The following is a 144,179-nucleotide window of genomic DNA, read 5'->3' on the forward strand; positions in this document are numbered from 1 at the left end:
TGGAAGAGGCCCCCGGCACAGATACCTAGAGAGGCTGGGTCCTTTTAGTCCTGGGAGCTTACTAGAAGATGAGGCAGGAGGGAACACATTTGAGTCTTTAGCAGAGTTTGGGGTGGGGGTGGGTCAAAGTGGCCATCTGCCCACTATAGAGAGGATGCCAGTGGCTAGCTTCTCTTCAAGTGAAGTGGCATTCTCGGGGGGTGCCCTTTGTTTTTTTAAAATAAAATCTCCTTCATTTGCTGCCTTTAGACCAGTGCTTCTCAAATTGTAATATGCACACTGATCAGCCAGTGATCTTGATAAAATGCAGATTCTCCTAAGTCTGAGGTAGAGACCCAAGATTCTGCATTCTAATGAGCTCCCAGGCTATGCTGCTGCTGCTGGCCCACAGCTCACACTCTGCATCGTGAGACTTTAAAGAACACACATACAGAAGCCTGTTCTTTCTACGATAGAAAGGCCTTCATCAGACGTGCAGCTTGATTTCACACCTGCGGTGGAAGCAGGATGGGAAGATGCTCTCACATGCAAAGGTGAGAGGATAGACTCATTTCCAACAAACACATCCCCTCTTTTAAGTTCACCAGGTTTCCCCAAAGATACTCTTTATATTCTTCACATCTAAGAAGTTCATTCTGGGCATGTAAGGGGTTAAAGGGGCCAGAGACAGTGAGAGAAAGCTCTCTTTTCATGGCATTTCTAACAAGCTGAACTTGATCCAAACTTTGTTCAATGAGCACTTATTTTATACAAATAAGATCACAGGGGCGTACTCATCTCTAATTAAACCAGAAAGGAAGCATTTGTCCTAATTGGACTGCCTAGCTCAAGAATTAATTGTGAGATTGTTTAGAATTGCAATCTTGTGACCTGTTCACTAAAAGGGGGGAAACCCCATTTTAGGAGTCTCCCGCTATGTAATTTCTTCTGGACTTTTTTTTCCCCTTTTTAATTCCTGGAAACCTTAGTGCAAGTTGAACTGATGATTTACAAACAAAAGCGAAAACTTCTAAGGGCAGCTTACTGTGCAGTTTTACAAAAGCTTTGGCAAAGGTGAAGATAACTCAATTTAGCACAATATTCTAATGTGCCCCTGAGAAAGTACTCTCATAATTAAGGATTTGCACCATTTCTATGGGGAGAATCATGTGTCACATTATTTATCAATATCAAAAGAGTCACTTTTGTATTCAGCAGTCTGGAGTGCCTAGAAACAAGATATTCTCACCAAACTCTAGTCTCAAGCCACGTTCAGCCAAAGGTGCGAGAGGTTTTCACTGGCACATCTGGTGTGCTTGGGTGGCATTGATTACCATCGCGTTTGCAAAGTATTGTTTGACAGGGCTTGGCACCATTAGCTTGTGAGCTGCCCTCCTCTGCTTGGGCTCTTGTTTTTGCATCTTGTTGGTACAGCTTGCTGACAAACGCTGGTTGTTTGCCTGCCACCATTCTCTGCAGAGAGAACAAGCTGGCTCTTTGCCCTACAAAAGCTTAAAAATAAAAGGATATAACTATGTCACCCTTAACTGCATACCCCAAACCCCTCGGGACCAGGGGCAGATGTCTTTGAAGGACTGAGCAGGCTGGGACTGAGATGCTCTTTTGCACCTGGGGAGGCCCCAGTCCACTGGTGCAGCTCTGCTCAGCTAGCTCTGCTTGGGTTACTAATACTCTGCCAGGGGCAAAAGGAAACTTCGTTCACTGCCAAGAACTAGCTTGATCTTGTGAGGCTGACACTTGGAAAAGTCTTGCTTTGACTTGTATATTGAAAGAGTACATTTCAAACTGAACGTCAGTGATGGAGAGAGGGGGGGGTCCTTGAAATGGTCTTCCCATGAAATGCTGCATTCCATGTTAGTGACACTTTAAGAGAACATATTCATGAGCAGAGCCTACTTCTGCTGGGAGGTTTTCCACCTCACAGATTTTACTTCACCAGATGTAACAGTCTTCACAGTTGCTTGCTATCAAATGCAAAACCTGGCTATCCTTGAGTAAGTTTTAGGGAAATAAAGACAACTTTGCCAGAATTACATCACAAAAAGCAACCCAAAGCAGACTGTAGTAATCAAGGACAGGTAAATGGATCCAAACTAAAACCAGGAGAATCGTTTTACTTTGAGAAAGGATTTCAGTGAAGATCAATAGAGACACACTGACTGATGAGCGTGCCCAGCAGACTCATATGTCAACTATCTATAAAACAGCCTCTACACTGCCAGCATGGTGGCAGGGCAAATGGAAGATAAATGGGGAATGAGAGGTATCATTCTCCTCCACAAGGAGGGAACAAACCTAACAACTATGAAATGTTGAGTAGACTGTGAGGGAACTTCTCACCAGACTGTGAGGTCTTTAAGAGCTGGCTTAGCTCTCTGAGCTCCCATCACCTGATATGGGAGCCATCCTAGGCTCATCAAATCTTTATGAAATGAGAGGATGAGCAACATGACAGAGAACATAACTAAGGTGAAGCATAGATAACCACTGCCATACCAGTTCAGAAGGGGACAGACCAATGTGGGATTGAATAAGTGAGGAAGAATCCCAGAAGATGAATTAAACCTCAATGCAAAGGATGATCCAGAAAATCCCATAGCTTCTAAGTTTCCTGATTCTTATTCCTGGTCTTTTCTCATTCTGCTGAACTTTCTGAGACCAAAGGCTATACCCGGTTTCATTCACTGCAGAGAAAATTTAATTTACAGACTCCTAATCCCACTGCATATATTGGGTAACAATCTTAGCATCACGTGCTTAATAAATGCAAAAACAAAAAGGCAACAAAAACAAAAAGATGTGCTAATTTGTGGTTCATTTTGTTTGTTTCACGCAAAGAACTGCATAAGTCAAAACTTTTTAATCATATATTTTTCACATATACAATAATATGCATATATAGAGTATTTTAAATATCTCAAGATTTTATTGTGAATAAAATTTACTTAGAATACCTATTGTATCAGTCAGGATAGGTTAAGCTATGTAGTGGTGACAAATGCGCTCTGAAATCTTAATGGCTTTGAACACCAAAAGTTTTTTCCTATTCTGCTACATATTCAGATATATGGTGGGGAGGGGGTTTTTATTCTGCAGGCTCTACCACTGAAAACATCTCCAGACCTCACAGGAAGAGAAGACACAGCTGAGAAGGATCCTGTTTTGACTCTAGTACACTTTAGCCCACAAATGGCAGAAACCACTTTCACCTACAGTCCATTGGTCAGAATCAGTCTCATGACTTGCTTACCCACAAGGGAACTGGAACATATGGGAGAGCGAATAGAATGAGTGTTGAGCACCATCATCCTTTCTAGAATCACACTCTCAGTAAGGAAATGTCAGGACCACCTCATTGGTGAACTCATTGCTCTGTGAAGGGTAGACACCATAAGGAAGACATATTTCTTTCCCTGAAGTCTTGAGAGAATACCTAAGACAAAGCTGCCACTGGCATCCTGGCTCCCATAGCAAATATAAATTTCAAAAACAAAATAAAGAGGAAATGGCCACCACCACTGGTTAAATACCAGAGAAGTGATCAACCTCTAACAATAAAGCCCAAACTACTAGCTACAAGTCCTCTTTGATCTTCTAGGCCACCAAGGTATCTCTCAGTTTGATGATAACAAAGGGCTGTAAAGAGTCTAGACCAGGAGCCACAGCCAATAGGAGAAGGGCTGCTTGAAGTCTGACAGGGAGATGCTGAGGGTAGTAACTGTTTGGTCCCATCTTCACATGCAAGACATTCCCAATTTTCTCTTGGTTGTCATTTCTTACTAGGGATACCATACAATTCTGGAAATATACCAAATAGATTAAACATGTAAAATAAGTTTTTTTAAAGACCTATTTGGTGTTTCTTCCTTTTTTTTAAATACTGAGAACTTCAAAAATTGTTCATTCCAAACCTCAAAAATACTTGAACCTCTGAGAGGCCTTACCAAGGATAAATAATCTCATGAGTTAATTGACAATATCAGTTGCAAATGCATGTGGATGTTAGCCCTGTGGAGACAAGATGCTCTAACCTGATACCACCACAGTGTCATGAGCAAATAACCCTGCAGGGTGACCAACCATATGGGCAAAGGCGAGTAGAGCCACCAGTCATGGGGACCTTCGAATGCAAGTTTTCTGCCCAGCATATGTAGTTTGTACCTGGCCTCCAGCATCTCTGAGGAAGGTCGCTCTAGCTGCCAAAATCTCAAACTGTAAGTGAAAGAAGTTGGTCAGATTCTTCGGGTTGAGAGGATACAGAATTAAGCCAGTGTGGATGGAGACTCTATTGCCTTTCAACTGTGGAAGGGTGTTCCCTGGGAATGAGGGGTCTGGCCTGAGGCTTGCTCAAGCCCATCACCTGAACAAAAATCTTCCTGTCACACTGTCGTTACTGGAGAGAACAGCTGAGGTTCAGCAAAGCATCGGCTAATAAATGGTCTTCACAGAGTCAGCTCTCCCGCTGGGGGCCCATCTTGCACACTGACTTTATTTTCCTTAAGTGAACAAAAGGAAACTCGGGATGGCATTTATGCAGGCTAACTCGCTAAGTCAGCACAGTTGGCTCCACCAACTTAAAGACACCTTGTTGATCACCAGCTCCAAATACTCTCAAAACTGGGCTCCGTAAATCCTCCTCCTCTAGGAGACAGATGCAAACCAGGGCCAAGTCCCATGGCTCCCTGTGGTGGGAGTGTGTGGGCCATCCTCCAGAGGCTCCCAATGAGGTGTCAAAACAAAGGAAGAGGAAGGGCTGGCCTGGGGACAGGGTGGGGATGCTTGCTGGGAAACAGTGTTATTCTTGGTGCTCCAGCCCAGGGCTGCCTGGGAACTCAGGGAGGTGCAGGAGCCCAGGCCGCAGGTGTGCGGCATCAGTGTTGAAGCTGAACCTGGGCCAACGTCAGCAAAGGCGGGGGTGAAGTTAGGTTGTGCGGGCAACTGCTTGCTTTCTTCTGCCAGTGGCAACTCTTGTTTGAAACTACAGTTTGCATTAAAACATGGACAATGGGGTTGAGTTTCTTGTACAAGACAGCAGACAGGGCCAGATTTAGGTCATCTATTTTCCAAGCTAAGAAAACACTGATTTGGGCTTTCAAAAAGTTTTTTCCTACTTTTTTAGGTGTGTCAATCAAAAGCATTTAATAAATGTCTGATAGTACACGGCTATAAGTGCACTTCTTCATGACACAGCAGCCTCACAGACACAGACTTGTGGGACTGTATTATTTGGCACAGACGAAATCGATATGTTGTGTATCCTGCAAATTTGAAAAGTTCAAGCAAGTCTTAGATGGTGAATCTAAGATGGACGATCCCTCTCACCTTGGAAGACTTTATTCACAGTGAGGTATCTGGTCATCTTTACAGACACTGTGCTCTCCAATTCTTTCCTTCCTTTCTGCTTTACAAATACTCACACACCTAGGAAATTCCTCAAGGAATGCTCTGCCTGTGCCCTTATATTCAGGAGTGCACTAGAGGATTCTGCTTTTAGAAACTCAGGGATTTGTTTGTTTGTTGAAAATAACGTTCATTTGAACAGCTCATGAATTTAGGCCTGTCTGGCTCACGTCGCCTATGTGACTGAACCAGAGAGGCCGAGGGTAAAAGTGAGATGGAGCGCAGTTAGAGGTAGGGAGGGGCTAAATCATGAACACTTTCTGGCCACAGTCAGGATTTTGAATTTTATTCCATGTGGACTGGAAAGGGGTCATAACCAGTAATCATGATATGATCTAGTTCACATAATAAGATTAGTCTGGATGCTGTGTGGTGAATGGGTTGGAGGGAGGTAAAGAAAAAGGAAAAATGATAATTCAGGAACTGTTGGAATAGTTTACAGGAACTGTTGGCGTAATCTACATAGTGATAATAGTGTCCTGGGTGAGGGGAGTGACATGAGGATAGAGATGAGAGATCAGTTGGATGACTAAAAGTTTTGTTTTAGACATGTTAGATATATGTGCAAGACATCCTAGGAGAGTTAATGAGTAGGCCGTTAGATACACACAAGTCTGGAGATTGTGAATATAAATTTGGAAATCACAGGCATAAAGTAGTGTCGATGCATCTGGGAATGGATGAGTGCTCCTGGTGTGAGAGCTCAGAATGAGAAGAGGGGCCAGGACTGGGCATTAGGAACTGCCAAGATGTCCATAGTAAGTAGTCAATATGCAGCCAGCCAACAGAAGATATAGCTTTAACTATTTTAGCCCTAGCTCTGCCACTAAGAAGTCTGTGTCCTTGAGCAAAGAAACCCAAAGTTCCCTTAATGTTTACCACTGTGTAATTTCACCAAAAGGCATTTTCCCAACCCTGCAATCAGAGGAATGTTGGGCAAATTCAGGACTGACTTTAAAGAGGTCAGCTAGAATGATACCCACATCCTCTTCCCATGTTTCTGCAAACAAAATGCTAAGGAAATGATGGGCTTGATATTCCTGTGGATAGAACCCTCAGACCATAGTGAAGAAAACTTTAAATGATAAGAAGGATCAATGATGGATATTTGTCAACCTAAAGGTAAACTTTAAGTGTGCCTTTTGGGTGAAGAAATAACTAGGAAAAGATTAAGAGAACCAGGAATTCCCTGCCCAACCAAAGAGACCTGAGCACATCATCAACTTTCCAATGAATGAAAATGAATGTTTTTTTATTCTGTCTTTTGCTAAAATACAAGCATGATGGAATACCTGATCCTCTGGATCACCTAAAGCAAACACTTCTCAAGTCAATGGGAGAGAACCTACCTCAGTGGCATTCTTTTATGGAAAACGTTCAAAAAATGAAAGTCATAGAAAGTTTATTGCAGAGGACATTGAATTATATGTGGCTTCTTCCAGGTTCTGAGTTACTAACTCTCTTCTGCAGGTTATATACTTTGGGAAGCTATAGTCAGGAAACAAACCAGGGGCTGTTCTCATTAATACAATTGGTAACGGAGTTGTATGTATAGTTAGTATATCGGTTTGTATTCGCAGTATAACTAGCCATCTCAAAATTTAGCGGCATAAAATATCAAATATTTATAATTCCTAACAAGTCTATAGGTCAGCTGAGCAGTTCTGGTTCAGGCTGGCTTGAATGAGTTCTGCCATCAGCTAGATGAGTTTCACATCATCCAGCAGGCTAGCTCATGGAGTGCTGAAGGTGTTCATATATAATATGACAGAAATAAAAAGTGATTAACCATTCTCACAGTGGGGAGGATACAGAAAATAGGCACTTTCCATCATTGTTTCTGAGAATATATGCTGTGTAATTTTTGGAGAAGGCAATTTGACATTGTGGCTCAAAATATAAAATTTCAGGTTCAGCAAGTCCACTTCTTTTATTGCTTTTTAAAAAAAAATATGTATTTAAATTTTCAGTTACAGCTGACATACAATACTTCAGCAAGTCCATTTATTGTACTTCCACTTAAGGGCACAGTCAGAAAATTGTGTGAATGGATATATGTACCTGGAGGACCTCTGCACCAATGTGTTTCATAGTACAACAAGGGAAAAACTTGTCTATGCATATAAACATATGATATATAATATAAATAATACAATACTAATATAATATTATGTTGTATATAATTATATAATATTAATACCATTATATATTAATATAATTTATATTATATATTTATAATGAAACATAAATATATTCAAAACATGTTTTCGGGTTTTTAAATTATTGTTCAAAGTGTCATGAAATGGCACTGGATACCTTAAGCAAGATGAAGCTATGATCTGATTTGTATTTTAAAATAATATCCTATGTCACTATGTAAGGGAGAAAGAAGGGAAATAGTGGCTGGAAGCAGGCATGCCAAGCAAGAGGCTCAGTCCAGGTGAGAGGGGGTCCTGTCTGGAACTAGGTCAGTAGCTGTGAAGATGGAATGACATGGAAAAAGTCAGGACATGTATTCTGGATCTAGACTTGAAAGGACTTGGCAATGGATTGGATGGTGGAATGTAGGGTAAAGAGAGAAACCACAGCTGAGTCTCTACCTGCTCAGTCAGGTGGAGAGTAATATCATTAACGGAGACGTGGCAAAAGGAGAGAGGTGGGCAAATCCATGACTCCCTATGATTTTAATGACTATCGAAGCAGAGCTATCAGAGAAGCATCTAGATAAATGAGTTCTCCGGAGTGGAGAAGGAAATATGAGAATCATCAACATACAAATAGCATTTAGAGCATGGGACAGGGAGAATCACTCAGGGCCTCAGAGAGACGGGGTTCTAGGATGTAGCTCTTGGGGGTGCCCTAAAGTTAAGACATGGAAAAGGAAAGGAGAGGAGGCAAGAAATTGAGAATCCCCCAGTGAAATAGAAAGAAAACCAAGAGAGTCTGAAGACACAGAAGCCCAGAGAGCCTTGAGACAGGCAAGTTTTCATCTGCCAAGTGTCTCTGTCCTCCTCAAAGGAATGATCTTCTCTGCTCTCAGAGGAAATGTTGGCAACACCTTACTGCTTCTGTGAAAAGACTTTGAAGATGGTTGCATGTCAGGGAGAAGAGAAGGTCTGAATAGCAGACCTGAGCCAAAGCACCATTTTGTTGCTTCCTGAGAAACAGAAGCTGGCCCATAGATAGGCCACTGAGAACATGCAGATTGTAGAAAGTTCTGACAATCGGGTGTGTCAGCATAGGATAAGTCGTAGCTATGATGTGGTAACAAATAGGCCATAGAATCTCAATAGCATAATACAATAAAGTCTTCTTTTTAAATCACATAGAAGTCTGAGGGTTTGGGGTGGCCATTCTCCATCTTATAGCCCTCTGAAACACAAGGTCTCCAAGATCTCCAAGGTAAGGGAAGGAAGGGATGAGGGAAATAAATGGCCTCTTGGTCAGGGAGTGATAACATAATAACCCCACTTCAATTGACTAGAACAAGCCACATGACCCAGTCTAATTGCAAGGGAGGCTGGAAAATGCAGAAGTGTGTATGAACTGTTCAGTGAACAGTCACCATCTCTGCCACAGGGGCCACGTGTGAAATTAAAGGGAGGAAATCCATCTTTGGATCCTTCCTACTTGGCAGCCTGTGCCCCTTTCATTTCCACCTGCTTTCTGCTAACTCAAGCTCCTACCCTGTCTCCTTTCTTCAGGACTTGGCTCTCTATCACTCAAGAATTAATAGTGCCCGAAGGAGATGCTACTTCTTTGGGAATCTGCTTTTACCCATCAAAATGCAAAGCAAGTCTATTTAATAATAGCATTTCTGGCCCAGTAGCAGGGACAAAGAGGTGCCAACATGCCAACATTTATCTAATTTGTGAAATGATAATGGCTTCCTTTCATTGGGTACCTACTACATATTGCCACTATTATTTTTATTATTATTACTATTATTTTGAAAAGCAGCATAGTCAAGTCAAATCCCAAGTCTGGGACTTAGTGACCTTGAACAAGATACTTAACCTCTCAATTTAAGAATGAGATAGGGCACCATTTAGAATGAGGATAGGGCTCAACCATTTAGAATGAGGATAGGGCACTCTGAAGATGAGACATGACAGATGCAAAGCTCAAGTTGTTATAAAGAGTTGTTTAGAGAGAAGAAAGGCTAAGAATTGTAGTTCTAAGAACCAGGGTGGCAACTCCAACTGGTCCACTGGACATCCTTTCAGGAAAGGAAGAGAGAAGCTGGTGGAGGAGAAAAAGGAAGTGAAATAATTCTAACAGAGGCCTTTGAAGCAAGGCTTGAGGCTCTTATTCTTCGTCTGGGGTACAGCTGTGTCTGGAGCTTGAGACTGTCCATCATGCAATGTCAGAAACAGAAGCAACCAGAAGCCCCACACCATACAATCCTGGCCATGGAGTAATTCTAGGCCACTTCCCATGCTGGTTTCCCTCCCAGGAGCCCCAGTTACCCTTCGAATCCATGCGTGGAGCCTGGCATGTTTCCATCCAAGGGAAGAGGCTGGCAGCATGCTAAGAATATTGACACAGCAGTGGTTTAATTAAATCTCTAGAGGAAAAACACAGCTGAGAGGTGGGGCCTTCCCCAACACCCTCCTCTGTGCAGCCAACTCACTGGGTGTCGGAGCTCCTGCCACCTTCTGGTACCAACACTTGAGCTGCGAACATCACTCTTGCCATGACGCCACTCTCAAAGGTGCTGAAATGTTGTTTGAAAACACAGCCCAGATCTTGAAACCAGACACCCTCCATGGAGAAACCCCTCGGGTAGAAATACTGGGTGTGATACAAGGCAAAGCAGAGGCCTGGATGAATTAATGCACGGCATGGTGAGAGGAGAGAACAGTAGGGGCTGGGACAATGATGACACGGGAGCCCCGGGGAACTCACCTTCCTCTCCCCTCAGGTCACCCACAGGCTGACTCCAGGTCTTCCCTTCTCTATAGTCACTTAGAATTGGAAAATCTGGGCTCCTAGATGAGACGTCCATGCGTGGCATGCCGAGGCGCAAGGAGGAAAACCATCAGATATGATCATCATGCTTTATTTGATACATGCCTCCAAAATTTCCATTTCCTCTTCCCTCAAAACCAGGGCCAAGCATATTTCCCAATTCCTGTTGTTTTTAATAATTTTTAACATTTATTAAGCATTTAAAATATACTGGACCTGCACTATCCAATATGGTAGCTATCGGCCACACGGAGCTATTCAGCACTTAAAATGTCACTGGTTGAATTGAGATATACTATAGTATAAAACACATCGCAGATCCTGAAGACTTTGTTTAAAAAATTTTTTAATTCCTCATTAATCAATTTTTATATTGATTATATGTTGGAATGACAATATTATGGATATATAAATTTAATTTGTTATTAAAATTAATTTCATCCTTTTAAAACATTTTTAATGTGGCTACTAGAAAACTTTAAATCACATCTGTGGCTTGCATATCTCCACTGGACAGAAATATATTAGACAGTATGCTTAGCACTTTTCATATTATCATCTCATTTAATCTCCAAACAACATCCCTGAGGTCACTTGCATTTTACAAGTCACATAATGCCCATCTCCTCTCCGTCTGTTTCCTATCTCCTGCCCCTTTTGTCACTCATTCCACACCAGCCACTCAGCTTTCTCAGTGTTCGCAGAATGTGCCAGGCATACTCTGCCTCGAGGCCATTTTCTAGCTGTCTTCTCTTCCTGGAATGCTCTTCTTTCAGATAGCTTCTTGGCAAATCCTTGGCATTACCCAAATGAGATTACATTTCAGCAGACTTTTAATTACTGATCCATGGTGTCTTCGAATTTTGCTCAGTGCCATCTTCATGAAATGTATCTTGCCCATCAGCTTTATATCCCCATTCCCTTGCTGCTCCACTTCACCATTTTTGCTAGCACTAACCACTTTCTAATTGCTACGCAGTTTACTCACTTGATATGAGTTTATTGCAAGTCTCCTCGTGATAAAATGGAAGCTCCCCAAGAACAGGGACCTTGCTCGGCTCTGTTCCCTGGTATAACCCAATCCTTTAGGAGAGTACTTGGAACAGAATAGGGCCAACATCTGTTTGTGAAATGAATGACCGTGGTCCTTGCCTTCAGGAATACATAGCTTAGTGAGGGAAACATCACATATAAGGGCAGCACCTAGTGAGGGATTCCATTATAGGGCAGGAGGGTCAGACACAGAGGCAAGTGGAAAGATCAGCAATGCCTATGGGAAGACAACATTGCCATTTTTTAACTAAAAGTTTTCAAGCCCTTACTCTGGGCCAGGACTGTGCAGCTATCGTGAACATGACAATAAAGCCATTACCCATAAATAATTATATTTCAGCAGAATTTTAATTAATGACCCCAGCTTCTAACATCTACATTCTATCTCATGACCTGTGTAGTCCAGAATCCTTTAAGTTTGACCTTGAAAATTAGGTAGGAGGAGACATTTGGCAAGGAAATGCCCAAAAGAAGGATTAGGACACTCAAAGGTACCCATGTGAAAAAGTACACAGTACATGTTCACAAGGCAGCTAGAACTTCTTTTTGGCTAGCACTTCTGATGAATAAAGGAGAATGGTGAAAAACAAGCCTAAAAAAGTAGCCCAAATCAAACTGTGAAGAGTCTTGTGTGTCATGCTAAAGAGTTGAGACTTTTCTGCTAGCAAAAAGAAGGCATTTAAATTTTAAAAGAGGAGACACAATCCAATTTCTGTTGAAAGGTAAGAGCAGCGGCCACTTGGAAGACGAAGAGGAACGGAGGCCACTTAGGAGTCTACATAAGTAATTCATGTGTAATATGAAGAGAGCTCCAATTGAGGGTGTGAGAGTGGAATTATTGAGGGGATCAATGTGACAAAAGAATGTAAGAGTAGAAGGGACAGGAGCTAGAGAATCCTGCATGGGAGCTATGGAAAGGGTCGTGGATGATGCTGATGTTTCCAGCCTGAATGAGTGGTGGATGGAAGGTCATTGCCAAAGGTGGAGGGTACAGAACAGCACAGAGAAGAAGTCTAATTGGGGATCTTTTATGTTTGAGGTTTCTCTGGACTCCCCAGCAAAAGTAAGAAGAAATAACGCTGACAGATCTGGCCATGAATGTATCATTGAAGCCACATTTGTAGATGAGAACTCTGGAAACAGGCATTAGAGAAATGGCGAGGCAGAAACCTAGGGAATATCAATGTCAAGATGTACGTGAAAGAAACTGAGCCAGTGAGAGACCAGAAGGAAGAGTCAGGGGAAGGAACCCAAACGAGAGTGATGACCTGGAAGTGAAGGGAGGAAGAGCTTCAAAAGAAAGGTGTAAGAAGAATGAATTTTCCCATAGGACAATGTTAGTTTCTAGGAGCAGCTCACACAACCCTATTATGTGAGTGAGGAAGGAACACATGGCACACTCAAATTGGGTAATTTAGGAGAGTTTAACAAAGGGATTATTTACAAAGATGTGGGCAGAGCATAGGAAAATCAGAAGACAGTACAGTAGCTTGGAGGACAATAATGGGAGGCTTGAATAAAAGTGGTTGACTTAGTTGATTAGGAGGCGATCCATCAAATTTTATGGGAACAGTTTCAGTGTGGCATAAGTGAAGGTATCAGAATGCAGAGATTTGAGGAGAAAACACGAAAATCGAGAAAACGTGCAGAATACAGCCAGCTCCAGCAAGAAGATGGGCAGTGCTAGGAAAAATAAAGCAGAGTAGCCTGAGTCAAGGGTTTGTCTTAGGATAACAAAGACTTGCTTGTTTATAGCATGAGTATAAGAAGCTTCTGATGAGGAAAAGATTAATGATTAAAGAGAGATAAAGAAAAATTAACAGAATGGGATCTGAGAAGAAGGGACCAAGAGCATACCATCATTAGATGTAAAAGTGCACAGTAGTGGTGTGTAAGTTTTTCCATAAGTTGCAGCAGGAGATAATTTGGGTAGGGCAAAGTCATCATCTCCACTTGACCAAAAAAGAAGCAGGCTCACGAAGTTAAGAACCCTTTACAGAAGCCCTAAGGGCACTCCCTTTCATGTCTCATTTGCTAGGACTGGCCTCAGGCCCTCTTTGTAAGCCAATAGAAGAGTATTGGAATTATGATTTTTTAGAATAATCTCGATTTACACCTGAGCTGGACAATGAGTCACCTCCTCTGATGGGCATTTGCCTGAAAAAGTTGGAGTTCATCAGGCAATCACCAGTGTCAGCTACAGGGAATAACTCTTTTAGTGTGGAATTCAGCATTATTTAATAAAGCCTGAACTCTTCATGAAATCATCTTTGAATATCACAGTGGGATGCAGCCCACACTTCGGGGAATTAACAGATAATCCATGAAAGAGAGCTTTGGTTGTCTTTAAAAGAAAAAGGACTTCTGATCGCAAATCAGATGGAGACAGAAGCACGGCTGAAGCTTCATCGGGGGTGGGATGGGACAGGAGGTAGTTTAGAGTCAGGACACCCTGACGAGATCATTTCCTAGCCAACCCAACATCTCAAGACCTTTCAGCCACAGCCACCTGCCCTCATCAAGAGGGTCTTTCTATGTGTCCCTTTGTCACAGGAAGCTATCTTCAAGAATGCCAGAACTTGAAAACCTTGTTGCCAGTAAGGTATCAACAGCAGAAGCAGCCTAACATAAAATCTTTCTTATAGTCACTACATTTAAGTGGGAGGAAATACCTCAACATAAAGAAATTGTTGTGTTAAAAGGGAAATTTGACACATGGGGCAGGACAGGGCAGGTGTAGTGATTATTTAAGAGAAAAGACCTCCCCCTTTTTAACTGATATCTTCGCAAATTGTACCTCACAGGTACATCTATTACCTAAGAGGAATGTTTCCTATACATGCATAACATATATGCATGTATACAAGTGATTATAAAGTAACAAGATTAAGATTCACTTGATACTTACTGAATCCATCTTGTTGCATTTCAGTCAGCATGTTATATGCCCCAGTGTGTCCAGAATAGTGCCAGCTTACCTATTCACCAGTGAAATTATTAGTAGCACCCCCTTCACTCTCAAAACTTAATTAAATGGTCATCCTTATTATTTTAATCCATATGTCAGTGCTTTTAGATATATGTGTATATGTACACACAAAACATATGTATGAGAGAGAGACACTCTATACATTACAAATAGGTAGTATTCTAAAAGCTAAGTACATTGTTTGGAACTTAGAATACATTTTTCCTTAGAAACAATGGTGGTTGGGTTCTAGAGACCTTTAGAAAAAAGGTGTTATGGTTGGGGATCCCCGTTCTGCTCTCTTCCACCCTTCTCTGCCCTCAAAGGCTGATCTGAATGGTCTGCACTGACTGGCCCCCTTGTTCTTTGACATCTGGTTAAGTTCTCCCCACCGGGAGAGAAAGATTGAGGTGGGGATGCAACTCCCTTGGCTCCGGGCCCAGTCGGCACAAGCTGGCCATATCTCTCTATCGAAGCAGCCTGGGTGGTGGCCTTCCCCACAAAGCTCTCTGTCTCCAAGTTCTGATAATTACTCCTCTCATTGATTCTTCAGGCCTAGAGGTGGCACCTGAGGCTGGCCATTGCTCTTCTCCAGGCTATTGAACTATCCATCATAATTTCTCCACACCTTGCTTACCTCTTTATAAACAATCCCTTTATGAAACTCTCCTAAATTATCCAATTTGAGTGTCATGTGTTTTTTCCTTGACTCATACAAAATTCTTTTGTGGACTGCTCCAAAAAACCAAGTGCCATGTAATTCATTGTCCCATGGGCAAACTTGGTCCAAGGAGCAAATCAGATTGCCAGAAAGTTGTCAACTCCCAATATTGCTGCAGCTGGAAGATGGCCTCTCACCCTTCTGTGTTGAGTAGATGGGAATGAATTGCCCCAAATGCAGGTCCTGAGGTTGCAGTAGTTCCATGGAACCAGATGGAAGGACTGCAAGGTGTCCAGCATGGCACGCAGCAATCATGAATCCTCAAGGGAAGGAGCTGGGATCTTAGTTTTCATGTTCATGTACAAAGATTGAGCTCAAATGAGGGCTTATAATGTGGAGGTGGCTTAAGTATACATGTGCCTAATAGTAACTCATTCAGTATGTTTATTGAGTGACACCTATGTACCAGGCATTGTGCTTGGAGGACCTTAAATCCATATCTCTTTAATCCTCAATAAATCAAGAAGTATATCTATTATACACACATACACATACGCTTCTTGGTTATGATTGTTATATATATTTTTTGATATATGTGATACATATATATCGATTATCAATTAAAATTTGAGCTTAAAAGTACAATTGAAACGAAGCTCAACTCCCTCCAGAAACTGAGATTCAGAGAAGTGAAGTGGCTTACTTGTGAAGGCATGTTAGAAAGCCATGGTGGAAACCAGTGGCTCTCAGGACATCTATCTGACGGTTGGCTATCCCTCTTCAATGCATAAGCTGTTTGATATTTTCTAGTCGACAATAGCACAACTGCAGGAGTGCTAATTGTATATGTATGCCCATGAAAAAACAGTCCTCCAGTTCAAGCAATGAACTCATCCCATTGATGATTAACACGAAAATATTACCAAAAAACCTGGGCCCAGGGGTTTCTGCCATGTCTGAATAATCACATTGACAAAAGTACATTGAGAGTCCCTGCAATAAAGAATGCCATCTTGGGCAGGCTGGAGAGAGCAGAACTAGATGGCCTGTAACACATGTATAAAGGAGAAACATGAGCAAAGAAAATATATTGTCACGTTTGGTTCAATTTCAACTCAGTCTGTAGGGAATCTTTGTAGTTTCATCTGTGGCAGATGGCCCAGAAAGTCCCAGCAAGAGCCATGGAATGTGCACTGATGATGGACCCACTTCAGGGTCTTGTTCCTGTCTCTTTCCTCCTTGGCTCTCTTGTTTATTCCATATCTCCCGTCAACTCTCAGGAGACCTGAAAGGATTTCTATTTCCCCCAGCCCTGATGCTTCACCTCTATCATGAATCGATGATAGCGGGCCCATGTAGACATCTGTGGTAGATGCGGGAAGGGAGACACCACCCTGTATTGTTTTGTTTTCTCACCCCATCTCCTTCAGCAGCAAACACTGATCAACACAGTGTTTTCCCAAACTCTGATATTCTGAACACACTAGAAAGAATTAAGCCATGAAATACTATCCCTCTTGGGCTCTCTTGCCCTCGTCTCATGGTTTGTGCAACGGGCAGAACGCACAGCTCTGAGATGGCCGCCAGAATACTTGCAAATCCTGTTAGTGCTCTCTGGAGGCTCCACATGTCTGAGCCAAAAAATGACTCATGGATGATCAGTTTCATGGTGCTAAACCTCAGTCCCATGACAGCATCATACCTCATTGGCTTTGACATTCTCCTTTGTAACTAAATCTTTAACAGAATTAGGTTTCTCTTACAACCACTCTCATGAAGCAATATTGACTGCTCTGGATAATTCTCCAATAAAGGTCATTAATTTATTATACTGACACCAAGAGACAAAATAGCATTATGGATCATTACATGCTGTAGTTAAAAATCCTAAGAAGGTTGGATGGATTATTTGTTTTTACCAAATTAGATTTCGTTCTACAAGCAAGAAACTGTCTGAAAGCTTCCTACCAGGACTTCATAGATGTTATTCATGTTTGTATTCATGTTAAAGATCTAAGAAAAAAACTAAGTCAGTATTTGAGGAGAAAACTAATAGTGAATTCTGCGGCTCATTCTACAACTCTTTAGTTTTAAGATAATGCTAGCCCAACAATGTTGAATTTAAAAAAGACCAATGATGATAATAAAATTATAATTGCTTAGATTTAAAAGTCCCTGTTCCAAGTGCTACACATCCACTGTATTATTTAATCCTTATAATAATCTTAAAAAATAGGACTGCTATTATCCCCCATTTTATTAATGAGGAAACTGAAACTATAAGAGGTGGAGGTAAACATTCGAGGTCACAGGTCTAGGTAGCGAAGTCAGAATTCAGGTCAGATCTAACATCAGAACCCTGTTCTTAATCTCTAACCGAAAGTGGAGGAGAGAAAAATGAGATCTGATTATTCTTATCCCATATTTTTCTGACTTATGTTTGTTTTCCCATTTTTCATCTTTCTGCACTGTTTAGAAGGCAAAAGAGTACAACTGAAGTCTCAAAGCAATTTGACATTTGCTTGAGTCAGATGCAATTGACCTCAAAAGAACTGGGCAGGTTTCATTTGAAGCTTTATTTGTTAAACCATAGTTTATCTCTGAAGAAAAAGATTATGATGCCAAAAAGAAAAAAAAAAAAAAAAGATAACACCTAATATTCCAGCCTTAACATAAGCAATGATGATGAAATCTCTGGATACATAACAGCTTCCCATGGGTGATTTATTTACACTTGGGGAGTGGTAGCCGTGGTGGTCATGGGGTGTGTGTGTGTGTGTGTGTGTGTGTGTGTGTGTGTGTGTGTGTGTTTGTGTGTAAGACAGAGACAAGGAGAGAGACTGAGAGACACAGAGGTTTACTGTTTATATTTTTGAGTAAAGTCTATAGATGTAGACTTCCTGTTCCAGGCAAGTTCACAGTGAGATAAACTAGAGCTAGTATTTAAATAATGCATGTATGTGTGGGTATGTTTTGGGGATGGAATGAAAATGAAGTGAAATGTCATTCCATTATGAGGCAGTTTGTCTGAATCTGTCAGATTTCCTCCAGTTTAATATTTTTAAAAGGGTTGTAAGTCCTTCCCTGCCAAGTGAAAAATAAACCTGCTCATGCATTTGTTCATCAATGCGTGAGTTCAATCATTTCTTTTTTCCATCAAATACTCATTTATATTATTCACCTTTAAGAGAATCTGAAAATACATATCATTTAAGCTATAATATAATATACATTTTAATTTCACAAGAAAAATAATATAATGAAATATAATATTTTAATATGTTACATATCATATTGTGTTATATATTATGCCTCTGCCATGTATGTAGCATCTATTTTAATCTTGCACATAAATATTAATAGTGGAATGATGTGATTTTAATTTTGTCTTTGTAATTCTTGTTTCTTCCAAATTTCCTACAACAAAAATGCATTACTTATGTGCTTAGAAAACAGAATAACTTTTTTTAAGGACATAGCCAATAAGTAAATCACCCTACTTCCTCATTTCCCAAATGGAAAAGCCAGTTTCCTAATCTGATAGTTTCAACTATGCTAAAGAGACAATCGACCTATGTGAAGTTGTTAAAAACCTCTCTTTATTTTCAATAATCTGTACCTCCACTTGTCAAGTACTTTCAGAGTAGGTGGAGAAATGGACTCTGAGCTTCCCTGCACACACACATACACACACACACACGCACACGCACATGCACACACACGCACATACACACTGAAGAATGTAGAGAATGTGAGCATCACCTTGATGGCTCAATTCGTCAACTGTGACTTCCCAGCATTCACTGTGGAAATGTGGCCTCTGAGAGCCAGAGGCACCCTAATCTAAGCACCCATCACCCTTTATATAAATGAGAACAGCACCAGAGCCAGCCTTGCTTAAACAGAGGATATGTCTAACTCTAAATGAAATATAGCACGTACTTACCCTTACACTGAAAAGGAAGTTCTCAAAATGCTAAGCCACCAGACAATTGGTGCTGGTTTCTAGAGGATTAGAGTCATTAGATGGAGCTGGAATGAAAGAAAGAGTGAGAAAGATATTACTAAAGGGGCTGTCTATTTTCCAAAGGTGAACCCTGGATAAAAGCTCTCCACGTGATCATGAATGTCTCAGAGGGCAGGGCGGCCAGGTATCTGTAAGACAAGTCAGCTGTCTTCTCCCCAGAATGAGGGCCACAATTCCTGCCATCCTAAATTCAAAGTAGGGTTAAGACCCCTGTGTCAGCGGCTGAGACTAGGAGGGTGTCCCTCGCCATCAGGCTGGTTCTTCTTGTTAAAATAGTTGAGAAACTTAAGAGTCTTTTAACAATCTTTTAACATCGTCAATAAACTATCAATATATTGCAAGCATCAAAAGCAACACATGTCCACTGAGGCAACTATTATGAGCCTAGAGCCAAGTATAAGAAATGATTCTGGTCTCTCCGAAAATTTAAGAGGTCAAGTAAGACTGAAGAACATGAAATAATCAGAAAATACCATAAGAATTGTGTGTGTGTGTGTGTGTGTGTGTGTGTGTGTGTGTGTGTGTGTGTGTGTGTGTGTGTGTAGTAATGAATAAATTTGCCTCACAACGCTTGAGTATAAGAGATGTGCCAGGTTCCTATCCACGAGACTAGCAGGACGTCAGACGCCAGTATTTGTGTGGTTTCTTCTCTCCTCCATCATGTTAGAGGAGATCCCCTGGTTATTCCGGCCCTTAGTATACGAGAGGCTGTGTTCTTTCACCCCTTCTCTTTCTAAGCCTGCCTTTGAGCAAGCCCCTCCTTCTACATGAGTCAGTCACAAGCACACATGTGGGAATGGCCAAAAAATACAACACTTCTCAAGGTGCGGAGCTCAATACCAAGCTGGGTGATGGGAGGTTCTCCTACTCCTTTTGAGGCCTCATATTGGTTATCAGTCTTCAGGCAGCCACTACACATTCCCTCCAAGGCTCTGCTCCCTCCTGGTCCATGTGGGGTGGGCATGTGTCTTTGACTTGCCTAAAGTGAAAAAGTACATAAAATTATATGTGAGAACAAGGCAAAAATTAATATTTCAACAGACTATCCTCACATTCTTATGTATATGTAGTATAGATGACAATACCTTGCAAAACACAGGATCTTACATAAAAAGACAAATGATTTCCCTACATAATACCAGACTGAACTGAGTGAAACTAACCAATAGCTTTTTCCATGATCACCCTAAACTACCTTAGTCTTAGTCATATCACATGCTTGGCTGGAAAGCCCGGGCTAGCAGGCTAGCCTGAACAATACACCAGGAAGTTCTCTGAACTTCTCCTTGGCTAATGGGAAATGCCTCTTGGTCACAGAGACTTTGTTAGAGGCCAGAGAACACATCTTTGGTCTGCAGCCACTCCTCCATCTCTCTCTCTTTTTCTATCCTATTTACTTCAATAATCTTTTTTGTTGTTGTTGGATCTTTCTTCTAAAAATAGGGATGGAGTAATACTGTGCTTCTAGGCCATCTCAAAAAATCTCTCCAACAATTTATACACTAGCATTCTTTTCTTTCAACTTCTTGGTTTCTTGTATTCTTTTATCCAAGGCATGATCTATCTGGCAGGTCTTTTGTGTACCTCCTCCTGGGAGACAGGGTCGTGGTGCTGAGTCTAGCTTCAGACAGACCTGGAACTGAGCATAAATTTCAGTTCCAATTCTTAATAGCTATGAGACATTAAACCCTTTTTTAATCTCTAAGAAACCATTTCCTCAGCTATGCAATGAGCATGGTTGTGTGTTGGGTGAATTCAACGTACATTTACCCTTCCCTGACAGTGAAGAGGGATGTTATATGAAATGCTCACACATGTTTGAATGTAGGGGCATGGCCAAGGAGTTCACTGCATCTCACTCATTCTTCTTACAAACTGTTGGGGGCAGAGAAAACACTATATTTGGGGAACCTGTTTTCTATGAATGATAGAATCTTCTCTCTCCCACCTCTGAACTCCTCTCAGTCAAGCTCAGCATTTTAAAAATATACTTTTATGATGGTACTCTTCTAGTTACTTCATATTCTTAGGCTTACAGATTCAATCTTTAGGAAGCTACCACCACCTGCAAGAAGTGGTTTGGCAATGTGGGCAGTATCCCACCACTGCTTAGAGGTGATTAGTTTTCCTGAAATGCATGGTGGTCAGCCAAGGAAGTGTTGTTCCCCACAAATGAGGCAGGTCAAATTCTTTTCTCTCTGGGCAAAGAGAAAAGTCTTCAAGGATATCATACCACTGGTACTTGTTCCTCTGTCTCTTTGAGAGTGAAATAAGAAGAGGACTTCTGCAAAGTGCTGGGTAGTAATCTTGGTTATTGGGGTCTGAAGCATGGTGATGCCGCACAGTCACCTGTGGTAGATTTCACAGGGCCATGAAGCCCATGAAGAGGTGGAGTCTATTTCCCCATCTTTTCATTTGGGGCTGGACTCAATACTTGCTTTGACCAATAGGATGTTGAGGAATTGATGTGAATTCTGGAGCCCTGGCCTTGTAGCTTCTGCTCTTGTCATCTTGAAATGCTACCTTGAGGCTGCCATATAAGAAAGCTGATCTATCTTCCTGGAGGATGAGAAGTCATGTGGAGGAGAATCCAGGTATCCAGGCCAAGAGCCAGTGCCACCTGCCTTTCATATGAATGAGATCATCTTAGATTCGCTGACCCGGCTTACCCCCAAGATGAAGATAGCTTATGTGAGTGACCCCAGGTGAAACCAGCAGAGGAACTTTTTCACCAATCACAGGATCTTGAAAAATATTTCATTGTCATCTTAAATTACTTAGTTTGGGGATGGTTTGTTAAACAGAAAATGCTAACACAAACAATGTCTAAAAGGAGTATTTTCCATAAGAATCAAGTTCCTCAACCTTGATCTCCGTGTATTAAGAATTAAGGTCAAAGCAAGTCTCATACAGAAGTAGATTAGGCCTCTCCCCACAGGATGGGATTTGGAGTCAGAAAAGAAGTTTGCCCTTAATTAATAAGATTAACCTAGGCTTCAAACCTTAAACATCCACTCTCAACTTTAAGTTCAACACTGTGTTTCTCCAGAAGCTCCAACTGAAATGCAAATACGTCAACAGGATGAGAGAGTAATATATTAATTTATTAAAAGTAATTTGTACCTCAGTTAAAATAGCTTGTTATTTAAGTAACTAATTTTTGAGCACTGAGTTAGCAAAGAATACGAAAATTTTAAAAAATAACAATCTAATCAACAACAATAATAATAACATTTTAATGACAATGACAGTGTGCAGCCTATTAGGGAAGAGATATGTAGTCTATTTGTATATTTGTAGGGGCACTGGAAGAGCTATGGGAGTTTACAGAAAAAAGAAACAACTTCTGATTGGGGAAATCAGAATGATTCAGAGGGAAAAAATGATATTTGATTTGGGATATTTAAGGAAGGGTAAGATTTAGGAAGACAGATATAACCCATGTAGGGTATATATCCAAAGGAAATGAAATCAGGATCTCAGAGAGATATCTGAAATCCCATGTTCATTGCATCATTATTTACAATAGCCAAGACATGGAAACAACCTAAGTGCCATGGGTGAATGGATGAAGAAGATGTGGTATATATACAATGGAATGTTATTCAGCCATGAGAAAGAAGGAAATCCTGCCATTCGTAACAACATAGGTGGAACTTGAGGGTATTATGTTAAGTGAAATAAGTCAGGCAGAGAAATACAAGTACTATATGATATCCCTTATATGTGGACTCTAAGAAAGCCAATCTCATAGGAACAGAGAGTAGAATGGTGGTTACCAGAGGCTGGAGGATGGGGGAAATGGAGAGATTTTGGTCAAGGGTACAAACTTTCAGTTATATGGTAGATAAATTCTGGGGATCTAACGCACAACTAGGTGCTTATAATTAGTGATACTGTATATACTTGAAAGCTGCTAAGAGAGTAGATCTTAAATGTTTTCACAACAAAAAAGAAACAGTAATTATGTGAGGTGATGAAGTGCTTTAGAACACTGTCATCAATGAGACTGAGCCCTAACAAATATTGTCTCTGCTATTCCTCATTATGATTTCATACTCAAGAAAGAGAACTGCTCCAGAGCTGGGTCTCTACTTCTTGGCCAAGGGTGATGAGATATGGTTTCCACAGGTCTACCCCAGTGAGTCAGAGGCAGGTCCCAAGAAGGGGTTGGTGCTGTGAACTGGGCAGCCTCCCCAGGAGATGCCCACTGAAGAGCGACACAAGGGCAAGAGGGAGCACGGGGTGCTGGTGGGTGGAGCTGAGCTAAGTCTGACATGGGGCAGGGCGCTCTCAGATTCTTCCCTGTTCACGTGTCTGGTTCCACCATCACCCTGGGCAGCCATCTCCTGGTTACGTAACCCCTTTCATCAGGAACACCAAAGAAGAGATGGGGAATTGGCCAGTGCCTCTTTGGCGTGAGAACAAGAAAGAAACTCTAAACATCCAAAGTACTGTCTATGCTGGGAGAAGTAGCTTATATACATGTAAACACAGGAACACAGAACATCATAGAAATGTCAGGAGGACTGACAGGGGATGAATCCGTTCACTCACCGCTCTCACTCCCAGGTCTCTCCAGGAGCTCTGTACATCATCTCATTTGTCTTCTAAGCAGTCAGTTAGAGAAAGGTAAATGCTAGGCCTGTTTTCCCTTTTGGAAAAAATATATGGTAAAACATAGTGCCTTACTCTTGTTGAGAACGTTTTTGCGGGGGGATATTGGCTGTGATTTCCGTGGAGGTCATGTTAACTAATGGACTGGGTGGGAGAGAGCCAGTAAATTTTGTTCTGGGTGGTACAGGAGATCAGAGCTCTGCCTGGGAAGTAGCCTAGACTTTTTCAACTTTCCTAATAGAGAGAAGAAACACCATTACTTATAACGTCTGGAAAATGTAAGGTGTCACCACCTGAGACATCACCTCGGGTCTGCGAAGAGATGTTCGTTAATACTTGACCATCAAGGTCCTGACTGGAATGGCCATATGGGAGCAAGAACCTGCCTTCCACTCCTTCCTCTCACTTCCACTGGCCTCACTAAAGAACCCTGGTCTCCTCAGATTGCTTTTTAACAGCTGGAATCCCAGCTGAGAAGACTCCCTGAAGCAGCTGCTCCAGCCCCCAGCTTCTCCTGTCTTTCTCTGATGCTGACTTCCCAAAACACTCACTCCCCACAACCTAGCCAGGGAAACAAATGAATTTTTTTGTCAGTGAATCCACAAGATTTCAGTTTGGGGTTAAAAACATAGAAAATCATAGTATCAGTTATCAGTGTTGTAGCTCTAATGTTACCCTAGTCAAATCACTGCTGATTAAAACCAGCCCTGTTAATAAACCACAAGCTTTATTTCCCCTCAAATGTCTATAACCACTTCTGCAACCCCTATTAAAAGGCAAAACCCAAAGAAAAACACAGCTTTGGAGCCCAAGTGCTGTTCAATCCCCAGAGAAGAAGCGAACGAGAAAGAAGTGGTTCTTTTTTTCTCACCTTTCCCCCACTAAATGGAGTCCAACATTTTTCATGACTAAAGGGAGAAATCAATAAAAAGCAGGCGGGCATTATCAGTGGTCTGCAACGTTAGATCAGCTGTACACAGTCCCTCTGCCTCCTAAAACGAACGCATTTGCCAGCAATTCCCTGCGTCTGACTCACATCCTTATTACCTCCTTCTCCTCTTGCTTTCCCCTTAAGGGACTGAATTTTCCTCCCATCTAAGCCAAAAAGAATTTCTCTGGATTAAGGAGACTGATGAAAGCATTTTTAATATTTGAGTTCAGGTTTGCAAGCTCCATAAAACCGACGTTTCCCGTTGCCTGTTTTGTCTTCCCCACCCCACCCCACACACCCCTCCTTGTCAATAGTTTTTCTCCTTCATTTGCTCTTTAGAAACCAGCCAAGGACCCTCTCCAGATGGGGTCTCTGGCCCCCTGGCAGCTTCCCCTGCAGGACCGCCAGCTCTCTTCACTCTGCAGGCCCCATATGCAGAATGTAACGTCTTTCAAAAATCTTTCAAAAAGTGGGGGCAGGGTAGGGGGGACTTATATGACATCTTTCATGTTGATGCCATATGTCTTTCAAGTAAAGACTGGTTTGACAACGTGCTGAGCAGCTCAGAGGAGAACATGTTTCAAGCCTGGAGGGGAAAGTTTTGACAATTCATTCCAGGGAAAACTGGAACCTTCCCACCCACCCCACCTTTGACTAAGAAGAGGTGGAAAGGAGGGATGCAGTGCCTTCCCAGGGCAGGAAGATAATGGTCTTTGTTCTTTGTTCTTCCCACATTTGCATCACTGCTACAACGCTACTTTCTCTTGCTTCTCAAACTGATGGTGGCTTTGCCAACTTTACCTTAAATTCTGGGAACCTTGAAATTACCACACGTAAACAGGACTTTGCTGGAGTAACCTCGCCAGGAAAGGCTCAAATCCAGTTCAATTAAATGTTCTTGGGAGGCAAGGGACCTAGTTTAAAATAAAAGTGCTGACTGGGCCACCCTGGTAGAGCTCTGAGCTTGGAGTCTGAGATTAGATTGCTCCATTCGGCAGCTACACCATCCCAGGTAACCGTTTGGACTTATTGTTGTACCAAAAGTCCCCCTGGCTTCCGGGCAAAGCATCTTTTTGAAACGGTAAAAAACATCTGCCACTAAATGCCTCTCTCTGACATTTTCCATCCCTTTTCACATCCAATTGCATCATCATCCACATGATAATTGTTTTCAGATGATGACAGTGCACTAAAGGACATACTAAATGGCGGATTGGGGTGTGTGTGTGTGTGTGTGTGTGCGCGCGCACGCGCATGTGCATGTGTGTGTGTGTGCATGTTTTATGATCAGCTTCATACTGTTCTTTGTAAGAGGGCATGATAAATGTCATCTCAAGGTACAACACCTCGAAGAGATTCCTAATACAGAACAACCAATCTATGCTGTGCATCATGCAAGAGACTATCCCAGAGTTAATGAAGGACAGATGAACCCTTTTGTCCAGAGGAATAGATTTTAAAATGTGAGTCCACTATTTTCCTCAGTGGGTATGCCCTAACAATTTTTGTGTTTATGCTATTAATGATAGCTAGTGTTTCCATTTTAAATACGATGTTTTTTAGCAACCAGAACAACTAAAATATCATCTCATCAGTGTTTCTCCAGAAGACTAGGAAAACCCAATATACTTCATTCCAGTATCTGCCTTCTCAAAAGTTACAGTATTTAATCTTGACAATTGTCTCATGAGGTAGGTATTATAAGCCAAATGAGCCTCAGAGAGATTGTGTCATTTGCCCAAGATCATTCATCCCCATCATCACGATTGTCGTTATTGTTACTATATCTACTTTTTATTTGGCACTAATTTAAGGCTAGGGGCTATTTGAAATATTTTATAAGCATAACTTCTAATCCGATAAATAACACTGCAGAGTACGTATGTTGAATATCACTTCATAAGTGAGTAAACTGAAGCTCAGATTCATCAACTTGCCCCCAGCAGCAGAGTTAATAAGTGGCAGACTTGAGATTCACATCTATGTCAATGACTTCTGAGGCTCATGGTGTGTTGGTTTTAAAATATGTCCACAAATTATTTGATACTCCTCTCATCAAAAGGTGGACACTAATATTTATCCCCCTAAAAATAGGTTGTACACAGTGACTCACTTCTCATAAAGAAAATATGGTGGAAGGAAGGTGTGTGACTTCTAAAATTAGGTCAAGGCATTGTGGCTTCTCACTTGTTTTCCCTCTCTTGTCAGCTCACTCTGGGGGGAAGCTAGCGGCCATGTCCTGAGGACACTCAAGCAGCCCCATGGAGAGGCCCATGGGGCAAAGAACTAAGGCCTCCTGCAACAGTCATGCAATGGAGCCATCTTGGAAGGAGATCTTCCAGCCCCAGGCAAGTCTTCAGATGACTGGAACCCCAGCTGACATCTTGACTGCAACCTCATGAGAGACCCTGGGCCAGAGCCACCTAGCTCAACCACCCTTGAATTCTGATCTACAGAAACTGTGAGATAATAACTATTTGTTGTTTTAATCTGCTAAATTCTACGGTAAGTTGTTAAGCAGCAATAGGTAACTAATGCTCATGTTTCTCTCCTAAATTATATTACTTCAAAAGCAGTTCCACTTGTGTGCAATGGCATACAAAATTAAGCGGGACAAGGAAATAAAAACTTTTCTCCATAATTTTCTAGACTTGGCATATTTAAAAACATTTACCAAGTGCCCTAAAACTCAGGTCTGATAACCATGCTTGTATAGAAAATCACAAAGAGCTGAAGTTGACTATCTGTGGCTTAACCAAGTTTCCCACAGCCCAAACCAAAGGCACAACGCAGTGTTGACTTCTTGAATTCGAGTTTCAATCTTCTAAAGTTCCAAACAATGAGTAGAAGGTCTCATTCCACTAGTCTTGTGATGTTATGATGAGACTCTTTGTACTAGGCTGATATCATTTGACTGAGAGGCTTGGAATCTGACCACTAAAATATCTCAAAGTCATTTTTGATTGGTAAAAGACTTCCCCTAAGATGAAATAGATGACCCTAGCATGTCTCTCAAACTCCTACTAAAGCCTGGAGAAATTTGGGGATATTCAGATATCCCACACTCAAGACCGAGTGTCTCAGAGTTACCTTTACTCCACTGGAACCTGGCCGAACCCTTGATGAAAACACTGAAACAGCCCGAGAAGTGTACATTCTGCAAGTCAACTTGCTACCACAGACACAGAATTCAATATGGCATAGCCAAAAAGTTCAAAGACCCTGGAGAAGTTCTCAAACTTTATCAGGATTTCTGAGACATCCAAACTCATTCTTCCAGTCACTGCTTTTCCAGTGCTTAGAAGTTCTTGCACGGAAGATTAAAAATGTGGAGGTTTTGCCTCTTCATAGAACTACAAATAAAATATTCCCAAAAGAAGGTCTCCTTGATGAATAAACACATGACTTTCATTTGCCTGGCTCTGCAAAAGTGCTTTTAAAGTAATCCAGGCAAAAATCTTCATGGACCACAACTTGCAGGCTGCCTGCTCTCCCGTCCTAGCATGAGGATAACACACACCATGGTCTTTTCCTTCCTCTTTTTAATCAAGTGCATTACAGCATGCTATTACTCCTGGGCCTGCATTTCTCCAGATGGTTTTCCAGCACCAATGTGGACTCCATTCAGAAGAAAATGGAACAGTGTTTCCCAGTTTAGTACCTTCAAGTAATTTGTTTCCCCCAGGTCTCTGTGCATGCTGACCTCGCTTTTCACTAAACTCCGAGAGGAATGAGTCTGTATCATACCAGACTGGATCATGTGTGTCTGGAATTATACACTGATGACAAAATGAAGTAGCTTTCTCTACTCCTTTGGGGCAAAATGAAGTAGCTTTCTCTACTCCTTGGATAACCTAAGACCAAAACAATACCTTGAACTTCTTTGTATTAGATTCATAGCAGCCATTCAATAGGTTAACTCAAATCCATAAAATATTTCCATGAAAGATGTTTTTAATGATCCTGTCTAGTTTGTAAACATCTTGGTTTGAAAGTCTTATGGTGGCACAGCTAAATAGCTGACTGCTAATTCTCTACACACCCCCACATCCTCCACACTAGCAGCTCCAGGCTAGTGCCCAGTCAACGCTCATGTCCATCTTCTCTCCAGGATGACCACTGGTCCCTTAGTGAAAAACTCCCTTCAGCGGCTGATGGACATGAACCCACTTATCTAAATCTGTTACTTTAGGCTCAAAGCATAGAAGAAACCCCTCCTTCTAGTGACACATCTAGGCTCAGCTATTTCCAGAAGATAATTCTTATCTGTACCAATATTATGTTAATAAATAATATTAATAAATAATGTCATTTGTTAGTTAATGTATGTCAGGCACTCTGCTATATGCTTCATCTCATTTACCCCTTATAATAATTGTAAAGTGGATTTTATTAGCCCCCTTAAACTAAAAATGAAGTTGACAAAGGTTATATAACATGTCCAAGGCCATTAGTTAATAAGAAGTAAAATGTAAGGCTCTGGGAATCTACACCTGAACAAGACACGGGCAAGAAACAAAAGGACGGACAGTGAAAATTCCAATGCCATGTGATAAATACCAAAATAAATTCATTAAGAAATTGTAGTGTCCCAGAAAAGAGAGTGATTAACTATACATGGGTGGGAAGACTGAGATGAGAACTTAGTAATGAGGAGGCCTGAGCTGAATCTTGCATGATGTGTAGATGTTGACAAGGCTGATGTAGAGAAGGGAGCAGAAAGAGCCTGGAGGAGTTTTCAAGGAGATGGCGCATCATGTCACAGAGGCCTGAAGCGCGTGGTATAGTTTGGAGCCAGACATGCTTTGGTGTGATGGGAGCAGAGAATATCTGAGAAGGGAAAGAAAATGGAGGACAAGAATAGTCAGGTAGCCTTGGACCAGAATACAAGGGTTTTTTATGCCCTCCTCAGGACTCTTCATTGAGGGCGACAACATGCCTTCAAGGGCAGTTATTATAAATTTGTATTTAGAAAAGATATTTCTGGGACAGCAAGAGCTGTAGGCAGGATGACCAGTTGTCTGGCCTGAGTACAACAGAGATTTAGGAGAGGGAGGAATGCATAATATATCTAGGAGAAGACACAGTAAGACATATGAGCATGGAGGGGAAGCAAGTAGTGGTGGCAAGAAAGTTGGATTCTAGTGTAGCAGTGATGTTTTGGGGGTGAATAGTAGTGACCACAATGAAAACAAAGAATTCATTGTTTACTAGGGGGAATATAGAGTTAAGAGGATATTACATTGTGTTTTCCATGAAACACTGAGGTCTTCCATCTGGGCATGTTGGAGGCCCCTCAGAGAGAATCTAGAAGATGTTGGCTGAGATGGAGACATCAGTTTGATTCTTCAGGAGTAAAGTTGACATCTAAATATTTCATATACATTGACAGCTTGGTAGAAAGGACTCACACAAAACCTGCATCATCCTGTAGAAGACAGGGAGTGCTTGGAGCAGAAAACTTCTCCCTCATTCAAGCAGCCATCAAACAGCACCTGTTTAGAGCCTGATCCCCATGGTGAGAGATGGTCAATGAAGTCCTCACTGAAGAATAACTCCAGGTAGGATCCAACAGCCCCCCTGCCCAGCTGAAGCTTATACTTGGAAGTAAAGAAGCAGCAGGAGATCTGCAGTTCAATCGAACTAATATTTATTTGGTATCTGCTATGTACCCATCACTGTGTAGAGCACTGGTACTTGGAGCTAGGCCCATGATCCCTGATGTAAAGGAGATCACAGTCTATGCAGAACTAAGGAGAGAGGGATGGGAGTGACTGAGAAAGGCGGAGATGGAGAAAACAGGTCCAGAGGGTCAACAGGGAATGGAGCCCTGCTTGTCCAAGCTCAACGTGACCATATTCTGCTCATGGTCAATAAAGATAAACCCAGGTCTGGAACTCAGGACACAATTTGGAAAGCTTCCATTGTTATACTACAGTGACCAAAATCTGTACTGCTGGGTGTTTCTCCTTCATAAGATTCATAATATTTATTGCAAGTAAAATCAGTGAATTATTTGCAATAAAAATTGCAAGTAATCAGTCGCATCATGTTTTCTCCTCAGCGAGCTGTGCATATCTTGCTCAACATTATATCCCCTTTGCTTAGCATAGATACAGGTACATAATTTGGTGCTTAAGAAAATATTCGCTAAAGGGAAAGCTTCTGGGAAAATTTCAGGAGGAAAGAGACCATGTCTTATGCATTATAAGAATATTGTGCCCGGAGAAGGCACCTAGACCCTCCCCCAGGATGCAGAGGCCAAGGATGTAGCATTTCACAAATCAGACTTATTCCACAAGCCCTTTTTTCAAGCTTGATATTTCTCACGAAGATAACCACTATAAGCAGTAAAACAGGAATTTGCCTTGAAGCAAACATACTATAGTAAATATTATTCGTCTCCCCGGGATGCATTCCTCATTTATTTCTCCTCTTGGATTTTTATTCCTGAGACTTTACCGTCAGAATACTTTTTATCCATAAATAATCTGTGTTCTTTTCAAAGGCTCCAGCTACCTATGGCCAAGTAAGAATTATAATAAAACCCAGCTCTTGACTCTGGCACCTCTGACTTCTGCATGCTCTCCTTGTGATGCAGCTGAGAGCAATGTGGAATCTGTCTGAATTAGGTTATGAGCTTGGACTGCATGGGAATAAGCTAATGTGCAACTGGTCTTTTAGGAAGTGGAAGGATCTGAAATAAAGCATATGTCAGATTTTGAAAGTGCAGAATAAGCTGATACATGAAAGTTCTTTTTGGTTGCAGATGTGCTCCTTGAAGGCAAGTCATAGAAATTACCCTCTTTATTCAGACAATGCCTCACCCAGCACTTGGCATAGAGTAAGCCCTCAGTAAATGTTTGATGAACTGAGCTGAGCATGCACTACTTCTACTAAAATTCTAGAGACATTTGAATACAGGACCAATAGGGCAAATACTTAAGATCAAATGAAAAATTTCACCCCAAAGTGCTAATACGATGCTAGAAGGCCACACAACAACTGGTAGAGCTGGAAAAATTAACAAGCTTGACAAATGTCTTTTGGTTCCAAAGAGTGTCGAGTGCCTTATCACACACATACACACACACACACACACACACACTTATATACACACTCACATATGTACAAGCACACATACTTAGGAAGCATGGAAATTCCAGATAAATTAAGTATATTCAAGCTAAGGTAAGAAAAGGTAAGAAGAGTGAGTCCTGCCGATTAGAGAAACTAAGAGAGCAGAGGGCACCTGACTCAATGGCTCCTTTCCTAAACTCTCTCTTCTTTGCATGTCCATCCCATGCCTTGCTTCTTCTCTTGACCATTCTCATCCTTAGCTGTTATTCCTTTCTTGGAACCACAGCAAATGTTTAGTCTGGTTAAGGGTCAAACAACTGAGTTCTGGAATAGTAGTGACAGTTGGTAAACTGATGAAACAGGAGCTAAATTTTATACACCTTTTCACCTTCAGAGCTGACCAGTTGTGCTTATTTCGCTCTGAATAAATTCCGAATCATAGGCCATGCACAGCCTTGCTTCCTCCCAACTGACCTCACCCGCTTCTAACTCTTTCCTCTTTGCTTAGTGAGTTCCAGATACACTGGCTTTCAATTGAATCTTTTGAACAAACCAAACTTGTCCCACCCAAAAGCCTTTGCCAGTGCTGTGCCCTTTGCCCAATGTCCTGGGCCCCCTTTATGTAGCTGACTGCTCATCATTTAGGTGACAGATCACCCATCCCCTCCCCAGAGAGGTGCCTCTTGACCTCTCTATCATCCCCACACTCCTGTTCTTCCCTAGCACATCGCTCTGATAGTAGAGCTTATCATTATCAAGAACAATGTTATTTGTCTTTTTATTTACTTATTCTCTGGGTATTTTCCCCCACTAAATTGTAAATTCTATAAAAGCAGCACCCTTGGCTATTCTGCTAATCTCTAACTCCAACCCTTAGAAAAGTGTCTGGCAGATAATAGAAGTTCAGTGAAGAGCTGATGAATGAATGAATACTTTAAGAAAAGATATTTATCTGCCAAGATATTTATCTGTCAATATCTGAAAAGATATTGACAAATTTGTTCTCCAAAGAGTTAATATACGTAAAGTACTAAAAAGAGTGCCTAGCATATAGAAACCATGCAACATGTTACATTTTATTATTATTACAACTATTATTACAACTGCTGATTTTTATTACCCCAGCCTCCCCTTTCTACACTTTTTTGGGGTTTTTTTTTTCCCGATTCTTCTTAGTTCTATTTTCCTCCCAGGCACCACTTATGGCTTTTTTCTAGCCTCTCTGCCATCAGACCTATTTCACTATCCTTCCCTTTACATAATAAGTGCATGTATATGTGAACAAAGGATCATTCTTTAAAAGTAATAATCTTCCCAGGGGTATTTATCTTTTAGCATTCATCTATGCCAAAGAGAACACCCTGATGGAAGAATTTATTACATTAACTGATGGGTTTATGAGTATATCTGGAACCTCTACTTTTTTCAGTGTCCCTAATATCACCCTGTGATATTATCACTCCTTATAGATCAGATCTTTCCCTCAAAGTCAGTGAAGATCCAGCTTTTGCCAAAAGTCTGATAATTATCTAAATCTTCTGAACCAGCTAAAATTAAGTTTTACGCAAAAAAAGCAAAATAAATAGCATTTGTCTTTCTTCAAAATAGTTCAAGCCTTGCTCTGTGTTGCAGCCAACCACTCTCCTAGGTCACCTGTGCTCTCTTTGCATGACCTTTCCAGCTATCCCACTGAAATCCACTCTGTGACAGAACTATCATATGGGCCAGCAATCCCACTTCTGAATATTTAACTTAAGAAATCCAAAACACTAATTTGAAAAGAAATATGTTCACTGCAGAATTATTTACAACAGCCAAGATATGGAAGCAACCTAAGTATAGATTGATAGACAATTGGTTAAAAAAGATGTGGTACTCAGCTATAAAAAAGAACAAATTACTCAGCCATAAAAAAAGAATAAAATCTTACCATTCGCAACAACATGGATGGACCTAGAGGGTATTATGCTAAGTGAAATAAGTTAGATGGAGAAAGATAAATACCATGTTATTTTCTCCCTGCTTATATTCAGAGATAATAATATTTAACAAGCCTGTTTTCGGGCAGTTTTTCCCTTTTTATCAGCTGTGGGCCCATCTGTTCTGCATACAAATTTGGCTTCAAATGTTCACATCAATAAATTATAAAACAATGCTATTATCTGATTTCACTTCAGCATGTGAGAGGTTTCATTGTGAAATTCTCTATTAGGCTGAGTTGCCAGTTTCAGCTCTTTAGCACATTCTCTGACTATAGGCTGAACATGGTATCTAGGATTTAGACAAAGTTTCCTAAAAATTTTATTTACTCAACAAATACATAAACTCCCTCCCCTCCCCTCCCCTTTTCTCTCCTCTCTTCTCCTCTCTTCTCCTCTCCTCTTCTCTCCTCTGTCTTATCAGAATGGGTGAAACTCCTTGTTGAACAAGTCTTAGCCCTCCCCGGGGATAGTATTGGAACAAATAAGAAGTAACTCATTTATTCCTTGGTGTTGACCCATGGGGTAGGTACACCGGAGAACAAAATTCATTTATATTCACTAGCTGACCTCCCTCTTTTTTAAATTACAAAAGAGAAAAAAAGTCAATATAAATTCCTGGTTCCTAAAGAATATCATGAAATCTTATGATAGGAGCTTGGAGATCATCTAAACCAACGGTTCCTTCTTAGTCACAAGTCAGTCACTCAGTCATCTCTCCCAGGTCATCTGCTTAGTAAGTGGCAGGCCTGGACTCAAATGAAGTTTCTGACTCCTCGAGTTCAAGGTCCTTAAAGCAAAACATTCTTAGAGTTTTTATTGCAGAGAATATAAATATAGTTTGCCAATGCCACATCTACGGGGCTTGAATAAAATGGAGAGTCAGATCACTCTAGAATAGTCAGGCAATTCAGGACAGACTAGAGAATTATTTTCCCTCTAATTGATCAAGAAAAGTCAACTCATGTGAACTCAAACTAAGAAAATGTAATGCTTGTGCCTTTTATGTTATTCATCTCATTATTTATAAGAAATTTATTACATTTCAGGAAGGGTACTACAAATGTGAAATCTTCTAAATATAACCAATTCAGTTCTCTCATCTCCATTTGGAACATCTTTCCAGAAGGAATATCTGCCTTTCTAGCCCTCATCTCTTTTTTGTGTTGGTTTAGTTCTAACAAAAGGGAACATTTTTTCAGTTCCCACTTGTGGCACAGAATGCCTTCCTTGAATGTTTGCATTTTCAAGTGTCAATTGGTATCAATAGGAGCAAAGATTCAACACTCGGCAGCAAACTCCAAAGGAGATAGAAACTGCACACTCACTGAATTCTTACTCATCCTCAACAATGCTCCCTTTTCCTGTGCCGTCAATGCCATGAGCTGCACATAAGTGTGTAGATAACTCTATGTAAAGCCAAGAGAAGGGAGACAGCAGGCTTGGTCATCATTTTCCTTACTATTTTCACTGCCGCATGAGAGGTCTCAATGCAGTGGACTCCAGAGAGTGGCTTTGCGCTCTTTTCCCTCCTTCCACCCCTTCTCAGAGATACAACTCCTTTCAAACTGGAAATAGAAGTTCAAATTGCCAGTAGGTGTAGGCTAGACCCTAGTTAGAGGTGGTCTTCACTTTGGGTTTTGATGCAGCAATCCAGAACAAAGCAATTCCTGAGCTCAGCTTTTTTTCTGACCAAGTCCTTCTCTAAAATCCCATATTATTCTATTATACAATCTCCATTCCCTGAGTCTACCTCATCCATCCTTAGGCCATTGGGTAGCACAGCTCTTCCTTAGTCCAGGGAGAACCATACTTTGCTTAACTTTCTGACATTAAAACTTTCTAGTAATTATTCATTCACTTGCTCAACAGTTATTTATTAAATAACTGTACACTTCAAGCACAAAAAAGACAGTCCCTGTCCCTTACAATAGAAGACAGACAGCCAGTGAACAAGGACACACAATAAATACACACACACACACACACACACATATGTATATATATGTATATATACATATGTATATATGTACATATGTGTATATATACAAGTATATATATAAAACAGGTAGGCTTTTCTGTGTCCAAGAGCAAAGCTTCTGTACATGAACCTTAGTGTGTAAATAAAACCTATTTCTTTGTGACCAGATATTGAAATATTGATTGAACCTAAATACATATGCACATAGATAGATCAGTGGTTTTCCTTCCCCTGCACTTAGGTAAAAGCAGCCTTCAACTGAAAAAAAAACTTTCTCAAATATTCTTAATCTGTGACTCCATGGAATGAAGGTCCAAAAAGATCATCAAAGAGATTGTGAGCATCTTGAAATCACATGCAAAAATTTTCACTATGTGTGTATGTGCATTTTTCTAGGGAGGAGTCTGTAGTTTTCATTACATCCTCAAAGAGATCCATTGGTTTGTGTGAAACCTAGTACTTAAATAGAAGAAAAAGATGCTGCTCTGCATGAGGAGACTCTGGCCCTTGTTGCTTCACTCATACGCTCCCCATGAGATCCCCAGAGGCTCCATGAAACCCCACAGGCTCTAGACAGCACAGTTTTAACAACTCTTGCTATAAGAATCACTTAAATTCTAAACTCAAGAGTTTTGATCTATTCGTTGTACATAGAAACTCCTTTCAACAGCTGTGGATGGCATGTTGTCCAAGCCTGCCAAAATGAGAAACTTATAAAGTAGTTAGAAGATGACTAATGTCTGCTAATGACTTTGGGACTTTCACTACAATGCTTTGTCTAGAAGTAGTCTTGTTCAAGAAAACAGGTTAAATACATTCACCAAACATCCCTTAGAGTTAACTACTATGGCAGAAATTAATGTATCTTCAGAGTCAATAATATCTAAACATTTTAATCTCTCTTAGAGTTAAATAAAAAGTAAATTCTTTTACGATCAAATAAAAAACTTACTTTAGTCTTAAATCTACAGAGGAAAAAAACATGAGCATAGAAGAAAAACATGAGCATAGAAGAAAAACATAAGATAATGTTGATCAAGTTGATATTGCCCAAATGATAAGAAAGATCATCAATGATAATTTTGGTAATTTTAAGCATTTTGGTGTTAGTTGATTCAGACAATGCGCAGTACAAGATTGAAATGGAAAAATATTAAACCATCAGGTCAGTCAGTCCTTCCATGCTTGTCACCAATGTTCAACTTCAGTTCTGGTAGGCTTGAGTATTTTTCTTTTCATTAGGTTAAAGAATATGAGTAACATCTGTGGTGTGTGTTGATACTCGTTGAACCAAAGCTCAGAAATGTCGGCCTAAAACGAATAAGACTTGAAGAGGACATTGGTTGCTGGACAACTTCAGATTCTGGCTCATCTGAGATTCAGCAAAGAGATAAAACAAATACCATGACCTTCTACCCTTCTTAATTTTCAGAGGACAAAAAAAGTATCTAATATAATACTATACCCTTGGGTATATCAAGGCACAGCTAAAAATAAGTATTTACTTTTAATAAATGCTGGGGAGAAAGATGAAACTTCTGAAAATATTTAATGAAATAGAACATTTTTTGAGTATTGTAAGCAGTTGCAATTGCTTAGGTGCCTTTATTTCTGCATCATGGAACCACGTTTGAGGAGAAGGGTTCAGATTCAAAAGAGTGCAGTAGAATTGCTTCTGGAAGCGTCCATGAGGGTTTTTCACTTTCCTTAAAGAAAGGAGGATGGAGGAGGAATTGGTAATCCTGGAAAGACTTTGCTGTGCAATGGAGAGGCTACTGGATGGACACATAGCTAGGGAGGATAAGGTGGGGGTGGGCAACAAAAAAAGCAATTGTTCTGAGTATATTTTCCAAAAGTAGCATCTTTTAAACAATTTTGTTCGGATATCATACTGTGTGGTTTATATTGGAATTATGATGAAAAGATAGTATGGTAAAGACATAGATAGAAGATCTTGAGACCCACAGAGAATTTAGTCAAAGGGAGGCCTCTTATCTCTGAGCCTGGTTCCCACCAGCCCCAGTTTTCCCAGCTCTCCCCTTGCTTGCAACAGAGTAAAAGAGGAAAACACAGAATAGATCATTATATTACAAATGTGGTCACTCCAGTGATCTGTAGTGGAGCACCTAAGGTAGAAAAATGGGTGAGGATAAGGGATTAAGAGAAGAACTTTAGAATCAGGGATAACCTAGAAAAGATTTAGACAGTGAGTAAAAATTAGGGCACTATTAGATTACTCAAGCAGATCCCTACAAGCTGACTGGAATTAGGCTGTAGGCCAAAGGGACTTATACCTGTTGGGCTATTATACCTGTTCTGTGTTATTTTCCAAACTTGAGAAGTCCAGATGCAATTATATTTGTAGAAGCAGAACCCAATTCTCTCCTTCCTGGGGCATCAGAACATATGAACTCAGAATTTACCACTAACATATTTCTGTTGATTTAAAGAACGGCTTTCTTCTATCATCCAGAGAAATATTGCAAATGTGGCCCATCTTGACAAGGACAAAGATAAAAGTATTTTTGAACATGGTACAGAAAAAGAGAATTTACTGAGGCAATGAAGGTTGAAGACATTAGAAAAACGTATAAAGTTAGCAGTAGACTGTAAGACTCAAAGATGACAGTATGGTATTGGCATGATTTTAACAGGGTCCTTGAGTGACAAGGTTAAAAGACCAAATAATTTAAAAAAAAAAAAAAAAAAAAGACCAGATCATGGATATTGAAGCTGGCTCTGATTTATTCAGGGTCCCCAAAATGGCAGCCCTAAATAACTCTGGTTTCATCAAAACATTTCAGAGATTATTAATTAAAAGTTTCTGAAACTCTGTTACCAGTTTTTCTGGGACAATTCTGATTTCAAATCTTTATTAGATTCTGCTTTTAGCCAATTATTTCATGTCTCTGAGCCCCAATTTCCACATATACAAAATGAAAAGTATTAACTAAATTATTTCAAACATCTTCTTTTAATACTCGATGAGGTCTATAATTCTTCTTTCAGACATACCGTCTTTATTTTTTAAAGCAAAAAACTAATTGTATGGGTAATACATAAATATATTTTCTTTGTTAAAAAAAAAAAGGAAACATCATAAATTAATCTCAGCTTTATCATTCCCAGTCCCAGTTTCTCCCCATCTCTTCCAATCACCAGTATTAGCTTGTTGATTTTTTTAAATGCTTTTACTTACATGTATTTGCTCATGGAAAATATATTTTCACATGAACTATACTCTATTAAACACATCATTCTGTGTTTATTCATATATTTTCATATGTTTTCACATGAACTATACTCTATTAAACACATCATTCTGTGATTTGCTTCCACAGTATTCATGAAGATCTTCCCACATCAGTGCAGAGATCTATCTCATTCCATACTATGAATGTACCATCACGCTTTTAGTCATGCCCATATTAACAAACAGTCATTTATTCTACTTAACGTACTTGAAAATGCTTCCTCGTGTGCACAGGGAAATGTATGCTGGAGTAGATAATGCGAACTGAATTTGCTTGGTCATGGATATGAATCCTTTAATTTGGTAAATACCAAATTATCCTCCAAAGTAGCTAAAGTTGTTGATGAGAGTTCTCTCTTATCATGGAGACTATTGCTCATGTCGAACTTTAAAATTTCTGCCACCCAGGTAGATAGAAAGTGGCACTTTGTTTTGTGACCCTGATTCCTGGTGACACTGAGCATCTTTCAACATATTACCTCTTTTATTTCAATTTACATATGATTCCCACTCAGGGTTGACTGGGTATTTTCTCAAAGGTCTGAGTTTAAATCCTGTCTCTAGTATTTCCTCTCTGCCCACAACTTCCTCAGCTGTAAACGGAGAACAAAATTGTCTGTTCTGTCTGCCTCATTAGCAGAAATTCATCGAGTACTTCCTGGTCACTCTTCTAGGGCCAGCTTGTTAAGAGCTATGCAACTGTATCAAGCAGTGTGATCAGCGGAGTAGAAACGTTAGAAATTATATAAAATCAGGGTTTATTATTGAAATTTGACCGTATATAATTATGGATAATGGTTCAATGTCCATGTAAGGTTGTGGTCATCATGCCTGGCATTGGCTCTAAAGTCAGCAGGGGAGGCGGATGGAAAAGAAAGGTGGACGTGAAGTGGGAGAGAGTAAAGACAAACTGGAACCCCTGACAATGAGCAGAACCGATGAGGATGGCCTGAAATCCACACTGGTCTCTGCAAAAATTCAAATTAAATAATGCAACTCTAGTGCCTTTCGTCACACCTTGCCTAGAAGTCAGAGAAGCTGAAAGATAATTCAGTGGACCTGGAGAAGCTACAAACAAGGCAGATGAGTAGCCTCACACAAGAGCTGCAGCAGCACCAGAGCTCAGCCCAAGCTTCTAGGGTTAAAAAGAACACTGCTGTATGTGACCTCAGCCTCCCACATCTTGTGGTTTGAGCCAGCTCGGAACTATGTAGGTGGAAAATTCTGGTTCCACCTCAAGTAAGCGTGCACACACACACACGTGTACACACACACACTACTAATCCACCACAATGGCTCCAGGAAATAATGACAAATGTCAACTGTGCTAGTTGCAGACCCATTATCAAAATGTTTGATATATGTACATCCTGGGCATTCTATTTGACAGGCTTCTTCTTTCTACGCTTGTCCAGGAAGTGTATCATTAAGAGAGAGACCTGGTAAATGTTCGATACATTAGCAGGGCAAAAGAAAAACAAGATTTTATAAGAGAAGAAATTGATAAGAGAGGCTGAAATAAAATGTGGGGACCTGTAGGTTGCTTTGGGGAGAGACAGAAGAAAGCTCATCTTAATTCCTTACTCCATAGGTCTCAGCCAGCATAAGTGCCCCAGGAACACACCTCACGGATTTCCCCAATTGCCAAGCGAAGTACATCTTTGTTTCTTGAACATTCCTGCTTTATAGGAAAAGAATTAAAAAGTGAGGACTATATAAGCACTACACTAATTATGAGCTGGAATGTGTCAGCCAGAAATGAGTTACACGCTGGCCAGAGACTGCAAACTGTAGTTAGATACTTAACAAAGTTCAGGCGTGCAGCCGCCAGCACTCCTGGACGCTCGCCACCTTCTACTGCGGCGGCGCCTGGCAACGTGCTTGCAGTTAAGAATCTGTCAGCCTTTCCATTAGAAACTCCATCTTTTCAGGACTCTCTAAATCTCTTTTTTTAAATCACATAAATTAGAAACTTGAATGTAGCTTGTCCAAAATGAGGATATTTTGTGACAGTTGTCATTGTTATTGTTTTGTTTTACAGACTTGAAGAACCCCAGTCTGGTTCTGCACACGCGGACACACAAAAGAGAGAAAGAAAAAGAGAAGAAAAAAGAAAAGGGGGGAAAAAAAAAGAAGAAAACCAGAAAAGCCAAAGTTAATAGATAGGTCGTTGGTTTGGTTCCAATTTTTCCTACAGAAATGACCTGCTCTTCCCTTTCCCTTTCTGGGGTCATACCGAAAAAATAAAAATACAGTACACTAAAGTGTTTTGTGTAAAAGATAAAATGTATCTTTAGATAAATCCAAAGATAGCTAAAGATGAGGAAATGTAGCTTTTCATATTTTAGCTTGGTATGAGATTGGTAGCCTGGCAAAACAAAAAAAAAGTCAGGGAATAGTTTTATGCTTCAACATACATACATTCTTAAGAAGCAATCTCCATTGGGAAAATCATACATGATTCAGGAATACTGGATTAAACAGGAGAACATGTTTAAGTAATTTCTCAGTTCTGATTATAGATTTAATAGCAGGTATTCAGAAGAAGAAAAGGAGGAAGGGAAAGGAAGGGAAGGGAGGAATGAAGGAAAGATCACCTCCATAAATATATTCACTGGTGTTAAGATGCATCTCAACTTCAGAAAAAAAAATATGTGTGTGTGTGTGTGTGTGTGTGTGTACACTGTATATGTATTTGAGAGAAGGAGGAAGTATCTTAGAATGAGAAAATTGGGCATATAGCTCATTATCAACTATAAATGCTCTCAACCAAATTTTGCCAAATCTTTCTTCATTGCAGATTCCATAACTTTTCTAGTTATTTTTTAAGTTTCAAAATCCAGTTACATGTAAAATCAAACTGCCAAGATCTCATCCTATTTAAAATATCTCCCCTGCCTTAGCTTGGGCCTAACCACCTTAGAAGTCTGTAGGGGTGAAAAAGATGTGATGAGTTCTCTGTGATTTTTTTTTACCTTGCTCTTTCTCTTCTTCCCCTCCCCTCCCTCCACAGCCTCTGGCTGCTTCATGTATGGAATGAGGTAAGGGTTAGGAGAGAAAGGTCACATCACTAGATCGATCTTACAGCAGGTCACTCAAGACAGTCCTGGCTTACGTTGGGAGCTCCAATCATGCCTGTTGTCTAGGACATTTCTAATGAAATGTTTGTTATAAAAGGTTACCTGAAATTGACCAGGAGGTGTGTGGTAGATCTCTACTTTCAACTTGCACTTTCTATCACGATTTTGTCTAATAGCAAGGGACAATCATGGAAAGAAGACAGAGTTCCCCATTAATGTGTGGCTAAGTCAGAGTGGCGACCATAGTGAGAGCCCTTTCCTTATACCTGACCTTTTTCAGATACAAAGTGACCATATTTCCTTTATCAGAACATGTAGAAGACATTTCTACTGTCATCTTGGTATACCAGGCAGCTGTGCTATGGGCTATAACATAAACACTATAGCCTTCAATATGCTGAAAGCCATGAGGCTACCAAGCGGGAGAAGCTGTGGGAAAAATGAGAAATTGTAGGCTGCTTACATGTAAAATATGTGTGAGATACAGAGGCTGAGAAGTCCCACTATGTAGACAGTAGCGTAAAACCTTTTGCTACACAGGTTTCTCACATATTATACAGCATAAATCTGCAACTATTTATTTTATTCTTTGAGAAGTAAATATATCCTAGATAACAAAGCCAGATATCTTACTGTTATAGAAAGAAGTTAAAGATAAAAAAAATGAAGAGACTAGAATGAACTTATGTGTTGGATAGCAGTCAATACTACGAAAAATATTTTAAATAATGCAATTATTTTGAAAACTACATTCTTCAGAAAAATATCAGTGACATGATATTAGAAACAGATACAGCTAAGCACCTGAACAAAGTATATAAAAATGTATTAAAATTCATTATTTTGCTTATGATTTTTTAATGTTTAAATAATGTAAACATAAATATATGTTACACTTAATTTTTTTAGAAAAAAATTTATGTTTGAAATAATTTAATAATACTAATTTTAGGTCCGTTAATACAATAAACTAACATATTGTTGATCAATAAATAAAATGTTTATAAAAATTATGCAATTTTACTTATTTTTACTACCACTTATCATTCTTGAAAATATCCTGGTTTGTTTGATGTGATGGTCAGTTGTATGTGTCACCTTGGCTAGGCTATAGTTCTCAGTTAATCTTGGTGTCACTGTGAAGGTATTGTGTAGACGTGATTAAAGTCCATAATCAGTTGACTTTAAGTAAGGGAGATTATCGTAGATAATCTGGGTGACCCAGATCTAATCAGTTAAAAGGCTTTAAGAGTGACACAGAGCTTTCCAACAGAAGAAAAAAATTCTACTTGTGGACTGTAGCCTTAGCTCTTGCCAAGACTCCTTGCCTAGCCAGTACCCCTGAATGAGTAAACCAATTCCCTTACTATACATTTCCTACTGGTACTGTTTCTCTGGTGGAACCTCAGCTGATGCAAATGACAGACTCTATGGTCATCCTTATTTTTCTTCACTGAGAGATTTGTGATCTGGCATTAGGTCCTGTAGAGTATCCATTGCCCAAATACTGATACCTTCCCACTGAGATCTCTCACTGGGAACTGCCATTTGCAATTCTCTAATCTCTGAGATACCTTTCCTGACTTGCCATGTATGCCTGGACTACCTGTAAATGTACCATCTAAACAGAAGCATTCATTTTTGAGGGTAAAAGGGGCACCATTCACTAAATAGAGGGCCAACAATGGAGCATAACCCAGGTACCTCTGGGCAGACAGACGTGCAATCACCACTCTTATTCCTTTGTAAGCCCCTGGCATCAGGCCATCCATGCTGGCTTCCTAAGGGCTGGTACCTTCAACAAGCTCTTCAACTGGCCCAGGGAAGCATATACCAGTGGGAATGCAGATCCCTCCCACTTCAGCCCTGTCTTCTTTCCCTGCCACTGGGACAGCTTCAGCCACAGCCTATAAATATTTTTTCAGGTGTAAATAAATAGTCTTAAACTCCAAGGGGTAGAGGTGAAGCTTTCTAGGTGGTTCTCTTGAATTCTTCCACACTTGGGGGGCTCTCTGTCTCCACCACGAGTGGGAGAAAAATGCCCAGTCTGTCAACAACAATCCTCACCAAAGGACTCCTCCCTGTTGGGCTCTTCCCCAATCCTTAGCCTTCAAAAGCTGCCAGCACAACCTGTTAGCATGCCCCAGAGTGCTGGTTAGGTCCCAGTGGCTTTCGGCTTTGGGGACCTTTGAGGAAACTGAATCAGTAAGAAAAGTATCCCTTGACACCTGCACAGCCTCTTCACACTTAAGTCCTACCACTATCAGTGAGGCAAGTAGGATAAGTCATACACTCTTGTTTAAAATTGAGAAAATGTATGTCTTACGCAAAATCATATGGCCAGTAAGTGACAAAGCCAAGAGGAGAAATCAGATCTCCCTATATATTTTACATACAAACATTTTACATACAAACTTTTCTCACTAACAAAACAACTGGATATCCAATTTCATAAGTACAGAGGGTGGGTTCCATCAGCTTTAAACAAAATCTATGGGAAAGAATGCCTCCTGTATTCAAGTTTAAATCTACATTAGATTTATAGTGTATTTTCCTCCCAGACCAACAATTTCCCTATTGTTTAGAATCTTTTCAGGCTAATTATCCTACTATCAAACCAGTGTACCTACCAGAGGTGCAACATCATCTGTGAATCAAAGAAAAATAAACAGAAAACAATCTGCTGCCCCTCTCCCTCAATTCAAATAATTAAAACATGAATTTTAATTCCAACACTCTATTTTTATTAGTATGGGTCAACTTCAGTATTCTAAGAGCATTCTAGATCATTCTAGGGTAGGAAAGCAAGGGTGTTATTTAGTCATCCACACCCCAATACAAGTAGGGCCCCTGAGAATTTGCCACAAATCCTCCCTCCTTCAACATAAGGCAGGGCACTCCTTCCACGCAGAGACCTGAGCTAGTTCAAAGTGAGCTTCCCTCTGGGCTTGCAAGAAAACTGAACTCTGACAAATTGTTCCAAGAAGTTCTCCCATGGGCCATTAGCCTAGACCATGAATACAAAATGAGACAGAACCTATAAGTAGGTATGTGGGGAGAAGCACAGCCATTTCCCTCTTTGCAAAATCAGAACAGAAGAGTTCTGCAAATTCTCCAGAAAATTATCTTCTCAGCTTCCAAGCTGAGGTGAGGATCTACCCACAGTCTCCTAAGCAGGAAGGTCAATATACCCAGGGTGAGGGAAGATCACCATGTCACGCATGAGTGTTCTCCCTTCAGCAGAATGGCCCGTATCCCTCTCCTGTCTTCTCTCCACATCCTTCTCTTTTGCAAGAATTGTCACGTGTGCTTCCTCAAAGCCCTCTCATTTCTGACTACTTTCCATGCTCCCTGTCATCATCTAACTCCAATTAGGATTCTCCTCACCTCTGCTATACCATGCATTCTCAACAGGCCCCGCCTCAAGGAGGGTGAAAATTTGATCTTGAGGGGATGGTAAAATCTTTTTTAAAAAATCTTTTTATATTTAAAGCATAGATATACATATAGTGTATAAACGGACATAAAGTATATCTGTAGCATTAAAACTATTATGAAGAGGCAATTAGGGTGAAAAGTCTAAAAAGGCTTCTTCGGGGAACAATAATAAAAAACTAGATGAGAAACACTGGTCTATACTGAAGTAGAAGCATCTTAACGGCCTCTGCTTCATTATTCTCACCCTCGGCCACCCAACCTTACCAGCCTCCACCATTCCAGTTCTTCTTACACATCCTCACCAGTCAAGGATTGACTCCTCAGTCTTTTAACTTTCTACCTCAGAACTTGATCCTTATCTCCAATCAGCCCTGAGGACTTTTGATTACTTCTATACTTTGCGTCATGTCGTCTCTCTTGTCCCATGCCCTCGTGAACCACCTCTGCCTTTGAAGACACTATAAATCCTTCGGTACTCAGCTCAAGTACCAACACCTTTATGAAATTATTCCAGGACCACCCCCAACGAAGTTTGTTCTTTCCTTTCTCTTACATTCCATAGTACTTTGCACTTTCTACCATGATCCCCTATTACATCAAATGAGTGTGTTGTATGATTGTTTTAACCCTATCCCTAAACCCACTTTATGTAATGTTAGGCTTCCTGAGGATAGAAATTATTAATTGATTATCCCCAAAGCTAGTAATGCAGCAAGAATTTTAATAGCTTTAAACTTATAAGAAAATTAATGAAATCAAAACCACAAACAGTCAAATCCTAAGTCAACATTTATAGTTCCAAAATACAAAATGATTAGGAGCCAAAACTAGAATATTGTGGTAACTTTAAAACAATTATACAGAATGTTAAATAATCAAATAGATTTAATAACTATTTGAGCTCAGTAGAGCAATAAGAACTGTGACCATCAACTGAGTTGCCATCTTCCAGACCATCCTCAACTCCTACAACAATCTGGGATGGAGTGCGGAAACGCATGTTGCAACCTGCCACCCTATTAGGGTGAGCTTTGTTTGTAAGCTGCCTTTAAGGTTCTGCACAGAATAAGGTAACATGATGCTTGAGAGTATGTTAGCTTCTAAAAGAAAGGGCTGTGGACTGAGAATCTACAGGGTTCCATCTCAAGGCACTCTTGGCTCAGTCACACTCCCTTCTCCCATGTAGTTTTCTACCCAGAACCCACACACACAGTTTCTGTTCCAGACTATGTCTGCATTGCATACTCTCAGGAAAGCCCACCATACTGTTTTCTAGAGCACTCTTTTCATACAACAAACAAGCCAAAAATTACTTCTGTTCTTCCACTTAAAAAAAATTTTTAATGCTTTCCCTGCATGCACCATATCTATATGGTGTCCCTAGTAAATTATTTTCATATGTTGTCTACCAAATCCACTGACTCTGCTGAAAGCCCACCCCTCCTCATGCCTGGAATGACCTATCACCCAAGAGGTCAGTACCCAAAAAACATCGTGGGCCAACTGTGTTGTGTGCTCCATTACCCATGAGATTATGAATAATTGGAGGTAATTGCTGAGGCAAATGAGTTATAGCTAATTACTAGTGTGGTCTTAATCCCAGCAACAAGTGAAAGCAAAAACACTCACTGACATTTCACTCTGTACTATAATGAATACAGCTTGCAGTTTTAGTTGATGCCAAAACAATCACTATTATGAACAGAGTCTGAAATCCCAAAGGAATCACATAACTGAGTGTTTAAAAGCATAGGATTTTTCTTTCCCCACTTTTAATTTGCTGCCAGGTATTTTTAAGGGCAACTCAACTGACTTTTTACCCTATGTAACAGCATGAGCTTTCTGCTACAGTTGACTAACGGACCTGCTAACAATACCATATTATAAGAATTTAAGGCATCATTTGTAAGGATAAGATGAAATAATAGGTTTTAAAGTTCTTTGAAAAGATGAAAGCAAAATAAAATTATAAGCTATCATTATTATCCCCTTATTACTATGATCCATAATGCCCTATATGAAATGTAATTTACTAATTATTGCATATAATATCAGTACCTACCTGGATAGTTGTAAAATGTAGCCTTTTTTGAATAAGCAATCCAAGAGTATTTCCTCTTATTCCTTAAACCCACATTTTAATTGCTCTGATTTAGGGATGCTTCCAACCTCTTAGAAAAGAGTCCTCCTTGAGACTGACAGCATGAGTGGAGATAGGAGCATGGAACATTACAAAGCCAAGACTAGAGTCCAGTCTTCTGATAAGTAGCTAAATATCCCTGGGCAAAGCATGTAATCATTTTGAGTCATAGCTTTTGCATCCTCTAAAATGGGCTGCTACTTTACATCTAAGAATGTTATAAGGGTGAAGTGAAAATAAAAGGAAAAAGCACTTTTGAATGTTAAATGTATACAAAATCGGAGCTTACGTGAACAGTAGAATACCGTATTCATAACATTAACAGTTACTTTCATCATGAAATGAGGACATTTAGCTCCTTTTCCTGTCACAACATCTTTAACACCATGTTTCTGTGTTGAAGGATTTGGGCAATGGAGAAAGTTTTGCCTGAGCTGCAAAACCAACTGGGAGGCTGTTACCAATTCTCCTCGGATTTGAGCCCCAAAGAAGGATGGTTATAAGGACTTGCACATCTCCAAATTTTGTTGAACTTGCTTTGCAACCAGCATAGCCTCACTTTATTGAGAAGTCTACATTCTGATATGAGTGAAGTTCTCCAGGAAGACAGGGCCTCAGTCAAACTAGGAACTTCCAGGAGAATCCCTCCATCTTAGTCTTTTTCAAAAGCACCTTTAGACTATGGCCCAGGGCCTCAAGGCCCAGATTAATTTGGAGAAGAGCTAGGGATTGTAAACGCAATTGTTAATCCATTCCTGCTATAATCTCCTGTCTCTCCAGAATCCAGACATTGGTGAACTCTCCTTTTCCTAATGTACTATAAATAAAAGCAAAGCTGGACTCAGGCAAATTTACAAAGTACACACTCATTCAGCCAACTAATATTTGTGGAGTGCCTGTGTGGGCAGAGCACGCTCCGGGTCCTGGTGACTCAGCAGTGAGCAAGAAAGATGTTTACCTTTTCTTCTAGCGGAGTACAAACCATAGGAAACCAATCAATAAACAAGAAAATGTCAGATTATAACTAATCCTTTCCAAGTCCTTAGACCAAGGCTGGGTATATAACTGAGTGATAAGGGAAGCCCTTTCTGAGATGACATTGTAATGAAATCTCAAAGACAGGAAGGCTTGAAAGAATAATGCCCCATCTCAGGGTGCCTTCCCCACCTTTACACTGTTTCTCTTCTTCATTTCCTCGATTGTGGATCAAGTGTTCCTATACCCAGGCCTCCCGGGTGCTGGCTGTCTTCTTGGCTTCCAGATTCATTCATTCAACAGACTCAAAAAAGGCTCTAGCTTTCAGTTGTCACCTCTATCCTAAGTGTTGAACAACCTCAGACCAGCACCATGGTGTCGGTATTATTAAATCTATTTTACCGATGGGGCTCAAATATAACAATTACAACAACCAATATTTATTAGGCATTACTACATGTCAAAATCTAAAAGATCAAAGTGGAGGATCAATGGCTGAAGCAATCACCAGAGACCAGGTGCCTTCTTCATTTCCTAGGTTACAAAAACTGCACCAACAAGAAAGTTATGAAGTGCCAAAATCAACTGATATATTCCTTACATCTACTGTGGCAGTGAGGGATTGATCCAGGTTCATTTTTATTTTAAATATATATTTTTGTATATGTATATATTTTATATAAATGAAATATATATTACATAATTTGTTATAAATAAAAGATATTTATATATGAAATAATATAGAGAGAAAATATTACTAGCCTTTGGGTGCTTGGAATCTGACCAGTGTGATTGTGTCATTTCTAGTTTAATAAACAATCAATGACTTCTTACTTTCCACACTGGACACTGTAAACAGGTGACCTACAGTCCTGCCAATGTCTTGATCGGGGGGTAGGAGAGAGTACACACAGAGTTGTAAATATCAGAAATTTTCCCACTAAAAGCCCCAGGTTCCTAGAATCCTTTGAAAAAAATCAGAAGTTCTGGCATCTTGGGCTCCTATTTCCATATGGTGTCACCAGCTGGAATTGAACATCAACTATAATTTCTATAAATAGTAATTTCATTAAATGTTAGTTTCACATAATTTTCTAATTTCTATTTTGATTTTTTTCTTTGATTCATGGGAGGTTTAGGAGTGTATTTTTAAATTTATTAACCTATACTGTATCTTAAAATTATCTTTTTGTTACAGATTTCTAACTTAATTACACTCTGTTTACATAATGTGATCTAATGACACTCATTCTTGATTTTTGTTGAGAATCACTTTATGTCTAAGAACAAGATTAGTTTACACAAATCCTCTGTATGTTCTCCACTGGTTGGGAGAAGTGTCCCATGTATGTCTACTAGATTTGGTTAACCTGTATACTTCCTGTTTATCTGCTTGTCTATGAATATCTAAGGGAGTAATCTGAAAATCTCTCACTATGATGGGTGATTTGTCTATTTTTGTAATTTCGTCAAACTGCAAAGCTTTTTCAGTAGTCATTATATAATAATCTATAGAATGTCTTTATCTAATATTAACCTGGACATTTTAATCTAATTTTATCTAGTAATAACCAGTTGTCTTGAGTTTGTATTTGTCTGATTTTTTATCTATTTACTTTTAACCTTCTGTATCTTTTAATGAGGACTTGTAAATAGTCCATATCTAAATTGATGTTTGTTTGTTCATCCAGTATGACAGTCTTTGTGCTTTAACTATAAATATTAGTCTTCTCATATTTATTTACATTAACAATATGTATGTGGATAAACTACTACTACACCTTGTTTTGTACTTTCTCTTTCTCCAGCTTTTTCATTTTTGCCCCTTGTCTTGCCTCCTTTTGGCTCAATAGTGTCATTTTTTTTCTTCTAATTTGTAAACCATACTTTGTATATCTATTCTGCTGGTGGCATCCTAGAAATAATCAACATGCAAATTTAACTTTTAACTTTTAAAAGCAGAGATTAATCAAGATTTTTATCTTCATTTTGAAGACTATACAAACCTTAGAGCACTTAAACATTGATCACATGCCTTCTGACGTACATGTTATGAATTTGAGTATTTTTATTTCTATATTGATTTTACATACCCATAAATTAGATTTTTAATTATTTTACATAGTCAATATTTGTTTATTTTTACCCATAAGTACATGTTATTTATCCACCATTCCTTCCTGAATCTCAGGTGCTCCTCTGGGCTCATTCTTCTTCTTCTTAAAGTATATTCTTTAGATTTTCATTAATGAAAAACTATTGGTAGTAAACTCCACATTTTTGTTTTTGTTCCAGTTTTTGGTTGTTTGTTAGTTTTTGTCTAAAAATGTCTTTATTTTGATCTCATTCCTAAATGATTGTTTAATGGGATATTCAATTTTATATTTAATTGTCTACATTAACAATTATTTTTTTCTTCGGTACACTGAAGAATATTACATTTTCTTCTGGGTTCCACTATAGCTATTGAGAAGTTAACTGTAAATCTAATTAATATACCTTTGTAGGTAACTTTTCTTTTTCCTCTGGTTGCTTTCTCTTTTACAAATTGCTTTAAAGATCATCTATTTTTTCTTTGGTGGCTTGCAGTTTCACTAAGATGTTATCAGATGGGATTTCATTTTAATTCTAGTTGAAATTCCCTGAGCTTCCTGAATCTAAAGACTGTACTTATTCATCATTAAGGAAACTTCTCAGCTATTATCTCTTTGAATATTATCTCTCCCTAGTTCTCTCTATTTTATCTTTCTAAGTTTTCATTTAGACATTTATTGGACCTTCTTATGATCTCCTCCAGTTCTCTTAACTTCTCTTTTGTATTTTTTATCTTTTTATTTCTCTCAGCTACTTTCTAATTTCTGAGAACTTCTTCAGATCTATCTTTCAGTTTATTAATTTCCTTGTTGGCTGATTTCAGTTTGCTATTTACAAACTTTTTTATTTTAATTATTATATTTTTATTTATGGAAATTTTATTTGGTTTTGCTATAAAAATCTACCTCATCAATATTGATAATTTCTTATTCCTTTACTATCCCTTCAATATCCTTATTTATTTATTTAAATGTATGAAATACATTGATTTTATAATCTATATCTGATAATTCTATAGTTCTTGCAAATGTGATTCTACTTTGTTTTTCCGCTGACTCTTATGGCATCCAATCTTCTGGTATGTTTAGTAACTTAAATTTTTTTTTTTTTTTTTTTTGGTGAGCTCTTGTTCCTTAGACTTCAGCTATGGAAATTCTCTGAAACTTATATTTAAAATACAATTCTCAAGGAAGGATCTATTTGCTTTCAGCTGTTGCCTGTAGGGACCTATCAATCTAGGACCTTTTTTAACAAATTTTTGTCCTGGAATTCTGTTAGGGTACTCAGATAGGGTGAATCATGGCCTCCAAACTCAAGTGAACTCAGGCTTATAGTTAGAAATTCTCAGATAAGGTTTATTCTTTGTTTTGCTTTGATTTTTCTATAGTGTTCACAGTAAAGTCCAAGATAGTAAGTCCCCTTTGTGGGGTTGGGTTTTCTAGTTTACCCACTGTGAGTGTCACCTGTTAGGGCAGCAGTCCCCAACCTTTTTGACACCAGGGGCCAGTACTCCTATGAGAATCTCATGCCTGATGAGCTGAGATGGAGCTGAGGCAGTGATGCTAGCACTTGGGGTGGCTGCAAATACAGATGAAGCTTCACTCACTTGCCCGCCTCTCATCTCCTGCCATGTGGCCCTGTTCCTAACAGGCCATGGACCAGTACTGGTCCCTGCTATGGTCCTGTTTTTAAACAGGGTTCTCCAATCAAACTTCTGTCCCTCTCTCAGTCCTAGGCTAGGTCTCATGATGTCCATGCTATATAGTCCATTAAAACCAAGTGTACAGGCCACACCATATATTGGCAGATGTACTCAGAGGGGAAAAATGTGCTTTCTCATCATTTCTTGCTATTTTTTCTACTATCAGCTTAGTTGTGTTTTTTAAATGTTTTATTTTAAAATTTATTTTATTCAACATTTTAACTATTCTGCACCTGGAGGGTATATAGAGAGAATCTATGGTGTTTTGGGCTAACATCATTATTATGAACTGTCCTCTTTACCTCATCAGATTGTAAATACTCAAGCTACTCTATTCTGTTTAACTAGTCCTTCCTGGCACACATAAAGCATTTAATAAATGTTTGTTGTTTAAAATAAATCTGTTCTCTATTATTTGAATACAATTCCGAAGAGACTTATCGAAACAACATAATCTCCCCCTCTCGATTACCCACCTTTACTCCTTTTCTCACACATAGAAATATTTCCCTTTAATTAACAGGTAGTCTTTATTCCTAACATGTTACTTCGAAATATCCCTCTGGAGTCATAAACCAAGTAACTATATTTTTACCTGAAAACTCAATTAACAGGTACCCATCCAACATCAGCTGTTCGAAATAAGATGATTCTATAAAGTTGAAGAAGATTTGACTGGCAGTGAAAATTTATCTATATTTAGCCTTATTATAGAATTTATTACTCAATGGTGTCAAACTTTTACACCTAAGTGACCCTTACATTAGAGATGAGTGAATACATAAATGCAGCCTACAGATGTAGCTAGTTTTTTAATCCTAAATAAAGTCATTAAAATACATTTTAATGATTTATACTCCATATTAAGTTGATGCTTGTTTTTAGCAAAAGTATTTTAAATTATTTACCAGTAAATTATACACCACCATCATTACCATCCATTTCAGAGTCAAGGTGTCCATCAGAAAGATGTACCACATTTGCATGATGGCTTTGCCTATTTCCTATGTGGGTGTATACCTCATTTTTAGAAGAACCATAGTACATTGTTAACATGGAGGGAAATGTGAAAACTTATGAAAACAGACTGCTATGGAAAGAAAGCCCAACTCCTTCACCAGCTCAGACCTTCCACTCCTAACCTCACATACGGCTGCAATTTAGGAACAGTGCACTTAATAGCCTATCAGGCATTGCCTGGAATGTCAGTGAACACAAAGGGCAAGGTCAGAACCATGCAAAGTGAGGATAGGTCCTGTCCAAAGGGGTGGGGCTGCCACTCACCTCCAACCAAATGTTTCCATGTGAACTGCAGGTCAGCGCTACAGATCTCCCAGATCAAGAGTCCCGATTTTTATGTGAATGCTCCTAATTTCAAAAGTTTATCTCAATCAGGTGAAGTGGAGAACTTTGCATGATTCCTAAAATTGTAAAATAGAACATGTGAGATGCTTTTCATACTCTTGGGATGAAGAAAAATCTTTTTATGTATAACAGAAAACTCAGAAGACAAAAAGAATTAAACTTGGCTGTATAAAAATTTTTATCTGCCTAACAAAAATCATACATAAGGCAAAGTCGCATGCAGAAAAAAACTAGAAATATGTGCAGACAAAATAATAGTTTTATTTTTGTAATTTATTTTACTATATAAAGTGCTATCGGAAGTGAGATAGAATGATAATTATATAAATAGGTAGATGATAGACAGATAGACAGACAGATTCCAATAGAAAAACACTGACAACAATAGGAAGAGATGGTTCACAGAAAAGGAAAGCAAATGGTTCTAATACATATGAGATGATGAACAACAGCATCCATAATAAGAGAAATGCTAATTAAATTACTGCGAGATGCCATATTTCACTGACTAATTTGGCAAAGATCAAAGAGCTTCAAATCAAATTGTTGGCAAAGAGATGGAAAACAGACCTTTCACATTGTTGGGGGATTATAAATTGATGTCTACAGGAGGGCATTTGGTAGAATTTATCAAATTTACAAATATGCTTACCTTTGACCCAGCAAGTCATTTTGTATTTAGACATACGAAATGAATCAATAACACATTTACATGAATAGGTACCCCAGCACTCTGTGCACATTCTTTGTCTTATGTACAAAGAAGAGGCTTTAAAACAACTACTAAATCTTGTTCATACAAAAACATGTATGGTCTGAGGTCTGACGCATGTAGTGTGATAGGCAGGAAAACAGTGGTAAAGAGCATGGGCCTGTGAATCAGATTACTCATTGCTTATATAAGATATACCGCTTGTTATCTGTGTACCATGTTGTGTATACATGTTGTGTATAGTCACTATTTCACAGGCTTAATTGAATGCAATTCATGGAAAGGATTTAAAACATGTCCTAATGTGGCAAATAATATTTTCCAAAGATGGCTATAATAAAGATGGCTTCCATCCCATGTGCTCTTCTGCAATGTGACTTTGTCCTCCTCCATCAAGAAGAGGAGTTTATTTCTCCATTCCCTAGAATCTGGGAAGACCCTGGATCTGCTTTGGCCAAGAGAATATGGAGAAAGTGATGCTGTATCAGTTCTGGTCATAGCCTTTAAGTGGCCTGGTAGTTTTTTAATCTGCTTCATAGAAGCCAGCTACCATATAAGAAGTACAACTATTATGAAACCACCATGCTGCGAGAAGCCCAAGTCAAATATTATGTAGAGAAAGAAAATTCAAGGAACACTTGAAGGCTCAGATATATGAGTGAAGAAGTCATCTTGGAAGCGGAACTCCAGACTCAGCTACCCCAGCTGACACCACGTAGAGCAGAGACAAACCACCCAGCTAAGCCCTTTCCCAAAACCATAAATAAACAAACAAAAAAGTTGTTTTAAACCATTATGTTTTGGTGTAGTTTGTTACATAGCAATAGAAAACCAAAATACCTATGATAAGGTACTCAAAAAAGGATACCTACTCTTACTTTACACTAGAGGTATATAAACTCCCTTAAAAATATTACAATAAACAGCTGTAATAATTTCATTAGCAAAAAATTTTTAAATCATTTTTAAATAATATTTTAATCAGTGCCACAAAAAGGAGGTCCTCAGTAATTCCCCAAAGGTAAAAGAATATGAAGGGAAGGATAAATTAAATCTAATCTACACGATATCGTTGAGAAACACTAGACTTGTGCAGAGTAAGCTTGATTTTTAGAGTACAAAGATAAACTAAATGTTCTCATATTTTACATTTTTTTAGAGCCAATATTCTTGGGAACGAATATGGGGGAGAAGCCTAGAGATGCATCTCTCCTTGCATATAGGTTTACTACTTAATCTTACTATCGAAAGTGATTCATAGGATGGGGACTGAAGTCAAGACTCCTTAAACATGTGATAGGCAACTAATTTAGTATCTCTTTTTTTTTCTACCTATTATTCGTCTGGTAAATATACTCAGGCTACATTACTAAAACATACTTAAGCTGCTTTATGTCAACAGACGCAGCACAATAGCATCTTCTCAATACTACTGAATTCAGATAGAACAGGCTATTAGTGTACTGTAATGTAACCAGTCTCTGCAGCCAAATAACTCCCACTCCTCCAGTCAGTTGCCTTCCAGTTGCTTTAGGCTACCACCTCTCCTCTCACACTGACACTGCTTTGTAATAAAGGTACAACCTCTTCACTCTTACTAATAAAGAATTCTTTCTGTATTTCTTCTCCACCTCTACCCCCCATAGAGCTTTGCTTATGATAGATGCCTAGGAAGTACTGGTTGAATTAAACTTTAGAAAATAAAGGCTCAGCTTTGTCCGAAAAGAGATGTCAATCTAATACATAAATAGGTCAGAAAACACCTATTAATCTGGTCTACACACAGCTTTGACAGTTGTTTGACAATTTTTTTAAAGAATAGTGAACTATTTCATTGATCTAATCCCTTGATCCTTGAGTGCCATTTCTGTTGTGGTCTATGGCGGGAAATAAGAATAGAGTTCTAGATTATGAGTCCTGGGTTCTTAAAGCACAGCTTTTGATGAGAAAACATTGTCATAGAAAAGAACTGATGCAGAGAACAATAATTAGGATAATAACTCCCAGTCATTCATTGCACATTCATTGTATATATTATTTCATTAATCTCTGTAACAAAGAAAAATGAGTAATATTATCTGGATTTTATAGTTCAGGAAACTGAAGTTTAGAGAAAATTTTAGTAATATCTCCCTTCCTCCTCTCTCTCATTCCACTCACCATCACCAAAAAAAACAATTAAAGGTTGGAGTGAGGCTGACATCCGTATTTGAGATAACCAGGCATTCCACCTCACCCAATGTGATTCTGGAGGATTTCAATGACAAGAGCCTCCCTCCTGATCACATGAGTGGCCCATCAGAGTCATTCTCCCAAATCCTCAAAGCTTATGCCAAGTCACAGGGGCAACAGTGATGAGGGTGAGTCATTTGAAAGCAGCATCTTACAGGCAGTTCTGTGCTTGTAAATTCCCCACAACTTCTACTTCTGGCAGCCTAGAGGGGCAGCTCTTATTTCTTCCTTCAGTTTTGTTTGCCACCCCGTATCCTTCTAACAAGTGTTTTTTCTTTTACCAAACTGTATTATTGTTGTGTATAAGCAAACAACCACACCTGATAACTTCGTACTAAAGAGTACCATGAAAGAAGTGTGACTATCACACTGAGATGGGCACAAGGAAGTGAGATTCCCATCTGTGATGGAGGAGAGTTGGGAATCAGCCCATTGATGAACCTGACCAAACCAGTGCCTGTGGTTGCTGAGACAGCACACATCCAGCAGATGAATCCTCAGGAACTGGGCAGTGGCTGCCCAAGGGGAGGAATGTCAAGACCAGAGGCCTAGTGGATTGCTTCTGAATTCACAGGATGAGTTAAAGCTATAGAATATAAGCTCAAACTTTAGATTTCCCATCTACAGGCATGGAAGAAATGCATGGCTTTTCTGAGAGTGCTAAAAGTATTTCTTATAGAGTTGAGCTGATGGAAAACCAAATCCAAATGGTTGTCCACTGAATCTAAATACCAGCTGAATCCAAAACCTTGTGAAGTCTCTTCTTTGAATTCTTTCAACCAGAACAGTGACATCTAGAGGGAATGAAGAAACTGGAGAAGCCCAAACCTGATGTCATTTAATTCTTACAAGAAAACAATAAAGCGGACCATATTTTACAGATAAGAAAATATTTTATAGACTAGAAACACTGACAAATTTCACACTGTAAGTGGCAGAGCCAGAATTCAAACCAAAAAATTCTGACTCAAAGCCCACGCTTTAAACTAGAGTTCAGTGGACTTTTTGTGAAGGGCTCTTCCAGAAGACTAAACTCCACCAATGCAGGCAAAAGCAACTGTAGAGATTACTTAAACAAGTGGGAGTGGCTATGAGCCTGTAAAACTTTACTTATAAACCCTAAAATTTGAATTTTATATAATTTTCATAGATCATTAAATACTATCCTCCTTTTGATTTCTGAAAATAATTTTAAAATGTTAAAACCATTTTTAGGTCACGAGCCATACAAAAGCAAGCACTGCTGTAGTTGGCCATCTTCTGCTCTTAGCCATATGATGTTGTGTCCACAGAATTGAAACTGATCTTTGAAAATGGGTCCATGATTCCTTGAAAATGTATCTATGAAAGGCTCTTTCTAGGTAAAGAGAGCATGTGTTTATTCTCTGGCTTATGAGCAATAAGTCATCATGCTGCCAGTGATAGCAGAGCACATTTCAAAATTGTGCATGTAAGTCACATGTTTAGCTGTACAGAGGACAGAGTCAGATATTTGTTTCAAAAATAAAATAAGATCCCATTAGAAGGAAGAACTTGAGTGTTTGGGGAAAACACCCAGGCTGACATGAGGCCAGCTGAAATGGAGCTTTCTGCCAAGGAACTAAAATACAAAGAGCCAGGCATGTTTACTTTGCATCCTATAAATGATTTATGAGAACTTTAATATGGCCACTGAGTACACATTAGCTTATTAGACATTTTGTTTTTTGACCAGGAAAAAATTTGTAAATTGAAGACCCTGATGTGTTAACTTAGATTCCAGAGTCAAAGTTATGTTTAAGCACATGTTTAAACTTTGGAAAAAGTTTCTCTCTGATCACTCTGCTCCCTGCTGCCATTTTGTCCAATGTACATTTCTCCATGATCACTAAAACTTAGATATTAATAATAAAAAGAAAGACTCAGTGTCTACTACAATTCCACATCTGCTTTCAAGAAAAGCAGGAATGGCATGGAAGTGTCAGAAGCAACTTTAGACTTGGTCACAGAAATAAGATACATTCAATTCAAATGCAGGCAGAATCTTATTACCATCTTATTACCATATAAGTTGAGAAGAGTGTTGAACTTTTTAGAAACCCCACACAAACCCATCTTGATTATCTTTATCACCGGATAGCAGGTAAAAAGCTTTATATCCTTTATCCCCAGGGAAGGGTGCTGTGTACTTTAAGAAAAGAAATAAAACTACGTCTAGAAAGGTAAATATGTCTTCTCTCAATTCTCTCAATTTTGTTGGATTTCCAAGATAGTCAATGTTTGTAAAAGAATTTAGAGACATGTTCTGTTGTTTTCTATTTGCTAATTTATATGAGAAATAGTAGAAAGGAGTAGAAATGGATAGAATAAGGATGAAGGGAGTTGGTTGATAGACATTCCAGGGAGTAATTCATTTCAAAAACATTTGACCACTGAATTTATACCAGTCATTCAGATGGACGATGAAGGGAAAATGGAGTTTTAAAAGGCTTTATTTTCAAGAAACTAATCAAATGGAGGAAGGTACAATCAGTAATAATGCATTAACTCAAGACTAGCAAGGAAAACTCTTTTAGCTCCATAGGAAAGAGGACATGGAACAGTAGGAAGTTAACTTTGAAATTTGGAAGGTCCAATCTTGCTTTTTGTTCATTGCATTTGAAATACTTACTTGAAGGTCAGAAGGACTTGAGGACCCTGTCTGCCTTTCCTCCTCCAGCCTCTGAAGATCTGAAGATCCACGTGCCTGCCCCATCCTTAAAGGGGAGATAGAAAATTACTAGCAACTTCATCAAGAACCAGATGCAAAAGGAAATGAAGAGGACAGGGGTTGATACCTATGGTTCTTAGGCCAAATCGGCCTTTCTGTCTTTCTGTATGATCCATAAGCTAAGAATGGTTTTCACATTTTTGAATGGTCAAGAAAAAAAAATTAAAAGAATGAAATTCAAATTTCAGTATCCATAAATACGGTTGTACACAGACACACCCATTCATTTGCACATTACCTATGACTGCTTTCTCTTTGAGTAGTTCCACAGAGACCGTACAGCCTGCTAACATATTGTGGTCCTTCACAGAAAAAGTTTGCTGAGCCCTGAATGAGAGGGATAAAAAAGACTGAGGAAGAGCGGGATGAGGGTGGAGGCCAGTCCAGGTGGCACTGTTCTTTCCATCCATGAGGACATGCATATGGCACTAGGGGAGGCTAGAACGAATTCCTTGTGTTCTCAAAGAGATCAGGACAAGACACACAGACTAGGATATTCACTCATGAATTACCTAAGAGTTACATCGTATTGTTCAAATCCAAATTAAAGAATGAAATAAACATTTTTTGGAATTTTTATACATGTACTAGAGTAGCTGACAGGAAGCCTACTTTGTTATAAATTAAACCCTTCTGAAAAAGTACAGAAAGTCTGTGTGGTTCAGGAGGAAGAGGCAGGTACATAGAGAGATACATATGACAAATACATTTAAAAGATCTGTAGTGAGATGTGGGGCTGATGTGGAAGGCTAAACCTTTATTCTCGATTGTAAATACATCTGTAGTACTTAAGTATGGCAATAAGCACTTTTAGTAAATGAATAAAGCAGGAAAAATAGAAGATAGAAAAAGAAGAAAAATATGCCCCATAAAAGAATTATAACCACAAGTTTTGCAGGTTCCAAGATGATGAAAAATCACACAAATGTGATAGTCAAATTATGCAAGAAAAAGGAAGTGGAAGAGGCAAATCAGGAAATGCTTTGGAAGGACGTGACATTTGCAATAACCCTTTGATGATCAATAAGATTTGACAGGGTGAAGAGAGCATCGTCGGCCAAAGAAATGAACAAAGGCACAAGGGCGGGCTCTCTGGCCATGGCAAAAAAGGGTCTGCCCAGCTGTTCCTCAGGCTTATTAATTTTGGAAATGTGTCTGCAAGGATGATTTAGTTGTATAGACACAGACACACTTCACAAAATAATCAGCTGTAAAGGAACTTTTAGCTACTAACACAGATTGCAGCTTATAAGAAAAATAACAAAAGAAGAGAAAGAAGGACATTTCTATTACATTAATATAAATGCTGATGATATTGGACCATCTTGAAGAGTTCCAGCCACACTTGCTTAATGCTTCACAGCAGAATAATCCAAAGTGAATCAATCCAGAAAGTTCAGTTTCTAAATTAATTAGTAGCCATGCCTTTTTCTGGTGCAAATGAACTTCAGCAAACCCAGCTTCCAGGTTTAATGATGTTTATTTTGCTTTCCTATCAGTATAATCTACAAGTAATTGTCACCTGATAATAAAATGCCACTTCTTGGACCTGATTCCAGATTTCCTGAATCAATATCTCTGTAGGTGAAGATTGAAGGTCTATATTTTTATCAGGCTTCCAGGTGATATTTATGGACAAAAGATCAAAAGCCACAATTCTAGAATGTGCACAGCATAGTTTCATGGTATCTACTACTAATGATTGTACTAAGGACAAATGGAGATTAGAAGAGACATTGTTTCTAACTTGATCTTTCCAATCTAGTCACTTCGAATTAAAGAATTTAAGGTAACGTTCTTTCTGGCCCATCTATGCTCCATTAGGGACTCCTTGAACTTAGAATCAATGTTTCTGTTCTTTCCCAAATCTTCCTCCTAGTTTCTGAGAGAGGTAAGTAGAACAACTCACATAAAGCCTTTAACACAAGGCCTCCTACCTAGAGGATATCAATAAATGCTGGTCGCCTCCCTCCATTTGCTTCATGTCTTAAATCTCTAAGGTAATTTGTCTAAAGGATCCCCAAAACAAAGGTGAGAAATGATTGCAGGTCCTTAAAGTGCTGCCACAGTGACTCCAAGGCTTCTAGCCTCATGAGTCCTTTTCTGCCAAGTTCATGGTTGAAGGCAATGTACCCTTAGTGGTGCTAATTTTAATGGCTCCTTGCCCATTTCCAGGCGGTCATCCTCAAGCTTTTCTCTGAAGCAGTGGTTCTCAACTGTGGAACCCTCCATGTCAATGGGATCTGACGCTGAGGGCAGCACCCAACAAGCAATGCCACATCACTGCAGTTGAAGCAGGAGTATGAGGGCCTGAAACTTGCCCTCCTCAGCCCCTCTCTCCTCCTCCCACACCAGCTCCCCTCATAGGGAGCCCATTTTAAAAATTCTCCTCTAAGTCTTAGTCTTAGAACATGAGAGATGGAAGAAATGTGGTGTGAATGTTACAAAAGTAGCAAGAAAGGATTCTTGATCACTGGAAAGTGCAAAACCCTACAATGAAGGCTAAACAACCTTGAAACATTGCCTTTATTATGAAATGAATATTTAAAATAAAATTAACCTACCCACATTAAGTGACAGCTTTGAGAAAAGCTCCCACAAATCCTACTGCCCTGACACAGCTGGGACATTTGAAAAGGTGGCAAATGAAAAGAGAACAGGTGTAAAATCATATAAAGTTGGATAAAGGTCCAGAGCATTGTAACATATCAAAGTGACACTACAGGAAGAAACAGGGTTGTCTCAGAGATGTTTTATTATGGAATGTGAAGAAGCTGGGGCTTTCTCCCAAACCACAGGACCTGAAGGTCTGATGCTACCCCTCCCGGTGGGGCTGGGACCCTGGGAAAAGGGCAGAGGGGTAGGAAAAGCTAGGGAACAGAGAGAAGAAGAAGAGGGAGGGACACAGTCCAGAGAAGGAAACTTCAGGATGCCTATCAGAGGGGGACTCTGCATGAGTCATCAGCCTGAACTTAGTACCCATTTGTCATCAGCTAATTGCAAGACTTGCTTTCCAGTGAAGAACTGCACTTATACACCCTCTTATACTCGTAACACATGACCAAGAAGCTACATAATCCACTTTACTACACTTTAGTAACTCCCTTACCGTTTAGGGAAAAGCCCACATTGTTGAAAGTGGCCAATGAGGCTCATATTGGCCTCTGCAGACCTGGCCCTCACCCCAAATGCTTCTCCAACATTACCAGTTTCCCCTTCGCCTCCTACAACCATATCTTTTTGTTCTAGTCATACTTCTTTCCCTTCTTGATTAATTCATTCAACAAGTACTTATTGAGCACCTACTATGTGTCATGTAAATATACTATTTGCTAAATACCAGGACCTAACAAATGTCCATCCAGGAACAGCCCCCTGTCACCTTTCATTCACGCTGTCACACTCTTCCCCCTGCCCAGACACTTCTTCTGACCAGTTCCTACTATTCCTTCAGATATAAGGAGACTTTTCTTCACCATCCTCCTCTCTCTGACCAAGTAAGCTCTTCCACCATGTGCTCCCACAGCACACCTCCCCTCTTCCAGTCTTTATCACATTCTGTGTTGTTGCTAAACTCTCTACCTGTCTTCTTGGCTAGAATAGTACAGGTGGGAGTTTTGTGTGATCCAGCCTTTGCCAGGGCTGTTATCTGAGGGAATTACGCCCTACAAAAAATGGGTGACCATTTTCTCAATCCTCCCATGGACGGCACCTAGCAGAAAGAAGTTAATTCATGACTTTCTGTGGATGCCTTGGGCATTCTGGTTTAGTTCTCTCCGAGAACTCCTTGGGAAGGGCCAGCTATCCATCCAAGCACAGCATTTGGCACACGACGTCTCTCAAAAAATATTTGCTCAATTCAACTAAATGATTAAGGCCCCCCAGTGTGGAGACAAGGGAAAGGAGTCTCTTTGTCCTCTGAACCATTTAAATAAGATTGGTATAACAACATTACTTGCCCAGCTTATCGGAATAAAACTTGCAAGGAAAATCAGAGCTAGCTTTAAGATGCTGGAGAGCCAAATGGTCTGTGATTCTTTCAGTGCGAAAGGTGTACTGTTCCTATAGGTTCCAAGACGTAGAATGACTTCTCACCTTGCCTTTCTTCACTGTCAACATTTAGTCACTGGGCGCTTTTATTACTTTCCCTTGCAGATGCCTCTGTTTCTAATTAGAGCCAGGGGCCTGACCCCCGAGAGCTGATAACAATTTTGCCCCTAGACATACCTCATTGGCTAACTGGAAAAGGCAGGTTAATGGTGTCTGCACGGAAGGTGTATTATTAGAAGTGAGTCTGTGAAGCAAACTCCCCGTGACTCTAATCTTCGGAATGCTGACTCCTGAGGTCAGTAATTGGGCACCACAGAATTCACCAGAGCAGCAGGCCTAAGCCTGTCTTCAGACCTCTTTGAAATGCAGTTCCTGAGGTCAGGGAAATAATTGCTTCATTTGAAAGGAGTGGAAAGAGATGAGGGGAGAAGGAACAACCTTCATTATTTCTCCAGTTTATCAATGCACCATGTTCTCAATATCCCGGTCTAATTAAAATAACACAGGCTGCTTGAGAAACTCAATCATTTCCACAGTGATTCTTGTCAGTTTGCTCCTCCTGCCAGCTCAGAGATGCCTAACGGCAGATAAACCTAGAGTCTGGGACTCCTTCGCTTAGTCATTAATTTAGCAACCAGGGTGCCATGATTCTCATTAACGTTCTTTGCCCCCGTTATATTAAAACCCTTAATTAACAGGGAGGATATTTTAATGCAAGTGCTTTGCCACTTTCCAAAGAAAAATGCCAGTGTAATCAACTTGAACTCCTGACCACCACTCCTAATGCAAATCTACCTTTTTCTCCATCAGCTGGGCTGACTCCGGGCTCAGTTCACATTCCAGACACACAGGCCATGATAGCCTGGGTGCATGGGATCAGCTCTCCAGGAAGCGCTTGAATGTGGAATCATTCAGAGGATCCCTCTGAAATTCGGCCATTGTACTATGACCCTGGTCATCTGAGAAAAGTTCCAGTTAAGATCCTGAGATGAAGAAGGCAAGAAGGGACGAAGAGGAAAGGGGGGGTGTTGTTTTTTCTTTTGACTAATTCTGCATAATGTCCCATGGGCCAGACCTAACTCCGCCTCACAAATAAAGAGAAAAAGAAAAAGTGAGAAAATAGATATGAAAAATAAGCCAAAATTCAAATACTAGACAGAAAAGAAGTAGGGAGAAATTTAAAAAAAAAAAAAAAAAAGAATCAACCCCATCACAGCAGCGTCATTACCAAGTTCCCTGGCCACCTGAGGCACACACATTGCAGGAGACCCTGGCACGTATTCAGTCCTGGCTTGCTTCTATCACAAGGGATCCACTGTAGACATGAGGGGGCAACAGACAGCCTGCTTACTTCAGGGACCTGAGGCAGGGATCTTTAATTCCTGTGGCCTTGGGACTTTGGGGTCCTAAAATCCATGCAAGCCCCCACATCTGACTTGGTACTTGGTTCATGACACTTTCAGTTATATTTCCCAGGCTATCACTCTCAGAACCAGAGCTGCGTACCATCTGGGACTCAGGGTCCTTCCAGTAACCTGGCCCAGAATCTGCCAGCCCAGCCACTGAAATGTCCCCTTTAACCTGCCTTGTTGGTGAACCACTGGCTCTGGTTAGGACACATGACCTCAATGGCTTTGAGAGGCAGCCAGCATGTGTAAGTAATGGGGGACTAATAACATGAAAGGCAGGGTGGGGGATATAAACCAACCCCATTTGAGATAAGAAAAGATTTTAGAAAAAAATTCTCTCCTTGTGCCCTAAGGATGCCAAAATTATAAATGTTATCAAAATAATTTTTTAAATCATTTAAAATGTTTCTTTTCTGTTAATCTTAATTGCAAGGCAGAAGCAAGTGTTCCCTTTGCTTCTCAGGCCACAGCAGAAAAGTATTAGAAAGAAATATAACAAAGCTCAGAGGCTGAAATTTTAAAAATGAGATTCAGATGTGCCTATAAATCTGACAGAGAGATGGAAGGAGACCCTTCAAGCCCATGTGGGCAAAACATGTCTGGAATTTGGGCTGTGACCTCACCTGGCCACTTGCTTTATTAAATCTGCTGCTTTGGGGCACATGGGTCTGGGGTCAGCCAGGATGTACTCATCCCACTTACACCATGCAATATTGTTTGCTCGCCTTAGGGGCTGCCCAGCCTTTTGCCTCCTGCTCAAGTGTCTTGACTCAGTCAAACTCAAGGGGCAGGAAACTGAGCTGGATGGATCACTGGTTTGATCTCAAGTGACAAATCCCTTGTTGTGACTTCTTTCAGAAGCAGGAGACCGTTGGGGGTGGGGAGGAGACAAAATCAAAAAAGGGGCAAGAGATGAGTGTTCACCAAAATGACCTCCTGCTCCCACATGCTACTAGCACGTCTGCATATCTGTCCTGCTCTTGATGCCACCTGCATAGCTGCATATCTACCCAGAAAAAAACACGAAGAAGAGCCCAGGAGTGAAGCACAGGGAGGTACCATGAAAGAAATAGCAGGGATTCTGGAACCAGATAATTCCAGGTTCGACACCTCATTCCCTAGGTTAGGCAAGTGACTTAGCCTTTCTGTGCCTTGATTTTCTTATCTGTAAAATGGGGATAATAATATTCATGTGTCACAATTGCCAAGAGGAATAAATATAATATGCAATATGTCTAGCACAGACAATTGATCCTTTTTAAATAATATATCAGATCCTATTGCTTTCCTTTTCTGTACTTTCTAATACACAATTGTCAATTTAGTGGGTTAAGGAAAAGGAAGACCTGGGAGACATAATTCTGTTCTCTTCACAAGGGGCAAAATAGACAAGATGAAAGATGATGTAATCTTTAACCTGAGAATCATTGTCAGCAAGAAGAGATATTGTCAGCAAGAACAGAGAGTCATGTGACACTGGCCCTTTTACTGAAAAAATTATTATACATTTTTTTACAACCCAGTTGCCCAGCTGACTGAAATTATCACAATCTGTTAGACACATTTTCCAAAAAGCCTGTCTAGTCATGGAAGTGCCTTGTGGATAACCATTTTTTTAATAGGTGAATTTGCTTAATAGTTTAGCCCACAAGCTCATCCTACTAGAGTTCCAGGAATCCCCTTTCCCGTCTCCTAGATTACTGCCGTGTTACGAAGTTCAGCTCTCCTACCTTCTTATTAGACTGCAGAACTGCCATGAGGACCTGGAGAAAGGTCGGGGAGTGGCGGGGGGTGCTAGCTCGCTTTCTTCCTATGGTCCAGCTCTCCATCCCTGACAAAGGGCTTTCTCCATGGAAGGAGACAGTGAGGGTCTCCATTCCTTTACTGCTCCCTCAAGGCCCAAGGACACCTAGTGATTACCAATAATACTAGTCCAACTTCAATGTGTTAGGGATGGCCATTTTTATATATGCCCAAGTATAGACCAGTTAGCCGTTATAGATCTTTCTCCTGAACAAAGTGAAAGATACACCCCATGATGCCATAAACTTTCTGAAGTCTTCACCATCTCCGGTCTGAGTCTCCTGGAACACGATCACTCCATAAGGAACACACATAATTTCATAAGAACAGATAACAGTTTGCAACATGCACACACACACACACACACGCACACACACAAATTCTCCCAAAGAAACCCAGTTAAAACATAAAATATATGTTGCCAAAAATAAAACAAACAAATAAGAATGAAACTTCATCCTGGTTACTCCCCAGCTTTCCCCAACAGTGTTGGTGGCAGGGATACTTGCTCATTGTTCATTCATTCATTCATTCGTTCATTCGACGAGTAGTTGTTTGTGACAGGCACTCTTCTAGGAACCAGGGACAATGCCTGACCTCATGGAGTTTAAAATTAATAGTCTATTGTGATCCTTTCCAAGAATTACATATATATATACATTTAAAGAAAAAGAAAAAGTAAGCTTGTCTCAAAAGCTTGAATTCATGTATCCCTTCTGGGAAAATGGCACATTTCTAACCTTTGAAGTAATTATTTTCCATTTCTACCCATTTAGGCTTAAAAAGGGGACTACATCCTGGATACACATTACCATAGCCAACACTTGACAATTCTCGTAACACTGCTTCCTCTTCTAGATACTCACAGACCACCAATTTAATGATCTATTGCACTCTTAGCCAGGAATTACTTTTGTGGGATCCACCTTCTAAACTATTTTGAAAATAAAAATGTTTGCCATTTCAAATCTTTCAGCGTATCACCTAGCCTGCACAGAATATATTTGCATTGCATACTAAAATGTTCATTGAGTAATGGTCATTTATATTATAATGTCTTCTGGCATCCTAGGTTTACAGCTCCCCTTTACCAGTGAATGTTGCTAAGGATGTAGACACTAACATTTTGCCGAGCCTTTATTTAGTGACAGTCCCTGAGCTGCGATCATCACACAATCCTGTTTACTTCCCACAGAAAGCCCCATGAAGTAATGTCTTCACAGATGAAGACAGTGAGGCTCACTGACAACCTTCACAGAACTAGTCAGTGGTGGAGCCTAAAGTTGGCCTCAGGATTGTAAGTTGAGAGCTAAAATCTCAGAAGAGAGCCTCTCTTGGACTAGAGGCAGGAGAAAAGCAGGAGTTACTGACTAGAAGCTGAGGTTCATGACTTACCTTCACGCACACCCCTCACCCTCCAGCTTAGTGTGTTGCACTCTTGGTTTACTCAGCCAAGTATTGTTCAAACAGTGATTTCTCAAGTTCCATTGACTGGAGTGGAATTGGCAGTTCATTGTTTTTCTTTCTTCTTATTTCATTTACGTAGAAAATAGAAGACCTTTTCCACACAACACTCCACCAGTTTATAAGACACAGGCAGTAGGGTGAGGGAACAGGTCTTGAGAGCCCTCTTCCATATGCCACCCTTAAACTACTTTATTTCCCATTTGAAGGAGAAAAGTGAAAAAATTTCTTCACTAAAACTAAAGTTATCCTTCTTTAGAAGCTTTACAAATGGGGTAGAATCAAGCTTAGAGAATTAGAGAGCGAAAGCCCAAAAAGGAAGTGTCTTGGCATGCCTTCCTGCCCCTTATTGTGTCCTACGTTCTGAAGATACTGTATTTCATCCAAGAACCATCACCTCCTCCAAGAGGCCACCTTTGTCTGCTGTCTCCTGCAGATAGACTTTGTCTCCTTTATGGGACCCAAATGACATGTGTCAGGGAGCCAGATCAAAGCTCAGCAAGACCGCAAATGGATTTAGTCTCCTCAGGTCTGGACAATCTCCCTTCTACCCACATTTCATGGGCAAGCCTTTGGACTGCAGTTATGTCTAGATCTGTTGAGGCCTTTTCGAGACGTGTCAGGATTTTTTGGGGGTTTCCTTTTCAGCTAAATGCTCCAGCCTTGACTCCTCTGTGTCTGAGACCACTCAACTAAAAGCATATTTATTTCAGTGGGAATGTTAGAACATGGGGTGGGGGAGATTCTTTCTGCCCACAGCTGTTTCAAACCTTAGACGTTCAAATCTCCAAAGCTAACAGATCATCACTCAAGTTGATGGATCTGATTAGAGAACATATGCTCTTTCATGATCACTGGGATTTGGTGCCATCATCACAAACAACCTCTTAGATGAAAATGAGCTGCCACTAATCTTACAGTGGGTTAAAAAAAGAAATTGAGCGTACATCCTCTTCTTCCAACCAGAGTTCAGGGGTAGAACTCTGAAGCTTCTTTGCCTAAAATACTTCTCGTGGTGACCCTTTAAGCAAAGTCATCCAGTTGGTGCTCACCACAAACTCTACAAGGATCTTGCATTCCAGACTGAGTATTAAAATATAAATTATTTGAAAACCTTGACCAATTAAAGATGCATAACATCTTACTTGACTGGAAGATAATAATTGGTGATAGAATATCTATTCTATTCCTTATTTCTGGAAATAAAAATCCTCTCAGAAATACTAACTTTTCCTCAAACTTTTTTTTCTGTCCCCAAAACAGAGAGATAAAAGGAAAAAAACACAATCCCTTAGTCACAGAAGCAATTCTGGGTGTAGTTTGGGGTTGCGGGGGAAATGGGTGTCCCATAAAGGGGTGACAGGCTCTGCAGTATCACAACTGGTGTGGAAGAGACTATAAAAGCCGCGTGAGTGATTAGGATGAGCCCATCCATCTGCAATGATAGTTCTTGTATTTTAGTGATTGTAACGTATTTCTAAAGCAAGTTTAGCAGTTTTTACTAAGAATACACGCCATTTTTCTCTTCTTTTCACGAGCACTGTAACATTTTTTCTCTTACATGTATTCTCTATCATTTAACCAAATTTGCATATAAAACTGTTAGACGAGAGTGAAATATTTAATTCACATTATTTTCTTAAGCTAGCCCTAAACACAATAAACATAAATGGCCTAGAGTTTTAAAAATACTCTAGAATGCAAACATAAAATAAATCATCCATTGCTTAATGACTTTCATTTAAATAACTTGCAAATAGATTTATTCTGCCCCACTCTCTCCTTACACCCATATAGAAAAATAAAAGCAAATCATTTTTGTTTGAAATAAAATCCTGATCTCTGCTGCATTCATGACTGTTGAAAAATACAACATGCAGTTAGCAGAATCTCCTGGGTGTGAACTGTTAAATTTAAGTCAAGTAATAATCGAGTTAGTAATTTTCCCAAATTAGAAGCTTAACTTAGACCTTTCATTTCTAAAGAACCTGACTTCCTGTCTTCATCTTCATTCTTAAGACAACACCAGAAGAGAAGTTGGAGGAGTTTGCAGGGGAATTTTCAGTCTAGGCCAAGCAGCATAGCTTTGAGCTTGTCTCATTATCTGTGTGCTTGGAGCTGGCACAACCAGGAAGGAAACACGGGATCTACTCACGTCTTTGTCATTAAGGAGAAACCTGGTTCTATGTACACACACACACACACACACACACACACACATCCCTCATTTGCTGTCTGGCCTTCAAACAAGCATCATCACATGGCCATGTCAAGGAAACAGAAAGGGAAACTGCAACCTATATTGGCTTAAACCTACTTACAAGAAAAAAGAGATGACCTATGCACAAGGTGTTTTACCTTTATTCCAAGTGGCCAGCGGGAGAATTTGCATGAAATGAGCCAATTTTGTACCTTTCTAAACGATGTGAATTATTAATGTTTTTAATCATAGAATTCATTTTGATCAAGTGTCTACGTCAATCTCCGAGGAGTTTCCTCCTTTTTTTCCTAGATTAAAAGAAAAAAAAAAAAAATCATGGGTCCCAGAAAGGTAAAATAATCAAGTTGAAATCACTATATTTGGAGAGAGGGGTGTGTCTTGTGGACACAAGCCTTCCTGACTTTTGAAGCTAGATATTTTGGGGGCCTCTCAGGTGGAAGTCTTAAAAGTGGAAGTAACATGTGGGGTTCAAACCCTTGGCACCTCAGGGAGAAGCTGGGAGGTGGGAGTCCTCCAGCTGTGTGGCATAACACCAAGTGGGGTTTATGGCGAGGCTGTGTCTCTGCCTATTTTATCACTTCAGTATGGGTTTTTGTCTCGTTTGCCCCATGTGTAGCACTCACCTTCTGGACTTCTTTCACAGAGAATCGTTCTTTTGTAGCTATAGATTTGGTGTGTCCATGAGAGGTGAGTTCAGGAGCCTCTTGCCATACCAGCTTGAACCGGAAGCTGAATCACTATTGACATTCAGGAATAAGAGGAAATTGGGATGGAAGGTGGGAATAAGGGTTCATAAACACATATACACATACTCTTGCTTCAGCAAAACTGTCACAGGATTTCTTCCTGGCATTCTCATTCCCATAGCTCTCAGGTTGAGCCAAATTATATGAATTGCTTGATTTCATCTATTACAAGCCTATGTATCTGATTTGCACAAGTTCACAAAGATTTTGTCTATTTTCCCATGAAATTCATAAGTCAGTTACTCTATAATGGCTCGATGGCCCAATGCCTCGGGCCCGCTGACACCTTGGAGGGCACTGAGAGTCTCTGCTTTCAGTCCACCCCAAAACACCCCAGTCCTGACATCAGTAAACATGTATTCCCTCCGTGTCAGCAGTGAATTACTGGGGAGAGCTGGGGACACCCCACTGCTCAGTGTCACTATATAGTGGTTCTAAATTTATTTCTCCAGGCTGTCACTTTTTCCAACTTTACTTATGGCTCTATGACCAGGGAAGTACACAGTGTTGAGAGGAACCAGGCTGCACACACCCTGAGGTCACTCACACATCCCAAACCGCCTGTGGCTGAATCAGCAACAGGCCAAAACATGCGCAAGGATACAGATGTTTTTCTTCTCATTCTCACCTTCTGTTCGTGGAGTTGGAGATACAGTTGCTGGCGAAGTGGGAAAAGGCAGTAGTTGTCCTATCCACATGTGTCCTAAATCTGCTGCCCTGCTGATGACCCCCTTACATCTCCATGGACTCAATTCCCATCCCTCAAATTTCTCTCTATCAGTAGATCTTGTGAAGATGAACTAGCCTCTGACTTCAGGAATGCAATATTCTCCTACAAACTGTTTCCACAACAAGAGAGCAATGCCAGCTATGAATCTTAGGACATGGATCCAACAATTCTTTTCAAAAAGACAAAATAACAATGTCCAGTACAGCAAGAATGTACAACTTAAGTGAAAGTAGCTAATGAAAATGTATTACCATTATACCCAGAATAAAAGAAATATTTTTGAAGAAGTAAACTGAGCTACCTGCTAGCAGCTTAGTTTCAGCCACCCATATAAAAAGATTACTACGGATTCACATAATGAAACTAGTATTAATTAGCTAATTAATGTATTATTGCTAATAATTTTAATCATGTTTAAGAGACTCTTCAAAGGCACAATATAATTATCCATGATTCATCTCACTAGTGGTTTCCACCTATGGCCTTACTAAATACTAAATACTGAGATGGCAATGGTAAAATTAAAGCATCTTAATTAGAAGCCACAAAATAAATATGCTATGTGGCCATGTATCTATTTTGATTCATTTTATATGTAAATATAATTGAAGTTTGGGTGTCTGGTTTTAATTGTGCATTTCCTCTTACAAAAGTTTAATTAATATGATACTGATGAATAAACCTTTTTCTTCTCAGCTCTAGATTGATTTAATAAGCTAAGAGGGAAGCAAAACCCTGCATTTAAGTTGGAAGGACGTGTGACAAAGGCAGTGAGGGACAGCTGGGATGGAACGTCAATGGCTCTGTGATGTTAGACCAGTCACCAAACTTCTCTGTTACTCAGCTTCCTAATCTACAAAGTGGGAGTAATAACAGTGTCTCTCTCACAGAATTTTTGTGAGGATTTAACAAATTAATACATGTAAAGATCTTAGAACAGGAAGCACGTAGTAAGAACAGAGTAAATATTAATTGCTTTTGTAATTTAACGGCATTTTCAACCACTTACTTGACTTTTGGATTTGATGGCACCTCAAAATCAACACAGCTAAAAAGGTGTCACCGTTCTTCTCTTCAGAGCAGCTCCCCCTTCCACCCTCCTTAGTAATAAAACTCCAGGGCAGCAGTGCCACTATCTGATAGCCATAAAAGTGCCACCAAAATAGTTGATTCCTCCTGCAACCGGCTCTGCCCTGCTATCCAAATTGTCACCAAAGCCTCTTGATTCTTCCCTCAAAAACAGTCACCTTGTCACTTCCTCTCCATTCCAGCTACTATATTATGTTATAATAAGAAATATATATTTGGTCTTTGTCCCTGGTTCCTGGCACTTTGAAGAGACTCTTCAAAAGCATGGCAATATTAGGTATTATTATTCATAATTTATCTCACTGCTGGTCTCCACCTATGGCCTTACTAAATAATAAATACTGCTGCTCTTAAAACCCTTGGAATCCTCTAAGTGATAGGATGATAGGAGTGTCTTTTGTTATTCATAATTAGTCCTTTCATATACCTGAGTTTATGCTAATGACTTTACTCTCAGAAAATGGGGACTGGTTGCCAGAGCAACCAACTAAATGATTAGAGGTTTGGAACTTTAGCCCCACCAACCCCCAACCTCTGGGGAGGGAAAAAGGGCTGGGGATTGAGTTAATCACCTATAGCCAATGATTTAATCAGTCATGCCTAAGTAATGGGACTTCCATAAAGATCCTAAACAAAAGGATTTGGAGAGCTTCCAGGTTGGCAAACATATCCACATGCTGGGAAGGTAGTGCATCCTGGGGACAGAAGTTCCTGTGCTCACAATGCTTCCAGACTTTCCCCTACATACCTCTTCATCTGGCTATTCCTTTGTATCCTTGTAACATCCTTTATAATGAACAGGTAATACTAAGTAAAGTGTTTCCCTCAGTTCTGTGAGCTGTTATGCAAAGTATCAAACATAAGGAGAGAGTCATAGGAACCTCTGCTTGTAGCAAGTCAGAGATTAGTGTGGGCAACCTGGGGACCCACTACGTGTGATTGGCATCTGAAGTAGGAACAGTTTTGTGGGACTGAGCCCTTAACCTGTAAGGTCTGCACTAACTCCGGGTACTTAGTATCAGAACCAAATTAACTTGTAGGACACCCAGTTGGTATCCACAGAGAATTGGAGAATTGCTCCATGTGGAAAAGCCATACATTTGGTGTCAAAGTGTTTTGAGCAGAGAAACAGTTTTCCTTCACAGGCTCCACATGCCAATGGAGACTCGTTACTTCAAAGCTCAGTCTCTTCTGGTTAGCACCCCTTGCTCAGGAATGCAGCCTTCCAGTTTGTCAAAAAGACACTGTCAGCTGTATCTTCTTAAAGTGCTGCTGCCATTGTGTCACCTTCCATCTCGAGCTCTTTGCCTGGCACTCAGGACCCTCAACATTCTGTCTCCAAACTACCTTCCAACCTGGGCTGTCACTATTCAGAGTCGATTTGCTCTGAATGGGCTGCTCGTTGACACCTACGTTGTACGGTGCTTCAGTAGCAAGAAGCAGAGCCTCACCCACTGTCACCTTCAGTTGATGGGGAAACGTATATGGGGAATACAGAGGCCAGGACTTGTCTCAGCAGTCATGTGCTTTGTTTCAAACATTGGGTTGCCAGAAAAAATACAACACTGGCGACATACTTATTCTAAAAATCATTTGTTGCTTATCTGAAACTCAAATTTAACCAGGTATCCTGTTTTATTTTGTGTTGTGTTGTTGTTATTGTTTTGTTTTTTTGTGTGTGTTTACTGAAGCTGGCAACCTTATCTCACATACAACCAAGAGGAAATCAGGGACTTTAGTTTACAATGGCAGCTGCAGTGTCCCAATGAAAGAAGTCTCAGGGTCCAAATCCGCTAGGGGCAAGGAGAGTAATGTGAATGCAGCAGGGCCTGTGCAAGACGATATATGGCAACTGACACTGGTCTCAAGTGTTGGAGGAACACCCCAAGAAGCAGTAGAAACTTATAAACTGGTGTGCACTACTCATACTCTATCTAAAGCAAGTAAATGCTACTCATCCCCAGCCATTGTTACCATCAGGGATGTGGCAGTAATATCCAAAAAAATTCTTCAATGTTTGAGAGCTCTCTATCTGAAAACTTTTGATGTTTTAATATTCACAACTAATTTAATAACAAAACAATGTTCTGGCAACCCTGTGTGGACAGACAGAAAAAAAAGGGTGCTGACTGCACTAACTGACCTGCAGGCTACCATCTGTTGCCTCGGCTCTATAGGACCTCTGGAGGTCAGTCTTCAAATGGGAAGAGGTATCCTCTGCCCCAACTGTGATCTGCCATTACAGTGGCTTTGCTGCAATTCTGCTCTCGACCAATGGACTCTCTTGGTACATCTTGATCTGAATTCTATGAAAGAGAGTATCTGATTGGGTTGGACAATTACCTTGTAGCATATAGGTACAAGCACTCTTCTTGGTCATTGGCCAACTTAGAGAAGTATCCTCTCTAGTCCAATCAGCTGTACTCCTGGAGGAGCATTACAAAGTCCAGACACCTCACCTCTCTCTCGCTCCAGCTCTCTGAACGCAAGTCATACTGGCCTTCTTTCAGTCCCTCTTTCTGCCATCTTCTTTCCCACCACAGAGTATCTTATATTGCTTGTCTGTTCTCTCATCACCAAATTAACACTTTCAAGTACTTCAGATCTCAGCTCAAGTGTCACTTTCTCGGGGAATTCTTCTTTGGCCTCTCTGAATAAGACAAAGACCATCACTATACACTCTTATGCTACCCTGTGCCCAGCGATGGTATTCAAGACATTTACTGGTACTGTGCAGATATTGAGCAAGAGAACGTAGGTCCAGTCAGAATGTACACTGAGACAAGATCCTGGAGGCTTCCTGCTGAGCCAAGAATTGACCATTTAGTGCTAACTCATGGAGAGGAGCAGTGCTGGGGTGCTGGAGATGGGACTGGAGGGGCCTGGGCCACAGGGGTAGCATTCGGGGGCTCAAGGCAGCAGCTATACTGGCCTTTTAATTATGTACTGTTGTGTAAGAAACCTCCCCAAAACTTAATAACTTAAAATAACAATTTATTCTTTCTAATTTTTGCAATGTTGGCTGGTTTCATCTGAATGGTTTTTCTGCTTCATGTGTTTCTACTGGAGTAGAAATGTCAGAGATGACTTCTTCAATAACATGTCTGCTGTCTTACCTGCGATGGTTGAAGAGATGAGACCTGGCTGAACATCATGCTCTCCATGTGACCTCTCCCTATGGCTAGCTTGGTTTCCTCAGTGCTGTGGTCTCAGGATATTGGGCTTTTTCTATGGCTTCTAAAAGGGTAGAAGCAGACGCCATTAGTTCTCTTAAGGCCTTGGCTCAGAAGTTTCATAGCATCCCTTCAGAGCATTCTTCTGGTCAAAGCAAGTCCCAAGGCCTGCCCGATCCAAGGATAGGGAAAGACTTCACCTCTTAATGAGTGGAACAGCATTTGGCACACAGAGAGTAGGCCATTTGAAGAAAATATCCACTATGATCAGTATGTATGCATTTAAATAGTGGCTTAACATCAGCCAAGTATGTGCCTCTTCTTTAGGTGACTTGCAATTTTACATTTGTTTGTGATATATTTGATTAGTGTCTCCAAGATGGCAGAAACTGTGACTGTGTTTGCTCTATTGTCAGGCCTAGTGGCTGACATACTGCAGCATTTGATTAGTATTTATTGAATGAATGAATGAATGAATGAATGAATGTCCCCTTTGAAAAACAGCAGCCAAAATCATCACTGAACTGCTTTAGTGACTGATAAGCTTCAGCTTTTGTGTGGCGAAAACTTGATAAAGGGTTTTTTAAAGGGGGAAAAACGGAATGTTTAGTGTCAGAGTTCTCCTTGGCAGAAGAACTAGTTTTGCTTAAAGGCACCAGAATGTATATTTTGGCACCAATACCATGTGGCATGGGAGGCAAAGGGAAGAAAACTGAATGGATAAAGAAAGATTTAATACAATAGGTTTCTCCTTCCCTCTCCTGTTTTATGGATATTCGTAACACCCAGCACAGATTCCCTACAACTGATAAAATCATCAATAAGAGGAGCCACCCACCATGAAGACTTGACCTCCCAGGAAGTCTCTCTTTAGGCAAGAAAGAATGCCTTCTTCCAGCTTGGAATTCTTAGCGTGAGGTAAAGGTTTTACTTGGGAGGCAGCCCTGCGGTAAAGAAAAGAACAGGAGTCAGAAAAAAAAAAAAAAAAATGGATTCTTTTCCAGCTTTGCTGCACTCTAAGGAATAGCCCCCAGTAAATCACTTCTTGCACTCAGCTGCCCTCCAAAATCTGCTGGGGGCTCAGCTAGCTTCAGATATCAACTCCTCCTGACCATCTTAACTAAGTCACACTGTGTTTTTTGCAGGGCGTGACAATCCCACCCTTCTCACCTTTGTCCCCACTAGCCATGCCCATCTCCTGCTAATCCAGCCTTGATTATCTGAGAGCATCACTAATTCGGCCCATGCTCATCTGCTGCATCCGTTCGCTCACCAGGCATTGCAGTGTTTGCATCCAGGGCCCCAGTCTCCTGTTTCCATTCCAGGCCCCCTGCAACTCCCCGGTCTAGGTCCTCTGGGAACCCTGCTCTGTCTTGGTTCCCATGATCCCTAATTCCAGGCTTCCTCACTTCACTGCTCCCAAACATTTCCAGCTCATCTTACATCATGAGAACAGACCTGGTGGCTGTCCACCCAGGAGCCAGAAGTAGAGTTACCACTTACCATGAAGCCGGTGAAGCTTAATCTCCCCCAGGTCACTCACTCTTCTGGGCTCCTTTCCAAAGTCCAGAAGAGAAGAGCATCTCACTTTCAAGGTTAAATGCGAGTAAGATATTTTCAACACAATTGGTTTTGACTACTATTGTTTCCTTCCCCCACATATCCCCTCATATTGAAGAGTAGCAGGGTGTGGGTGGGTAGTTTACAGTTCACTGATAAGGGGAAGTTAAGTTGGGGGTACACTTAGCTCAGGTTTATTAGAATAAGTTTCTGTGTTTCACTTCAAGGTAAACCTGCACTGGTTAAAAGCAAATAGGGAGGTTTAGGAATCATTTCGATTACACTCAGAATATTTTTTTTATAAATAAATTTATTTATTTAAATTAGTTTCAAGTAGACAGTACATTGGTTAGACATCTATAATGTTCATAAAACGATCCCCCCAATTGCTCCCTGGCCCTCCGTTTAGCCATCATATTAATGCTAACTGCATTCCCTCTTCCACGCTCCCTGTGCCCAACTATTCAGAATATTTTTTTAAGCAGTAATATATTAAGAAGAAAAGATAAATTGTAAATAAAAGTAATGAATAGACTCTTGAATTATTTGATAATTTAATTAATAATTCAAATCATGTGGACACACTGGAAACAATTTTAATTTCTTAATGATTCGACACAAAATGCTGACATCAACAAATTTAGCACAAAACTCACGATATACATTGTAAAGAGGACATCGACAACTATTTTAGGAGTGTCAAAAATGAAAAGCGTATTTGAGATTAGCCAACACACAAGACAACTTGAAAAACTCTGAGATCTTACAGCTCATTTATGAAAGAAACTGAATGGTGGTTTCTTCAATTTTAGCAACAACTTTAAATCTTTACATGGCATTACCAATAGCAAGTTATCAGCAAAAGTTAAAAAGAAACTTTTTCAAACTACCAATTTAATAAAAAATTTTAATCTGTCATGCTGAGGAAAGACTTTTATAATGTTTCTATCATTGCTACAGAAAATGATATACAAAACCATTGTCAGGTAAAAAGGCTTTTGAAAGAGTTTCATAGGGATGTGACAGGCAGTTACTTAAAATGTTACTATTTTTATTTATTTTATTCTTAATTTTGTATTATCTTTTGTATTATCGCCTTTGTATGCCTTTTTTAAAGAGGGATCCCAAAATGTATAAGCACTGAGCCACATAAAGTCTGATCTACCTTGCCAGTAGCAAATACACCTTTCTCTCTCCTAGAAGAATATAAATTTTCAGGGACCCGCTTTCTTCTGTGTAACCCTGAGTCTCAAGGGAGATGGCTCCAGCCTCAGTTTCATGAAATGGCATTCCTTCCGCCAGCAACTGCTTAGGCATACACATGTGATGTAATTCCGGCCAGTGGATAAGAAGAAAGATCTAAGGGGGATATGGAGAAAGGTTTACTTCTCTGATTTTTTTTTTTTTTTTAAAGCCATGCAGGGTAGGATGCCCTATCTTTATCATCTGGCCATTTTTATGTTTGGATATGATGTCTGGAACTGTAGCAGCCATCTTGTGACCATGAAGAGAGCCAGTCTCAGAACAAACCATCAGAGAATGGCAGAAGAAAAAAAGCCAACCTAGGTCCTGCATTTAGATTTCTACATGAAATAATAATATATTTTCTTTTTGTTAAAGCCAGTGGAATCAAGTTTTCTATTACTTGCAGCTCAAACTGTCTCAGCTGATACACTTACTCTCATAGCTTTTCGTGGCCTCCAACAAGTTTCTTATGGATCATTTTCTAGATTCTCTGTAGTCTTGCCCTACCCTATCTATCATACCGTATTTCCAAGTTTCCCCAACCACATACCCTCCAATCTTAATGCTCATACTCTCCTCTCTAGTTTGCTGGCCCCTTTACCCTCAGAGTACCATATCCATCCCAAGCTGTAAGATCCACATGAAGCCTTTTCTGATTCATTCAGCTTACTTATCTCTCTCTTAGATATATTTCTATAACGTCTATAGCTCTCTATCATATAATATAGCATATATTATTATATTACATGCTTCATAGGACTGAAATCGCCTAAAAAAAGGAGGAGGGGCTCACGTCAGCTCAGGAACAGCCATTTCCCCTGGTATCACTAGTTTTCCAGTGATGGTGTCTTCAGTCAGATAACATCCTACCTTTCTTTACTTCACTCTATGGTAAGATCCTTCTCCGGGAAGTTGATACTCACTTGAAAAAATAAAACCAAAATATTTGAAAGGTTCTTCTAAACAGAAGACATCCTTGAACATTATGTGTAATCTGTGTATAGTTTCTTGAGGATCCTTGGGGGCTACGGCCATTGAGACCACCCATAGATAAAGTGGTCGGGGAAGCCAGTACCCACCTCCCAGCCCGAAGAGATGCACATGGGACTGAGTTCTCATCTGTACAAAAAGAAATGATGGGTGCTGGATCCCAACTCTGGTCCTTCCAGGCACTGAAGGATGCAACCATACTGACTACATACAGAGGGGGCAGTAGCTGGCTTATTTATTTTATATAGATAGTCTATCACAAGCCTAACTCCAATGTCACCGACCATGCTTTGCCCACCAAACCAATGATGTCTTTGGAAACTCAAGAGCTGTGCTGTCCGATATGGCAGCCACTAACTATATGTAGCCCCTTAAATTTTATTTAATTATAATTAAATACAATTTAAAAAATAGTTCCTTGGTTGCACTAGCAACATTTCAAGGGCTCAGTAACCACACATGGCTAGTGGCTACCATAATTCTTTAACACAAATACAGAATATTCTCATAATTGCACAAAGTTATACTAGACAGCTATATTTTAGAATGCCGAGATTTGAAAGCAGGACACCATCCGGGATGTAGTCTTGACAAATGATACAGTTTCTTAAAAAGATTTCAAAAGACAGAGGGGGAAATTTATAAATACTTGTCAGATATGTCAAACAATGACAATGTGTGGACCTTATTAGGATCAATTCTAATACAAAACTATAAAAGTATGTATAGTAAGTATGAAAGAATTGGAATTTCAGCACTTCAGAATTGATATTAATGACAGACTTATCTTTTTTTATAGATTTACTTCAGTATGATAATGGTATTGTTGTTATGGCCCAGTAAAAAGTTCTTGTCTTTTAGGAATGCATGGTGATGTACTTACAGAAGAAATAATGTTTGAGCTTTGCCTGAAAATAAATCAGGAGGGAGAATAGATGGGCCTGTAGATAAATAGAATTGACCATTGATGGTTGATGATTATTGGCTCTGGGTGACACAGGTATTAACTTTATTATTAATAAAACTGGCTACCTTTGCTTTTGTTAAAAATTGTCCACAATGTAAAATTTAAAAAGAGAGAGAGAGAGAAAGTAAGGCAGATACATAGTGAAGTAAGCTACAGAAAATAAGAACAGCCTCTGAATTCTCTCTCTAGGCACTTAATGCAGATATTGCACTTGGCCTTGGACTTTCTAGTCAATCACTGGAGAGGATCTGCTTCACATACAGCCCTGAATGAAGGCATCTGGAAGCCAGAGTAAAGCGAGGGATGGGAAATGAAGCCTGGTAGTATGGATAAACCCAGACCCCTCGCAACTCAGGGATATGAATGTCTCAAATACAGTAGCTACGGGAAGTAGAAAAAAAAGAGGTGAGGTACACTTAAAAAGTGGAGTTCGGAAAATTCACCTGGATGCCTGTGTATGGATACTTAGTAAAGGGAGAAGGAACTCTGCGTGCCACACCAGGGAATGGGCCTCAAAAGAACAGGTAAGTTGGTCGTTATGGACTAAATATTTATGTCCCTGTGTCCTCACAAAATTTATATGTTGAAGTTCTACCCCTCAATGTGATGGTGTTTAGAGATGGGGACTTGGAGAGGGGATTAGGGTTATTTAAGCCACACAGCCTATGGACTTCTGTTATGGCAGCCTGGCTGGCTAAGACAGTTGGTCACGGAAGAGGTTATTTCACCACCATCAGTCTTAATGTTCCAATGGGCTTTAACTCCACGGATAACCTGGAAGGCCTCTGAGAGAAAAAAGAATGTGATAAAAGTGGGGAACTAATATTTGTTAACTGCTTACTGGGATTGCTGCTTTATGAATATAGCTAGGTATTTTATAAGCTGTAACAATACGTTTCTCCTCTACTTATACTTTTCCTTTCCTTTCTGTGCTTGTTGCCTCAGGAGAGAGGAAATAGAGGCGATCTAAAAATCTTTCCGACCCTCGTCTTCCAGGAATGAAGCCGCATGAAAACCTTAGGAGAGTCAAGAGCACAGACAGGATCTTGGCCAGAAGCAGGGGCTGCAGCCAGGCTCCTCCTCCAGGTGCCCAATGGAGAGGGGAGAGGAGAGAGAAAAATCTGTGGGCCTTTCCTGGCAATGCCACGAGGAAGATGGCAGGACCCAGAGGGAAACGGCTACATATCCATCAGGCAAAACAGACCTCATGAGCCTCCTGAGGGTACATTATCTGAATGTGACCTGGAAGCATCAAAAACACCCAGTGGGGCTATTTAGACATGGCTCTCTGCTCAATCTAGGTGTAACCTGAATGCCCCCACCCCACCTAACTTTGGTACTACAGGGATCCCCTGGGAGGGATCTGAAAGAGGAAGACAAAGGTTAGTATATCTATTCATCCAGGTGAAGGGAATCTCAGACTTAAAAACTATAGGAAATGATAAATTATAGAACAGAAGAGTCATTGTTCTCAGATACCTGAGTTGGAGACTGATTCATAATGTAAGACAGATATGTTATCTCATGCACTTTAATCCTCCAAAAACCTTGTGAAGTCAAAGTCTCTCTGTTACATGTTATTTATCCTTTCATTCATTCTTTCTACCCACAAGTGCTCATCCCCTCAGGGTTCCAGGCATTCTGCTGGGTGGTGGTAAAAGTAGGAAACAAAACTGATGAAAGTATCTGCCCTCATACAGCTTATAGCCCAGTGGAGATGACAAAACATAAACAGGCAAACAAATAAAGAAAAAAAGATCAGCACAAACTGTGATAAAGCATTGCTCAGATAACGAACTGGATGATGGGATAAAGAGTTCCTGTCCTATGAAGAGAGTAAAGTGGACAGGGAAGGCGGCTCCTAGGAGATATTTTGTGAGCTCAGACGTGAATCAGGGGAATAATTTAGCCATGCAAAGATTTAGGAGATAAAATAGAAGGGAGAGGAACTGCAAAGACTTGAGAACATGTTTGAGGAAGAAAAAGAAGGCAGTGTGGCTGGCCCGAAAAGAGTGAGGAAGGGAGGCTGGTAGGAGAAGTCAGACGATTCAGAATCCTGCAGAGTAAGATACAGAGTCTGAATTTTATTCTTAAAACAATGGGAAGCCATGGATTAAGTGTAAGTAGGGGGTCTGGTACAACTAGTGTATGGATTAAATGAATTAATATGTGTAATGCACTTAGAACAGTGGCTGGCATACACAGCACTATAAAAGTACATTTATTCTTATTATTAATGTTGGGTTGGAGAAGGATCAAGAATAGACTAGTTGGGTGACAATTTCTGTTGTCCTTATTGGGGCCTGAATCAGGGTGGTGGCTGTGAAATTGGAGAGAAGTGGGATGTGTATAATAAAATGTACCTCAGAGGTACAATCAATAGGACTTTCCGATGACAGAGAAAGAAAGGAATGAAGGACTCCCAGGTTTCTGTCATAAAGAGACAGATAACACATTAATCAGGTGGAAGAGGACTGCAAAAGAAACCGATCTGGGAAGAAAAGTCAAGAGTTCCATTTCATTCTGTTGAGTTTGAGACACTTATCAGATGTCTAAGTGGAAGTGTCAAATATGTAAGTTATCATCATTGCTGTTCAGTGAGGAGACTGATCCTGTTTGACAATGAAGAAGATGAGATTTAGAGGAACTGAATCATCTGCTTAAAGTTGAACAGCTGTTAAGAGGGAGAGTAGAGCCTGGAACTCAAGCTAAGACCCCTTCATAGCCAGAGATCTCATCCTCTCATAGTAAACACCCTTAGAAGGGGCGTCAGGCTCCTTGATGGCATAACAGAGTCAATTACAGCAATATCATTAATATAAGCATCTACAGGATGCCTGCAGAGAGCTGGAATCTCAGAAATTCTAGGCAAGTGCTTGAGCCAGCAACAGAGACCATGAAACATGCCCCAGTTTTCTGAGTCTTGGTAGGCATATAATTTGCCTGGGCAAGAAGGAAAAGCCGGGCAAGAACTGCACACATTTAAGGGAGTAGCATTTGCTTGCTGGGCCTTAGTTTCCTGATCTGCAAAATAGGAACAAAAATCTAATACACACAGTTTCAGGTCTGTTATAAAAGATTGTTTTTAAAAAGAGAAACAGAGAGTAGGATCATGTACTTATAAGCCTTCCAGTCCTATGTGTTCACTTAACCCTTGCCATAAAATTAAAAATTAAACTAGGCCAGATGCTGGTAGAAAAGAGAAATGGGGAGTTATTATTTCATGGGTACAGAGTTTCAGTTTGGAATGATGAAAAAAAATTCTAGAAATGGATCGTGGTGATGGTTGTACTACAACAAGGAGAATATGCTTAATGTCATTCAATTGTACACTTAAAAATAGTTAAAATGGTACATTTTATGTTATGTATATTTTAACACAATAAAAAATTAAACTGGATATTTGCTTATACTATTGAATAGAATTTAGCTTAACATACTTTTATGGTGTTTATCTCATTTGAAACTAGGTGATGAGTCAGTGTTATTTGTTATTCCCATATGCTTTAGATGTGAGGGAGGACTAGTTTTAACTTGGATGGGAAAGGTGCTGGAACCAAGAAATAAGCTATAAATAAAACCATGACAATTGTCTTTTCATTTTTTTTAACTTGAATTAGAGGCTACATTTCAAATTGCATCTTATTTTATCTGAACAAGATCATGTCTGTAAGCAAGCATCTGTCCGCATTAGTTTATGATCCCCTCAAGGCCACGATATGCCTTTGCCTGTCTTTTCAGTGTACGATCTCAGTGCCTCACATATGAAAATATTTTTACATTATTGGAGAAGTTGACTAGAGAAATCTAATGTAACTAGAGATAGAAAGAGCTAGAATGCCTGCCACCCAAAACTTTTATGGAACCACTAGAAATTAAAACGCTAAGGACTATATTCAAATGGAGGTCAGATTAAATTAATGGTAGATTAAATTAATGGTAGTTTTCCAGACTTTCAAAGATAGTCAGCTTTCCTCTGATTCAGAGAGCTTTTTAATTTTTTAAATTTTTGAAAAATTTTTAAATGTGATAAAACATATAACAAAATGTACCATCTTATTATTTTAAGTGTATAGTTCAATAGTGTAAAGTCTATGTGCATTGTCATGCAACCAATATCCAGAAGTTTTTCATGTAACAAAACTAAAACTCTATATCCATTAAAAAATAACTCTCCATTCTCCCCCACCCCCCAATGCCCGGTAATCATCACTCTACTTTGTCTCTGAATTCGACAACTCTGGGTACTTCACATAAGTAGAATCCTACGGTATTTGTCTTTTTACGACTGATTTCACCTAGCATAATGTCCTTAAGGTCATCCATGTGATAGCATGTGTCAGAATTTCCTTCCTTTTTAAAGCTGAACAACTGTCCATGGTATGGATAGACCACATTTTGTTTATCTACTTATTGACTGAGGGATATCTGGGTTATTTCCACCTCTTGGATATTGTGAATAATGCTACTGTGAACATGGGTTTACAAGTATCTCTTTGAGACCTTGTTTTCAATTCTTTTGAGTATATACCAGAAGTGGAATTGCTAGATCAATATCATAATTCTACATTGCTTAAGTCACTCCAGGTGGTAAGACTTTTTTGATAAGATGTTTATTGTTATTCACAACTTCTATCAAATCATTGATACCCAGTGGAGACTAAGCAGAAGCCATGTCACTGTCACTCAGTACATACCACATTCGACTGTATGACAGCAATGCTTTCATATCTCTCTCTATATATATATTTAAATCTATTTTCCTGATGACATTGCTTTTTTCTTAGAAATAGTACTTGCTTCTCTTTTCATCCCAGTCTCCTAAACATAACTAACAGACATTAATAACTAATTAGACTAATTTTCCCATATGATCATTTACTGTCTGTCACAGGCACCTGTTAAGTGATTTGCATACTTTATTTTATTTAATCTTCTCCAGGAGGGATTCCCTTCATTATTCAGATGAGAAAAACTAAGGCTCATAAAGATTAAAAAATTTTGCCAGCACCATAAAGCTGGTAAGTACCTGAAATAGCACTCGGCAAGCCTTTACCAGGGCTGGCAGAATAAATTCTACTGACGATACTAAAAATGCAAGTGGCTTCAGATGTAATAAAAATACCTAGAACTTACAGAACACTGCCCGACTGCTCCGTGATTGAGACTTTGTCTCAAAGCAGGCCTGCGATTTAGCAGCCTTAATCAGCATAACCCAGGAGCTTGTTAGGAAGGCAGGTCCTCAGACTCCACCCTGGTCCTGTTGCATCAGAATCTCAGGTGGGGCCCAGAAGCATGCCTGCTCACTCCAAGTCTAGAGAGAACACACACACACACACTTACCATGTGACCTTGAAAATGACTCTCACACGTATTCTCTCAATCCTCACCCCATGGGAAATATTCAGGTGGACCTGGAACTCAAACCCAAGTCCAATAGCCTCCGAACTTCACATTCTTTCTACTGCCCTCATGCCTTTGCTTGCCATGAATGCAAACATGCAGCAAAGAGGGGGTGTTCCATTTAAACTGGGGCTCCCTGAACCTTGTGAACTGTGTTTCAGGTCTCCGAGGTGTCAGCACACTCCAGCATGCCCATGGAGACCACAGACACTTCGGTCCCTCCTTGGAGGTTATGGGATACACAATTAAAAACAGAAAAGACAGTAGTTTGCTCATCTGACAGTCAACTTTTTACATATGATAAAATTTTTTTAAAAATCAAAGAGAATACAACTTAACAAATCAGTCCTACATCTGAGCCTTCACAGGTCTATTGATTCCCTGCAGGCTCTGGTGCGTGTAAGTCTATTAGTGACATTGGATGATGGCCCATGTGCTTCCTGAATCCTTCTGCACCCGAGGTGGCCTGTAGTCCTGCAGGCCTATTTAGTTTGTGCAGTGGAGAGGACACAGTTCCAGGGGTTAAGAGCTGGCAGTGGGGCACACAGAAGCCCAGCTACCCCCACGAGGGACAGTCATTCAGATCTCCATGTGGGTCTCTTTTGTATGGTGGGTGAGGCTTCCCACTATGTATTCCAGTGACTTGGAATGCCAAGGGCCTAAACTTAATTAACTTCTCTGGGGCCTGGGCACTTCCATCTCAGCCTGCATCCTGCTTCGTGGGGCGGCAGGACGAAAGTGCTCCCTGCACAAACAGAAGGCCAAGGACCTTAGTGGGAGCGTTGGCAAATACAACAGGGCCAGTGGCATCCTCATTAAACTCTGATTAGCAAGTGGACTTGATCCAGGCCAAATCAGAGCTGAATGAGATTTCTTTCTTTCTTCTTCTTTTTTTGCTGCCAGTTGATCAGATGTAGGCAATTAAGAACCCCCACACCTCCAGCCCTTGTATTTTTTTGAAGCAGGGAGCTCATACCAGTCAAGCCATAAAGACACTATTGTCCTAAGAACAATATTCTCCACTAATCTCACTTCTGGCAATTTACTTTTTCTTCCCAAGCAGATTTAGAAACTTAAAAAAAAAAATCCTTGAAAGAGTACGGGGGAGGAATACTCCATGGTATCTAATCCCATTGCAAAGTGGGAGTTTTCTTGTTCCATTCAGCTTTTCTTTGAATGAGCCCTGGATAAATAAACTTCTACTGCATCGCCACATTGATGCAGAGACCGTGAGGGTCCAATTATGCATATGGGGGCGTGTGCATTCTGGTTTGCAAATCAAACACAAAGAGGGCAGCACAAGTGCTCCCTTGTAATCAGTTCTCACTACAAATTTACAAACCTGCGAGGTGAGATTGGCTTTTGTTAAGTGTTTAAAAGCAATTATTACCTTTCTTTAATTTTCTTGTGGTAATTAGGCTCCTGAATCCAGTCCAACCTGGTCTGCGCCTGGAAGGCTTGCTTGCTGCTCCCTGTGTCTGAGCTGGTAAGGTGAAGGGATCCTTGGAGCCAGCCTTGCAGGGACTCCTGAGAACTCCAGAACTTTTCCAGCCTGAGGGCCAAGTAGTCTGACAGGCAGACACTGAGAAGCTGTGTCCTTTTTGCCTTGAAAGAGAGAGGATAAAAGACAACAAAGAAGGTGAGAGGTGTAAAGGGAGGGCAAAAGACAGAAACTCAGTGTGGAAGGGAAAAAAGGCAACAGAAATCTGAGAGAGAAAAAAAGACAATGAGGACCATCTAAAATGAAGAAAAAAAGGAGAGTCACCTCACTGTTGATACTGTGTTCACACTTTTATACTCACGGGATTCCTGTTAATGAGCCTGGTGCCCCTAGGCACCCATGCCTCAATGCATTAGGGCTTTTGCAATGAATAAAGAAGCTAAGAGTCTCTCTGAAAAGAAAAACCAAAGGAGAAAGAAAGCAAGAGAATCCAAAAGCCCTGGAAAGTAGCTAACCAAAAAGCTACACCTTTCACCAGGCCCCAAAGGTCAGTCAACTTGGCAGGCAAAGACAGACCCAGGAAAGAAGTGCCAACAGCTCCTAGCCTGCCCAGACCCAATGTGGAGGCTGAGCTAGGAATTCCACTGTTCATCTCACATGCTGTAACACGTGGAGAACAGCACCGTTCCTAAGAGCAGGATCCATCTCCTGGAAGGCAGAAATTGACATCCTCTGGGTCTCTTGTAAGGACCAACCTTTTTCCTCTTAAGCTACTGAGAATTAGGATGAATGTGCCCATCTGAGGACAAGGGTGGAGTCAATTGTAGGGGTCTGGTGAGAGAACTGGACTGGAAGTCAGAGGTAATCTGCGTTGCTCTGGACAAAGCCAGAGTAGGAAGGAAGCCAGGTAAGCTATCTCATAATGTTGAGGGAATTCCAAGGCAGAGGAGCAGTTCTAAGGCTGTGAGCAAGCGAGAGAGGGCAGTTGACGTCTGCTCTATGGATGCGAACTGTGTCTTTTCTCATCAGGTGCATCATTCTCTCCCATGGTGAAGGTAAAGAATCTCTCCTTTTTATAATGTAGGGTTCTGAATCATTTCAGCCAGAGTTCAAATCTTGGCCAGGTACTTCCCCACTGCTAGTAAAATTTCTTAATCTCTATAAGGCCTAGTCTTTCTCACCTGTAAAATGGCGATAGTCTCCTGGAGAGGATTAAATAAAATAAAGTATGTAAATCACTTCACACGTGCCTGTGACAGACACTCAATAAATAATGGGAAATTAGTCTAATAAATTATTAACATCTGTTGGTTATGTTTAGGAGACTGGGTTAAAAACAAGTACTATTTCCAAGAAAAACAGCAATCTAATTGAGAATATCTATCTATATATATATTCACAATATATATAGACAGATATATATATAAAGAGAGAAATGAAAGTATTGCTGTAGTACACAGTTAAATGTAGTATATACTGAGTGACAGTAACATGGCTTCCACTCAGTCTCCACTGAGTATCAACAATTTGATAGGAGCTGTAAATACCAACAAGTGCCTCATCCAAAAATCTTACCATCTGGGGTGACTTAAGCAATACAGCTACAAGGCCGAATGGGATAAGAGGAAAGGGAGCTGAACAAAGTGATGTAGGAGCATTGAGGAAGGAGAGATTAGTTCCACATAGGAGGATTAGAAAAAGCTTTAGGTTGGAGCTGGCATTAAACCAAGACTTGATGATAGGTAGAAATAAGATGAAAGGGCACTCTGAGAGGAAGGAATGGAGTGAATGTAGGCAAGGCAAGGTATGCCTGGGAAACAGTGAGTGGTGCCGCCTGCTGGGAGCAAGGCTGTGTTGAGTTAGGTGACAGGAGAGCTCATTTGCCATGATAGCCTGGACCTTTATTTTGTGGGCGGTGGATAGAATAAAACTGTTGACTGGTATTGCTGCAGGAGCACATGGGTAGGTGGGAAATAGGGGGAGACCAAACGCCAGGGACCAGTAGAGGCTTTTGTAGCAAGAGAAGTGACATCTGCATAAAGCAGAGTGTGGCTATGGACACATGGGGGAACCGTCATCAGGAGCTGGCAATATGTTGAATGTGAAGGGCGAGGCAGAGGAGAGTTGTAGAGAACACTGGAATCTGGGGAAGTGGGATACCAACACTGACAAATGATGGGGGTTGGGAAGAGCAACATAGTGAATTTGGGACCTCCTAAGTATGAAATGACAATATTTCAGCCAGTCACATGTCAGGTGCTGATATCATATTTACAGCTTGGATCTCACTCACATCAGAAAGTAAGCCAGAGACCTACCTTAAGAGCTGAGTTATTCGAGGTCAAGTAAGGAAAACAGGAACGTGCCTAGGTATCTTACACAAGGAAAATTTAACATAGGGAATTAACAAAGAGATGATGGAAGTACTGAGAAACTAAACAGGAGATGTTAAGGCAACTCAGAAATTAGAGCAGCAGGAAGCTGTCACCTCTCTTGAGGCTGAAGGGATAATGACTGGAGGAGGAATCACCAGAGCCCAAAAGCTTGAGCCATCTCTCAGGAGCTCCTGGAGACCCGGACACAAAGCAAGATGCTGTTCAGCAGGAAATGGAGTCTCAGAAGAGAAGGAGGCATTGCAGGGACCCTGTGCACAACAAAGGGGGTTCCTCCCATTCCTCTCCCACACAAGAGGAGTGGGCTGCTGAGCAAGCATAGGTGTCCTGGGGTGGCAAGGAAAAAACAGGTGTGATGGTGCTTTGGAGAAGAGATGGGTGGAGGGTGAGTACTACAGGCAGGACCTAGAGGAACCACCAGTAGCATTTCAGGGTTGGGGGAAACCGAGGAGGTGGAGATCAAGAGCCTGTTAGTTCTTGACCTCTCTGCCCCAAAGGGCCGATGGCAGGTCAGGGAGAGAAAGGTGCCTGCAGACCTGCCCTCCCCCTCTGCACCTCTGCAAAGCAGTGCCCAGCAGTCTCCAGAGAGTAAAAGCTGGGTGAATGGCCTTGACTGCACTCACTGCTGCATAAGGGCCCACACATGACATAGTGGACTTGTCCTAACTTGGCCACTGTACTATTTATCATAGAGGGAATCTGCCCCCATTATGTCATCACTACCTCATTCAACAAGATCATCAGTGAGCTACAGTGCATCAGTGGTTACGAAATATCTATGCATGGCCTTTCTCCCAACACTTTTCTCTGTCTCGATTAAAAAGTCTACTCATCAGTACTCGTATTAAAGCTTTTCCAGAGATATCCACTGAAGGGGGTTCAGGGGCTCCTGGGAAAATATAGATATTAAAATGTCATACTCAGAGGGAACTTCAGAGATCATCTAATCCAGTATTTTCCAAACATTTCATGTCTTAAGCATCACCTGAGCCTTTATTAGAATTATTTAATAAAATCGATAAAATGCACCTCAACCATCAAAAAAAAAAAAAAAAAAAAAGATAGTTTCTCAGGCCTTACCTCAGATCTACGAATCAAAACCTCCATTTATTCTTAAGATGATGCAAGTTTAGAGAACGCCGATTTAATCCAGCCTCTTCATTTTAAAGATGAGGCCAGGAGAGGTGAGGCACTTCCTACGGACTCAGATAGTCTCTTGGGAAATGGGACAAGAACCCAGGTGTCCATGCTCCTAGCCCAACTTACCTTATGATACAATTTCCTGAGAGAGGAAAAGGTTGTAGGTGGTAAACTGATGCATTGTTTGAGCAAGAATTTTGGTGTTGTTTTCTGTCAAGCTTTATGTTTCACTATACATCTATTCATTAAAAATATATACATACAGAAATTTTTCAAATACTTTTCTGTGTACACTTCAGATAGCAGGTTGACAGGTATATGTATTCATACATGTATATGCGTATGTACATGTGTATTTGTATATGCATATGTATATTCCCAGGGCCCAGAACTACTCAGTGATGAGAAAATACCTGGTGAATGAGTGAGTGGCACTATCTCAGGAATTGGCCCAACTGCTGGTTTTCTCATCCAGTGGATGTTATGGCCACAGACATTTTTGGCCCAGAAGCAAGACTTTCGCTCTGCAGACCCTGAATCTACAAGGCAAGAGTGCCAGTTTGCTGTGCTTTCCAATCCTGCCATGTTAAGGGAAGGATTTCTTTTGTAAAATCCTGTGAATGGTTCTTTTACCGGCATTTCCCTAGCGTGGAAGTGTTAGCGAAGAGATTCGAAGAGTTCATTAACCACTGCCATCTCCCTCCCTCCTGTTTGCCTAGCTCATTCAAACACATAAATGCCGCTACAAACAACCACTAAATCTACAGAGACTTGTTCTGGCTGTCAAACACAGCCATAAAAATAACGTGCCCTCAGGCAGGGGAGGGGAAAGCAAGGATGGCAAAGCACACACTAATTTTCAACAATCCCTCCTTAGAGACATAATCTTCGAATAAATATTTAACTTGCTCTGTCTTCAGTCTTAGATTATTTACAAATCAGGCTTTAAAGGCGATTTAAAATGATCCTTCCCTGAGCTATTTGCACACCTAGAGTTGCCTTGGGGGTAGGAATGAGCCTTCCTGGCAGCCTCTGGTCTGACCATACATGCCTGTGAGCTGGCAGGAGGGGCCCTCAGGCGTGGGCAGCCTATGCACCCTCTGTCAGGTCCCAGTGCCCTTCTGCATTTGTGAAGTGAGGACATGGGCAGGCCTGCCTGCTTCCGGAACATTGCCATTCAGGGCTCTACTAGAGAAACGAGAGACAGAATTCCCATTCCACAGTCTAGAGGAGAATGAGGCAAACCCTCTAACTCCTGGAACTTAGGACTTGGAAAAGAAACTTGACGTGAAAGAAGTTGGGATGCTGGCTCATGGGTAACCATAAATGGGTCTGAGTTTGGCACTGGAGGTAGAGATAAAGGGTATTATGGAGGCCTTCAGACTCTAGCATGGCATTTTCCAAGAAAACTTGAAAATCTCAAGAGGTTAATAGGTGGTCCAAGGACAAAAGAGACTTATAGTCACATAAGTGTGAACCCACGTATAGTCCCATTAGAGACACATAAGCGGAGGTTGGCAAACTTTTTCCCTAAAGGGCCAGATAATAAATATTTTCTGCCTTGTGGGCCATAGTTACTCAGCTCTGCCATTTTGTAAAGCAGCCATGGAGAATGTGTGAAGGAATGGGCATGGCTCCGTTCCAATAAAACTTTATTGATAAAAGCAAGTGGCAGGTCAGATTTGGCCTATGGGCTGAAGTTTGCTGACTCCTTCACTAGAAGGTTAAAAGTGCTGAGAAGTCCTGCATTATAGAAATAGGGCATTCATCTAATCCAATTTTTTCCCATGCATCTTTGACCACAAAACCCTTTTTTATCCTCACATGTCTATTGACATCTTATGCTAAACTAGTGTTCCTCGAGAATAATTTGGGAAGTAATGTGCTCAGAAGGAAAAAGCTACCTGCAAAAAGTTGTAATACCTTGGTGATCTAAATATTTAATGCTGGAGCAAAAGCTCTGGTCACTCCAGGAAAAAAAATCATTCTCTATTTCTAGATAGGTAGAAAATATGCAGCATCAGGAACCAAGCAATAAGTCAAAGACCAAGGGAAATTTCAGTGACAGAACCAGAAATCTGTCCTAAGGAAGCCCATGGCACCATCTGGGACACCAGGGAAAAAAGGCTCAAAAGCAGGTCCAAATTCCAAAATCACCAGGTGAAGGCTCACAGCCAAAATAATTCCAATTATTTCTCATGCTCTCAATGGTTCTCAAGGCTGCTCATAGTACAAAGAAAAGTGTATTTCTAAGATAAGCTAACCGCTCAAAGAACAATCCCAAATACAACAGAAGTTAATTTCTCATTCGTATAAAGTTCCAACTGGTGTTACTGATCAGTGGGCAGCAGCTCTCTTCCACACAGTAATTCAGAGTCCCAGGCCCTTTATTTTATTTGTTTGTTTGTTTATTTGTTTGTTTGTTTGTTTAATGGCTCTGCCATTCCTCATTGTCTTCTATTGGATCCTCGGAATCTGACTAATAGTCAGGAAAGAGAGAGGGCATGGAGGATGGAGTAGAGCCCTTTATGGACCAAGCAGCTCTGTGAACATCTTTGGGCCCAACATAGGATACAATACAGTGGGAAGCCAAGGTGAAGGGCTTGTGCCTCCCTGGAGAACCAAAGATAATTCCAAGCTAAATGTATGAGCTCTGTAAATCTGCAGATTGAGTCTTAACTTGACCTGCATTCTACTTTCCATTCATCATGAATTCTTTCTATTTATTTATTTTGTCCTCTTTCAGTGTCTCAGTAATCTACTCTAATTTTTTTTTTTTTGCATAAGAGGAAATCATTAAATTAAATATAATATTAAGTCATGTTTCAAGTGGGTAAAAGAAAAAAGTGCCCCTTGAGGTGGATCTCATTAAAAACAAACAAAACAAAAACAAACCACTAGAGTTTACAGAAACTCCTGTGAGCTTTTCCTTTTTTGAGACCACACTAAAGCTTGGATGGTTCTCTCCAGGTTGAACTATCCAACGCCCCTCTACACAGGAAGTCTAGCATCAACTCTAGGTCCGTTTCAGAGACTGACCCAGAGAGAAAAATCCAGAACTCTGGCTTGTCTTCCATAGTCTTGCTGCAGGCACTGACCTCATGTGGTTCATGAAAGGAGGACAAATAGCTGTGTCCTCCTTCCACTAACCACAGCCAAATCTAGATGGAGACCATCTAAGATAAACCAGAGCCCACCCCACCCCGCGTGGGCGCCACCTTGTGGTTCCTGACTCCCAACTGCTCACATTTCTACCCAAGCACCAGCAGACAAGCACCAACTGCAAATCCCAGATACTAACAGTTAAATTCTAACTAGGAAAATGTGGTGAGATGGGAGAGGGAGAAGTAAATTTAATTTAGTAGAAAAAATAAATACTTGTTTGAATAGTTCTAGAATAGTAACTACTATCTTTCTCAGGGCTGGGAACCAGGGAAGGATGACAGGCCACTTAAAGCACATTGGAAGGCACACACTTACGTACTTCTTTTGATATTTCTAACTGACTGTTAAGAATAATTTTTTTCATCAGGGAAACATTTCGTTTTTAAAAAATAATGAATGTAGATAATCATGCTATGCAAAATAAGCCACACAGAAAAAGTTGAAAACCACTCACATCACTTATATGTGGGATATAAATCTAAAAGCAACAAGTGAACAGGACAAACAAATAGAGACTCTAGGACATGGACAATAGACTAGTGGTTACCAGAGGATAGGGGAGACGTGGGGGGGGAGGAGGAGGGAGGAAGATGAGGTAAAGGGGGTCAAATATGTGGTGACAGAAAGAAATCTAATTATGGGAGGAGAACACACAGTGTAAATATAGATATGCATTACTGTTAAATCGTACACCTGAAACTGGATTCCGTTAACCGATGTCACAAAAAAAATTTTTTTTAATTGTAAAAATAATAAAAATAAAATAAAATAATGAATATTATTTTGGAATACAAACTAGAGACAATCTGTAGGCTGCATGCTTAACTCTGTGAGCTCTCTACCCACAAATGAAGCCACACGCTCACTGTGACCTCCTCCTCCCCTAACGTGGGATCCTTTTGGAATTTGAATCATAAACTTAAATTTTCTCCCTCATTATTGTCACATTTCACATAAAATTGTAACTAAGAGATGATAAAAATAATTCACACATATATATTCACTATTTATATATAAGCATAAATAAATATGTAGGTGTGCTTTTATACCTATAGGTTACACAGTTCCTGAATTACAAATAAATTCTCCTTTAATCTTCACAACCTTGTGAGATAGGCATGGCAAAAATTCTTCCCATTTCACAGATGAAGAAACTAAAGTCAGAAGGGTGAATGAGGTAATGGGGGCAGTTAGCTGCAAAGCAGGACCCAGACACGGGTCAGCAGAATTGGCTCCCCTCGCCGGATGCCTCTAATAACTAGAGTGGAGCATGACGGCCTGTTAGCTGCCTCTGCCTCCTCCATCCCCTTTGTACACTATGTCTATCCGCACACACACCCACATCCACACTTCAAGTATAAGTTATCTCCTCCTAACCACTGCTTTACGAGAGTAGGGAGAAAGAGACCAGAACCCAGCAATGGAGAATCATTACCTTCGTTGTAGCTGCAGGGAGGTCAGTAGCATCATGAACCTTGTGGAATTTGGGTAGCCTTCTAATAATCTATTACAGAGAAAAAATCATCTCCATGACAAAAGACAACAAAATAAGGCTAGAAATACAGAGTGCTGTTCATACGTTGAGTCAGTGACTGTACAAAAGCAACAGGACAGGTCAGAGATTCTCCCTCCATGCTCTTGATAGCCCTGTCACACTATATTATAGACCAACACAGAGAGGTTCCTTCTATCACATATTCTATAAGTGTATCACCTTTTTACTACAAGGATACCTCATCCAGCCCTCAACTCCACAGCCTCCCACAGCAGCAAGTCTCACTCAATGGCCCCACAGCTACAAGCACACTGTTACCTGGGACTTGAGATACAGGGAAAAACTTCTACAATCTCTAGTGGCAGGAATTAATGAGTTGGGAAGCAGTGATATGGGTTCTGTCATTCACCCTAACTGGTTCTGGTCAAGGGCAAAGATATCTTAGCCTGGAGACCTTTGCAATTCTAACTGCTCAGGTATTCAGCCTGCCCCAAGGGCTTGCTCTGGCTTGGATTGTAGCCCAACTCCCACCTAACTCCCAATTAAATATATCACACCCGGTCTGTGCCTGATGGAGGAAGCCCTCACTTGCTAAGGGGCTTAAATCACTTGACATGTGCGTGCCAATTTTCCCCTCCATATCGTTTTTACTGATTAGCCTTTTCTTTTTCCCTCGTTAAGAAAATGATTGGAACTCATTATTTTAAAGAAGCCTTGATGGGATTTGGCTCAAATACAAAACATTATTTTAACCAACAGCAAACCTACAAAGTAGCAAAAATTTTAAAGGTAGAATTTACTCAGTTATAGTACTGGTGTAAAGAAATGAACACTCTCTCACAGTATTGGTAAATCGTAAATCAGTATGACCTTCCTGAGGGGAATTAGTCAATGTCCACCAAAATTTTAAACTTCATGATTCCACTTTTAGGAACATACGCTACAGAAATATGACTATCATGTGTACACATAAAGATGTACATAAAATATATTCTCTGATACACTATCACAAAGAACTAAAGGTTATAATAAAAATATTATATTTGGTAATAAAATTATAGCATATAACTAAATATTAATCAATAGTCAATGATAAATAAATTTTACAGCATTCTAAACTATGGATCTATTAAATTTAATGTTAATATGTCTGTGTCATACAGTTGGAAAAAGAGATAGCTAAACAATATAATAGTTGATTCGATGTTTTAAATGCATATTTGTTTGTGGAGATTTGCATAAGCAAACTCCAAAATTTTATAGAATGATACACCCCAAGCTGTAAACAGTATTTATTTATGTAGTGAGCAAGATAAAACTTTTTCTTTTAACTCTACACACCTCTGTACTGTTTAAATTTGTTGCAGTTTATGAAATCAGTAATATAAAAAAAAGGCAAGAAATTTGTTTTTTTAATTGTCATATATTTTCTTAGCTACATTCTGGTTTGAGAATGATGTCTCCCCAAGAACTCCATCACCAGCACCTTCTTCTCTCCCATCACACCTAACACAGGGAAAGCATTCTTTGATAATCGCTTGGCCAACGATTTTATTGAAAGCTTCAGTGTTCAGCTTAGAAAATTAAACAGCATGGTCTTTTCCCTTGAGTTTGCAAAGTAGAGTGACAATTAACTTATAAAATTATACAACCCGTAATGAGGGATAGGTACACCACAGTGATGATATAATGGTCGCCTGGGAAGAAGAACAAATGAGTCAGCCAGGAAAAGTCAAGGAAAGGTTCACCAAGCAGGAAGTTCTTAAATTGTGACTTGAACATTAAGCGGAATTTTTTTCAAGTAATTAAAAATGTAATTTTAATAACACTTTAAATAATTATAAATAAATAAAAATTGCTTTTTGCATAAAATCATAAAAGGATTTAAGACAGAAGATACAAATTGAACACAAAGTGAAAAAGTGGTAGGCGATTCTAAGCTCTCTTCCAGCTTGAAAACATCCATTGTGATCACTCAGAATATTTATTGAGCACCTGCAATGTGTTCAGATCTAAACTGAGTAGGAGCAGAGAAGGGAGGATAAAACTATGTGCCATGGTCTCAATTCTTAAGAAGTTTACAATCTTGGTAAGGAAACCAAACTAACGCACAAAAATGTATACCTAGCAGTGCCCAGCTCAATAGGCCATTCAAAATATTAACCTATTGACATTACATAACACTAAATCGTATGGTGTTAACACCAAAGATGATGGCCATAAATGATACAACCAAAAATCAAGACACACTCTTCAGATTTGTAAACTGATGTACGGCATGTAAATATTCAGCTACATTTAGTACCACTTTCAATGAATCTATTTTTTTAAATAGTAAAGTTGTATGAAATCTAAATTCTGGCAAAAATATACATATATTAACAAAATAGATGAATATTTAATTATTATAGCCACTGCAACTGTTGATCATAAAACAAAGCTCTCAGTGTCCAAGGATAAAAAATTTTGCTTTTAAAAATCATTGTCGACACTATAGAAGGAAATGAACATTTGATGGCTTACAAAGGCAGAAGTATCCAGGAAGCTTATCAGAGATACCAAAGATTTCCATAGACAGTGCATTCGAAGGTTCAAAATTTTTGCTTTCTTGCCTCTCATTAGTCTGAGTTGTATACTATTCGTTTCTAAAGAGAAAAAGATGTTCAGAGAAAACAACATTTTTAAAAGTTTTAGAGACTATCAGAGTTGAGTTTACAAAGCAAATGGAAATGTCACGTTAGAAATTAAAACTTTGGACTAGGCGGTTGAGGAATGAGCTGGGGGAGGTTGCGGGGAAGGGAGGAAAACCAGCTCTTGTTAAGTTTACGGCCAATTAACATTTGCCATACTTCAGACTCCGATGTTTAGCAAGGGCTTCTCAATATTAAAGGCAGCTCTTTGAACAATAGAGTCCTTTTTTTCCTGCAGTTCACAGCTGTCAGAGATCATTTAACTCCCTATATATTTCCAAAAAGTGATGCCTTTAATGGGCAGCGTAAACACTGGGGTTAGAGCACACTGAAGCTTGACTCAGACACATGGTGTTAGGGCACTGCTCGCATCTGTCAGGATCTGGAAGGGAGGCCTAAGTAAATAATGCCAAAAACTTCCTTTAAAGAAAGAGCAGAAGAAAAAATTAAAGAGAGAGGGTGGGGTGGGAGCAGGAAAGATGAGGGAGACAGACAGCCAGAAAGAGAAAGAAGAGAAATACGATAAGGATAAGAGAAGAAAGAAAGATTAAACTTCTGCCACAGAAGCTGAAAATGCATTAATTAAAACTTCAGTTCCCTTCTTAAAATGGTCCATTTCCATTCAAATGTAAACGTAGTCATAAAGTAGTATGTTAAGTCTCGCATGTCAGACCTAAACAAATTTCCTGGTTATTAGGAATTCAACCAAAGCTCTTATTATCTCAGAACAGTTTATATGTAATTTCCAATTTGTTTTTCTTCTTTTACAACAGATCCAGGTATCACATATAGCATGTACTGATTTTTCTGTTTCTCTCAGTGCCTTCAATGGCCTCACTGTTCTCCAAGACCAATAAAACCAGTGGTGTGATGTTCCTCCCTTTGGTCTGGGATTGTCTATTAGAAATATAAATCTAATAGTTATTAAAGAGAGACTATGAAACTTAAGAAAAAGACTCAAACTTCTAATTAGGCAAGTGTCACATACAAGATTAAATGTTTTGTGAGCTCAGCAATGTTTGTAGAAATGTAAGAATCTTAAAATCTTCCTTCAAAAAAAATCTTCCTTTCAAATAAATAGCGAGAAGTAGTAAAATGGTCTTCATAACAGGAGGTTAAGTAAAATCCCAAATGCATTCAGGAATTTTCAATATAATCTTAAAAATAGCTAACCTCTAAAAACTAAATTCATGGAAGAGTGTCATCTAACTTTATCTTTTTAAGTAATATTTGTAATTGTAATAAAAGCATAAAAAGCTTAGCTATATATAAAAGAACCAAGAAGGAAACGACTCATCCCAAATTTTACCAACTAGAAATAAGCAATGTTAAGTCTATAAATATTACTACAGACTCTCTTTGAATGTAGATAAAAAATGGATGTTATATGTCAATATTATCTCAATAAAACTGAAAAAGTAAGAAATAAAAAAATTGATAGCTATAGATACAAAGACAAATAACGATTTCGTTAGAATGAAATCATGCAATTTGTACCATCTTAAAATATTAAGTCTTATTTTATATGCATTTAATAAAGGAAAAAGAATTTGAGTAAAACTGAGGAAACTGCAAAAATTTAGATAAATGTTTCTTTGCCATGTGAGATTAAGAAAGAAGTTAAGTCATTAGCAGTCTAGAGTGATTATTTGTTGCTGACAGTTTAAAATTCATATTTTTATTTTTAAACAGTTTAATTTGGTTTCTTGCTGGAAAATGAGGCCCTCATTCACTTTCTCCTGCCTCCCTACTCCTCCTAACAACACTTATATAAACCATAATTCTCACGTTAGTTTGCTCTTAGATCTATATTTGAATGGATTCTATGCTCACAACTTGTCCACCACCACTCCTCCACTCTTGAGTTCTTTATTTTGATTCATCTTTTGACCCACATTATTTTTTTTTAATGCAGGAAAACATTTTGGGGGGTAAAATATACTAGAAGTTTTTCAATTTAATGCAAATCATGAAAATCGGGTACATGTAACTGTGCACTTAGTAAGAGTTAGGGAAAACATAATCTGCTTAGGCACCTGAGACTTTAAAATACAGCAGGTCATTGGAGATGAGATTTGCGGGAGGGCTTGCTATGCCTCCAAAGGGAATCCATGCAGAAAACTCTAGGGGCTGACAGAAGAAACCTAGAAGACAGGATTAAGGTTCTAAATCAGCAGGGGGAGGTATGTCAGCTACATCCATTCTCTTCAGAAGTGCCCAATTAGACAGCAAATGCTCCTCAAAGTAGGAGGAATCTGAGAGTCTGCTTTGGTACATAAATTATTTCAAAGCAAGGAGGACTACTTTTTAAGGATGATTTGTCTCCTTTTCATTCCATCCATTTAGACATTTAACCTCAAATTCAGCCTGTTAAAAATTGAACACACCATTTTCCCCTATATGTCTGGCCTTCCTCATGCCTTTCCTAGTTAAGTAAGGAGGCATCCTCGTGCCCCCAGTTGCACAGGTCAGAAACTTTCTCCTATTTACTCCTGTATCCCGTGTCCAATTCACTTTGGTCTTCTCCACTGTCGTCATCTCAGCCAGCATTATTTCATAGAGTGATAAGTTATGACTCTTCCTCATTCTATTCTCCAGAATTTAACAATGTACCTATGAAATAGCATTTGCATGAAAAAATGGCCCAATAAAAATTTTAAATTATCGTGAATTTTTTATTCTGACAGTCTCATTTTTTCATAAAAGTGAAATCCTATGAGCAGCAAACAAGATTTAAAGTCTGTACTAGGGGTCAGCAAAATCGTTTGTAAAGGGACAAATGGCTTACAGGCCATACAGTCTCTGTTGCAATTATTCAACCTGGTCATTGTTAGTAGTGCAAAAGCAGCCTTAGAAACAAATGAATGCATCTGTGTTCCAATAAAACTTTATTTATAAAAACAAGGGGTGGACATTTGAGAAAGAATTAACACCACTCCATCTCAAATTCTCCCCAAAAGTAGAATAAAAGTGAACACTTTCTAATTCATTCTCTGAGGCCAGTAAGAGTCTAATATCTAGAATATATAAAGAACTCTTTCAAATTAACAACAAAAAGACAGCCCAATTTAAAAAGGGGCAAAAAAAAAAAAAAACTTGAATAAACGCTTGAATAAACTTGAATAAACAAAATGTACAAATAACAATAAGCACGTGATATTCAATATGATGAGCTATTTGGGAAGTGCAAACCCACAATGTGACACCACATCAAACCCATTAGGATGGTTATAATCAAAAAAAGTGAAAGGGGGGAAAAACTGTTGGTGAGGATGTAGAGGAATCAGAACCCTTCTACGTTGCTCATAGGAATGCAAAATGGTTCAGTCTCTGTGGAAAACAGTTTGGCAGATTCTCAAAAAGTTAAACATAGAATTACCATATGACCTAGGAATTTTACTCCTAGGTATAAATCCAAAAGAATCCAAAATAGAGACTCAAACAAATACATGCACACACATGTTCATAGCAGCACTTTTTGCAATAGTTGAAAGGTAGAAACAACTCAAATGTCCATCAACAGAAGAATGACTAAACAAACTGTGGCATATACATACAATGAAATATTATTCAGTCCATAAAAGGAAATGAAGTACTGGTTCATACTGCAACATGAATGAACCTCAAAAACATTATGTGAAGTGAAATAAGCTATACACAAGAGTTCATATATTGTATGACTCTATTGATATGAAATATCCAGAATAGGTAAACACATAAAGACAGAGAACAGACTGGTGATTGCCCAAAGCTGAGGTTAGGGGGAACAGAGAGTAACTGCTTAACAGTAAGGGGTTTCTTTTGGGGGTAATAAAAATATTTTGGAAATAGATAAAAGGGTTGATTACACAACATTGTGAATGTACTAAATGCCACCAAGTTGTTCACTTTAAAATTGTTAATTTTATGCTATGTGAATTTTACCTCAATAAAAATAAATAAAACTCACGTAGGTCAGACTGGGCCCATGCACCCAGTTTGCTGGGCCCTAGTGTAGACTATCGGTAAGGAATTCATAGCTTGCTCTGACAGCGCCATTCTAGGTGACATTGATCTGTTCTAACTTAATCCATAACAAAAGCACTTTATCTTTCCACATTCAATGCAATTATTATTTCAAGTGACCACAGAGCTGAAAAAGCCTATGACTTCACACACACACACCTGGAGAATTCTGGAATTCTCCTCATTTAGATGGAACACAGAGGAGACAAACAGAAAAATCAGTCCATGAATCCAAGGCATAAAGAATCCAGAAAGTGAATGTTTTTCATTAAAACAAAAGAAAATGCAAATTTCAAGAAAGCCATAAGCTTTTCTAGAAAGAGACACATGTATTTTAGAGCTGGGAATAGTTGTAGTTTGTCTTACATAAGCCCCCAAAGATTTTTACAATTAGTCGTGACATTTAGGACACATATATGATAGGGTTTGACTTGAGGGTCTGCAGAGACCTTAGACGCAGAGAACAGCCTCGAGTGATAGTGTCTCTTCATTACTAAACTACTAAATGGCACTCCCATACCCCATGTGCCCAAGCCAGAAACATGGCAGATGTTCCTCACTCTGCCCTCTCCTTCACTCCCCTCACCCAATCACCGTGTTCTTACACCTCCTTAATGTCCCGCTAAAGTTATCCATTTCTGGCATTCCCCTTACTATTGTCGGAGTTCAGCACCATTATCTCTCAGCTAGACTGTTGCAAGAGCCACCTTGCTGGCCCTCCTCACTCTAACTATGCCCCCTCTGATATGTATTCCTTATTCCAGCTGCAGTGTGTTTTCTGAGACATCATGATTAAAAACTCAGGCTCTGAGTCAGAATGCCTGGGGTCAAGTTCTTACTCCACTACTTTTCAGCTCCATGAATCTAAACAAGTTATTTCTTGTTATGGGCTGAGTTGTATCCCCCAAAATTTATATGTTGAAGTACCTCAGAAGGTGGCTGTATTTGAAGATGGGGTCTTTAAAAGGGTAATTAAGTTAAAATGAGGTCATTAGGGTGGGCCCTAATCAATATGACTAGTGTCCTTATTAGAAGAGGAAATTAGGACACAGGTGCTGAGAGAAGACCGTGTGAAGGCACAAGGGAAAGACAACCACCAACAAGCCAAGGAGAGAGGCCTCAGAAGGAGCCAACCCCGCTAACATCTTGATCTTGGAATTCCAGCCTCCAGAACTGTGAGAATAAAGCTCCATTGAATAATGCACCCAATCTGTGGTACTTCATTATGTTGGCCTCAGCAAACTAATACACATCTCTAAAGCCATAGTGTTTTATTCCGACAAAATGAAAACAATTATTGTGACTGCATATTTGGTGTAATTCTCAAATTCTTGGCAGCCAAGGCAAAATTGGAAACATACAGGTGAAAGAGAGTGTATCAGTCCAAAATGCTTGATACCGAATTTAAAAAGTAACATCGTACAAGTGTTTTGGGCGACTGTAAGGCTCTACCACCAGGAAAGTTTAGTCAGCGTTAATTTCGGGGAATGATGAGTGGAGCTTAAACCCCTAAAGGCTGGTGTGTGCTGCCAAAATAACAAGAGAAGGGATGGCAACTGTCTTCCGGGCTGGAGTGTGAGGGGCACGAAGGGCGAAACTGAGGTGGACACACCTCATCAGGAGCACGGAGATGGGCCTCCAAACAAAAGGCATTTGTTGCTCTCAGGCACATTCTTGGCATTTCATTTCAGAAAAATGCCTCATGGCCAAAATGTCAGGAACGTGCTTGTAAATAACAAATTCCTTAGAGTTACTGAACACATCTCATCCTCTTTGTCAAAAAAGCTTGCAGTCAGCCCTTTGAAGCTTACATAGGCATATATTTTGTACACCGGAGTTTCTCCTGTCAAATACAACATTTTCCTCTCTCGCAATGATTTGAAACATACAGTTATCCACTGGAGATTTAGTCTTGAATTCTGGCACCTGGGCATGGATCTCCAGCCATGCTTTGTCAAGCTCTTATTGAGCGTGCTGTTGGAAAGAGTAGGCAAGGCTCCCACTAAAAGCACAGCTAAAGATATAGCATCAGTACCATTCATTCATTCATTCACTCATTCAGTCAACAAATATTGAAAGAACTAGTCTATAGACGGGTCAGGGTCTGTGCACAGGATCCAACAATGAATCAGATACAGCCCCTCGAGGAATATAGAGTCTACTGGGAAAGTCTGATAGGACAATTATTATACAGGGTGATAGGTGATATAATAAAATTAAAGATGGAGTGCTGTGGTGGGCACTTATTTTAGCAGAGGGAAGAAGTAGGCAGAGAAAGATTCCTCGAGGAAATGATATCTGAGCTGAACAGTTGCTCTGAAGATGGGAGTGAGTGAATCGTCAAATTTTACTCTAATATTCAGCATAGTGATAGAAAGCACAGTCCTGGATTCTGAAACTGGACTACCTGGGAACACATCCTGGCTCTGCTCCTCACCAGCTGTGTATCCTTGGGAGTAGTTAATTAACCACTCTGTGCATCAGTTTCTTCATCTGTAAAATGGGAACAGTTAAATGAGTTAATGTACATATAAATAGAATGTAGTCACAGATATAAATATATATATATAAATAGAATTATGTATAAAAATAAATAAATATATAGAGAACACTGCCTGGCACAAAGTAATTGCTACGTCAGAACTTATGATATATGGTTATTAATATGAGTTGATTCAAATATCTTTGGGAAGCAATTTGAATATGTTATAGATATATGATATATTAATAAAATATAGTTGCTCTAGTAATAAAGTCTTTTTGTAAATGTTTTCTTTTTGGACAAATTTGAACCAGGACTTCATCATCACACACACAATATACACACACACACACACACACACACACACACACAATGCTATGTTTACTTTGGAAGCAAAATTGTAATAATATTCTAATCTTAAGCATGAATTTCTACTGTTCTAAATTCTGTGATTTGCTACAAAATCTATGTTTACCAGACAGCTGCCAATCCTCAAATTTCATTGTTTAAATAATTTGGGTCTCAAAGGGGAATTGTGGTTTAACAAGCCAAATAGACTAATGTGTCTCAATCTTAACATTGTTGGAGGAGTAGCACCTTATGCTAAACATGGGTGCAAGTGTCAGACTATATTGGCAAAAAGCCACGGATTCTGACATTTGTTTCCAAAACTACTTCCCATAACTATCTGCCTGGCAACAAAAATATCAAAACAGTTAATGCGTAAATAAAAACTCTTTTTGGGTGGTTTGGGCCTTCTTTGCCTCGGAAGGTTTGATTCATGATTCATAATTTATTTCCTGGGTTACGTGCTGCATCCAGCTCTGTGGGTCTTGTCTAGGGTGGTGGATGTGATGGGCCTGGGTTCTGCTCACAGAACTGAGCTACCCAGAGAACAATGAGGCAGGTAAATTTGGTAATCGCCATGCTGCCTAGCATTTCACCTACAGGACTGGGAGAAGTCATAAAAGATGTGTGAGCTCAAGTATGACACTTAACCTCAAGCCACAACAAGCATTTCTAGAATTAGCCATGGTTTGCAGAACAGTCACATTTCATGCTATACCTGCCAGTCACAGAAAACTAGGTGACATGCAAAAACAAACCTATTAGCCACTTTTACGTGGCTGAGTTCATATTTTCAGTGAAAACATTGGGACTCTCAATGACCACTGAATCAACTCCTGCTCTACTTTTTCCTCCCTGTCAAAATACTTTTAGACTCTTGGATCCTTTTGCCTTCTTTTACATTGTTTTCATTATTTCTATTGATCAAGTAAAGAGGATTTTTGAGCTCCAACTTTTTGTGATAGAAACTCTAGCATATCCAGAAGTAAAGCTGCATCAAACTTAGCTTTTGAAGCCTTAAAATATTAAATACTGTACTTAAAAAAAAAAAAAAGCATAGTATAATACAAACTGAAATACTCTATTCCACAATGCAGATTACCCAACATGCACTGGGGAGGGAAGAGATGGTCAGTGGAGGAGTAAGGTTGGGAATGAGCCTTGAAGGATAGATAATATATGCATGTGTAAGGGATGAGAAGTCTTGTGATTTAGGGAGGAAGAAATAGAAGGAGTTGATAGAAATAGAAGAGCAAGTAGTAAAGATCTGAAGTTGGAAATGAGCTTAGCATGTTTGTAGAAAGTAGAGAAATCAGGCTAGAGCCAAGGACTTATATAAAGGAACGGACAGATAAAGCAGAACCCACCACTTTCTTTGATGTATCTGTGCCTATGCACATATTGAAATGTCTTCCCCACAACAGCACTTACAACTCAACTAACTGAAGTCCTCAAATAATGGAAATCCATTTTCCACATTCAATGGCTGAGAAATGATTTTCCTAATTATAATCCCGTATTGCTAATTCTGTATCATGAAATAGAAATAAATGTGCATTTATACTCTGCTGTTTTCCAAAGTATATTTAAGATGGCTCGCAAAGATAATATAGAGTACAATGGAAGGCCATGAAAGAGAATTGGATGAGAGAAAAAAAATAAAGAGAAAACAAAGGTATGTATTAAATGGAGCCAGAAATAAGCTTAGTGCTAATTATACGTCACATGGGGTCATAAATTTGTCTTCCAGCAGCATGGAGAGAGAAACCTGATGGTTACGGGAAAGTGGTCATTTAATCTGTCATAGTCACACATATCGTTAAAGCCATTAGAAGCATTAGGAATCATCCACGTCCAACCCTGTCATTTCAAGATGTGGCAGGTGGGGCTCCAGAGACTATGAGTACGATCACAGAACTAGTTAGGGCAGAACAGAAGTCAGCTTTTCAGTAGTGTGGAAATTGCTCCCAGAGAGGAGATTAAGAATCAGAAGTGAACCAGTGAATAGAGGTCGCCTTCTGATGAATTTGGAACCTCCTTTAAGAGCTGTCAGATTTCTTCTGCAAAAGCCACCACCGAGACATGAATTAAGGAGTATTGTAAATTCCTAATTAGATTACCTTAATTGTTGCTATGCTCAACTACAAAACCTGGAAGAATGTTTGAAATTCCACATCGTCTTTATGAGATAGTGTGTTTCTTGTATGTCATTCAGCATCAGCAATAAACTATATCTGCTGATTTCACCATCTCCAGTGAGCTCACGGGCAGATCCATTTTCTGGTACTTTGACACAGGCATTTTAGCTTTGGGTTTTAATTCATTCTAGGGAGTGTTGCAACCACATATCCTCACCCTGGTGGAGAAATGTGTTTTTGCTAAAACTATAATTTATTACTTCAGTTCTCCCCCACTTGTAGCAAAATGGTGACTCTACAGGAAAGACCTCATTATGCAACTTTGTTGTAATGAGAGAGTAAAGGAATAATATTTCATATTTGCTAGAGACAGTGATACAGCTGTAATGCCTAACTAAAATGGAAACAAGAAGGAAACATGGCATCATGCCCATGTGATGAAGATAAAGACTAAACAGAATCAACAAAGGTGGGCTGCAAAAGTTTTAAGATTCGAAAGGTGGAAGTGAAGGAGCAGTCTTATTATTATTACTACACTCAAAATGTCGGTTCATTGGAATCAGGCTCTACTGCAGCTCACCTCATCAACATAGGGCAGCAGCCAGGCCTCAGCTGCTCCATTGTCCCCAGATTCTCCTTCACCTTCTCCAGCTCCTGAGCCATGTGCATGCTCTGCTCAAGGTCACCCACATTATTGAGGCTGAAAGTGGTAGAGACTGATAAGGGTTCCAGTTCATCCTCATGGTTTCTAGCTCCTATCTGTGTGGTCTCAGCTTGTCTTTGTTCTCCTCCACTTTCATCTACCATCCCTTCTGACTTCTCCAACATCAGTCAAGCTCCAACATCAAATATAAAGACCATTTAGCCAGCTCCCATGCTGCATAGGGTCAAATCCCTCTAAAAACTCCTTGGTGGTATTTGCCTCTCTTTGCATGAGGTAACACGAGTTTCAATGGAATCAACAGATCTCGTTCTTCTAGCACTTGAGATTTTTCTGTTTGTTTAGAGTTTCTATAATTGTGTGATTTAAATAAAAAAGAAAAAAGAAGCAGCATTATAACATCTTTAAGGAACATTGTGAAAAATGAAAAAAAAAAAATCCCTAACCAATAATTCCTTCTAATATGCCAAATGTTTTCTGTATTATCTTATGATCTACAATAGCACATGAGGCAGTTTGGGGCTTGTTTTAGTCTGTTCAGTTTGCTATAACAAAATGCCACAGACTTGTAAACAACAGAAATTGATTTCTCTCAGTCCTGGAGCCTAGAAGTCTAAGATCGGAGTGCCAACATGATCGGATTCTGGTGAGAGCCCTCTTCCAGGTTGCAGACTGCCTATTTCTCACTGTGTCCTCACACAGGAAGGCGTAAACTAGCTCTTGGGGTCTCTTCTATAAATGGACTAATCTCATTCATGAGGGCTCTATCCTCATGATCCCAAAGTTCCCACCTCCTAATACCATCCCCTTGAGCATTAGGTTCCCAACATATAAATTTGGGGGAGTGGGGAGACACAAACATTCATACCACAGCAGAGTTTATAAGTTCTAATGAAGATTTTCTTGTAGAAAGTCGTTCATCACTGCAACCCATGAGAAAAGATTCACAACATACCTATAGGGATTCCGGCATGTAAAGGGCGGTCGTAAATTAATAACATATCTTTATGTGTACCATACCTCAACGGTATTTCATTAGCTGTCTAGACAGTCTATAGAGGAAGTTCAATATGCCAAACCACTGTTAGGTTTATAAGTTTATATATACAGGATTTCTTTGAAGTTTTGTTTTTTTTCTTTCTTTCTTTCTTTCTTTTTTTTTTTTTTTTTTTTTTTTTTTTTTTTTTTTTTTTTTTTTTTTTTTTTTTGCATGCCCTGATCTGACCCGTTGTTGTTCAAATGACGGAATCAAGCTCTATTACATATTTTTGTTGTGCTCATATGTTGGTTTCCAAATACCATTTTTCACTAGAAGGAACCAGTGCTCATTGGAGAAATGACTCATTATATGTCTAACACAAGAAATGCACAAGAGGAGCCTAGAACCTCTGTCACATCAGAGATCCAAGAAGTTATTGAGACTACTCAGTTGTTTCAAAGGAAACAAGAACCAACTTCAAGCGGCTCCTACTTGCCAAAGATGAAATAATTTGAGCACCAAAAAGAATAATGACTATGAAGGGAATTAGTATATGCCACTCCCAATATGCCACTTTTGCATAAGGATTATTTTGATCTGAAGGTGAATGAGAAATAGCAGATGCAGAAAAGGCTCTCTACCATCCCCTATTTGCATAAAGGCAGGACGAAAATTTCCCTTTGTGAAGATGTCCTTCTCTCTGACACAATGAAGGGAAGAACACAAACGAATCTTTCTTTCATTAAAATAACACTTACCTTTCATTAAATTTCCCTCATATATTTACCTTCCTATAATTTACCACCCCAGGAAGCCCAAGCCTCTTCTCCTTTGTCTTGTCAATTCCCCCCAAATTTATTGCCTTTTGTTAAGATGATATATAAGCCCACGCGTCTGTCTATTTGGACCTTCACTTCCTTTCCTTTGAGGACCCCATATGCACATATAATAAACCTTTTCTCCCATTAATCTGTCTTGTATCAGTTTGATTCATGGACCCTATTCACAGAACTTAACAGGGCAGAGGAAAATTTTCTCTTCCCCTACAACTGCAATGGATGGAAATATATCCATTATTTTAAAAACTCACAAATTCGTTATGGTATTAAAAATAGCAATCAGTAAACATTGGTCACTCTGGAGGATGCTAGGGAACAAATTCATAATTCTGAAAACTGGTAAATAAAGAGAAATGATCAAGCATTTATTTTACCCTTCCTGTTCAGTCTATTTTGCAGGACAACCAAATAGTCGATGAGGGAATTGCAGCCAAAAAATATAGAAGGAATCATCTAATTAGAAAACCACCATTTGACAGCCTTTAATCATCAATGGTTGCTAAAACCATTAGGTGAAAGACCAACAAGTAACTGTGTAATGGATGAGTCAGGCTGACAACACCTAAAGTTACTGATCAACATTAACATCACAAAAAAGAAAGGCCATCAAAGAGTAGTTACCTTCTGAGATGAGGTGATGGGAAGGACAAGGCCCCACCTATGATATAATCTAGCCATAAAATTGAACCTGAATTTAATCAAGCTTCCACATTAAAACTGATGGTTTACAGGAAATACAGGGACTAGAAGAACATAAAAAACAACACCAGAGGATGCAATCAGCAAAATCCAAAATGTGAGGAGTTTGACAGAACAGTTTGTCCAGGCTAGATACCTTGGGGTTATCTTTGACTCTTCCAATACATCAGTCTTTCTCCTTAACCAGCCTGCAAACCATGTTATTATTCCTTAGCTCTCTCTGTTAAATGAACTGTTTCTCGTCCTTCACATGAACTGTAATAAATTTATTCTTATCCTTATGACCAATCTTTTCATTTTTAGAGTGTTTATCACATTTTTTAATTAAATATCAATGTCTATGTGTGTGTGTGTCCCTCACTCAATTCTAAAAGCTCCATGAAGGCAAAAATCATGACTCTTTTGTTCCTACTTATAACCCTGACATACTTTAAACATACTATAATCATATGTTCAGTGCTGAAAGGCTGATTAAGTGAATGAATAAATGAACAAATGCACCAGCCTTCCAGGCCACAACATTATTTTCAGATTCTTTACCCCTTTCAATTCATCCTATATACCACTACTATGTGAATATTCCTAAAATATATATATACAATTATCCTATTATTTGAGTAACTTATTTTCATCTAGAGCATCAAGCTGAACTTCTTTGCTTCCCTTTAAGGGCTCCAAAATCTGGCCCAAAGATATTTCTCACCAGCCCCCACCTTTGCTGCTTCACAATTTCCCATTCCTGCCACCCTCATTCCTGGTCAGCCCTTTGCTGGAGCTGCCTCCACTTTAGTGGGGAATTCCCTCCTTTCTTCTGATTATCTGAATCCCACCCATTTCCAACAGTTCCTCTGCAATACCTTCTCTGGCTTCCCCAGGTCTCAGTCATTTTTCCCCAAGGCCAAAGCCTCAGAGTAAAATAAGTAAATTCAAGCCTGTTGTGTTCATTCGATAAAACTAGAATATAAAGAAACTGAAGTGGCAGCTCTGAGCTACTTAGAAAGAAAGCTCAAAACCCTTGTGTACCAGCAACCAGTTCAATGCTCCTTCTGCTCCACACACAAGGGTCCTGCCTAGACTGTGGGTTATTCAAGGGCGGTATATTTCACTTTGTTCTCCAGAGCAGTGGATCACAAAGCAGGGTAAGCATACCCCAGGGGTGCCCAATGGCATATAGTAAGGAAATAATAGAACTTCCATTCACTTCATCCTTTAAAATTTTTCTATTTCTATATGTGTTTTAATATATATCGTATGTTGGTATGCGAGGACATGAATATAACTGAAAAATGCATGCAATGTGTATACAGAGGAACATACTTTCATATATATAAAATGCTTTTAAATGACAGGGTTGTAAACACACACACACACACAAATGGCATCTGCAGTAGGCTGCCAAGCCAACTGCTGAGCATTAGTAGCCCTAAAATATATATCTATTGCCTAATGTTAACCAAGAAACTGTGGAGCCACTTTGAAAGCAGTCTCTCTCCTCGACTCCCTCCCTTGATCTTTGAAATGTCTATTTTTTAAAGCCATTCAGTAAACCCCATGGCTTCAGGCAGTTTCAATCTGTTCAAATTCCTAAGGACACTTAAAGGCAATCGCTTCATTTAGAGAAGTCTTTATTGAGAATGAAGAGAAGATAAGTAGGAGAGAAGGCTAAAGATCATGACCCCTGCTTGCTAGAGCACCTGGGCAATATTTTTCTATGAGCTCACTAATAGTTTATTTTGGTAACCTGCTGGAGACACATCAAGTTCTAATTGAAAAGCAAGCATCTGTATATTGGGAGAGAGGAAAGAGAACCACTGCTAGAATAAGCCACATGGCAGCATTGTGACTGACAGGTACTCAGCTAAATCCAGAACTCACATACTTGTAGGACTCTGGATATATAATTCAAATCAGATATTTATAATTCCCTACTCAGCAAAGAAATGGCAACATACACCTTTGGAATAAAGGGTTCAAACAGGCCTGCTCATTCTGAAAACAGGGATGAAAGAAACTGACTGCTGGAATGAAAATGATTTTTATTTCTGTTCCTTACGGAAGCATTGTTTACTTAAAACAACTAAGCAAGTAGCTCTCCTCTTCCTAAGGAGAAAAGGGAAAAATTAATGCGAAACACTATTCATTGATTTGCTGGTGATTCCTGCCTTCAAGTTTAGGTCCCTGGTGGACTTGACTACAAATCATGTCCTACCTTTCATGGACTGTCTATTTAGGAAAAATATTGTGTTCTTCTCCAGTGTTTTGGTCACTTAGAGACTAAAAGGAATAAGCTTTGTCTCCTTAAACTTAAGCAAGAATTTTCAAAATTATATCTAATTTTTTAAATAAAACTTAAGAAACTGACCTCCAACTTCCTAATTCTATAAGTACTTCTCAAGAGACAAGATTTTTGATTACAGAAATAACCATTAGTTAATTGCAGTCAGTAGTTTATTCCTCAGATCTAGTTCTATTCTGTTAATACAGTCAAATTCTTTGGAAATGGACTTAATTGTTTATAAAGCACTATTCAGGAAAGTACTGATGGATACCTACAGATGTTCTCACACTTGATGACTATATCCCAAATCCAGCACCATTCCCTTTACAGGAAATTATGAGTTCTCTCCGCTTTCTTTCTGTAGTCAGAAATATGTCAAATGATGACATAATAGAATATGCAACAGTATTTGCTCTTACAGTGCTTGGGGAGTGCATCCCCAGAGGCTCAGCCCACCTATGATCTCACAAACATCTTCGAGGTGAGGGACCAGGAAGGTCAAAATACCTTCTATAGGGGTGGGTGAGTCACACTCCTCTCTGTGAGACACTGAGGATTTCAAGGCAAAAAAGAAAAATAATTTAACATCCGATTATGATCTTCAATCACAGTTTGTACAAAGTTACTGGAATGACAAATATGGTGATTTTTTTCCTTTTAAAATTAAAGTGAAAAAATCTTCAAGTCTAGAAATACATTTGAGATTAAATCAATCCTATATTTTATTTGTGAGTTGAGTCTCTAAGAATCTAAAAACCTAGATAAACTCTTTAAAAATCCATCAGTTATTAAGACATTTGCCTATATTAGAGAAGCATACACTTGTGACAGATGTAAAGAAACCAGTATGAGTAGCATCTTAGAAGTCAATGGAGCAAAACTGCAGTTAAAAAGGGTCTCTGCCCAGAATGATTGGGGTGAGGTGGATGACTTTGCTAATCAGGGAAAAATGTTATTTGAGTTATGGAGCCATGAAATGAGAAAGAGGATTTGGATGATGAAACTCATTCTAGTTGGAGGCCAAGATAGTTGTTTTCTTTTTTGCAAATATGTGACCTTTCACTGGCCAGTTAACTCAGCTGTTTGGAGCTTAGTATTTAATAAGGCCCAAGGATTCAAAACCCACATGGCCTGGCTAGCAATAAACATCACAATGAGAAAGCCTTCTTTCAGGACCAAAGATTGATCTACTATCCCTAAACAGCCTCCTCCTAGAAGTATGATCCTTCTTGTCATACAAAAGACTATGATTACCTTAGGGCAACCTGCTAAGCATAATAGGAAAAATGAAGCATTTTGTGTGACCTTGGGCAAGTTACTTAACCTCTGAGTCAGCATCCTCATATTTAAATTGCAGTTTATTACCCATAGGGTTGTTGTAAAGATTAAAGGAGTTCTCCATGGAAAACTCTTAGAAGAGTGTAAGGCATGGTGTTAGCTATAATTAATATGATTATTTTCTTATAAAGTATTGAGGGGTCAGAAAAATTGTCTTCTTTTGTGAAAGCATGCTTCTTGACAAGAATCAAGGGACTTGACATTAAAAATTGATGAAGAAGTGGTTAAGAATGAGAACTAAAATAACAGTTAAGCAATAGGACTGAGTGAGTCTTAATCTGATTGAATTGAAAAAAAAAAAATCCTTAAAGAAGACTAAGGAAAAACACACTGTGAAAAGGAAAGTAATCGAAAGAGGAGCCTTGTTGAAGACTCCCTTGATTGGTATTGAAAAACTGCGTGTGATTTAGAACCTGTATTTTAGATGTTTGGGCTTTTCTCGAGGCAGAGAAGTGGTGGTAAAAACACAATGGAGCGATTTCCCTGGAGGACAAGGCATTATCCTTGCAAGAGGATACATTTTGCTATAACCCTAGCTGAAAACAGTTCCCATTTGAGGGATGCTGAGGTTTCAGGTGGAGGGACAAAACCCACAGGCCTGAAGAGATAAAGATCTGCCTAAAAACATAAATGTGTACCAATGTGCTTGCCCTTCTCTTGTGCCTCTTTTCAGAATACGGCCCCATCTGTGCAGAGGTGCTGGGTGGGGTGCGGGTGTTGGTGTAGTTGCTGAATCAGTTCAGTGGGATCAGAAGCTAAGTAAACTTCCTCCACGACAATAAAGACCTGCTAAACAAAGGATTATCCCCAAGTGAGAAAAAAAAGGACGTCTTTGCTGTCACTCATCGCTCCCTTCAGGGAACAACATCATGAAAGCCAGCCTCAGATGCTTACAAATGGAGCAGCTTTCCCAAATCTGATTATGAGCCCTTTGGGCTTTGAAAATTATGGCAGCTTATGAAAAGTAACCACAGAGTACTCTGTGGGCATGGAGTAGGGCCCTAGGGGAGCGTCCTGGGAAGGGAATAAATCCTAGCCCTGGCCTTCCAGGTCTAGTTGCCAAATAAAAATACAGAGCTCTCCATCAACACAGAGTCATTTGCAGCTTTGGTTTCAAAAACAAACAAACAAACAGTAAGTTCTTTCTGTTATTTTGTTTTGGTTTTACTCATGAAGATATTTGTGGTTAATACAAAGTAGGATCTCTCCTAAAATTACAAAGCTTGCAAACACAACGTAAAATAGTACAAACCAAGGACAATTTAAGTTTCCCCCTTAATAACATCATCATAAAGAAAATGTGAAATGCGATTTTTTTAAATCACGAATTACCCCAGAGAGCTATAGGCTAAGTTAGGGATGATGCCAATGGTATCACTGTCACTCTCCTGCTGTGACAGACCTTGCTAATCAATCCTGGTACTATTTCTTCCACACAAAACAGTTCAGGCTTTCACCTACCCATCAGAAATGGCGTGGAAGTGGAGACCAAGTTGGGAAGATATCTAGGAATCTTTGAGTGAACTATGAATGAAAATATAACGGAGTACTTTAAACAAAGCACCACAGTGTTGAGAAAAGGATACTGGATTAGGGCAATGGTCATCAAACTTCAGTGTGCATCAGAATCCCCTGGAGGCCTTGTGCAAACACAGATTGCTGGGCTCCAACTCCTAGAGTTCTTGGTTGAGTAGTTCCGGGGCTACTAAGAATTTGCATTTCTCATAAACTTCCAGATGATGATGCTGCTAGTCCAAGGACCTCATTGGAGAACCACTGGTCTAGAGTCTAAATATACTATGGTAGCCTGATAATGGCTCCGAAAGATACATCCATGTCCTAATCCCTGGAACATTTGAATGGTACCTTATATGGTAAAGTTTTTGAAAATATGATTAAGTTAAAGGTCTTGAGATGAGAGGATAATCCTGGACTATCTAGTGGGCCCTGCCATGGACTGAATGTTTATGTTCTCCCCCACACAAAAATTGATATGTTAAAACCCTAACCCTCAATTAAATGGTATTAGGAGATGGGGTCTTTGAGAGTTTATTTGGTTTCGATGAGGGTGGGGCCCCTTAATGATTAGTGCCCTTATAAGAAGAGGAAGAAATCAGAGCTCATTCTCTAGCATGTGAGAATATGGTAAGAAGGCAGCCATCTACAAGCCAGAAATAGAGCTCTCACCAAGAACACAACCATGTTGGCACCCTGATCTTGAACTTCCAGCCTCCAGAACTGTGGGAAATATCTATTGGTTAAGCCCTCAGTCTATGGTATTTGTTATAGCAGCTCGGGCTGACAACGATACACCCTAAATGCCATCATGAATGCCCTTACAAGAGGGAGGCAGAGGGAAATTAGACACAGAAGAGGAAGAGGCAATGATTGGAGAGATGCTTGAAGAGGGTGCATAGATTGGAGAGATGCTTGAAGAGGGTGCATCATACAGTCATAATGTCCCAGTGGGACTTGCCTCAGCATAGTTAATTTTCATACAGAGCAAAGCTGAGAAAGTTTTACCCCTAGAATGGAACCCTGAGTTGCCATAACTCACCCAATCATTTTCCAGTGTCCAGCACTCCCCACAGGCAATGATTAGCACTGTGACCTTGGGCAGATTATTTCTTGTCTCTGGGCCTCCTCTTCCCAAAGAGGTTGAACAAAATGGCCTCTAAGACGCCTTCCCGTTTCAAGGGTCCCTGACACTTGAAACTACATCATCTTGTTCTGATCATGAAAAATGCCGTTCATCAGGCACTGCATAGCTAGTCTTCCTGGTGGTTCTCTGTACTTGGACCTGTAAAGAGCCTGGAGGATGCCGACAGTAGGTTTAACTGAGGTTAATGTCTAAGGAGTGAGACCAACCCCAAGTGGAAAGACTGTGAACTAAGCCCTGGGATTTGAGTTATAGATGGATTTCCCATGCATTTCAGACATACATTTTAAAAACCATCAGGACCCATTTATAATTCATGGAAGATATCAAGAGCACGCATAAAACGCTTAGTATGTCTACAGAGAGGTTCTATCCACCACGGCAGAGCGAACAGAGCTTAGAAGTGCAAAGATCAGAAAGAAGCTGGCATGAAACTATAGATCAGAGAAGAGTAAAGACCATAGAAATCACAGAGCATTAGAACCTACTTGAAACAAAGGCTTTCAGACAGTGCAAGGACTGGAACTCTATGGCCTCTGCTGTCAGGATGCTCAGGGACCAGTTCCAGCATCAGTCCTCCATTAGGTTGTTACCTTGTCAAAGCCTTTCCTGAATGAGTCACTTCCTTCTCTCTGCTCACATCACTCTTCATGTGTGACGGATACACAAAATTGTTGCATATTATGGTTTGTTTAATCATTCATTCAGCTGATATTTAATGAATGCATAGAATGTGCCTGAGGCTGAGAATATAACAATAACCAAAATAGACCCAGCCCCTCCCATCCTGGAGCTCACAGAGCTTAGAAACTAGTGAGAGAGCAAGACACTAATCATTACAGAACAAAATGTATAAATGTATTTTTTAATGTGTAGTGCTAGGAAGATACAGGCTGCTGGAAGAGTGTTTAGCAGGGTTATTTGAGTTAGTGTATTGTGGAGACTTAGAAGATTGTATTTGCACCCAATTATTTTACGAGCAAGCTCCTGTAGCCACAACCTCATCATATTTATCTTTGCCTCTCCTATAACCCTAGCCAGTGGCATGTAGTAGCAGCTCAATAAATGTCTGCTGCAGTAAAAGAGTTACCGGACCAATGCAGTTCAAGGTCTTACTCCCACCAGAGATAATAAAAAGCTCTGGTTACATGTTTCTAAAGACACAACCTGTGATATTTGCTTTCCCTCATTGTCAAGGAAGAAGTTCTAGAGTTCCAAACATTTAAGAGAAGGCTCAAGGGAGAAAGTTTGTGTAGCTAATGATCCAGCTTGGGGTGGTTTATCTCAAAGCAGGGGGAGTTTTTGCTGCCTTCACCCTGTCAGCAGGGAACTGGCTCTAAAGATGTGGGAGATTATGAGAGCTTTCAAGACAAAGGGACATAAATCAAAAAGAATGAAAAGAAAACAAAATCCTTAATCTTCCTCCTGTTAATGTTCTTTTAAAAGTATTTTGCAAGAGAGCAGGGTGGGGGAGGGTAAATAAAGTTTAAAAAGGAGGAATTAAACCAAAAGTTAAACGGCTAAAGATAGTGTAGAGCCCCCAGCCAGACCCCTCCTGTCTACTTTTTTCTGTCTTATCATTAACAAAGCAAAATATTAATTAACAATTGGAAAAAGAGGTCAAAAAAATAAGCCATTTCCTTCCTCTCTTCCTCACTCTTGTTTCAATCCTGTTTGGTTCAGAAACCCTGAGCTATAGATCTTTAATGATGAAGTGGTCTGGGCTCCACTTAATAAGTCAAGAGCAGAGTGCAAGGTGGTGATGAGAAGCTGAGACAGAATAACTCTATTCCAAAAGAATAAAAGTAGATCTGATTTAGTCACTGATCTCAATAGTCACTCTTCAGCAAAGCTGTCTAAGAACTGTGGAAGTCTCACACCCTCTATAAATCGGGGAGCAAGCTGGACTCCCTTACCTGACCCCAGAATAGAAAGCATCCCATTCCAGGGATGCTTGTCTTTTCCAAGGTGATGCATTGACAGAACTTCAGACAGGAATCTTTATTACTGCCCCTGAAACTTTCATGGGTAATCTGCTCTCATACACAGTGAACCACTTCCTCAAGAATTTGAGTTGCCATATACAATTCAGGATGTCTAGTTAATGTGAATTTCAGTATAAATATGACCAAAATAATGTTTCAATGTTTCAGTATAAGTATGACCAAAATATCACATATTTGGGTGTCCTGTACTTTTGTTTGCTAAATCTGGCAACCCTTCCAAGTGCCAAACTCAATAGATGCTAAACATGTTAGGCTACCAGATAAAATACAGGATGCCCCATTAAATTTGAATTTACCAATTTGAAGTACCATAATCCATTTCTAGCTTAAGTGCCATATTTCTCGTTCTTTCAATACCCTGAAACCACCCAAGCTACTCCAGCTGCAGTAAGGTTCGCCTAGCATTCTGAGAGATAAAGACTAAAAAGAAAAGATGTTGACAACCAACTTTTCCAAAGAACAAAGCAAATACATCTCCTTTCTTGAGATTTACTGACATTTTCTTGACAATCACATTCAAGTCTGTAAATACTCTTGTAGTACCACAGGAATGTCATCTGCACATAATTGTGGCGGGGTGGGGGGGTGTGCATCTAATTCTTCATATTTCCTATTGGTGAGCACAAAGCACTGTGCATGGCAGATATTCAACAAATGCATGTTGGATGGATAAATAAATGACCTTTGAGTGCTGTTTTCCAGTATTTTGATGAAAAACCTGAAGGAGATCATTTTAGGAAAAGTTCTCTGTCCTATCACTTTGACCAAGAGCCTTTCATCCAGAGGTACCTGACAAAGACAGAGAAGGAGGAGGAGGGTGTTGAAAGGAGGTGAGCCACCACATATATCTGCTCAGATGGGTGACCAGAATTCTAACTCCTACCCCAGCCCATCCCTCATTTGTTGGTAGCAAAGAACTGGAACAGCTAGGACATGGGCCGAAGGGTTGTTATCAGGCTTCAGTTTTTGAGGGTATGAAATAGAGCAGAGTATCCATCCCAGCAGAGATATTTCAGAGACAGAAGAGCCAACCTATACCAGAGCACTTCAAGAGGGCTGGAAAGCACTTATAAAATTAACACATGGGAAACTATGTGGATTGTGCACACTCAAATGATCTCAACAAAAAAGAGGTGGGGAAAACTCCTTTTTTAAAAATGCGCATCACTTAGGAATTGGACCAAGAACTCTCGGATGAGGTCCACTTTGAGAAGGTCATGAGCTAAGATGGAAAAGAAGATGCATGAGAGGTGCCCACTTCAAGGAATAATATCAGCAGAGCAAAAGCCCAAAATGAGATTAGGAATGTGGGGAAAAAGTGTTCAAAGTTATAAACAAGATATTTCATTAGTTTCCTATCAGTGCTATACCAAATTACAACAAACTTTGTGGCTTAAAATAATACAAATTTATCTTACAGTTTTGGAGGTCGGAAGTCCAAAATCAGTTTCACCAGGCTAACTAACATTAAGGTGTCAGTGGGCTGAATTCCTTCTGGAGGCTCTAGGGGATAATCTATTTTCTTGCGCTTTCCAGCTTCTAGAAGCTTCCTGCATTCCTTGGCTTATGGCCCAACATGGCTACATCCTCTGCTTCCATGGTCACAACTCCATCTCTCTCTGATCCTCCTGTCTCCCTCTTATAAGAACGCTGTGATTACATTGGGCCCAGAGGAGCCAAGATAATCGCCTCATCTTAAAATCCTGAACTTAATCACATCTGGGGATTAGTGCACAAACATCTCTGGTGACCATTATTGAGCCTACCACAAACAAATTATTAAATTAACTAGTTTCAGGGAAAAGTAGATAAATATTTCTTAGCGATGTAATGTTGAAAGATGACAAACAGGAAGTGAATCTCAATTTCTTTACGACTTCCAACTTCTCCGACAGGAAGATTGATCCCCAGGCTGATAAACTTGGGCCTCACAACCCCCTTCTCACTCCCTAGGGATGTAGGTTAATACATCACCATTTCCACCAGGTCCCCGTAGTTCATTGCACATTCCTCCATTATAGTATTTAATCACTCAACAAAAATCTATCGAGCACTTATGTGAAAGCAATACTCTAGTCATCTAGGATACATCAGTGAGCTAAATAAAAAGTTCTTACTCCCAAAGAATTACCACTCTAGTAGGGGAAGGCACACGATAAACAAAATAAAGAAGGAAATTATATGGCATACTTGAAAGTAGTTAAGTGCTTTAAAGGAAAATAAAGCAAGGAAGAGGAGTAGGGAGTGCTATATCAGGAGTTAGTTGCTAAATTGGGTAGTTAGGAAAGGCTTGTCTGAGAAGATGGCATTTGGACAAAGACTTAAAGGATGTAAGGGAGGAAGCCATACCTTTTCTTAGATTTCCTAAGAAAAGAAATAGCAAAATAATGCAAAGGCCCCAAGGAGGATGAGGAGCAGTCTGGGCTTTGGAGCGGATAGAGGCTAGCTAGCTGGGCTGCAGAAGAATCAGCAAAGGGACAGGAGGACAGATCCTAATGGGAAGGCCAGCTCAAGGAAGGCCTTGCCACATCAAGTTATGTAGGAGTGTGAACTTCAGAGAGCAGGACACTGTCTCATTCTCTTTGGTGTCCCTGGCACCTTGCACAGTGTGAGAGCATGCATCATTGACAGCACTTGAGAATGTGGCTGAAATAAAAACCCTCTCTCTGGTTTTCCACCAGGTGGGGAAACCAGGCATAGTTTTCTCTCTACAACTTTACTGCATCATCATCTTCCCTCCGCATCTAGGATAGAGGCCTGGGATGTCTGTCACCAGACTGTGTGGAAACCACCCCGAGTCCAAGAAGTATAAGTTGCATTGGCCAGAATCCTGTGTGCTCAGCTTGCACTCTCTGCCTACTTTTCCTGCCCCTAACCCACTGTCCCTCCCTCACTCTCACCATCCCATGTCAATGCCATCCCATCTCAGCCAAAAGCCCTAGCAAGGCCTTGGTCCTTTCTTCACTTGCTGGGTGCACAAAAGCTCAGCTGAAACCTGGAGAGAGTGGAGTGCGGAGGAATGTGTGTAAAAAGTCGAAGTCGGCGGGGAGGAGAATTGAGAAATAGGAGAGGCTGGTCTAGGGGAATGGGAGCAGGAGAGGACCTTCAGAGCCCATTTGTTTCAGCGTGTTGGAGAGTAATAAAGGGTTAAGTGATTTGCATTACCGTATTTGTGTGTAGGCCTCAGAGGGCCGCCTGGAGCTGCGCTTGGGTGGTCTGGTACAGTCCCAAGCAGCAACCTATTAGTGGTATCTCCATGTGATTTATGCAGCTGTCAAGCTGCCTTCACCAGGACAAGTGAACTGTGGGTACCGGCTGGTGGCCGTGCTGCTTCAAGAGGATCAGTAAATAGGGGCCAAAGAGAAAAGAAAACAGCTTAAGGTGCCACCCCTCATCCTCTGGGTCCTCTAATGACGAGTCCCCTCTATAGAAAAATATCCAGCTGCCCACAGGAGAACGACTCACAGAGCCCTACTGTCTGGGATCGCCAGGCTGGGCTGGGGGGGCAGGCAGGCTTGGCAGGGAGCCACCCACACTAATGGAGCTGGAGAGGCCAAGCTGACAGACAGACAGACCTGAGCCTGCTGGCTAGCATGGCTTGGACATAGCGGCCCAATGTTTCAGGCCTGTGTGTGTGACAGTGAAAATGCCAGGGTGTGGACTGTCGTCCTGCAGCCAGGGAAGCACTGTCACACCAAGATGCTACCCATGAGGTCCCAAGGCTTCTCTACTCTTCCAGGAGCACCACACGTCATTGACCGTGCAGCACAGTTGGCAGAGCACACACACAGGCCTGGAAAAGCCTTCCAGCAGCCTCCATTTCAACTGTGAGCAGAGCTCCATCTAAGCATCTGATGTTCCTAATCACTGCCCCTCCTTAGCCCAGACCAGTGACCCTCCCGGGACTTGTCCCTGATGACCACTAGACACACCCCACCACACACACATACCAACATACACATACACACCTACATACACACACACACAGACATACACACACAGCCGCACATACACATCTGTTTATATATAGAGTCCATGGCCTCCAAGAAGAGGGCTATCTCTCTTATTCAGTATTTGATTGACAGTAAAGTAGCCAGGGACATTTGCAAAGCTTTAGAAGCCTAAGCAGAGTGTGTGTGTGTGCGTGCATGCGTGTGTGCGTGCGTGAGAGAGAGAGAGAGAGAGAGAGAGAGAATGAGAGAGAGAGCATGCGCAAAGGCAGGGTTACACTTCTTAATAATGTCAGGAACTTTTCTTTAATGGGCCTCTTTTCTCTCTGTTGCCACTGGCATGTGGTGTATTGTGTTTGTGGTACAGCAGTGGAAGGCAGGTGTTTCATATTGGATTTGATTCCCAGCCAGAACATTTCAGAGGTTGGGGATGTGGGGGTGGAAGAGGGTGCAGAAACAAATTCCTGATTGTTGCTGAAACACAGGAGGAAGCCGCCGAAAGAGCTGCTGCATTCAGCCAGTGAGGGCTGGGAACTGCTCTCCCTTCCCTCCCTTCTCCTTCACCTCCTCTGCCTGTGCTTGACTCTGTAAGACCCAGTGGTCCACAATGGGGGAGCCCCAAAGAGGAAATCTCTTAGCTGGACTCAGACAGACACAGGTGGCACCGACAGCTGCTTGTTCCCTGGATCTCGACTTGGCAAAGCTCCGTGGACTTGGTCATTTAACAGTTCTGTCAGCACAGGCGGGAAGGGACAATGGCATTTTTAATCGGCTTCCTGTTTGTTCAGATAGGAAGCTGCTAATGTCTCACTTCAAATTGCTGTCTAGAGGTAAATGTGCCAACTCGCCCTCCAAGCACCTGATCTGCCTCCTCTTTGCCCATTCAACTGGGAGTTTAAAAGGTTGACAGTTTAGTCCAGGGCATGGCAGCACTTGTATTTCCCATTGCCAGGGGCCTCTTAAGGACCCTTGTGCCCTTCTGTTTTCCAGGGCACCATTCTTCTGCCCTAGTCTGGGTACAATGGGAACAGCTGCACTGGAAGTTGGGACTGTCGCAGGCTCGGCCAACATCCCTTGTATAATTCCCCCCTTGGCCCTCTCCCCGACGCCCCCACGTCCGGTCATGACAGACAGCTCACAATTCCTTGAGCTTGCTTCTAATCTGGAATTTAAAACATGGAAATTCTGTGCTGTCCCTACAAGTCCTGAGATTGCCTCCCTCATGGGACTCCCTCATCCCACAGCTCACCTCATAGGGTTCACACAACACAAGGAGCCTTTTGGGGATTTCTCTTCTGGACAGCTCCCCAGAGACCCTGAACAGAGAAAGTCACAAAGAAGTGGAAAGGATCCTTTCTCTTTTCAGCTACTCTTGAGAACAAAAAAGGCTAGTGACAGAGACATAAACTGTAGTTGTTTGTCAGGTGCTTGTCGGGCCATGCCTGAAAATAACAGTAGATGGGGCCCAGAGTGACTTTTCTAGTAATACTTCACATGTAGGCTCTTCTCCAATAAACTTACATAAGGGTTGCTTCTTTCCCGTAAAGTTGAGAGAAGGTTACATGTTACACCAGAGTCGCACACTTTTTCCAGTTCACCATATCCACTCTTCCTACATGGCTTTAGTCCCACGATGACTCATCTAGGTCATTGCAATGACTTCCGAAAAATCCTCCCTTCCCGTTTTTGCCATAATCACATTCCTAAAACACGAGCCAGATCTCACTTCTCCCTCCTCTAAAATCTTCACTGCCTCTGCCTCTGCCTGCGTCCCAAACTTGAGAAGAGCATTAAAGGCCCTTGACAAAATGGATCTGTCCCATCTCTTTTTCTATAACGTCCCTGCAGAAGATACAGATGGCACGTGTTAATCTGGGTCCACTAAGAAGTAGTAGACACCATGCGGGGATTAAAAGTGGACAAGGTAAACTGGGGCTAACACCTATGTAAGAGGAGATGGAGGAGTTGGAGAAGGCTGAAAGAACTCTGACTGTGATGAAGGTTTGGCCCCAGGTGAAGCAGAGTGGGAGGGAGTGCTGGGTAGGAGCATTCTAGACTGTCGCAGAGTCTGAGATAGTTGCAGCAAGGCCATCAAGGGGCAATGTCAGCCCAATCAAGGTAAAGTCAGCCAGCAAAGAAGTTTTTCATGGCTCCCAAGAACAGACCAAGCTTAGTATCCTTGCCTCGTCCAGCCACTGGCTGAGAACAGCCTATGAGAAACACATATGGCCTTAGTGGAATCCAGTGTGGATTTCAGAGAGCAGCATCTGGGACCCTTGGTCAACTATGCTCCCTGGATTTGGAAGGTCTGCAAGGGGCATCCCCACGGGCATTTCCATTCCAGCTACAAGATACACGTCAGCCAAAGAGGAGACCCACAGTTCACAGAGCATGCTGTTTAATTCCACACAGTCATGCATTTGATCGTGCCTTCCTCCTTGCTGGCCACACTTTTTCTCCTGTTCCACCACCAAACGAAATTCTACTCATCCTTCAAGGCTCCACTCAAGTGCCACCATCTCCACAAAGTTTTGTTTTTTTTCGACACTGATGATGCTTCACCTGCCCCTTTATTATAGCAGCTCTTCGCATTGGAACTATTTGTTTGCAAGTCTCTCTCCTCTCTGGCCTTGAGGACTGAGACTATTCCATTTCTCTTTCTATGAAGTAGTCTGACATGACATCTCATATACATTCATTCATGTGTTTATTCAACAAAGTTAATTAATTATTTATTATTATGTGTCAGGCACTATGTTAGGCCCTGCTGGTCTGGAAATCTACAAGTCAGGGAAGGAGCTTACTCTCCAGTCTTGGTGAAGGAACTAACAGGATGACAATGTTGACAGTCAGAACAGTAAGCGAAAGTTGATACTATATGTCCTGTAGGAGACAAGGGAAGAGAGTGGATGACTAGGTTTTGGTTTTTAAAAATATACAGCAACAATTTATAAGGTTGTAGGGTCTTGAAGTTTGGGAGCTGAAACTGAGACTCCTATGAAAGTTGGAACTCTCAAAGAGTTGCAACCCCAATTACATCAATGGCCCCAATTGCCCAGCAAAATTACCAAGAAACCTATGTCTACAATGGTTCTAGATGAGCAAAAAAGAAAATTCCTTTGTGTATATATTGCACTAGCTTAAAATTTTTATTTTAATTATGCACATGGGTTATGAAACTCAAGCCAAAGCCAAGAAATTAACAAAGAAACATAAAGCAAAAACTTTTCTGAAACGAATTCTCCATTAACAATTACAAAATGCTTGAGCAAACAATCTGCTATGAGTGAAAGTCGGCAGATACAATAGATGATTAATTAATCGAGGGCCTGAGATAATAGAAAAACAGTGTAATAAAAACTATAAAGTAAGTAGTACGTTTAAAGTATAAAAAGATTTTAAAAGTATTAGAAAATAAGGAAAGAATTAGACACAAGAAAAGTGAATAAGAATATCTGAAAAAGAACCAAATGAAACTTCCACAAATAGAAAACATTTTCATTAAAATTAAAAAGTGAATGGGCAGACCAGACAGCAGATTACCCAAGACAGATTTCAAATACAACACAGAAAAATAACAATAGAAAATATAACACAAAGGTTAAGAAACATGGATGATATAATGAGATGGTCCAATGAGGAGGGGACGCAGGGAGGGAGGGAGACATCATTAGGAAACTAATTTTTTAAAAGAAGAAAACAAACTCAAATTAGAAAATAACCACGGATACAGAAAAAAAGCTTTAAAAACGATGAGAGCACCCACTCGGCTCTATGTAAATCAACCTTCTATGCAGACCTGGGTGACAGAAGTTTTCCTTTGTCCTACAGATCCTTCTCCACCTCCTCCTCTCTGCTGTGTGCCCAGGAGATTGGCCTTTATGGACCACGTCAACCTTCTGGCTTCCTTCCAGTCAGTCTTAGGATCAGCCAATGAGAAAGCATGAAAGGAGACTGTTCCCCCAGCTCCCATCCTCTTCAAAAGTCCTCTCCCATAACTATTCACCAAGGTGCCCATAACAGCTTCCTCTCTTTTACCTGGTGGATTATACCTTCCCATGTTCATTTCCTCTAACCCTGCCCACGATTTTGTAAATCACCCTTTTATTAAACTCTCTTCGACAAACTCTTTTGAGGTTCCCTGTTGGAAACTTGCGTGGATGATATGGATGACTTTCAAGTAAAACAGAAATGACCAAGAATGACCACAGAAAATACGATGAAAATGAAGATTGGCTAAAACTCTAGCAGAAATTGAGAAAATTATAAAGAATTACCCCTCTCCTTCATCCATCTGTCCAAAAAGTATCTAGGCTATATGGGAGCCCAAGTGGAAGACAAGAAGGAGGGAAGGGAGCTCAGCATATCTCATTATTGACATAGAATTATTGACAACCCGGACATGAGGAAGGTGTGAGCAAACCGAATAAAGACAAGCTGGGGAATCTCGTCCTTCTCTTGTCTTACATATCATAACTCTACTTGGTATCCTCTTACGTTAAAGGAGGAATAATTTTCTTAAAACAGCAATGAGGCAAATTCCAGGTTTGCGTTGCTTTGATCACTAATGTTAGAGTTCGAAATACAATTTCTCCCTCAGAGGGCTGGCATATTGATCTCATTTTAAGTAGAATTATACAGAAAGCATTTCCCAAAAGGCGTTTCGTAGCACATTGGTTCCATGAAAAAATGTCTCACAGTTGTAGTATATCCTGGGGTGCTCTGCCCAGATCTCCTCTTCAGAGCTGAAGCTCACAACAGCACCCTTCTCTGGGAATGGTCCTGAGCTATAGGGAACCGCTTCCTTGAGGGGACAGCCAGCAGCCATCAATGACTGATGCAGGAACACAAAGGCCTGACCCCCTCTGTAGGTCCAATCCCAGGACACTCTGTAGGTCCTATCCCAGCTGCAGAGTTCCAGTGGCATTGGCTGAAAATTCATTTGTAGCTGTGTGGCAACTCAGCTTTTCCCTTTGCCCAATCCTGCTTTCCTCACTTCCATACAAGTATGACTCCCTAGGACATGCACCAATAAATACTCCAAATGCAATTCTCCATCACAGACACTGTGATAGAGACCCAATCTAAGTCAATGAACAGGCATGCCTGAGAAGCCAGTTATACTCACTACCACCAAAAATCTTCAGGGCTTCATTGTATATAATAAAATATCAACATCTCTGAGATGTCCCACTGTAAAGAATTTGAACTTATTTGACCTAGCAATTACATTTGTTTGCCTACAGAACCTTTTTTCAATGCATGTTAACATCCTATGGAATATATTTTGGAAATACTGATTCAAAGATCAAAGAACAGTCCATAAGCTATGAATCAATCTGCATGTAAAAGATGGTTTTTATTTTCAGTTTTGGCAAAGGCAAATTGAAAAACCAAGAGACTGGTTCCTGCATGTGATAACCAAGGGTCCCTGCAGGGTGGCAGTACATTCTTAGGTATTGGAAAAAGCCTGGGAGCCAGTTAAATTTAATTCTATGTCCTGGCTGTGTGGCCTTGGTCCAGTGAGTTTCTCATATCTACCATATAGGGTTGCTGTAAGAGGAAGAGATATGCGAACGAATAGTGGTAATGTAAGTAACCAAAAGATATTAATTCATAAAGGCTTAGAGATAATGTAAGTAATCAATACACATTATAAATTTAAACTTTCGTAGTAATTTTTTCTTAACACTTCTGTCATTTTGGTCTTATTCTCTATCCTTTCCCTTTCCTATGCGATTAAACTATGTATGATGAAAAAGACAGAGAAAACTGACAAAATCATAAATGAGAAAAAAACAGGAGCCATATTCCCTGATAATTTCACCATCACCATGATCATCATGCACACATATAAAGGCTATGAGCCACTGGACCTAGCAAAGAGAGGCTAGAGCCTTGGTCTTCAATCTATGTATCCAGGGTACACTCTGGAAAATTGAACGTAAATACACTGAAGATTTCGAGGATCGGGTTTGTTGAAAATTGATCCTTTTGTCACGTTGATGCAATGAATGAATGAGTGAATAAATGATGCAGGACATGAGTGAAAGGCCTGCAGAGAACAAATACTCACGGTTCCTTGGCTGTGGTTTCTAAACTAGGAAAGGTAGCTATCTGCAGGCAACTGGTTATTTCACTTTAGTTCTGGCACGAAACAGGAACTAAGGAGTTCTAATAATCATTCCTCTTCATTCTTGTTATTTTTTCACTTTTTTGTGTTTTTGTCATTTCTGGCAAAATCCAATATTTCCAGCCATGCTCAGATTTGGTCAGGAGTTATTCACAAACAGAAATACAGGCCACTCAGAGAATTAGTGTTCAATTCTCCCATTCTCTGACATCTATTTTTTTTTTTTTCCTGTTTAGCTCTTCAGTGATTTCAGCCCTTACTAGACTCCTCACCAAAAGGAGGAACAGCCACACGTGGGGAAGCTCAAAGCAGCCAGAGATGCAGCTTGTGGCAGTTCTGGGGAAAGGGCTGTCATGACCTTGCTCATCTCTCCAGATGCCGCATCATGAGCTGACTTCATTCACATCACCCAGTGCTGAGTGTGGCACTGGGCACTTTTGATCCTGTGTGGCGCCACTGATGGAGCAATGTGGCACCTTTCTTGTCTAGGTTACAGACCTAAAAAGATCTCATGAACCCAGGACCAAGATGACATGGATAATCCAGCTCCAAAGGATGGAGCTCAAAACTCACTTTCTCCTCTGAGGTAAACTTTCCTCGTAAAACTAAATGAAGCCTCATAAAATAATTTCCTTCCATGACTCAAAAGCAACATTGCCATAATACACACATAAATCTGACAAGCTCACCTTTTTTAATCACCTCACATGATATAAAAGGCAATATATTTTTTTAAACCACCTCATGTCTCTCCAATATATTTACAGTCTGAGTCACTTCACCAAGTGGTATACGTAATAATAAGTATTTCTGAAAAAGAAATAGAAGCAAAAAGTGCCTCCCACCTCCCACATCTAGAATGCTGCTCTTCCACAGAGTGCCTCTGTGTACGATCCTGTGATGGGGACACAGACAGAGTCTAGACGTGGAAGTCATTTAACAGTTTAAACTATATTTTGAAATTTTTTCCTGTTTGCCCAACCCTGGTTTTGATTCCTTTTCTCCTAATTATGCCAGTCTGCCAGTTAGAGAGGGTTAGAAATGACTCCCGGAATCCTGTCATCTTGAGATGCAGAAAACAAAGGAGTTTTATTTATTTTCATTTTTTGCTGCCCTCCCATATTTTCCTCCCAGTGTTTGGATCTGCCCAGGAGAGGCTTCATATTTCACTCAGTAAAATTCTTTTCTGATTTATTCTAATTCAAAAAAAATTTTTTTTTGCATTTTAAAAGATGAATTTTGCAAAAAGTAGGCTAAAAGAATATATCTTTTGAGCTTAACACTACTTTAAAAATTAAATGTATTCAACAAAATAATGAAACGAATACTGTCTAAAAGGAGACAAGACATGCAACTTGGTTCATCCTTCTCCAATCTCCCCTCTGCTTCTGTTCAGCAGACACTATCTGTGGGTTGACTTTGCAAACTATAAACTCCCAATGAGGAAGACTTCCCAGTGTACTGGGGCCTGAATTTTACCTGTGTCACACACTTGCTCACAACTCATGACGTGGGCCGTCCTTGCCACTAAGCCTTGCTCTGGGCCAGGCCCCTGCTCAGCCCTCCTCCTCTATGGGTCCCTATGGGAACACCTTTCTGATTTCTCCTCTTATACCCAGAACTCCTGATCACAGCTCCCACACAGAATTCTACCCTTCAGAAGATTCTGCAATGCCAATGGGATTAATAGCTCTCTCAGTTTAAAGGGGATGAGGGGCATTGTTTTGGTCCACTTGGGAAAAAAGCATAGAGTTTGGAATTAGACAGACCTGGATTAGAATCCGGGCTCTGACAACTAACTGTAATCCTGACCAAGTTACAACCTCCCCTCAACCTCAGTTTCCTTGCCTATGAAGTGGAAATAATAACACCAATTCCTTGATGGGATTACATGAAACGATTATGCCTCATCCATACTCCCGGGGGTCACACTGTCTGGTTCATATCAAGTGTTCAATAACAAATAGTAATTCTCTTTCTGGAACTTCCATCTTTTTTTTTCTATCAGTTTCTTGATGAGCTAACTTCAAATTTGGACACTTTTCACTTTCTTTCACAATATCTGAACAGAAACTTATTTTCAATCTAACTTTAGAACTAAGTGATGCCAACATTAGCTTAGAAAATACCAATATTAAGATTAGAAAGAAATATTGTATTTTCTATGGTGGTATCATCTGTGGTATTGAGCATCACTCTAACTTTAATGATTGGCATCACCAACCCCAATACCTGTCACAGGCACTGACTGTTGCAAAAGGCACTATGGTTTTTTTGGCCAAGGAAAACACCTTGGATGTGAGTCCAATCCACTGGGCATTCATTGAGTCTGCAATCATGCCAGGCATTGTGCTGGGTGCCTGGGGATGAAGAAATGTATCAGAGACATTTTAAAGGGAGAAGCTCATGTTCTGATATAACATCAAGCCATTCCCTCTCCTTTCTTCATTAAATGAACCACATCCATTGTCGATATGTCCTTTGGAGAAATATAAACTTTTCAGAAAATTTGCAGCCTTAAGAGAAGGGAATGTCCTATATTGGCCTGTTGTTTGGCAAGTGACAGGAGTAGGTGGGGAGATACTGCAGTGAATGCAACTCACTTTTATCCCCATTGACAAATTAAGTCTCTTGATGTGTTTAAGAAGGTAAAATATATAATGTGTAGCAAGTCAGAAGTTATTACCATGAAAGTTTCCCCCATTTGTCCTCACTTCCCTCTGCAGAGTCAAAGAGGAGAGAGAGAGGTGGAGACAAAGAAATGTCAACAGACTGACTCACGGGAGGAAAGCCGGTGAGAGCAGGGAAAGAAGGGAGATGCATGACGTGGTTTCCTCGTAAAGGATCCTGTTCTATATACTAACATCTAAGGGAAATGTACACAAATTTAATATATCTTTACATCAAATTGTATATTAATAAACTTTAAGAAATATAGCCTAGCATGTGCTGAGGTTTGCCAGTTTACGACAAGTTGACAAAAGTGTGAGAACCCACGAAAATGCCAACATTACGGTTAGAAAAGAAATATTGTATTTTCTGTGGTGGTATCATCTGTGGTATTGAGCAGAGAAGGAATGGACCTTGTTTATCATTTGGTGAGGTTGTTCTGATAGAAGCCACCTCTTTCCTGAAAAAGCAAGCAAGAAGGAAGCATTGTGACAAAGTGAATGCTGCCTGTCATATGCTGGCTCATCTCAAAGAGCACGCCCACGTCAGATATCTGAGGTTGCATCCTTCTGCCCTCAAATGTGACTTTTTAACACCAAGGCCTGGAGGTCCTGCTTATTTTGTATTATCAAGAAATACAATAACTGCGTTTTCTCATGATCACAGCCTTTCTCTGCTTTGTAATAAACTCTCAAAGGACTTCTGCCTTAAAACAAGGACATTCTCTTTTCTTTATTCAGCCCTCTCACTAAAGTCCTCTGAGATTTTCATTGCACCTGGGACTTAGGGATTTCGACAAAAATGAACTGACTAATTCAGATGCAGTGGCAACCAAGGAAGCTGGCATCCTTACGAAGCACTACATTTGGATGCAGAGATCATCCTAACCACAAAGGCATTTCATAGTGTACCTCTGAGGATTTTCAAAATTCTTAACTGCAACTCTTTCTTGCAGTTTTCCTGACTTTTACTCAAAAGACCGCATCCAGTTTTGTCCTTCCTTGCTTCTTTTTGAAAATAGACTGAAACAAGAAGGTTTATATTTGACCCTCACAGACTCAGAGCAGGCATTCAGTCTTGTGTTGTCATTACAGTATAAGTCTGGGCCGTGGGAAGCCCATGGCACTATACCTATACTGACGGTCAGCAAAACGCACTTTCCTTCTCTCTATTTTTGATATATTTTATAATTTATATACTCCAACACCACAAATCTGCTGTTATTTCAATTCTTCCAGCTTTTTAGGTGCCTTATTCTCCTTTATGTAGACCCCGTCATCTATTCACATTGCTATGGACTGAATGTTTGCGTCCTCCCAAAATTCATATGTTGACTTCTAACCTCCCATAGGAAGGGAGGCCTTTGGGAGGTGATTAGGTCATGAGAGTGGCGTCCTTGTGAATAAGATTAGTGCCCTTATAAGAGAGACCCCAGTGAGCTCGCCAGCCTCCTCTACCATGAGAAGATACAATGAGAAGACAGCCATCTATGAACCAGGAAGTGGGATCTCACTAAAACATTGACTCTGCTGGGTTCTTGATCATGGACTTCTCAGGCTCCAGCACTGAGAGAAACAAATTTCTGTTGTTTATTAGACACCCAGTCTGTGCTATTCTATTATAGCAGCCCAAATAAACTAAGACACACATGTGTGTGGATGTCACATGGGTGACACTGATACGGTACAGGCAAAGGACACAGCTTCTTTCATGTACTTAAAGACACCATAGGGCAGACCAAGGGCTGCATGGAGCAGCTTCACCAATGGGGTAAGCTCCCTGGTTTCAAGTATCTAGGAAGCTGTGCTGTTGCCAAAACATCCTCTGATAAGAGTAAGAACTCCATGAGGTCTTTGAAGAGGCTCACCTTCCTCATTCTCCTGGCCTTTATACTGTACTTACACTGTATTATTGGATATTTACAACATCTGACCATTGGCAAAACTGACTCTGCTGTAAAGGGTGAAGGCTGTGTGAGGCAGGACTAATGTTTTAAGTGGCCGTTTCATTAGTGAATATTTTTATCTTATGGTGATTCTCTATATACTCTCATATTTGTAGAGACTTCAATAGAAAATACCTGGGTAATGAGAACCCCTCAATTTAGAAAAGCGATTCGTTGATCGATAGATATTAGTAGGCCATAAAACCTGTCAATGGCCTTGACCCCTAGCAGCCACTGCCAGCACCAAAACATGCTCCTTCTGGAGAGAAATGCCTCCACTGGAATGTTTTAATGGTATTGTTTATCATTATGGTGGCTAATAATAAATGAAAAAAAAAAGTGTTTCTAAGTAACTTTTCCTCTTGCACAATTTTTAAAAATTATTTTTGGGAATTCAATGCCAGGTAAACGACTCGTGTTAAACATGTTTTTCATCATTCAAAACATTTCGCAATTCTACATTTTTTAAATTTTCACTGTGAGAGGCAGGGAAGGAAAGTCTTTGAAAGGAGAAAAATAATCATTGCCCATTTGTTTTTCCCAGACTTTCAATGTCTCTCATCTAGTTTCTCTACTTTCTCTTCTCCTCCCCATTCTGCCTCCTCTACCCTTGGGGCCAGAGATTTCAAGATTGGTTTCTGGCCTCAGCACTCTGGCTTCTTCTCCCAAACAGCCGAAGACCATCAGCACCTTCCACCCAGACTTGTTTTTCCACTGCTCTATTCAACAGATCATCATTACATTGCAATAACAGAAGCCATAATAATGCCTTGAAAAACAACTTTGCCTTTGTCACAACTTCCATATTAGTTCACCTCTGCATAAGTCAGGTCCACTTATATATTCCTCATCTATTCGTAAGGTTTGAAAAGTCCTTTTCTCTTCTCAAATAGAAAGTTATGTCTTGCCTTAAAGAAGCAAAACTGAAGCCCTAAAAGTTTAAGTATGATTTCTGTTAGAAACAGACACCCCATGGTATTTAAGTGGAGGCTAAACTTGGGTGAATCAGTCTTTCCACACCAACTTTTTACATTGTGGACACTTGAAATCATGAATGCTGGGAGCCACAGAGCAGCTTCCAGATGAACCGAGCTCTTTGTTAGTGGGCCAGACCCAAATCTACACCAAAGCTTTGTGGTCCCTCAGCAATGGGCATTTACACAAAGTCATGCGCATGCATGTGACAAGCACACGTGTGCATGTGTGCACCCACACACACAGAGTGAAGGCTGAAGGGTTCCAAATTTTTAAATGTATCCTAATTTAGCTTAAAAATGTTTAAGTTCTCTTCGTATGACTATTTCACAGACATTAACTGCTAATAAATGGATTCTTTCTCTTGATTCCATCATAGGAATTCCAGTTAAGTTTTACTGAACATTAATATGATTTTATACATACACATTTAGATAATATTTAAAGCAAAATCAAAATTTTATAGAATAAATAATTACTTGCCTATGGCAAACAAAATAATTTTTCATCGATGGAAGTAATAAAGTGAATTTGCCTTTCTGACTTTTGTGACCCACTGTACAAAGGATTTATTTTTTCTGAACAAAGACTTTTTCCATGTCCTTGCTCTTGGAGGTAAAGCATTTTGCACAAAGGTAAAGCATTTTGCACAAGGAGCAGCCCCTTGCTTCCCATGTTCCCACGCAAACAGTTTCCCCTGAGTCACTAGGATCTTCCTCCTCTGTCTCTCCTGAGGCAAAGTCAACCATCAGTGGGCACATGGCCTGGGTTCTTCCAGGAAGATGAAGCCAGGCTGATAAATTACATCATTATCACTGTTAAGCCCAGAGGCTCAGGCAACTAGGCATGCCTGCACATTGCAAAATAAGTATAATTAGCAGCCCCGGGAGTCAGCAGCAGTGGGCTTGGTCAAGCCGAGGCTGAGGGCACCTCACGTGGTGCTGATCCTTAATTTCCCAGGGGCTAGCCAGCTCTCAGTTACAGCAGTGGTGTATCCTGCTGAGGATAAGCCAATCCCTCCTCTCCTTCATCTCCCAACATTACCTGATCCTTTGCTTGACACACACAGTGTATTCCTGTATCCCCCAAAATGTGAAAAGTCCAGCAGAGGACCTGGACCTGTCCAATCTCGCTGCTTGTACCTCCCCCGCTCACTTAGCTTACTCTTGCATTTCTTCCGTTCCACAGTATTTATGCATCATTTTTCCCATGGGTATTAACTTTGCAATTGTTCTCACTTTGGTTAGTGTATATCCAGTTTATATGAAAATAATGATCACAGATATAAAAGCATTTGATATATTATCTCAATTGTCCATGGATTATTATCTGAATGCCCAATTAGGGTAGGTTAGAACTCTAGCTATTTTTTGAATGTGCATTTTTCAGAGTGAGATTGAATGATTTCTTCAGGTTTATACAAAGAGAAATTGGCAGAGCCAAGTCTGATTCCAAACCCAGCGCCCTTTTTATTATACAATGCTCCAATTATTATTTTTTTTAATTTTAAATTAAGGAAAATTTACATGAACATAAAATTAAGCATTTTAAAGTACAAAATTCAGTGGCATTTAGTACATGCGCAATGTCATACAATGACCACATCTGTCAAGTTCCAAAACATTTTCATCACCCCAAACCACTAGTGGCAACAACTAGTCTGTTTTCTATCCCTCTGGATTACTTATGTTGGATATTTCATATAAATGGAATGTGACCTTCTGTGTATGGCTTATTTCACTTAGCATAACTTTTGAGATTCACCTATGTTGTAGAATGGATAAGTACTTCATTTCTTTTTATGACTGAATAACATTTTATTGTTAACATTTTATATATATATATATATACACACACACACACACACACACACACACACACATATATATATATATATATATATATTGTAACTTGTTTATACATTCTTCCCTCAATGGACACTTGGGTTGTTTCCACTTTTTGGCTACTATGAATAATGCTGCTATAAACATACGTGTACATGTATTTGTTTGAGTCCCTGTTTTCAATTCTTTGGGGTATGTACATATAATAAATGGAATCACTGGATATGTGGTAATATTATGTTTAACTTTTTGAGGAACCACAGAACTGTTTTTCACAGTAGCTGAATCATCTACATTCCCATCAGCAATGAATGAGGGTTCCAGTTTCTCCACATCCTAACAGATGCTATTTTCCTTTTTTTTTTTTTTTTTTGTTATAACAATCCTAGTAGGTATGAAGTGGTATCTCATATGGTTTTGAGGTGCATTTTCCTAATGACTAATAATGTTACGCATCTTTTCATGTGCTCATTGGTTATTTATACATCTTCTCTGAGGAACTGTCTCTTCAAGTCCTTTGCTCCTTTTTAAATTGGATCATTTGTCTTTTTCTTGAGTTGTAGAAGTTCTTTATATTTTGACTACTAGAGCCTTATCATATATAATTTGCAATTATTTTCTCTCATTCTCTAGGTTGTCTTTTTACTTTCTTGATAACGTCCTTTGATGTGCAAAAGTTTTTAATTTTGAAGAAGTCCAATTTATTTTTTCTTTTGTTGCTTCTGGTGTCATTTTATTCCCTTTTCACCCAAAGTACCTAGATTAGCACTGTGCACCTAGTAGGAAGTCAATAAATGTTTGTCATCTGGTTTACTGTATCACTAACTTCCCATACAATTCAAACATTATAGAATTCTAAGGTTGTTTGAAATCATATTTCAGACTGTATTATGATTTCCTTAAACCAACAGATCGTTCTCATTAGACTCTTCGAAAACTTGTAAAGATCTAAATTGGTTACATGGCATACATAGTATTGATGTTTACACGGAATACATGTTTTGTATGCTATGCATGTTTTTTCTGTTTACATGATATATGCGTTTCTATTTCTAAGAAAGAATGGCAAGTCTTTTATTCAGGAATCTTCAATATCTTTTATGTTGTTATTGGTTACTTGACAATTCTGCCCTCCTTTTGAAAATATAGACCTTTTGGTACACTTTTTTCAGGTATAAATCACAAGGAGGAACCTGAACGTTTAATTGTGTTATAATTGCTCTTGACGGCTACACCACCTCTGACTTTTTGCTTCCAAGGAAATGAAACCAAAAAAAATATTTCTGTGCTGACTGATGGCCACACTTTGCAGGAGAGTAATTTATGTGGCTAATAAATCCAAGATGAATTTCCCAGGTACATGACAGAGTGGACTGTCAACATTTGCTTTGTCCTTTGTTATCCCCCCTCCTCAAATGGATGTTATGGACAACTATTACTGCCAAGGACAAGCTCTACCTCCATGCACCATGGCTGCCCACCTTCCTAGCTCCTAATGAAAGCTTCACAAGAGTTTCTAGCATAATTCCTATACAAAACATGGTTAAATACGGCTTAGATCCAGTGGCTTCTAATCTAGTGTCCAGTTTGGAATGCTCACATTCATATCTCCTAGTTCTTTAAAAGGGAGTTTTTAATTATTTGTGCAAGTCAATTCAAATAATACACTGATCTGCCTTCTAAGGGGTGGAAGTGAGTGGGGGGAACATATTACATAACTACCATACCCTCTGAAATAATGAGGGGAGAAAAACTACTTGGTTGAGTCTGGGGAAAATATACTTGTACTGTAAAGCATGGCATTTGAAATATGCAAAGCCAGATATAAGGAAGTATTTTACAAAATCAGAATTATTTCCTTAGGAATTAGAGGTCCTCATATAAATACTAGATGTATTTCTTAGATCTGGACAGATCATATTTTAATGACAGTAGAATTTCTAACCTAAGAAAAAGAAAACATACAAAATCTTAAAACATATGAGCAAAAAAATGCTTTGTGCCTAAGTTTTCTCATCTATAAAATGGGGTTAATAATATAGTAGTATCTATTATGTAGTATTGCTGAGAGGATTAAATAAGTGAATGTGTGTAAATGTTTAAAACAATGACTAGCACGTCATGAGTACTTCATAAATTTTGGATACTTTTTTAATCCCTTAGTGATATAATAGAGAGTAGGAAAAAGATAGAACAGGGCTCTTTGAACTGCAGCCCTTCTTTCTTTCTCCTCTCTCCTTTGTTCTACACACATGACTTCTTTTTCTTTTCCAGAAAACTTTTCTAGATAACTCGTGTGTACATGTGTGTATGTATCAGCTCATGTGTACATGCAGGCCATGGCAGTGGGCGTGACTAATGTGATTCTGACAAATACATCTGATCAGAGTGGCCAAGTACTAGAGATACCAGAATTTATAGCCAATTCAATCAGCAACAACTAGGGTAACAATTTCCTTAAAATCAAGCACATGTGTTGTATTTTGTAATACTCCACCATTATTTCTAGCCTAGTACTTACCACCTGGTTATGGCTTGTTCCTGTGTCTCTCTCTACACCCATCCTTACCCTATAGGACTAGACTGAGACAGAGACCCTATCTTATACTTCCTGGTATCTCAAACCCACACAACCACACAAAATGGAATAAACAAATAAGAACTATTCTTGAAATAGTCTGTTCTTACTGAAGTAATAAAACAACTGCTAGTCATAATATTAGAAGAATCCCTTTATGCCTAGACTCCCAAGTTACCAGGTCAGAAATGGAATAGTACTAAAGCATTGGAAATATATATATATATATATATATATATATATATATATATATATATATATTCTAGTGGAATACAAGAGTCAGAATGAGCCAACTCATGTTATAAAAGGAGAAAATAAGGGCCAGAGAGATTAAGGACTTTGCTTAAAGTCATACAGCTAGTTAACTTATACTAAAAAATTATCCATTATTTGTCTGGAATTCAAACTTAACTGGGCATCATGTATTTTATCTGGCAGTAATTTTGGAGGAAAATTGGCACTTCACACAGTTGGACTAAGGCCCCCTCTTAATCCCCTGTGCCTGGAGACATGTGACTCTGAAAGAGTTCCATGGAATAAACACAAGGTCTCAGAAAAGAAAACCCAAGAGCAATTAGAGAAGAATAAGATACTGGCTTGTCAGCTGGAGCAGCTCTCCCATCCATTTGCCAGTGGGTGAGGAACTAATCTTCACATCCATCCTCCTTTCCATTGTGAAAGCCTGTTACATAAAACGTGCATTGCTTTACACCACACATGAGTTTCTGAATGGAGTACAAATGAAATCACATTTTAACTGGAATTGGAGAACATCTTTATTTAAAACCACCTTTAAAATAACCACACACACACACACACACACACACACACACACACACACACAAATCCCATCCTTCCTTACCACTAAACAAACACTCTCTAATTAAAACTATATTGCTTTTCCATCACAGTGCTTTTAGAAACTAATATATATATGATCAAGATAGATTAGATTAGATTAGATTAGATTAGATTAGATTAGATAGATAGGTAGATAGATAATTGGTAGATAGATAAGATAGATAATCGATATCAATACCTTAATTACAGCCACAAGTATTTTCAACTGTTTTCATTGAAAAAATCTGCATTCCCTCACAGCCCACTTCCACTGAGCATTCCAGCACCACCTGCTTCTGTTTAAGCAAAGAGTTGCCTTCTTTTTCTCTCCAAATTGAGTTCAATTTAATTATGGCTTTTGTTTTAACCCACACCATTTGGTGATTAAGGCAAAACAGAAACTAACAGAACTCAAAAAAGCTGGCATAAAGTTTTGTATCAAATAATTTGAGAAGTTTCTCCACATATTTTTTGTCCCTGTAATACTGCCAGCTGTGAGATTAAAGACTCTCCAGGGAAAATATCACTGTTATGACTATTTACAGATAAATTCATAAGGTGCCTTCTCTTGAGATACTTGAAAAGACTCTCGAAGATCTCTAGATACCTTGAATCAGTATGGCTCTTCCTCATTACTCATGAATTACATCAGAACCATCTAAAATTCCACAGCAAACACACAGTGGAGATGCTCTGATGAGTACAGCTGGTTAATGCTCAAGGACTATTCATGCAGTACCGCCTTTCCAAATCGGTCTAAAGGCAACAACAGGACAAAGGACTCAGCAACCAACTTGACTAACTGGAAATCTGATCAGATGAAGTGCGTGTAGTCATCAGAACTAAGGGCCTCATCAGATCTAATTTCCAATGAGTTTCAGCTGAATCTGAGCAGCAACTACAAAGCCGCTGTTATTGCTGACGCCGCAGTGGCAGCTAAGGGAGATCCTTTCAAGATCTACAGGTCTTAGGTAGTAAAGGACAGTCAGTGACATGTCCTCGAAAATTCATGGATGTGAGCTCCGCTACCACGGCCCTAAATGGGTAGCCAGCTCATTTTTAGGAAGGTCAAAGACTGGGAACCAGGCAATATATGCACATTTGAGGACAGATCCCAGCGGAACCTTGGGCTTTCTCAAGGGAAGTAGCAAAGTTCCGCGTCTAAGACAAAAACGCAGCTTCTGAGTCACTGCCTTATTTCAAATCCAAACTGGATTTGAATGTTTTCTTTCTGTAAAAGAAGGCTGAGATCCACAAAAGAGTGATGGCCTTTGTCAGAGGAAGGTATGGCACTTACCCTTAGGCTATAAAGAACACAGAGCTTTAGATCAGTGCTCAAAAACCAACTCTCAATCTGAGGTCCAATGTGGATAGAGCCGCTAAATACAAACACAGACATTACTGGTTCTGCATTCTCCTAACTGGAAGCTGGGTGGAGAATCGTCTTGAAAAGTAGAAGAGGGAATAAGACAGAGAGCTAGAGAAGATAAGAACGAGAGAGAGAGAGAAAGAGGGAGATCCCCAGTGCAAAGCGGGGAGTGGTGCAAAATCACACTGATGTATTTCTTGCAGGAGTGTTAACTGGCACGTGGATGGAGCTCCATCTATGGTGGACATGCACCCACCAGGCCCCATTCATTGAAGAACTTGTCTCAGCCACTGGGAGCGCTGTTGGCACAGAGACTTCACCAACAGACCCTCCCAGGACTACCTCAGCTGCAGAAGCCAGCTGGTCCAAAGTCATGCCCCTTCCTGGGGTGGCCCATCTCCGATCATAATCCTTCTTAGCCCAACCCAGAACAATTCTAAAGAGCCATTCTAGCTCCAGAGCTCTCATAGAGTTGGCTGAGACTGCCATGTGCCTGCATCCTACCCATTACTGATTCCTTTTCCTCCCTATGGCTATCCCATTCCCAAAGGCACTCCTTAAACCCACAGACCAATCTCCATCTCAGGACCTGCCTCCCAACCCATTACACCATCTATAGCTGGGATTTCCTTGACAACTTTCTAGGGCAAACTTGCCAAATCTCCAGCTGAAACACTGCATTATGTTTGGACAATTAATTTCTCATGCCTGAAAAATAATCCACAGGAAACTCGGATGATCAATTTGTTGAGGCATTTGACTCAAGAACATGTGTTTCTTGGATATAATTATTACCATTAAGACAAACTATTATCACGTAAAAAGAAGCAAGATAGAGAGCCAGCATGGGTAAATTTGGTGAGGGGGAGCTCTGTTGTTTTGTTTTTCAGTTGTGTGAATCATTTTGGCATGGAGACCTGACTAAAAATTGTAACCTTTCATAGATTCATTTGGTTAAAAGCCAGGATGAGGAATGTTGTTCAAGTATTGTTTCTCATAAATCACTCTTTATCTCTACTCAGAGAGGACAGACCTACGTTCCAAGGACAGAACGTTTTCCCCTTTTACTCCCTTTATCCTCTTTTGGAAGCACAAATCTGAGCCCTAACTTCAGGGCCGAGAAGCTCAGCCTTTCATTTACCTGGATCTCTCTCGTAGCAAGTACCAGATGAGGTTTCCTTGATCGTGGACCAGTGAGAATAGCCATGGAAGAGGCAAAGCTCCATCTCTAAGCTTGAACTTGTTCTCCCTATTGTCTATTGGCCAGAACATAGGCACAGGAGCCTGACTTTGAAGCAACAGCAGCTCCTAAAGACCATCAGCAGAGAAGCTGAGCACCCCTGAAAATAAAATCCAGAATCTCGGGTACTCCGTGTATTCAGATGCTGAGCTCAGCATCACTGGAAAACTGAGAGGCAAAGAAGAACCAATATTTGACACTTATTCTTGAAATATTCAGACAACTTCTGGGCTCAGCCAAGTCACCACCTGTCACTTTTTGCAAAGCAGACCTCAGGACATGTTGTATTTTCAATGTTTTGTTTTAGGGGTCATCTTTCTTAGATAGCTTTTCAACAAAGGTAGTCTTCTTGGTCATCACTCTCAGAAAGACCACTGTCAACCTACAATGACACAACCCAACAGTTGCGCACAAGTCATGGTTCTCACTGCTGGGAAAGACAGGGTGGAGAAAAAACATAAAAGAAGGTTGCGGAAACCAGAAGGCATAGCAGGAAATGAGAAATCAAATTTCATTTCCACTCCGGCTGGAATGACAGTGTCCCTTGAACATCCGAAGGCTGGGCAAAGTTAAGCAAAGGCTGTGAAGCCAGAATGACAAAGAAGACTGCCTACCAGGAGGGATACAGGAATGAGACAGTCTACAGCAGCAGTCCCCAACCTTTCTGGCACCAGAGACCTGTGTTCCTATGAGAATCTAATGCCTGATGATCTGAGGTGGAGCTGAGGCAGTGATGCTAGCGCTGGGGAGCAGCTGCAAATACGGATGAAGCTTTGCTCACTTGCCCACTGCTCACTTCCTGCTGTGTGGCCCAGTTCCTAACAGGCCATGGACCAGTACTGGTCCATAGCCCAGGGATTGGGGACTCTTGGTCTACAGCACAAGCACTGAGATGTCAGATGCCAATTCTGGGGTCTCTCTGGGAAGTCCTTCTGGTTGTTAAAAGCTTTTTCTCTCTGCTCCTCAACTTTCAGATATATAAGGATAACTGAGAGTACCTGCTTAAGAAGTTGAACATGGGCTCCTAGAGTTTCTGATTTGATGAGTAAGGAATGAGAGCCAGAAATCTAGTTTAATGATTTAATTATTTTTAAAGGGAGCCATAGGTGATTCAGATGCATGGACCACAATTTGAGGAACAGAGCTCAGATCTACAAGGAGACGTCTCCTTTTGTAGTTTTGGCATAGGTTTCCCTGCTAGCAAGCTAGTCTGGCTTATCTGCATAAAGGGCAATCATAAATTCAAAAAAGTCTGCAATGTAACAAACATAATAGTTCTACAAGGAGTAAGATAGGAAGTAACAAATATGAAGCTTTGACTACATGTTAGAAACTGTATTGGCAGCTTAACTTACCATGAATTTATTTTATTATTCATATGAGACCCCTGAGTAATGAAGCATCTCAGTTTTATAAATGGAGAAACTGAAGGTTGAGAAAGTTAAGAAAGCAATTTGCCAAAAATTACCAAGCTAAAGTAACAGAGCAAAGATTTAAACCCATATATATCCAGCTCTGAAAGCAAACTTGCTTGACATAAGAATCACCCAAGGCATTTGTTTAAAATCTGATTCTCAGTCCATTCCCCAGGAGATTCTGATTCAGCATCTTTGAAGTAGAG

The 144,179-nt window shown here is 40.0% G+C and overlaps 1 long non-coding RNA gene across 2 annotated transcripts; it reads right to left on the minus strand.

Annotated features, from left to right (window-relative positions):
* Nucleotides 1-18,332: 18,332 nt before the first annotated feature.
* LOC120612940 (uncharacterized) lies at nt 18,333-76,155 on the minus strand. 2 transcript variants are annotated; one of them, XR_005655571.1, is made up of 6 exons: nt 76,037-76,155; nt 70,979-71,092; nt 70,493-70,642; nt 59,310-59,394; nt 53,635-53,771; nt 18,333-19,085 (listed from the first exon to the last, which is right to left on the minus strand). It is a non-coding gene; the product is annotated as an uncharacterized LOC120612940 (long non-coding RNA). The 2 variants fall into 2 exon arrangements; XR_005655570.1 differs by lacking the exon at nt 70,493-70,642.
* Nucleotides 76,156-144,179: the final 68,024 nt, after the last annotated feature.

The sequence above is a fragment of the Pteropus medius genome, unplaced genomic scaffold (assembly GCF_902729225.1).
Source record: "Pteropus medius unplaced genomic scaffold, Ma_sr-lr_union100, whole genome shotgun sequence".
In the NCBI taxonomy this organism is placed as follows: domain Eukaryota; kingdom Metazoa; phylum Chordata; class Mammalia; order Chiroptera; family Pteropodidae; genus Pteropus; species Pteropus medius.